Here is a 102,500-nt window from a genome sequence, read left to right on the forward strand (position 1 = left end):
GGTGTTGCAGCGGTGGGGGCAGCAGAGGGGGGAGGTCCGTTACCTGCTGCACCATCAGAGAGCTCCGGGCCGGGAGGCAGGTGAGAACATCTGTCCCCCCACAGCAGGTTGTTTAACTCCCCGGGGGCCAATCCCTCAGCCAGTGAGGGATCAAGTCCTCCAGGAGTGACACAAACATCAGTCTGTTCATTCATTCAGCGCTGCTTCCTCAGCATGCTAACGGGCTAACATAAAAGTGACATACTAACATTTCTTGGAGGTTTTTTTCTTAGTTTATCTGTCGTCCGTCCGTCCCGTCCTCAGGCAGGAGACCTCTCAGGGTGGGGACATTTCTGTCCTGATTCTCAGAATGTTTAGTCTAGTTGTGAGGTTCGTTGCCCTTTGTCCTAAATGTACGGAGACGGACAAACGTGTAAAATCAGTCTCAGCATCAACTGTGTCTGTTGGCAGGAGGATCCCGAGATGCAGATCCGATGATGAAGAAGAACCAGGGGAAATCTGAGAGACGTCTGGAGAACGGGGTGAGAGTCAGAGGATAAGATACAGTACAGCTCGTTTTCATATCATCAAATAACTGATCAGAAAACAAAGCTAACAGATCCAGCTCACACTGTCCAAAACCAAATGATGTCAGTGTGTGTGTGTGTGTGTGTGTGTGTTGCAGGTCTGTTGTCTGGACGTGACACTGAGTGACCTGCAGGATCTGGCCACTCGACAGCAGCAGCAGATCAGCGTCCAGCAGCAGCTTCTGGCCTCCAGGGTATTATCATTATTATTATTAACACAGTGTTATAAAGTGTGACACCATGAACGTATGAGAGGGTTTTATTATATTCATCTGCTCCAGCTACGATCGGCAGGATTGGTCACGTGATACGCTAAGTTTCGCTAACTTTTCCTGTCACACTGTGACGTCACTAACAAACAATGTAAACTCCCCGTCACCGCACGATGTCGTCCTTACACAGTCTGTGAGCTACACACACCGCACAGCTCCGCTAACAATGCTAGCCGTGCTAACTAGCTGCTAGCTGCGCTCGGGGCTAAAAGAATCAGCACAGCCCCGAAAAATACGTTTTAATAAAACGTACATTCACAGACTGAAGCATCTCACACGGAGGTTTAGACACTGACAGGAGCATCGACTCGCAGATTAAACACGACGTGATCGCTAGTTGCTGTCAGTATGAATATTAGTATGAGTATGAGAAGCTAGCAGTAGAGTATTAGTAGCTATCTGTTGAGGATTAGCAGCTAGCAGTAGAGTATTAGCAGCTAGCGGTAGAGTATTAGTAGCTAGCAGGAGAGTATTAGTAGCTATCTGTTGAGTATTAGCAGCTAGCAGTAGAGTATTAGCAGCTAGCGGTAGAGTATTAGTAGCTAGCAGGAGAGTATTAGTAGCTAGCAGTAGAGTATTAGTAGCTATCTGTTGAGTATTAGCAGCTAGCAGTAGAGTATTAGCAGCTAGCAGTAGAGTATTAGCAGCTAGCAGGAGAGTATTAGTAGCTAGCAGTAGAGTATTAGTAGCTATCTGTTGAGTATTAGCAGCTAGTAGTAGAGTATTAGTAGCTAGCAGTATAGTATTAGCAGCTAGCAGGAGAGTATTAGTAGCTAGCAGTAGACTATTATTAGCTAGCAGTTTAGTATTAGCAGCTATCCGTAGAGTATTAGCAGCTATCCGTAGAGTATTAGTAGCTAGCAGTACAGTATTAGTAGCTATCTGTAGAGTATTAGCAGCTAGCAGTAGAGTATTAGTAGCTAGCAGTACAGTATTAGTAGCTATCTGTAGAGTATTAGCAGCTAGCAGTAGAGTATTAGCAGCTAGCAGTAGAGTATTAGAAGCTAGCAGTAGAGTATTAGTAGCTATCTGTAGAGTATTAGCAGCTAGCAGTAGAGTATTAGTAGCTATCTGTAGAGTATTAGCAGCTAGCAGTAGAGTATTAGCAGCTAGCAGTAGAGTATTAGCACCTAGCAGTAGAGTATTAGTAGCTAGCAGTACAGTATTAGCAGCTAGCAGTAGAGTATTAGTAGCTAGCAGTAGAGTATTAGCAGCTAGCAGTAGAGTATTAGTAGCTATCAGTACAGTATTAGCAGCAAGCATGTTCGCAGAGCAGCAGTTTGTCGAACGTGTGTTTTACTCGAGCTTCACGTTCACGCAGGAGCAGCGGCTGCGACACCTGAAGCTGCAGGACCAGCGGCAGCAGCAGCAGGATGCGTCAGAGCAGGAGCGACTGCGGCAGCTCAGAGAGAACGCTCACAACCAGGAGGCCAAACTGCGGCGGGTCCGGGCCCTCAGGGGCCAGGTGGAGCAGAAGCGCCTCAGCAACAGTAAACTGGGTCAGTGTGACGGAGGTGTGGGGTTTTTTAAAACACTTTGCAGCTTTTTCAAAATAAAAGTTCCAAAAGTGCTTCACAGGAAGAGAAACGGGGGAAAGAGACGAGAACTCAAAATCCATTTTGGACATATGGGATGGAGACATCATATCCGATCAGATTAAATGAGATCAGAGGTTTGACCCCGACTCTGGGTCATCGTGATGGAAATCACATGGTTTACATTAAACAGCTTGTCATTTTAACTGTAACTGCCACAATTTCATCACATCTGTCCAGAGTCGCTGTTTCCTGTTTCCTCGTGTTCTGAGCAGATAGTTCACCAGTTTAGATTTAGATTCAAACGCCTGCTCGAAGGCAAGAAACGTAGGCAGACGCTTTATCTCACAGATTCCTCATTTAATTTCCTGGAAATGTTTGTCACAATCTCCTAAAGATATAATCTGGTGCCGTAAATGATGATAGAAGTGTTTTCTTGTTTCTGTGTCACTGGTCTGACGGGATGTTGCCGTTTGTGTGTCAGTGGAGGAGATCGAGCAGATGACCGGCCTGTTCCAGCAGAAGCAGAGGGAGCTGCTGGCGGCGGTGGCGAGGGTGGAGGAGCTGAGCGACCAGCTGGAGGAGCTGCGGAGCAACAGGACGGAGCCTCCTCCTCCACCTCCTCCTCCTCACCACCACCACAAGACCCCGCCCTCCACCGCAGAGCTGGAGCGACTCTGGAAAGAGCTGCAGGTAACATCTCCCATCACGTGGTCTGCTCCCGTTAACACCACATGAGCTGTTTTCAGACATGAACTCTGGAATATTTGGTCCGGACTTTGTTTTTTTTTCATTAGGAGATTGTCCGAGTAGGACGCGTTCCGTAAACTCTATACAATATATTAATTTTCAGTCCAATGGAAAATGAAATTCCATGACCGCCGCCTTATTCTGAAAACGTCATAAAACAAATCACAACTCATCAAAACTCAGAGCTTTCAGAAAATGTCAAGGTCCAAGGTCGTTACAAGACAAAGGCAGAAATAATATCACATCAACTGGCTAACAACTCGCGAGTGTGGCTGGTCTGAGCATAGGGGTGCAGGCTAGGCTAACTACTAGCCAATAGCAGGCTAGGCTAACTAGCCAATGTAAATTTCTCATGTTGCCTTCTTCCTTGCTCTTCACCTGCACTGACCCGTCGCCCTCCTCCTCCTCAGCTGAGGAACAAGCTGAACCAGGACCAGGGCGCCAGGCTGCAGCAGCAGAGAGACGGTCTGAACAAGAGGAACCTGGAGGTGGCGGCGATGGACCGGCGGCTGGCTGAGCTCCGGCAGCGGCTCTGGAAGAAGAAGGCCGCCCTGCAGCAGAAGGAGAACCTGCCGGTGAGCAACATACAATTATAATCAGGAAAATCTGATCTTCTCTACAGGCAGTGGTCAAATGTCTTGGTTCCCCCGCAGGTGGCCTCGGATGGCGGCGCCCCTCAGCTTGGCGTGGGCTCCAGGGTGGCGGCGGTGGGGCCGTACATTCAGTTGTCCTCCGTGACGAGACCTCAGGAGCCTCCTATGAAGGCGGCGTACCCAGACGGCACGGCCACTCTGCCGATGCCCGACTCGTCCCTGAAGCCGCCACCCCGACCCGTCAAACCGGCCTCAGGTTCCGTCCGCGATGCCACTTTGACCGGTACAGTTTCTGTGAGAAGTCGTTTAGTGACAGTGAAGAAAGTTTCCTCTGCTCTTCAACAGGTTTCATCTCCTCAAAGATAAACAAACTCTCCGACTGGAACTCTGGAGCACTTCCTGAATCCAGAGGAGGTCACGGCCACGCCTCCACCCTGCCTCGCATGTCCAGCCTCAGCCGCCGCTACTCAGGTCTGTCAGGACGCAATTCTTTAAATTCATAACTGTAGGTCTTTTGGTCCTTGTTGAGTCTGGATATAACTTTACCTTTTCCTTGTTATCATTTGTTTATCTCTGCACCGGCGACGGCCGCCACCGGAGATCATTGTAGTTTGTAGACCTAGCTGGTCTGCCGGCATGTCCCATCCGACCTCTGCAAATCATCCAGAACGCAGCGGCTTGGTTGGTCTTCAACCTACCCAAATTCTCCCACACCACACCATTCCTCCGCACCCTGCACTGGCTACCGGTGGCAGCTCGAATCCAATTCAAGGCACCGGTACACGCCTACAGTGCTGCGAATGGTTCAGGCCCTTCCTACATCCAGAACATGGTCAAACTCTACACCCCAGCCCACCCACTCCGTTCTACCACCGCCAAACGCCCTGCCACTCCCTCACTGCGAATGGCTGGCAGCCACCGCTCTTCTAAATCCCGCCTGTTTTCTGTCCTGACTCCTCAATGGTGGAACGAGCTCCCTACTGATGTCAGGACAGTGGAATCTCTCCAATGCTTTTGTCGCAGACTGAAAACTGTTCAGACTGCACCATACTCCCTGAACACACTTTTCTAAATTTAACTAAATATACTGCACACAAACATATAAAAAAAGCACTTTCTTTTACTTTATGACTAATAGCACTTGAAGCTTTCTTTGCATATTTCATGAATGTTTATGCGCTTTGTTAACTTTTGCACTTTGAGTAATATCACCATGTTTGAATGCACTTATTGTAAGTCGCTTTGGACAAAAGCGTCTGCTAAATGAATGTAATGTAATGAAATGAAATGGCTAAATTGTGTCACGGCTGCAGACACCAGTCGGGACCTTTTAAAGGGTATTGCTGTTGGACAGTGATTTGAAGATTGTCATGATGATGATTTTGTCCTGTAGGTGGTGAGACCCTCACAGACCAGACGGGCCCTCCAGTGTCCGACATCCTGCCTCCTGTCCCGTCACGGACCAGTCACACCTCTGAAAACCTGCTCAGGGACAATCAGGTACTACTACTACTATGATACTTACCTCATTTACTTTCAGCAAATTTAAATCAAACTCATTAAGAGTCAGAGACTTGAACAAACATCAGTGTGATACCTTTGGAAACATTTATTTTCCCATGTCCTATGACCTGGGACAAAGTCGTTAAATCTGCATTGTCAGTCATGAACGTTCCTGCAGGCCTGGATATCTGTACTATATGAGAATAATTTTCTTCATCTCCATGTTTGCCCTGATTTTCTACAGGCCTCTGGTAAAGGTCTGTCCAAGACGGCGGCGCCACCTCCAGTTCCCAGTAAGCCCAAACCGTATTCCTCGTCCGGCCCACCAACCTTCTCCAAGTCCACTTACAGCACCGGGACCTTCCCTGGTAAGGCCCGGCCGGTCGGGGGCCACCTCCGGGCTCTGGGCGTCCTCTCTAGCCACTGCAACACGCTCCCCCTGCCCAACAAGCAGGAGACCCCTCCGGCCGCCACCGTCCGCCCGTACACCCCTGACCTCTCGGAAGGCCCCCTTCCGGTGCTGCAGAAGCCCCAGACTGTGGCGGCTTCATCCATCTACTCCATGTACACCCAGCAGGCCACGCTGGGGAAGGGCTACCAGCCAGGGGGCCAGGGCACGCTACCCCGCACTCAGCCCCGAGGTGCGCTGATGCAGCTGTTTCTTGACTTGACTTGTGTGTTGTTGCCGTTGGGAGAATACTATTATTATTCACATTAGAAACTGAAGCAGATATATTGGTTTTGTTCTGACATCAGTGTCTCTGCCTCGTCACAGTGTACGGGAAACCGGTCCTCCCAGCCAGCGGGGGGCAGCAGCAGTCTGTCGCCTCAGACATCACTGCCCTGAATTCTGGGTCCAATGTGTCCAACGAGGCTGACAACAGTTGCCTGGGTAACGGCGAAGGTGTCAGTGGAGAGACGGCAGAGCGTGCCACGCCTCGACCGCTCAGCCCCACCAAGCTCCTCCCCTTCCTGTCCAACCCTCACAGGAACCCCAGCGACGCCGACCTGGAGGCCCTGCGCCGCCGGCTGCACCACGCCCCCCGGCCCCTGAAGAAGCGAAGCTCCATCACAGAGCCCGAGGGCCCGGCTGGACCCAACATCCAGAAGCTGCTCTACCAGAAGACCACTCTAGCTGCCATGGAAACCATCCCCATGGAGACAGTCGGTCCAGGAGGGACCTACATTCAGCCCGGAGTTCACGAGGACAGGATGGGCGGCATGGATGTAACATCCAGGGTCGACGACGACACGGGAGCTGGCTACATCCAGCTGTTCGCCGAGAGCCCAGAGGACTCTCTGACTCCGCCCCCCCTGCTGCCGCGCTCACCCATCTCTGACCCCGCCTCCTGCCGCTCCCTGTGCCCCCCTCTGGAGGACAAGGAGGAGGAGGAGGAAGGGGGTTGTCCGGCCTTAGTCCATCACTTTCTAGAGGAGTTCCCTCCTTACCCGCCCCCACCGTACCCCAGCTGTGAGGAGGCGGAGCAGGGAGACGACGCTCTTCAGCCGCCGGAGGTGACGGGGCAGGTCACAGCGCCGCCGGTGAGCGTTTCAGTACAACAACACATCATTGATTGTTCTGTTAAAAGATCAGTTCACCTCAATGACCTTGTTTCCTCACCTTCTCTGCGTCCTGTCTCTCAGGGTAAGAGGTCGATCCTCCGCAAAGTCAACTCGGAGCGGATCAACCACGGCCTGCGGGTCAAGTTCAACCCTCTGGCCCTCCTGCTGGACTCTTCTCTGGAGGGCGAGTACGACCTTGTGCAGAGGGTCATCTATGACGTGAGTTACACGGCCGACTAGTTTTACTCCACCTACAAATCTACTACAATTATTACAAATAAGCAGAAAGTTTAGTAACGTTTAAGAACTGATCAATCATCATGTGAGGGCTCAGCTGTCCTCAGAGGAAACTCCTAAAGCTAAATGTAATGATGAAGCTCCATCACGGCTAGCACCCTACCATGCCATGGTGAATGCATAATCCTCCTAACTAGCTAAAACAAAAACTCCTCGACGTAGGTCATTATGAGGATAAGTCACTTCACTGGTGGTCGACTGAATTGAACTAAACCCGACAAACATTGAAATGATTAATGTAGAAACATGTTTGTTTTGTAAATCTGTCTGAAACTCTCGTCGTCCCAATGTTTGTCGTCCTTGTTTCCTCAGATCTCAGCAATGGAGGTGGCAAGTGCAAAGCATCACCCATAGAGCTACAAAAGCTCCATTATATTTTAGATTTATGTGACGACAGAAATTATTTGGAATGTTTTAAACTTGACAATCTTAAAAGCCACTGAATATTGGCCCGAGATGATCGACATCGGCAGCTCAACTCTAGACATCTACATGTTCGCAGGTGGACGACCCCAGCATGCCGAACGACGAGGGCATCACTGCGCTGCACAACGCTGTCTGCGCCGGCCACACGGAGATCGTCAAGTTTCTGGTTCAGTTTGGCGTCAACGTCAACGCTGCCGACAGTGACGGCTGGTGAGTCTGAACCAGAACCGCATCACGGTCCAGTCGGTACAGACGCTGTGACGTCAAGCAGCTTGAACAACTCTTTTCAAACCCTTTTTTCCTGCAGGACTCCGCTTCACTGCGCCGCCTCTTGTAACAACGTTCAGGTCTGTAAGTTCCTGGTGGAGTCGGGGGCGGCCGTGTTCGCCACCACCTACAGTGACTTGCAAACCGCTGCCGACAAATGTGAAGAAATGGAGGAGGGCTACGCACAGTGCTCCCAATTCCTCTACGGTGAGCAGAACTCCCAATGTGTGTCACTGGAGGATCTCTGGAAACTGTGCTTGGCTGGTGGACGGTGGTTCCTGAGAGAGAACACAAAGGTTCCACAAGGGGTTTGTGTTGGTTCTAAAGTGAAATTTGGAAGATATTCTCTGTTCAACATTGAGAAACTTTAGAGATGTTTAAGGTGGCACCTCAATGCCTTAAGTGGAATTTTGCTTTTCAAGTAGATTAAAGAAGTGAAAGCTCATTGGTTGCATGAATGAAGAGAAGAAATTTGAGAAGACGGTGAAGGGCTTCCAGAGTCCTTTAGGACGTGTCATCTGTGTTTGAGTTCGTTCCCCAGGTTTTTGGAGGTTCCACCATTCCTTGTGGAGATCTGGGAAACCTCTGAGGGAGCGCTAGAGACAACACGATGAACTGTGAGGAATCTTTCAGAGGTTTTTCTTGAGGGCGTTGAGTTTATTTTGGGGAGTTGTCAAGTAGGTTTGAGAATAGTTCATTAGTTCCACAAAAACAAGAGACTTTTGAAGACTTTAAAGGTGGTGATGAGGTTCCCCCAAGAAGTTTTGGATTCGTTTGTGATTGTTAAATAGATTTTTTTAGTTTTTAAGTAGTTTTGTCCACAAGGAAACTCCCTGGGTCTTCAGAGGTTTGTTGGAAACCTTTAAGGGAGTTGAGACATTCAGATGTTCAGGATTTCATGAACTCCAGGTCCAGGAATCATCCATGAGGTGCGAGAGGTCCTGTTGTATGAAGAGTGGTCTCTCAGGTCTGAGGGTGTTTCATTATCAGGAGGGAGTTCATGGACAGTTACATCTAGATCTTTGACAGGACATCTTATTAGCCTTAAGGATTTGTCAGTTCTGAATAGGAGCTTTGGTAGATTTGAGGAGGGTCTGTTGGCCCACAGCAGGTTCATGGGTCATTTTAGAAGCTCTACTGGTACAAGGCATGTTACCAGTTCAACTGGTTCTTCTGGGAGTTTCAGAAGTCACCAAGAATGTTCAAGACCAACAAGAAGCTTCTTGCAGATTGTAAGAACCTGACTGAAGAGTTCAGAGGATTATTTGAAGGGTTTAACACTGAATGTCACTCAGACAAAATTTACTGGGGTCATTCCCAAAGGAATTAGGATCTAATCAGATTGTTTCCTCCCCTTCAGAGTGTAGACGATTTATAATGATGTCTGTTACAGTGACATGACCCTGTTTTAAATGGCTCTTCTCCCGTCCTTGTCTCGACAGGAGTTCAGGAGAAGATGGGCGTGATGAACCGCGGCGTGGTGTACGCCCTGTGGGACTACGAGCCTCAGGGCGGCGACGAGCTCGGCTTCGGCGAGGGCGACTGCATGACGGTGCTGAGGCGGGAGGATGAGGTGGAGACGGACTGGTGGTGGGCGCGATGTGGCGACCACGAGGGCTACATCCCCCGCAACCTGCTGGGGGTGAGCGGACTCGGGTTCCTCTCCGACTGCTGATCGAGCTGCTCATACGTCGCATTAGACAATTTCAGTTTTGTCCAAATGTTTTTGGATTTTCTGCAGCAGCAAAGTCAATCAACTCGAATTCCACTTCAATGTTGCCTAGAAACCAGATCAGTCAACACGCTCATTATTATTGGCTCCTGCAGATGGGACAGGCCCCTCCCTCACTGAGAGGTCGGGCCAATCACAAGCACTTAACTAAAACGGGGCGTGTTTGAAAGGACACAAAGATGGCTGCCACAGACGTGCAGAGGTCTGTTAAATTCCTTGTGGTGTTGAATGCACTGCAGTTAAGGATGCGTCGCTCTGATTGGTCTAATTGAATCCAGTTACACCAGAGATTACAGTCTGTCGAAGGCTGGTGACAGAATTTAAATGAACCATCATTGAACCGTCATTCTGTCACCCCCGTACATTATATGAGACGGTGCGACGTCCTGCTCCGGACACTAAAGTCCACAGGGAATTCAACCATCGACTCTGCCAGTCGTCCCTAAATCTCGTCTTGCGTAACCGGGTTTAAAAGCAGCTCTGATAATACTAAACAGTCTTATGTAAGTAATTCATGTTTTAATCAGGAACTCTCCACTTTTATTTCCCAGCTCTATCTGAGGATCAAGCCGCGGCAGCGGAGCCTGGCGTGACCCGCCGACCACGGACGAGTCCGTCAGGACACGTGAACCTCCGGACTCGTTCAGCGAAAAACTGTCCAAGGTCGTCGTTTAAAACCAGACAATGTTTTTCAGCCTCAGTTCAAAGAAGAACCGTCGTTCATCTTCCTCCTGCGATCACATGAACCGATCCACAACATGTGGAATTCCTTTGGTTTCATTTTGTAATATTTTCTTAGTTTTTCTTGTTTCATTGATCAAGGCCGGAATTGAATCTATGTATTTGAACCACGAGGCCACAAACTTTCTTTTCATGTTTTTAGTGTTTAAAGGTTCAATCCCTTGTTTCTTCTTTTCACAGTTATTCACTAGTGTATCTCCCAGAATGTGACGACATGATGAAATTATTACAAAACAAGTTTAAGGCTGTTTTGACCAAATATGGAGTTCCTCTAGTGTCGGAGCCTCAGACGTCAAGACCATATTATTTTTGGAGCCTGACCGATAAATCTGTTGGTCGATAAAATGTCATTATTTCAGGATCAGCAATTATATTTAACCCTTTAATTTAACACAATAAACAAGATGTTTAAACTTTACATTAAAAAACGTTTTATTTTCTTAATTGAAGCTCAATATATTTGTGTTTCCTTTTTATTTATTATAAAGTTTATGATTAACTGTAAAATATCAAGACACAGTTACATTTATTTGTCACAAGGGTTTGATAACGACATCTTATGAATTTTTGTTTATTAAAGTTGTATTGGTTTATATATTTTTTTATTCCCTAATCGGTGTCAGCATCAGCCCCAAACATCCACATCGGTCGGGCTCTAAATATTTTAGTACATAACTCTCTGTGAACAGGCCTCTGTACTTCTGCTTCTTCTTCTTATCTTTATTTAACATCAGAGTTTGTAAAGTTGCTTTTGTTTGATTTATCGAGCAATTCTTTAAAACCGGCATTAGCTGATATGTTGCATAGTGAAAATATAAATTCATATTTCCATATTGACGTGTCCTTTTTACAAAACCTTGAAATACTGTTATTCATTACTTTACATCTTTACTGGTATATTTTCAAAATAAAGGTTTCATCAGCTTAAACCAACTGTTAAACTGTTTATAATGTTTATATACAGTCAGTGATCGTCTTTATATACAGTCTCTGATCGTCTTTATATACAGTCAGTGATCGTCTTTATATACAGTCAGTGATCGTCTTTATATACAGTCAGTGATCGTCTTTATATACAGTCGCTGATCGTCTTTATACACAGTCAGTGATCGTCTTTATATACAGTCAGTGATCGTCTTTATATACAGACTCTGATCGTCTTTATATACAGTCAGTGATCGTCTTTATATACAGTCAGTGATCGTGTTTATATACAGTCGCTGATCGTCTTTATATACAGTCACTGATCGTCTTTATACACAGTCAGTGATCGTGTTTATATACAGTCACTGATCGTCTTTATATACAGTCAGTGATCGTCTTTATACACAGTCAGTGATCGTGTTTATATACAGTCAGTGATCGTCTTTATATACAGTCAGTGATTGTCTTTATATACAGTCAGTGATCGTCTTTATATACAGTCAGTGATCGTCTTTATATACAGTCAGTGATTGTCTTTATATACATTCAGTGATCGTCTTTATATACAGTCACTGATCGTCTTTATATACAGACTCTGATCGTCTTTATATACAGTCACTGATCGTCGTTATATAAATGATGTTCCAGACTCTGTTATTTTCACTGCAGTAGTTTATTGGGACGGTCGGAGAAAACCAAGTGAAGAGTTTTGTCTTTGACGTGTGAACGTTCGTCTCTGTGAGGTCGCTGACCTCTGACCTTTGACCTCATGTCCCTGACACATGCAGAGCAAAGAAAGTGCGAAGTCGACAGTGACTCCATTCGAGCAGTGAGCAGATGAAAAGCTTCACGGGATCCAGGGAACAAGTTGGTTCGATATTCAGGTTCACAGTTTCACTGGACACGGAGCTGAGACCTGAAAGACGAGTCGATGAGCATGCAGGTTGTGTTCAGCTGTTCATCACCACTGAACATGAACTGTCAGAACAGAATGGAAACCAAGATGCCAGATTTCACTGTCGGACACGTGTCAATGTGCATCAACAGTTTTGAGTTTGAACGTCAGGCTGAAGGACGCTGTCCCTCAACGCTCCCTCCGAGGTTTCCTCAAACGTCCAACAATAACTGAGGATTATTATCTGACAGAGTCGCTGCTTCTCACCGTGTGGCTGAACTGCAAAGTTTAACAAACGGGAGACTTGACTTGTTTCTGTGTTTGATCACAAGGGGTCCGTCGTAATTATTAAAAATCTTGTCGCAGCATTTGTACTTTAAATCAGTCGAAAGTCTCGTGGCTCATGAGGCGCCGTGTACTTTAGCTTCTTGTCCAGCTAGCCGTGTCAAGAAGTTGGACAGAAGTGATGAGACGTCTCTCTGCCGACTGCAAACCAGCAGAGTTATATAAAAACTGGATGATGCAACGCAGCTAGAATAAATACTGAGGACTGAGCACGGATTGGTAACGATAAACGACGCAAGTGTCACCTCAAGTGAAATTTTTAAATGATTCATTTTGCCCGCACAAACTAATCATGCGTTCTTACGTTGAGGAAACAGCACAAAATATCGTAAAAAATAATAATCCACCCTCTTCATGTTTCACACTGAGGAGATGAGCAGCGATTTCCTCAAGTCCTCGTCGGCCGTGATCCTGCTGCCGTCTCATGATGAACAACAGCCTCTAAAATCATCTGTGGCACAACATCAGATTAACCATCCGGGTTTAAGTCCACTGAAGTCCGTCGGCGGAAAGTCCAGACACGAGCGTCGTCTGGGAGGAAGAGGAGGAGGATGATGATGATGGACGGGACTATAGATCCAGGACAGGCAGATTAACGTGCTGTCGTGTGGAGCGGGGGGGGGGGGGGGGGGGGTCAAAGTTCTCACGGAGCTCAACATCTGTCGACACCGTGACGGAGGAGGATGAGGGAGGAGGATGATGGAGGAGGATGATGGAAGAAGATGATTGAGGAAGATGATGGAGGAGGATGACGGAGGAGGATGATGGAGGAAGATGATGGAGGAGGATGACGGAGGAGGATGATGGAAGAAAATGACGGAGGAGGATGACGGGGAGGAGGATGAAGGGGAGGATGACGGAGGAGGATGACGGAGGAGGATGATGGAAGAAGATGACGGAGGAGGATGATGGAAGAAGATGACGGAGGAGGATGACGGGGAGGAGGATGATGGAGGAGGATGATGGAGGAGGATGACGGAGGAGGATGATGGAGGAGGATGAGGGAAGGAGGATGACGGGGAGGAGGATGACGGAGGAGGATGACGGAGGAGGATGACGGAGGAGGATGATGGAGGAGGATGACGGAGGAGGATGACGGGGAGGAGGATGACGGAGGAGGATGACGGAGGAGGATGACGGGGAGGAGGATGATGGAGGAGGATGATGGAGGAGGATGACGGGGAGGAGGATGATGGAGGAGGATGATGGAGGAGGATGACGGAGGAGGATGACGGAGGAGGATGATGGAGGAGGATGACGGAGGAGGATGACGGGGAGGAGGATGACGGAGGAGGATGACGGAGGAGGATGACGGGGAGGAGGATGACGGAGGAGGATGACGGAGGAGGATGACGGGGAGGAGGATGATGGAGGAGGATGATGGAGGAGGATGACGGGGAGGAGGATGATGGAGGAGGATGACAGAGGAGGATGACGGGGAGGAGGATGACGGAGGAGGATGACGGAGGAGGATGACGGGGAGGAGGATGATGGAGGAGGATGATGGAGGAGGATGACGGGGAGGAGGATGATGGAGGAGGATGATGGAGGAGGATGACGGGGAGGAGGATGATGGAGGAGGATGATGGAGGAGGATGACGGAGGAGGATGACGGGGAGGAGGCCTCAGTGCTCCTGCAGGTTCTGGTCGAGGGTCTGGTTCTGGTCGTGGTTCTGGAAGGGGGGCAGCAGACGAGCCACGTGGCCGATGCCCTTGGTGACGCCCTCCCTGAAGAGCAGCTTGGCGCCCAGACGCAGGTACTCGGGATGTTTGATAAAGCGGAATCGAACCACAGCTCTCTCGCCTGTCCGCAGTTCGTCCTGCAGCGGAGAGAGAGAGAGAGGAGTGAGGTCATGTGATGAGGTCACGGCGAGCGTGCGCTGCTCTGCGACGCACCGACCTTCCCGTGAAGACCCTCCACAGTTGCCGTCTGCCTCACGTTGCCCACGTGCACGGTGACCTGTGACCCCCGGCGGAACGTCTTGGCGTGGAAGAGCAGGACGATGGCGGCTTCGAACTGACAGCAGATGGTCGGGTTCATCTTGGGGCTCACCATCACCATGCCCTGCAACCGCCAATCAGACGCCAGAGTCATCAGGCGCTGACCTCAGACTGAGTCGTCCATTCACGTGCGTTTAATCTTTTATCATCATCATCACGATCCACGTTCTCTTCTGATTGGTTCTTATTAGTCACAACGAGCGTCTCTAACACTTCCTGTCAGTAACAGTTTCTCCTCCTCCTCGTCAGTTTCTGTTACCAAGCAACCAACTACTTCCTAGTAGTTTGCATAAATCAGTTTTTTCTTCCAATTGTCAATTAATGTTTTAACTACAGTAAAAAAAAAAAGATGCTGAACCTGGAATCATCTTCTACATTCACGCTCTTTAGGCCTCGTGACCTCTGACGTGACCTCTGACCTTGCGCAGCAGCGAGCGGTCAAAGTTGCCCAGCGCCAGCGTGGCGGCCTGTCCGGCCCGCAGCAGCCTGCAGGCCGAGCGGTTCCTCTGGATGCTGCCAACCTTCAGCCGCAGGAAACGACCCTCGTCCGTCGGACCGACCACCAGCCGCTCGCCCTCCCTGCACACCCCGCTGGACACACACACACACACACACACACACACACACACACACACACACTCGTCGACTCCAGTGGGAGGCTCTGTACGTTTTCTCTCTGGATTTAAACCAGCTGTGGTCTCACCTGTACAGAGTTCCTCCCACCACAGTCCCAACATCTGGAACCGAGTAAATCTCATCCACCTGCAACACACCAAGAAAAGAGTGTGTGCGTGTGTGTGTGTGTGTGTGTGTGTGTGAGGTGAGGGAGACGTTGTCAGTAGCAGTGAAGTTTTGCTGCAGCTGATAAGAGCAGTGGTGGGCGGAGTCTTAGGCCACGCCCAAGTTCAATTTTTCTGCCTCTACCTGGAACTCTGTGAGCTGCTGCATCAGCTCCTCCTGCTCTTTGCTGTTGCTTAGTGGAGGGAGGATGTTGAGGAAAACCTTCAGCAGGTTCAGACTCTCTCCAGACACGGAGGACAGCGTGAAGATGGGCGTGATGCTGGAACACACACACACACACACACACACACACACACACACACACACACACACACACACACACAAGTGCAGATAAGTTGATCTTTTGACCTTCACATGACAAATTAAATGAGTTAAGATGAACACTTGTCATGATGCATTCTGGGTAGACAGCAGTAGTTAGTAGTATTTGTTCTATAAGTAGCATCAGTAGTACTTGTACTCACCAGGTGAACTGGGTGAACTGCTGCAGTAGTATCAGTAGTATTAGTAGTAGTAGTAGCAGTAGTATCAGTACAAGTAGTAGCATCAGTAGTATCAGTAGTTGTAGTATCAGTACTATCAGTCATATCAGTAGTAGTAGTATCAGTAGTAGTAGTAGTAGTATCAGTAGTAGTAGTAGTAGTAGTATCAGTAGTAGTAGCAGTAGTATCAGTAGTAGTAGTAGCATCAGTAGTATCAGTAGTTGTAGTATCAGTACTATCAGTAGTATCAGTAGTAGTAGTATCAGTAGTAGTAGTAGTATCAGTAGTAGTAGTAGTAGTAGTAGTAGTAGTCGTATCAGTAGTAGTAATAGTAGTAGTAGTATCAGTAGTACTTGTACCCCAGGTGGACTGCTGCAGTAGTATTATTAGTATCAGTATCAGTAGTAGTAGTATCAGTAGTATCAGTAGTTGTAGTATCAGTAGTAGTAGTTTCATTAGTAGTAGTAGTAGTAGTATCAGTAGTAGTAGTAGTGTCAGTAGTAGTAGTAGTAGTATCAGTAGTAGTAGTCGTATCAGTAGTAGTAATAGTAGTAGTAGTAGTAGTATCAGTAGTACTTGTACCCCAGGTGGACTGCTGCAGTAGTATTATTAGTATCAGTATCAGTAGTAGTAGTATCAGTAGTATCAGTAGTTGTAGTATCAGTAGTAGTAGTTTCATTAGTAGTAGTAGTAGTAGTATCAGTAGTAGTAGTAGTGTCAGTAGTAGTAGTAGTAGTATCAGTAGTAGTAGTAGTGTCAGTAGTAGTAGTAGTATCAGAGGTAGTAGTATCAGTAGTGTCAGTAGTACTTGTACTCACCAGGTGGACTGGGTGAACTGCTGCGCGGCCGTCACGGCGTCGTCGGGGGTCGACACCACCAGCGGAACCTTGTTGCAGCCCGGCTGTTTGAGGACCCGCTCCAGCTGGCGGACGGTCCGCTCCACGGTGCCACGGGAGCACAGGTCCACTTTACTGACGGCGATGAAGATGGGAACCTTCAGCGCCATGGCCAGGCCCAGGTGCTCCCGCGTGGTCCCCGCTGGGGCACAGAGACACAAAATACCACATTACCCAGAAGCCCCGGGTGAAATACGATCTCTCCCTCTCAGTCTGTCTGTCTCTCTGTCTGTCCCGGCCATGTTACCAGGTAAGAAGCCCCGCCCCCCCTCTCCTCCAGGTGTGGTGGATCAGTGGCTCACCGATGCCGGTGTTGGCGCTCACCACCAGCATGGCGAAGTCGGGGCAGTAGCTGGTGAGGCCGAAGATGGTGGTCTTCAGGTACTTGTGGTGTCCGGCCAGGTCGATGAAGGTGATCATCTTGGAGGAGCTCTCGCAGATCTCCTCCGCCGTGCGCGACTCGCTGTAGTTCACCACCTGACACACGACGAGGACGTCAACTCTTTGGTAAACCGCTCATTAGCATCTACACAAAGCTCTCTGATTGGACGACAGTGTGAGTCGACGCCCCTAATGGAGGATGAGTCATTAAACAGCTAACTTATCAGGTCAGTCCGCCATTTTGTAGAGCCGTCTGACAGTTTAATGAGATTGATCATAACGCTGGACTCAGTTTCCCACAATGCATCATGAAAAGTAGTGTCCAACCAATATGGTCACTAACAAAGCGATAAGGACCATCATGCATTGCTCTCGAGAGGAGAGAGAAACTGTATGATGTGAAAACAAAATGGTCATGTATACGTTTCCCCAGGAGGGGGCGTCGTCCGACAACTGCCCGACAACCAACGAAGAATTGATCACTATTTTATCAGTCAGTATGTTTACAGTGTGTTTACATTAACCGTGGAGACGTCCTCAGGAGTGGGGACGGGCAGTTATGACCCAACTTTAACCCCGGTTAAGGTGTACACATGCACGAATCCCCCGGTTACTGAATGAGTGATCTAGGTCTGTGAAGCGTGGTCAGGTGTTTACACGGCGTCTGAGAAGCTGAGGTTTTGTCTTAACCTGAATATAATCTGTTTTTTAAACTGCATGTAAACACTCTGATATTGACACAATATAGCTTCTGCCTGACGACACACGTGACCTGACGTCACACGCGTGTCGTCTGGTCTCCATGACGATCACCTCTCCTTTGCTGTTGAAGCCCAGGATCTCGAAGCTGATGCTGGACGTGCGTCCAGTCTGGATCTCGTGCAGGTGTCTGAAGAGGTTGAGCCGCGCCCGCCCTCGCCCGTTGTCCAGCTCGCCCTGCGTCAGGACGCCCAGCAGGGTCGATTTGCCCGAGTCCACGTTGCCCAGCACCGCCACCCGCAGGTCCAGGAACTGGACGCATGTCGGAAGAGAGGGATCACGTTTACTAGGTTTAGCTTTTTTCAAAAACATGGTAGTGGACGTCGTAACGGGGACGTCCCCCCGGAGGACAGGACCTCACCTGCTGATCGTCAGGAACTTTTCGTACGAGGACTTCTGCGATCTTGCGAGTGTTTCTGTCCAGGTCGTAGTCCACCTCCCTCTCTCGGAGGAGAGTGATGTCAGCCCCGACTCTGACGAGGCCAGACATTAAAAAACCTTAAAGGGGCAGTCAGCGATTCAGGAGAAATAGATGGTTTGTTGTTGATGATGTCACTGCTCTGGTCGGGACACGAACCCGCAGCCTCCGAAGCCCTCGAGTCGTAGCGCCACCCGCCAGCACGTCTCTTAACGTGTCGACGAGTGATGTTCTCAAACTGAACTCGCGGAGCAGCGATGTTTTGCAATCAGGGCAACGGAACGTGTATTACTTTAGAAAATCTCTTACTGCCCCTTTAAGTTGTTGTTCTACAAAGTGCACACAGTGTTGATGGATGTTTATTAAGTAAATATTATTATACAAGAGAATATTAAGTTATTCTCTATAATATTATTACATGAGTAAATATTAGTATGTAAATGAATCATTTTAAAATCCAGCTGCTAACATTCTGACTGTGTAAGTCACGGTTTCTGCGGATTGATATTGAAATATTGATACATCCACTTCCTCGACGTCACCTGTTCCAGGACTGATCCTCATGTCAACAGATTGATATTTAAACTCAGTCACTTTGGGTAAATGTTTACTTTACCATCAACAGTACAAAGTAACTAACTGTAACAGGATAAACTGAATAACTCCTGGTTGATATGAACGACTTTGTCCTTCCGCCAGTCGGTCAGTCGCCTCTGTAGATACCGTAGTGTCGCTATGGTGACGTTCATCACCGACTGTGAGGAAACGATTCACCAGAGGAGAGAGATCCTTTGAGATGGATCGTTTATATTACTTTTTTTTCCAGACTTATCCAGACCTGGAAGTTACTAAAATCAAATTCCATAACTTTTCCATACTGCGTAGGAGCCCTGTAATGATCATGGTCCAAAACGTTAAAGTCCCAGTGTGTCATTTTTGTAATTTTCTGGCGCCATCTGGTGGTGAAGTTACAAACCGCAACCAACTGAGCGGCAGACAGGGGACACTTTATGGCGGCACACCGCTGATTCCATTTCCTGTTTCCGGCAGCGTCTGAAAATTCAACGTGAACGTGACGTATTCTGGACGTTTAGTTCAACAACCGTATTCAACACGACGTAGAAACATGGAGACTCACACGGAGGTCGGTCCACCTCATGAACTAGATTTAACTCTTATATGAACAGAGTTATGGACTATATATTCAACTTCTGTGAATAAGTTCTTCTAAATATTACACCCTGTAGGTTTAACATCCCCTGAACCCGCTTCTGCTACGTTCAGGGACAAAACCTGTCGGACCTCAGCAGACGTCACCTACTTCTCTGCCATCCTCTTCAGCGTCCTGAGCGACGCCCTCATGTCGGCCTCGCTCAGGCCGACCAGCAGGCCGTTGTCTTCCACGCCGATCTGGTACACGGCCTCGCCGCGGCCCTCCTGCAGCCGCCACTTCAGCTGCGTGGCCAGATGCTCGAAGCGATACTGAGTGGGGTTCACCAGCTTCAGCTGCGGCGGCAGAGACAGAAGACGTGAGGACACAGCAGGAACACTGTCCACAGGGCAGCTGGGTTCAGAGTCTGTTAGTTACCTTGTATTCAATGTTTCCTTCTTCAGCCTGGAAAACAAGAGACCAGAGCAGAGATGAGGTCAGACAGCAACAACAGAGCCCGGAGCCTCGGCCCCAACGACGCAACATCAGAGTTTTATACTGGGACTCATCTGTGCACAACGTTCAAGCTCTTTTATTTTGAAAAGCTGTGGCTGCACTTTAACAGCCAGTTAAGGGAAGTGATGTTGTTTATTACGAGATTTATAAAGGTATTTGTTTTTGATCTTTTTCAGTTCTGACTGTAGAACAGAAGTTCTAGAACCTTTAGTCTCTGTGTGTGAATGAGTCGGAACCAAACTGATGATGTTCAGATGTTCGTTTATGTTAAGAATATATTTTAAAAAATACTTTATTTTCTTAAATTCTTCAGTTTCTCGAGTTCTATATATTTGGTTGTATTTGCATTTTATTTTTATTTATTTATAAAGTTTATAGTTAAACCGTTAAATATCTAACCTCCATTACGTTTCTTTGACATTTGATAATGACATCTTTAACAATTTCAATATTTCCCCTAACGCTAATAAACGGTAATATTAGAGCCCGACCGATTTGGATTCTTTTGACGCAGATGCCGATATTAGAGAGTACAAGATTCGCCGATATATAAGTGTTTATAAATGTATATATATATCTATATCTATGTGTTTATAAATGTATATATATATATCTATATCTATATATATGTGTGTATAAATGTATATATATATCTATCTATCTATGTATATATATAGATATATATATGTATATATATATCTATGTATATATATAGATATATATGTGTATATATATATCTATGTATATATATAGATATATATATATACTTCAAACCTGTCCATGATTTGAAGATGCCGTTATCAAACCTTTATGACAGAAATGTAATTGAGGCTTGATATTTTAGTTGAACCATAAACTTTATCATAAATAACTATAAATTGGAAAAATAAAACCAAACACACACAACCAAATAAATAAGAGTTGAATTAAGAACATAAACATTAATTTAAAGTGTAAAAACATAAATGCACATTTGAAGGCTCATCGCTGATATCGAGCATATCTCGTTAATACGTGTCGAACCTCAATGTGAGCTAAGAAAAAGCCCCGAACAAAACCCCTGGTGCTGTTGACACACGAGCCGAATTATCGACCGGTCGTTATTGTTTCAGACGAGATGTTAAAGAAACTTCTGACGGTTTGATGTTTCGATCGTTGAGACACAAACAGTTTGAATCGTCAGATTTCTGAACGCAGTTTGGCGTGACGTGGTGTGACGCGTTCACCCGACCGGAAGTGTTTTGTTCCGCGTCATATTCAACGTGTTTGTGCTTTAATGACGTCAAGGACGTTTAGCGGAGATAGCGGGAGTCGCAGTTAGCTAGCTGGGGGGTCGTGGGGGGGTAGCTACCTCCGGCGGGAGATACGGTGGCGGGGTTTTGCTGTTCCGGTTGTTCTTTTTGTTCCGCCGCCTCTTGCCTCGCTTGCCTCTTCTCGTTCGCGACTTCTTCGCCGTTCTCCTCCCGTTGTTCCCGGGGCCGGGGGGGCCGGGGGGGCCGCTGCGGGACAGGTCCACCATGGCGGCGCTCAGGACGCGAGCCTGGACCCGCGGATCACCGGCGGCGGCCTGGACTCACGGTGACGACACGACATGTACCGACGACGACGATGACGACGATGATGACGACGACGGTAACGTTCTTCTCTCTGACATCACGTCGACCTGGAGGAGGAGGAGGATGCTCTCTCCTCAGCATCAACACCGCGGTCAAGTCCGCGCCTCTGAACACCAGCTTCCGGCTGAGACTTTCAGGCTGCAGTAGGGGACTTCCGGTTTAGCGCGATGGAGTGAGCTCAGGTTTTTCAAGCTCCGCCAGATTATTTGATCTGAAGCACAGTTTAACCTCCATTTATACAAATATTATGTTAATGAAATAAACGTCTATGATCTCCCGATTCCCTCTGGCCCTGAACAGACCGGTGTGGGCTGCGTACACGACCCCTGAAGGCCCGGGACTCTCCTGATCTGACCTTCCATCATGAACAACAATATTTCAAGCCCTTGATACGTGACACTCATTAAAATGGCTGATTAGGAGGAAACAGGACGAATACTGTTGTGGGAGAAACCAACGATGATGGTGAGAACCACAAGAGGGCGTCGTTCCTCTTGTGAACAGGTGGAGGTGGTCTCCAGAGAGACAGAGCTGCTCCACCTCAGCGCTCCTCTTCATCAGCTCAGTGATTTCCTGTTCCAGCTCTGTGACGGAGTCTTCAGCCTGTTTCTCCGTCGTTGTCTGTTTGTCTTCGATGTCCTTCATGAGCTGGTTCAGATCTCTGTCCACAGACGCCTTCACAGCAGTGAAGAGCTGAACACCTTCTTATTTCTCTCTGTCTGCTTCATCTTTACTGATCTTCACTGAGCGTTTGAACTCCTCAATCTTCACTCGTTTCTTCTGGATCATCTGCTGAATTTCAGCGTCTGTCGTCTGCAGCTCTGCCTTCTTTCCTTCAGACTCGTCTTTCAGAGGAACCACCTCATGGTCCTTGTGAACTAAAACAGTACAGAGCATGCAGACGCAGGTCTGGTCGGTCTTACAGAACAGCTCCAGGGGTTTCTGGTGCTTCGGACACATCCTGTCCTCCAGGTTGTCCAAAGGGTCGATCAGCTGATCTGGTCTCTTCAGACCTGGAGTCGTCAGGTGAGGCTCCAGGGGAGTCTCACAGAAGGAGGTCAGACACTCCAGGCAGGACTTCAGGGCCATCCCTTTGGTTCCAGTGCAGACGTCACAGGAAACTTGCTGCTTCGGAAACTTGTTGCTCTGAGCTGCTGGTTTTCTGTCGAGCTCTGAACTGAGCAACCATCTCAGAGATGAACGTGTTGACCCGCAACTCAGGTCTGGTGTCGAAAACCACTTTACACATGGGACACTGGGACGGGACAGTCATGTCCCAGTGTGTAGTGATGCAGTGTTTGCAGAAGTTGTGTCCACATGGTGTCGAGACCGGATCAGTGAACACATCCAGACAGATGGCGCACAGGAAGTCATCTTCCGATCTCAGGTTGCTGCCAGCAGACATGTCTGCACAGTGAGAGCAACAGTGAGAAGAGTTAAGAATGAAAACTGTGATTAAAGAACTCTTCATTGTGACTTAGAAATATCACAGGTACCAGAAGAACAACACCAGACACAGACAACATGTTGGATGACAGAAAACAACCTGCAGCTCAGTGAACGACAAGAATCTTAGGGCCTGATCTTCACTCCTGATTGTTTGGACCGAGGGCCTCGTCTCTGTGACATTGTTCACATTGGATCCGGTTAGTTTTGGTTCCACATTGTAATTTAGGGAGTGAAGAACCTAAGAGTTTTGTACGACACACGCACGTCCGATCGTCATCACCTACATGGACTGCCTCTACCTGAATGCCATGCGTCTGATGTTGCCGTATTGTGGATTCAGCAGACAGTAATCTCTCCTTCATCCACCGGTTCATTTTGTTAATGTCAGTGTCACTGTCTTATCACCAGCGACATCAACTTCAGCAGTAGAACTCAACTACAAGTTTGAACGCACCAACTAAACGTCCTCGTGGTTGAATCGTCGGAGGTGAAGTCTGTGAGCAATCCTTCTAATTCTGCCTCAACTTCCTGCAACTGGTCAGAAAATATGAAACATCCGAAAAAAAAGTGTTCTCACACTGCACACGATCAGAACCATGGCTCAGTGATTCGACCAGGACCTCCCAGCTGGTCGGACTCAACTTTGGTCCGTTGATCTGGACTTTGGTGCGAGGAACCTGTCACGCCTGTTGTGTCTGGTGCTGAATGACTCACGTGGTCCGGGCGGTCCGACGCTGGTAACTGATTGTACTGCTGAACTATTTCCACTAACTCCTTAATATTCATGTCAATTCTTTATATTTCTTATTCTTATTCTCTTTATTTTTTCAAATCATATATTTTTACATTTGTGTATATATTGTATATATTTTGTGTTTCCCAGCTTGGGATAATTAAAGTAACTATCTATCTATATGTAAAAACTAATCAAGTCACTTGGTGGAGATAGCGCGACTCGCCAGTGAAACAGGAAGAAGAAGGAAACTTTTTGATTCCTGATTTGGCCTCTTTTTTATTTTATGCTTATTTGTGCTTGTATTATTTGTCAAATGTTCTATTTTTTTTACATTCGCTCAGTGGTTTTATATTACATTCTCAGTGAAAAGATTGTATCAGCCTGTGTGGTTGAAAAGATGGAAATCAAAAGTTCTGTCGTCGCTCAGTGGAACACGTGGTCTCAGGTACTCACCGGGGTCAAGAGATCGGACTTTTCTTCAGAGAGAAACGGACTTGTGTCGACTTTCACTTTCTCTCGAGCATCGTCACGTGATGAAAGACACCCCCCCCCCCACCAGAACCAGAACCAGAACCAGGATCCGCTTGATTGGCCAAGCATGTGTAAACAATCAAGGAATGTGACTCCGGTTTCCTGAGCTCTCACAGACACAACAAGGATGACTGAAATAGACAAGATGAATATTTGGTTATGATGTACAGTTATAAACATGTAATATAGAAAATAATATTATATATATATTATATTATATAGATATTATATAGATTATATATACATATAATGTTTATCGCAGACGAGTCCACGCGCTTTATTTTGAAAGTTGTAACCGGAAGTAGCACAGGTTGTTGTTGTGCTACTGTGACAGAGAAGCGGAAGCTGGCGGACAGACAGGAACTTCTCGAGCGGACAGGCGCCGTCTTCACGCGACGAGTGAGGCTCTAAGTGTCCGTGTGACGGTCCCCAGGCCCCGGGGCTGCTGCGCCCGCCGACCCGCTGCCAGTCGCTGTTATACTTGCTCACTGTTAGCCGGCGGATGCTAACGCCCGCTAGCCACCGTCGTTAGCCGCCGAGTCGCTAGCTCTCTCTCCGTGTGTTCGTCGTCCCGCTGACAGGGAGGGATGTGGAGGGTAACTGCACGGGCGCTCGCTGTTTTGCTGCTCGCCTGGTTCTTCGGGAACTTTGTTCTGGGCTGGTTCCGACACAACAACAACAACGACGACGACGCCGCCAGACCCCGGACGCAGCACAGCGAGCAGCCGAGCGGCGCGTCGCACAGCCCGGACCAGAGCTGCCTCTGCCACGTGAGTCTCCAGCACCGGACACATCGACCCCCGCGGGGGGAACCTGTCGTCATGCCGCTGTGAGCCACGCGACAACGAACCTTCTGGCACTTTCTACTGTCTGAATCTGACGTCACCGTGAGGGTGAAGTTGATGCTAGCTACCTGCAACTCCACCTCTGTGTGTGTGTGTGTGTGTGTCAAACGCACACTCTTCTTTAAATGGGGTGTTATATGAAATAAAGGTTCATTTGAATGCTGCAGCAGAAAAAAAGTTCAGAAATTCGCATTTATTTCTTTCCCACAAAATTCGTATATAGATGTATTTTTCATACATCAAATCAAATTCCCGGTGGTCCCCGGCTCTGCTGCCGGTCGGTGTTAACACTTCCGCTGTGGAAGAGGAATCAAAGGAGCGTCAACACAACTCGGTCGCAGCTGATCGGTTTGTTTCTCTCAGCGAGTAGGACAGCGTGGTGTCCTCTGATTGGCTGCGCCCCCGGAAGCTTCCCTTCCCCGCCTCTCACTGGGAGTTGTAGTTCTCTGGCGGCTCCCAGCGGCCGGGTGGCGCCGCCGAGGACTACAGGGGGGCGGGGCGGGTTGTGGGGCGTGGCTTGTGTTTGACAGCTGGTTTGTTTGGAGGCGTGGCCACCGGGTTAGTGACAGCTCAGCCCACAGGCGGAGCTGGGCACCAGGTTGTGACCTGCAGGAGACGGAGCAGCATGCTGAGGGGAGTCGGCCTCCTCCTGCCCTGCCTGGCGCTCGGCGGACTGCTGCACTCTGAGGTCAGCCGGGGGGTTCCGTCTGTGGTTCCGTCTGTGGTTCCGTCTGTGGTTCCGTCTGTGGTCGTCTGTGGTTCCGTCACTCTTGAGCCGTTCCCAGGTGTCGTGAGCAGCTGGGACCGACCGACTGACCAGGTCGTGATGTAACTGTGAACTCTGCCGTGTGAAGCTGCCTCCATATGTTCGGTGTGATGAATCTGCAGCAGCTGCTTTTTTAAGGCTTAAAAAATATGTTTGTTCTCAAAGTTGTTTGTTTGACAAGAAACAGGAAACAAACATCAGATACCAAACGTCTGTAAGTCAGTCAGGCTCTATTTTAAACTTTTATTGGAAACTAAATTAACAAACTCGTGTAGAATTCTGTCAGTGAACCAACTGGAAACGATCAGGTTCAGACCTGTGACGATAAAAAGCAGAAACAAGTGTGATGCAGTGTTGCTTCACAACTTAATTCTGACTTGTCATTTGCTTTAAACAACAACAACAACTGAGCAACAACCAGCCGTCGTTCCGGTAGCAGCCGCGAGCTTCCGTCCAAAATGACTTTCTTCCAACGCAAATCCACGATTTACATGTTTTTTACACTCTGATGTCATCATGCGGCGTTTAAGAGCTTGTTTGCATTTATTCTCATGCAAATAACTAGAACCCGACGATAAGTCCGTTGGCCAACAGATATCAGCCTTTAAATGTGCATTTATGTTTTGCATTGATTGATACGAGGGAGAACAAGGTTTCCGGTAGCGATACATTGGCCGATATGAGAAAGGGAGAGAAGAAAAATAAGTAGTATAAAGATTTGAATATCTGGATGTGTGACTCGTCCCGACCTCCGTCAGGTGAACCGGGTGATGACATGTTGGATCAGCTGACGCTCGGCGTCGACTCGTTCCTCTTGTTTACAGAACTTCTTAAGGCGCTCATGTTTTTACATCACAGCAATTTGTTGATTGGGCGGAAAGAGTCTGGCATCTGGATCAGCTGTTGGGGGCTTCAGGTTACAGGTGTGGATGTGTGGGAGTACAAGGAGCAGGTGGTGGTTTGGTTACGCCTGTCGTTCCCCAGCCTCTGAATCAGAGAGGTGTTGGAAACTCCTGTAGGTAACAGTTCCACATCATCGTCGTCCCATCGCTGCTCCTCGTTCAGAGGAGTTTCTGTTACTAAGCAACTGACTACTCCCTGTTTACACCTGAGTGGACATGTGACGTGTGTGTTCAGGCATATTAGTGTGGACGGAGGTCATTTCTGATGCTGGACGAAGGTCGGTTTAGTTTTAAAACTTATGAACAATTTATTAAATGTGGTTACTTAAATTAAAGTAAATAAAGATGGACGACATGAAGCTAAATCATCATGATCCCTCTGGTGTCTGGCTGCAATATAGGTCATAAGCCCCGCCCCCCTCCCATGCTAGCAGATGTAGACGTTAAATGAAAGTTAAAGTTTCCTGTCTTGCTCCACCTCCAGCTCACTGGCGTCCTGGACGACTGCTTCTGTGACGTGGAGAGCATCGACGTCTTCAACAACTTCAAGCTTTATCCTCGGATCAAGAAGCTGACGGAGAAAGACTACTTCAGATACTACAGGGTAATAACAGAGTTATACATGTGTGTATATATATATATATATATATATATATATATATATGTATGACTGTATATATCATGTAATGTCTGACTTTAGACAGTTCTGTTCTGTCTTTCTTCCAGGTGAACTTGAAGCGACCGTGTCCTTTCTGGCCTGATGACGGACACTGCTCCATCAGAGACTGTCATGTGGAGCCTTGTCCTGAGGTCAGAGGTCAACCACACTCACTCCTGTTCGTTACTACAAAAACAACAACAACAACACATTAGAGTTGTAGATAACTTCCTCTCAGAAGATGACGCCTGAACGGATCAGAATTAAAAAAACAAGCAGAAATTAGTTCTCAAGATTGTCACACTTTACTCTGCAATGTAAACTACCACGAGTCGCAGGTATGTGAATATTGGTGGGTTGTGTTTATCCAAGTTACTCACGCGAGTAAACGAGTAAGGCGGAAGTGATTCTGAGAATGTTTTCTGCTGAGATCAGCACTCTTGACTGATTGTGTCAGTCAGATATTTAGAAATTTAACAAATCAAATGATCAGAACCCGGTTATTGTTGTGGGTCCAGGACAGAAATCCTTACTCGCTGCAGAGTCGTGTTGTGTTCAAGGTGAATCTAACACCAGTTCAACTAAACGGTTGTTTGTTGTGTTTTGCAGAGTAAGATTCCCGTCGGCATCAAGTCTGGGAACTACAACAAGGTGAGAGCGGTTTACTTTTTATTAATTCAGAATCGCTGAAGGGATATTTGATTTATTATTTACTCTGCGGTAGTGTGGTAACAACTTGCAGCTAACGGGAGCTAGCCTGTTAGCATCAGCCATTGAACTGAGGAGCTGGTGGTGTGCTGAGTTTGTGGAAGTCACCGGTTCGTCTCGCGTTCAACGTCGACGTGTTAACACTCTGCCAACAGCTAACAGCTAACTCCTCTCAGCTAACTACTAACTCCTCTCAGCTAACTGCTAACTCCTCTCAGCTAACACCTAACTCCTCTCAGCTAACAGCTAACTCCTCTCAGCTAACACCTAACTCCTCTCAGCTAACTGCTAACTCCTCTCAGCTAACTGCTAACTCCTCTCAGCTAACACCTAACTCCTCTCAGCTAACAGCTAACTCCTCTCAGCTAACACCTAACTCCTCTCAGCTAACTGCTAACTCCTCTCAGCTAACTGCTAACTCCTCTCAGCTAACTGCTAACTCCTCTCAGCTAACAGCTAACTCCTCTCAGCTAACTGCTAACTCCTCTCAGCTAACTGCTAACTCCTCTCAGCTAACTGCTAACTTCTCTCAGCTAACACCTAACTCCTCTCAGCTAACAGCTAACTCCTCTCAGCTAACTGCTAAATCCTCTCAGCTAACAGCTAACTCCTCTCAGCTAACTACTAACTCCTCTCAGCTGTACTACTAACTACTAACTCCTCTCCACCGCTAACTCCTCTCAGCTAACTCCTCTCAGCTAACAGCTAACTCCTCTCAGCTAACTGCTAAATCCTCTCAGCTAACCGCTAAATCCTCTCAGCTAACCGCTAACTCCTCTCAGCTAACCGCTAATTCCTCTCAGCTAACTACTAGCTCCTCTCAGCTAACCGCTAACTCCTCTCAGCTAACAGTTAACTCCTCTCAGCTAACAGCTAACTCCTCTCAGCTAACTACTAACAGCAAACTGCCAAACTTCCATCCGCTAGCTTCTATTAGCTAACAGCTAACTCCTATCAGCTAACTGCTTTCAGCTAAATGCTAACTCCTATCTGTTAACTGCTAACTTCTATCAGCTAACTGCTATCTGCTAACAGTTAGGTGATATTGTCAGACCATTTGTTAACTTTAAACTAAGTTCTCAACAACTACATGAACACTTCCTGCTTCAGGTTAATTTCATCATGACAGTATTAACTTTATTAAAACAGAACTTTATTAAAACAAAACTTTATTGTAACAGAACCTTATTTAAAGCTATTGTGTTTGTCCGTCTCTCAACACTTCCTGACTTCCCTCGTCAGTCTCCTCCGAGCCCATTGGTTCCTACTGAAGACGTAAATCTGCAAAAACAAAATAAAAGCATTTTTTAACACCTGTTTATAATAGTTTTTGGAAACGATGGAGAAAATCAGTCTGTTGACACACACACACACACACGATGCATTCAATGTTGGTTTTTAAATGCTGTAATAAAACATCATCAGACTTGAGTTATCATGTGAGACGCAGCCGGCTGTGAACCAGACTGACGTTTGTTCAGTTCATCTCTGGACATCAAGTTTCTGTAACCTGTTTAATGGAGTCAAGGACCAGCTGCACTTGTTCCAGCACTTTCGGTCTAATCAGCTGACTCACGCACACACACACACACACACACACTGGGCTTATCTCAGGTGAGAGTTTCCATGCGGAGGACGGAGTGTTTGTCAGCCGTTGGCTCGCAGCCTGATGTTTGTCTGGTGGTTTGGATCCGCACTCGTCTCCATCAAGGTCGAGTGCCACCTCAGCAGTGTGTGTGTGTGTAGTCGAAGGCAAAACGTACACATACATTAGATAGTTTATTATAGATAACTATGAATAAGGAGAAAAACAAACACACAGAGCTTGAAGTAAGAAAACAAACTGACTTGTTGTTGTGTCTCTCTTCAGTTCTCCCAGCAGGCGAACACGCTGCCGGACGTGACGGACTGTGAGCAGGCGAAAGAGCTCGGCGCCATCAACAGCACCCTGAGGTGAGATTCGTCACCGGGTCTGACCTGTTCAGAACCACGATTTTTGATATTAAAGACCACCTCGATTATTAAGTGTAAAAATTAGGGATGCACCCAAACCGAAAATAATGCTTGATATTTTACATTTTAACCATTTACGTTTCATATTTTCAAACATTAACACAGATAACGATGCGCCTGTGAAAGGCTCATATCCACAGATTTTTTTTTTTATAATATCGACTCATAGCGATCGGTTCCTTCCCCGTCACGTGCAGTTGATTCTTACTCGTGTCTTGATTCTTCCTCCAGTAACCAGACCAAAGAGGCGTTCGCTGACTGGGCGAGACACGACGATGCTCAGGATCATTTCTGTGAGCTGGACGGTGAGGAGGAGTTTTGTTTCACCTTCTGTAACCACTTGAGGCTCACGACGGCCTTGAGACAGAAGATTAATGATAATAATAATAATAATAATAAGTTAATTTGTGTCGTAGATGAAACGTCTCCGGACGCCGAGTACGTGGATCTGCTGCTGAACCCAGAGAGATTCACCGGATACAAAGGTTCTTCAGCCTGGAGAGTCTGGAACAGCATCTATGAGGAAAACTGCTTCAAGTGAGACTCAGACACACACACACACACACACACACCGCTATCACGGAAGGGGCGGGGCTTATGACATATACTGCCCACAGCCACCAGGGTCGATTCATATGTTTTGTCTTTACTTTTGGGACCTGTCATGGTGTCCATCTTTGTGTGTGGTCCAAACTAACAATAAAGGGAAAATGTTCTTTATATATAAATAATGACAACATGTTTTCATTTGTTAAACCTGAGACGATGTGTTTCTGTTTGAACAGGCCCAGATCAGTGTATCGACCTCTGAACCCTCTGGCTCCGAGCAGAGGTGAGTCCACAGCAGCAGCAGCAGGAAGGTTCAAAGGTCAGCTAAATACTCAGGAGCCCCCTGGTGGACGGATTGGAGAATGGCACTGACCCTGAAGTCCTCCTCCACCAGGACGGTTCAGAAGTGGCCCCTTTGGTTTTTTTGAGAACCGGGTCGACGTGTCCTCAGGTTAGGGAACCGAACGTGACGCAGTCCCCGCTCCTCACCAGGTGGTGGCGGCGGAACAACGGTTCATTGTTTTGCAAATTGCAGAAAACCTTCAAAAGAAGAAGAGGAAAGAGAAGAAGAACATTAAAGTTTACAAATCCTGAATTTAAAGGTTTAAAAACAAATAAACAAATGTATTTTAAAGTTGCTGTGGAAGAATTTTAAGCTAATACATAATTTTTATGTTTGTGTGTGTGTGTGCGTGTGTGTGTGCGTGCGCGCGCGCGTGTCTTCCAGGAGACGACGATGGTGAGTAAAACGACAGCAGCTTCACACATTAGTTTTTTTCGTTTCCCAGAAGATAAATACTGATTAAGTCTCTGATGTCACTCACAGCAGGAGAAGGTTTCTACAAGTGGCTGGAAGGTGAGTGTCGCCTCACACGTACTGCATGTGCAGTACGAACTGTACATGCTGCATATACTTACACACAGTACGTACTGTACATACTGTACGTACTGTACATACATACTTACAGCTGAATGACGTAACCACCCTGTGCAGGGTTTTTACATCCGACTCTCGTGTCTCTCCAGGTTTGTGTTTAGAGAAGAGAGTTTTCTACCGACTCATCTCCGGCCTCCACAGCAGCATCAACATCCACCTGTGTGCCGAGTACCTGCTGGACGGTACGACGCCGCCGCACCTGTCTCACCTGTCTCACCTGTCTCACCTGTCTCACTCATCCCACTTCACTGTGCACACGTCAGACATAGAACACACATTTTGTACATGTAGGATAAACACAATTACGGGGCCCCCATGCTAAAGAGGAATTTTCCACACATCACATTTTTGGCACATGCGCAAATATTGGTGAGTTTTCATGCACGTTGCTGATGGAAGTCAGCTGTTAGCAGTTAGCTGATAGGAATTAGCAGTTAGCTTTTGGCAGTTAGCTGATCCCAGAAATTAATGTTGTTGTTTTAATTCTCTGTAGGAGAATGATTTTCCGTCATTGACCTGTTTCAGTAGTGAAGTGTTGTGGTGTGTGACTCCTCAGAGCGCTGGGGCCGCTCGGTGTGGGGCCCCAACGTCCAGGAGTTCCGTCAGCGCTTCGACACGGCCGAGACGAAGGGCGAGGGCACGCGGCGCCTGAAGAACCTCTACTTCCTGTACCTGATCGAGCTGCGGGCACTGTACAAAGTGTCTCCGTACTTCGAGCGCGCCTTCATCAACCTGTACACTGGAAACTCACCGGAGGACAGCGCCACCAAGGAGCTGCTGCTGCAGGTCTTCAACGAGATCAAGTACGAAATCCGTTACCGACTGACTCCCGCCGTTGTCTTGGGGTCGAGTCACGCGTCGCCTCAGTCACACGTTCAGAACCTGTTGTCGGCGGTAACGGCTGCTTCTTGTCTTCCAGATCTTTCCCCATGCACTTTGACGAGAAGTCCATGTTCGCCGGACACAAGATCGAAGCCAAAACACTGAAGGTGAGAAGAGTTTTCACAGAGCAGGAACAGTTCACCATGAAACTGAAGTTTGATTCATTAATTTATTGATATCAGGAGTCAAACCCTTTGATCCTTTTGAGTTCGATCCATAAAAATGCCGTTGATGAACAACTAAGGACGGAGCTCACGTTTGTCGTCAAGCTCGTAATTCTGTAACAGGTCCTAAGCCCCGCCCCCTGGTGTCCGGCTGCTGTACAGTTCCTAAGCCCCGCCCACTGCATGTTAACAGATGGGACATGTTTCTGTCGTTAGTTCTCTTGACACAGATGTTTTTTCATGTTCCGTCACTCCATCACTTTCTGCTGCTTCATATATTAAAAACCGCTCATGAGACATTGTTGATGTAAAATGTTTGGTCTGCTCTCGTTCGTCCTCCAGGAGGAGTTCCGCCTGCACTTTAAAAACATCTCCAGGATCATGGACTGTGTCGGCTGCAGCAAGTGTCGCCTGTGGGGGAAACTTCAGGTCAGTCCATGATTTTATCAATGATAAAAAGAAAAAGATGCTTTGTTGTTAACGTTAAGATTATTCAATGGTTTGGTTCTTCTGGTGCTTCACACATTCGTTGACTCAGGACGGGTTATAGAGCTGCAACTAACAATTATTTTCATTATCTGTTAATCTGTTAATGGTTGGTTCATAAAGTGGTGGAAAATGTCGAGCGTGTTTCCTGAACCACCAACATGATGTTTTGTTTTGTGTGTGTGTGTGTGTGTGTGTGTGTGTGTGTGTGTGTGTGTGTGTGTGTGTGTGTGTGTGTGTGTGTGTGTGTGTGTGTGTGTGTGTGTGTGTGTGTGTGTGTGTGTGTGTGTGTGTGTGTGTGTGTGTGTGTGTGTGTGTGTGTGTGTCGTCTGCAGACTCAGGGTCTGGGCACGGCGCTGAAGATCCTCTTCTCAGAGAAGGAGATCCAGAACCTCCCAGAACGCAGCCCGTCACAAGGCTTCCAGCTCACGCGACAGGAGATCGTGGCGCTGATCAATGGCTTCGGCAGGTACGTCCAAACAGAAGAGTCCTGGTCCCCAGAGGATCAACCCTCAGGACTCTGGTGATCCTTTGACGGTCAATATGTTATTTTAGAATTTGAGTCTTTGACTCAAACTGTTGATTTGTTTCCGGTTGTCACGTTGCTCGTCTCCGTCTCAGGTTGTCCACCAGCATCCAGCAGCTGCACAACTTCCGCCTGCTGCTGAAGGAGAACAGGTAACAGGAGCTTCACGTGGCCAGTAGGTGGCGCCGGCCCACGTGGGAACTGCAACAGTCTAAACCCTTGACTGGGAGAAGAAGACGGATGTTTGTTTCTTTTTCTCCTGGACGTCGAGATCAACGGTGAAACTCCCACAGATCTAATTTCCTCTTCCTCCTGCGGGCAGATCACGAATGTTGACTCCCCCGCTCCTCCTCCTCCTCCTCTTCTTCTTATTTTGTTTCCTCCGCTTCTTTTTTTTTCATTTCTTGTTTTTTATTTAATTTTTTTGAGAATTCGAGCCGTGATGAAAATCAGAATAATCTAATCTGACGTCTGGAAGGAAATGGCCAGTGACCGGACAAACTCATGACGACGACGACGACGACGGCGGTGGCGGCGGCGGTGGCGGCGGCGGCTCGTACGCGGATTAACCTGCGTTAAAACAGGAAGTGACTGAGTCTGTTTCAAACCCATTGTAGAGAGGAAATGTTTCTCTTCCTCTGCTGACCCCGCCCCCCCTGCTGACATCACATCCTGTTGGATCTTGACCCTTGTGTACCTGAACCAGGAAGTAGACGCTCGCTGCCTGTTTCCCTTTTTATTTCCTCTTCCTCCCGTTTCCTGACGTTTGTCTCTCGTAGCCTGAAGATCTGGACCAATTAAAGCCTGACGTGTGTGCGTGTGTGTGTGTGTGTGTGTGTGTGTGTGTGTGTGTGTGTGTGTGTGTGTGTGTGTGTGTGTGTGTGTGTGTGTGTGTGTGTGTGTGTGTGTGTGTGTGTGTGTGTGTGTGTGTGTGTGTGTGTGTGTGTGTGTGTGTCGTCAGTAGCCGTGAAGTTTTGCTGCAGCTGATGAGAGCAGCGGTGGGCAGAGTCTTAGGCCACGCCCAAGTTCAATTTTTCTGCCTCTTCATTATTGAAATGATGAATCAATGAAGACGTCACAAGCAGATGAATCGATGAAGAAACTAATCAGTGGTCGCAGCGACTCGCTGACAGTCCACATAATGTTGTTGTATGAAATGCAGAGCAGCAGCTCCACCTGAATTACGTTTTTTATTCATTTGAATTACCAACAACTTTACAGAAACAGGGGATTATGTTTTGAGACATCTAATCTGACTTTTGTTGATCTGTCGCCCTCTCGTTCCTTCTCTACGTCATAAAATCAAATATCAGAAAAATATATTAAATAAAAAAACCTGCTCTAATGCTCAAAATACAAATTTTCTTTTTCTCATTGATTTGTTACGTCAACTTCCTCCTTCAGTGTTTTATTCTTCGCTGCCTCAGTTGATGTCGTCAGTGTTACTCGTGTAAAACGAGAGACGTTTAATTCCTGAAAAGACGACGAAGAAACATGACTGTCGCCACGAAGACACAAAATATTAATAAGCTCCGTGACTCATTACGACCGGTGAGCAACGTCAAACAAGTAAACGAGTTGCCAGGCGGCGGAGTGACGTCATGACCTCTGTCGCCCCCTGCGGGGATCTATTAAAATGACACCTGTCGATCAAGGAACAGAAAAAATCTAAATTCATAAATACGTAACACGGACCTGAACGTTTCTCATGTGGAGGAAACTTTGTAATTGAGTTCAGTTTGTAGTCGGCACCTGGAGGCCGATAGAGGAAGTGCAGCTGAGGAAACGTCATTTAATCCGTAGCTCCGCTAACGGCGTCGCGGGGGGTTGGTTGTTGTTGTTGTTTTTATTTCTTTTTTTCTTTTTTTTCTTTGTATTTTTTCTTTTTTTTTTATTTTTTATGCCTAAATATTTTAGTTTGCTTTTTAAAAGTAAGAAACAAAAATGGACCAAAGAGTTTTAACTTGCCAACATTTGATCGTGTGTTTTTCTTTGTTTGTTTAACTTTTATTTTATGGACCTGAAGAGTTTGGAGTCACGATGTTACAAGGTTATGTCTTTTAACATAAACACAAACGTGATAAGAAGATTCTGGCTGACGCATCGCTTTTTCTCTTTTGTAATCCAAATAAGAAAATAACAAAAAGAAAAACTGCTCTGAAGTCGGTGAAGTTCAGCGAAGCAGCTTTTCATCCTGAAGCTTCAGAAAAAGGAAACAGGAAGTCAAACAAACCACGAGAGGATTGTGATGCGTTCGATTGTATGGAGGCTCGAGTGTGACAACTGAATCAGAGCATTATTTAAAATAATTTTATATTTAATGTAAAAATGATTAAATACAAAATTATTATTAAATGTTCTTATTGACAATGACAATGGATTTGTGAAATTAGAGATTTCTAATTCCATTAAACTTTTCTTCTGGGTTTCATTTACCTTTTTTGAATTCAAAATTGTTTTGAGTTGAAAAAAAATTCAGTTTTGTGAAAATGTAAAAGAAGTAAAACATTGATGATTTAATCTGCTCAGATTGAGCTGGATTGTTTTTCACATAGTTGTGGGAAAAAATATTTTTTTATTTTAAAAATTCAAATTAGAAAACAAATATTCAAAGAACTGGTTTTCAATGTAAAATATTTTTGTTACATTTTACAGGCAGGTATTGAGTCGATTATGGAACTAAAACGATTTTGGCCTTTCTTTGCTTCCATAATATCCTTCAAGATTAATAAGGACATTTAATTATTTCAGTGTCACGTTTCAGCCTCCATTGTGTGTGTGTGTGTGTGTGTGTGTGTGTGTGTGTGTGTGTGTGTGTGTGTGTGTGTGTGTGTGTGTGTGTGTGTGTGTGTGTGTGTGTGTGTGTGTGTGTGTGTGTGTGTGTGTGTGTGTGTGTGTGTGTGTGTGTGTGTGTGTGTGTGTGTGTGTGTGTGTGTGACTGACTCCTGTCTGATCCGCTCTGCAGCCTTAAAACGAAAACGCCACTTTAGAAAAAGAAACATCCAGAACTTTACTTTTTATGTTGATTTCAAATCTACAGTTTGTAACAGGTTGAAGTTTTCTTTCTTTAGCTTTCAAATCTTTATGATTATATACATATATATATAGACACATATATATATATATATGTTGATGTGTGTACCTGTTGATTGTATTTATTTGAAAAGAGGAATAAATATTTCTGGACATCACTCGGCTCTGTTTGTTTTTTGTTTTTAAAAACCTTAGCAGGTTTCACACCTGCCTAGAAAAATGATCATATTTTCTTGACTTTTATTTTTTAATTATTTGATCTTTTCCACTGCACAGACGCTGCATGACGTTACCAGAACAAGATGGAGGCTCCTGAATCTTTATATACAGTCAGTGATCGTCTTTATATACAGTCAGTGATCGTCTTCATATACAGTCAGTGATCGTCTTCATATACAGTCACTGATCGTCTTTATATACAGTCAGTGATCGTCTTTATATACAGTCAGTGATCGTCTTTATATACAGTCAGTGATCGTCTTCATATACAGTCAGTGATCGTCTTTATATACATTCACTGATCGTCTTTATATACAGTCAGTGATCGTCTTTATATACAGTCAGTGATCGTCTTTATATACAGTCAGTGATCGTCTTTATATACAGTCACTGATCATCTTTATATACAGTCACTGATCGTCTTTATATACAGTCACTGATCGTCTTTATATACAGTCACTGATCGTCTTTATATACAGTCACTGATCGTCTTTATATACAGTCTCTGATCATCTTTATATACAGTCAGTGATCATCTTTATATACAGTCAGTGATCGTCTTTATATAGAGTCAGTGATCGTCTTCATATACAGTGTCTGATCGTCTTTATATACAGTCAGTGATCGTCTTTATATACAGTCACTGATCGTCTTTATATACAGTCTCTGATAGTCTTTATATACAGTCTCTGATCGTCTTTATATACAGTCACTGATCGTCTTTATATACAGTCTCTGATCATCTTTATATACAGTCAGTGATCGTCTTTATATACAGTCAGTGATCGTCTTTATATACAGTCAGTGATCGTCTTTATATACAGTCACTGATCGTCTTTATATACAGTCAGTGATCATCTTTATATACAGTCTCTGATCATCTTTATATACAGTCAGTGATCGTCTTTATATACAGTCAGTGATCGTCTTTATATACAGTCAGTGATCGTCTTCATATACAGTCAGTGATCGTCTTTATATACAGTCAGTGATCGTCTTTATATACAGTCAGTGATCGTCTTTATATACAGTCAGTGATCGTCTTTATATACAGTCACTGATCGTCTTTATATACAGTCAGTGATCGTCTTCATATACAGTCAGTGATCGTCTTTATAATCAATCAATCAGATTTGTACAAAAAGGATCAAATAAAACAGAAATTGAGACGAATCAAAAACGTCTCTGGTCAATTCTGTTAAAAAAAGAAGAAATTAAATCAACAACCAGAACTTTTTATTGTTAGATTTGCTTTTTGTGTCGACACGTCACAAACACACGAACCACAAAACCCAAAGAAGCTCGAGGGATAAATAAACTTATGTCAGTGAGATTTTACAAAACCTGATATAAATATAGAGTTTAGCTTTTCTACAGAACATCGTCACAGAAACGTTCACGTCCGTTTGACTCTTGAACTACAGTGTCTGAAAAATATCAAATGTATCAAGACTCAAATCATTTCACAGCTACGAGAAATATTTTCCCTGCTTGACAATTGAAGAGCAAGACGACACGAGACGTGTGCAGCGGTCTTTATTTACAGGACACAGATTATCACAGATTATCACAGATTATCACAGATTATCACAGATCTAGTTTTGTCCGTTGTTTTTCAGGATGAGAGACGAAGCCTCGGTGTCTCTGAGTTTCACACGAACAAATAAAAGATCCAGTGTTTGTCGTAGTCAAGGTAACGTTTTACTCTTTGTAATCTTTTTATTTTTTAAAGCAGATTTTTCAACACCGATCGGATTCTTCAGTCAGTTCACGGACGTTTTCGACGGCAGTGTGTGTATATATACATACATATGTATATATATGTATATATACATACATATGTATGTATATATACATATATATATATGTATATATATACATATATATACATATATATATACATGTATATATACGTGTATATATACACATATACATATATGTATGTATATATATGTATATATACATATATATACATATGTATGTATATATGTACATATATACATATATATATATATATGTATATATTTTCTTGTGTGCAATTTCAGTTTGACACACAACTGACATTATTATTTATTATGAAAAAGAAAAAGAAAAGACAGCAAATCTGTATTTTGACGATATGGGACCTTTAGATCGTGCGACGAGTGATTTAGGAGAAACTTCCCACGTTCACCATTTTTCTCTCATTTTTACGACTTCTTTCAAGTACGAACAGAATCTTTACGAGCGTCGTAGGAATCACGTAAACATACGTCTGCTGTTGATCAAACTTCTGTTGGATTTGTTTCGACCTCCGTCGTCACATGATTGGATGAGCAGAAGCTCACGCTGCTCTGTCGTCACCACAGGGGGCGCTGCAGCAGCCAATCGGCTCGATTGGCTGTCAATGTGTAGATTTCAGATCCGTATTCAGCTCAACTGCGAAAGGGTTTAACGCTGCACCTGTTCTCACAGGCCTGAGGGGGGCGCTACAACCTTCAGATGTGTAGACGAGCGAAGGCTTAAAAAAAACAACCTGAACCTGCGACAACATTCTAGTTTCTTGACGTGACTCTACGAACGTCTGCGTCGGTGATTCTATTAAACAAATAGCCGATCGGTGTCAAAGTGCAGAGTGAAGCTGTACAGAGGGGGAGGAGTCATGGGTAGGGGTGGAGCTCTCCGGCGGCGGCGGTCAGACGCTGTTCATCAGAGCCGGTGTGAACAGTGAAGCTGCTGTGGCGACTTCCCCAGTCGGAGGAAAGACTGTCGGAGAGAAACCAACAGCTGTCGTCAAGTTGGGAGATGAGACTCGATCCTCTGACTCACCTGTAGGGGGCGTGTCTGTGTTCCCTCAGCTGACCCCACCTGGAGCTATTTCATCCATCGCTAAAGTGACATTTGACTAATTGTTGCCACTTTAAAGACATTTTATTGATAAAAATTCCACTAAAACGTTGAGATCCTGTCCGTACCTGGCCGGTGCGTTCTGGGGAGGAATGCTCCAGGCCAGGTCGTCGTCGCTGTCGTACCGACGAGGGTTGTCGAAGAAATACCCGCGGGAGGAGAGGATGTGGTTCGGTAAGCCGGCGGTGCTCTGTGGGACGCAAACAAAAAGACAAGAAAAAAATGTGAAATGATGTCCGGCTCCTGAACGCACCACTGACAGTTCACATTTTCTACAGCGCAGCCGCATTGACGAGATGAGCAAACTTCAGGTCCAGACGTTCGTCCGTCGGCAGACGAAGGTGAAAACTAACGTTCAGCACTTTTTATCTAAATACATTTAAGTTTCGTAAAATGTTACATATGAGTGTTTATAAAAGTTGACGTGCAGAGCTCGGGGCACCGACCCGGTCCTGAGGCGGCCGGCGGACCCTGAAGAAGAAGACGACCAGCGAGGTCGGCAGCAGCTCCCACACGAACAGGATCACCCCGAACACCACGTAACCACCGTCCCCCAGCGACGAGCGCAGGTCGGCCTGGACACACGGGCAGAGGGCAGAGGTCACGGGTCAGAGGTCAGAAGAAAGCCACTGGTTCTGTTTCAACCAGGAGCTCCGAGGTCGGCGACCCCTCACCTGGTCCGAGACGTTGTACCAGTCGTAGTCGAAGGAGTTGATGGTCCGGATGTCGGTGAGCGCGAGCACCACCAGGTTGTAACAGGCTCGAGACGCGTACAGCAGCACGACCGTGACGCCGATCAGGGTCACCTGACACACCGACGTGCCCTGTGGGGGAGTGACATCATCACTGACAGTCCGCCTCCTCCCGTGAGGCGTGTCCTCGTCACGTGACCTCACCTTCGACTCCAGGTAGATGTTGGCCAGCGACATCTTGGCGACCTTGTAGAGGCAGACGGACAGCGAGACGGCGCAGAGGACGAACAGGCTGTCGTTGACGGCGACCCTCACCAGGACCACGGTCTTCACGTCGGCCGCCGTCGTCTTGACGAGCAGAGCGCAGACCAGGTTGACCACGAGGAAGAGGAGGCTGACGCCGAGGAAGAGCAGGTACAGAGGGAGTCTGGAGGAGAGAGAGAAGAGCCGTCTGTGACCTGGAACAACAAGTCAAACTCTGATTCATGGATCAGGTCTGTTACCTGAACCTCAGCAGAGCAGGAGAGAACTTTGACCTCGCCTTGAAGTAAACCTGAGGGAAAGAATATATACAGTCAGTGATGGTCTTATATACAGTCAGTGATCGTCTTATATACAGTCAGTGATCGTCTTATATCTAATCAGTGACCGTCTTTATATACAGTCAGTGATGGTCTTTATATACAGTCAGTGATCGTCTTTATATACAGTCGCTGATAGTCTTTATATACAGTCACTGATCGTCTTTATATACAGTCAGTGACTGTCTTTATATACAGTCAGTGACCGTCTTTATATACAGTCAGTGACCGTCTTTATATACAGCCAGTGATCGTCTTATATATAATCAGTGATCGTCTTATATATAATCAGTGACCGTCTTTATATACAGTCAGTGACTGTCTTTATATGCACTCAGTGACCGTCTTCATATACAGTCAGTGATCGTCTTATATACAGTCGCTGATCGTCTTTATATACAGCCAGTGATCGTCTTATATATAATCAGTGACCGTCTTTATATACAGTCAGTGACTGTCTTTATATACACTCAGTGACCGTCTTTATATACAGTCAGTGACCGTCTTTATATACAGCCAGTGATCGTCTTATATATAATCAGTGATCGTCTTATATATAATCAGTGACCGTCTTTATATACAGTCAGTGACTGTCTTTATATACACTCAGTGACCGTCTTCATATACAGTCAGTGATCGTCTTCATATACAGTCAGTGATCGTCTTATATACAGTCGCTGATCGTCTTTATATACAGCCAGTGATCGTCTTATATATAATCAGTGACCGTCTTTATATACAGTCAGTGACTGTCTTTATATACAGTCAGTGACCGTCTTTATATACAGTCAGTGACCGTCTTTATATACAGCCAGTGATCGTCTTATATATAATCAGTGATCGTCTTATATATAATCAGTGACCGTCTTTATATACAGTCAGTGACTGTCTTTATATACAGTCGCTGATCGTCTTTATATACAGTCACTGATCGTCTTTATATACAGTCAGTGATCGTCTTTATATACAGTCAGTGATCGTCTTTATATACAGTCAGTGACCGTCTTCATATACAGTCAGTGATCGTCTTCATATACAGTCAGTGATCGTCTTTATATACAGTCAGTGATCGTCTTTATATACAGTCAGTGATCGTCTTTATATACAGTTACTGATCGTCTTTATATACAGTAAGTGATCATCTTCATATACAGTCAGTGATCGTCTTCATATACAGTCACTGATCGTCTTCATATACAGTCAGTGATCGTCTTTATATACAGTCTCTGATCGTCTTTATATACAGTCAGTGATCGTCTTTATATACAGCCAGTGATCGTCTTATATATAATCAGTGATCGTCTTATATATAATCAGTGACCGTCTTTATATACAGTCAGTGACTGTCTTTATATACACTCAGTGACCGTCTTCATATACAGTCAGTGATCGTCTTCATATACAGTCAGTGATCGTCTTTATATACAGTCAGTGATCGTCTTTATATACAGTCACTGATCGTCTTCATATACAGTCAGTGATCGTCTTTATATACAGTTACTGATCGTCTTTATATACGGTCAGTGATCGTCTTTATATACAGTTACTGATCGTCTTCATATACAGTCAGTGATCGTCTTCATATACAGTCAGTGATCGTCTTTATATACAGTCAGTGATCGTCTTTATATACAGTCAGTGATCGTCTTTATATACAGTCAGTGATCGTCTTTATATACAGTTACTGATCGTCTTCATATACAGTCAGTGATCGTCTTCATATACAGTCAGTGATCGTCTTCATATACAGTCAGTGATCGTCTTCATATACAGTCAGTGATCGTCTTTATATACAGTCAGTGATCGTCTCTGCAGCAGGTGAGTTTGACCACTAGAGGTCAGTAGAAACAAGACTGTGACTCGTGTTGAGTCGTTTTAGTTTCTGAAACCAGTTCATATTTTAAGTCGCTGATTAACATAACTTGCCGGCACCTGATTAGAATAAAACCTCAAAAATACTTTGTTGTGTAGTTTTTTTACCACCTGTGACCACAGGTGGCGCCAAATCAAAGACAATGTAAATCATTCCGGGGATGTTGATGAGAGATGAAGGTTCTTGTCGCGTTGATGAACGTCAGCGTCCGTCAGCAGTGACCCCGGCGACCCCGGTGACCCCCAGTGACCCACAGTGACCCCGGTGACCCCGGTGACCCCCTCACCTGAGCACAGTAGAGGTTCATGAGGCTGAGCGTGAAGAACTGCAGGCAGACGGGGAAGCAGTAGAGCAGCCAGAAGGCGAAGGGTGCGAGTGCGTTGGCGGTGACACAGTCCCTGAAGTAGAAGGAGAAGAGGAGGGCGCGCAGGGCGGACCACAGCAGACACAGGAACAGGAAGTTGGTCTGGTAGCTGAAGCGCTTGTGTCGGTAGCGCAGCACCAACCACAGCTGAGCGTAGACGAAGGCGAAGAGCAGCGAGTAGAAGACGGTGTAGGCGATGGTCAGACCCAGCTTCACGTAGGGGGGCACGGCCGGCGCGATGGTGGGAGGGGGAGGGAGGTGGGAGCCGTTGCCTGGGTTCCCCCCCATCGCCTCCCCGCTCATCCCCCCTGTCAGCAGAGGGAGGGAGGCAGTTACTGACGGAACAGCAGCTCCGGGTCTCCGACTGACGAGGAGGAGGAGGAGGAGGAAGAAATGTGTCTCAGCTCATCAGACGACATCAGAGTCGGAGGACGAGGAGGAAGAGGAAGAGGAGGAAGAGGAGGAGGACGAGGACCAGGAGGAGGAGAGGCACCGCCCCTCTTTCTGCCGGTGCCTGGTGCAGAACTATTGGTGGTCGTGAGTCACATGATCCAGTTCCCCAGCAGATGGTTGGCTGAGCAGGAGGAGAGGGATGCTGCAGAGAGGGGAGGAGCACACACACACACACACACACTCTGCAGTAAGAGTGTGTGTGTGTGTGTGTGTGTGTAGTATCAGCTGATCTGGTTTAGTGAATGAAGATTATCAGCCTGATATCAGTCTAACTTTAATATAGACCTCTTCCTCCTCCTCCTCTTCTTCCTCTTTCTCCTCCTCTTCCTCATTTTCCTCCTCTTCCTCATCTTCCTCCTCTTCCTCCTCTTCCTCCTCCTCCTCCTCTTCCTCCTCTTCCTCCTCCTCCTCTCCCTCTTTCTCCTCCTCTTCCTCCTCCTCCTCTTCCTCATCTTCCTCCTACTCCTCCTCTTCCTCCTCTTCCTCCTCTTCCTCCTCTTCCTCCTCCTCCTCTCCCTCTTTCTCCTCCTCTTCCTCCTCCTCCTCTTCCTCATCTTCCTCCTACTCCTCCTCTTCCTCCTCTTCCTCCTCTACCTCCTCTTCCTCCTCCTCCTCTTCTTCCTCTTTCTCCTCCTCTTCCTCATTTTCCTCCTCTTCCTCATCTTCCTCCTCTTCCTCCTCTTCCTCTTTCTCCTCCTCTTCCTCCTCTTCCTCCTACTCCTCCTCCTCCTCATCTTCCTCCTCTTCCTCCTCTTCCTCCTCCTCCTCCTCTCCCTCTTTCTCCTCCTCTTTCTCCTCCTCCTCTTCCTCCTCTTCCTCCTCTTCCTCCTCCTCCTCCTCCTCTCCCTCTTTCTCCTCCTCTTCCTCCTCCTCCTCTTCCTCATCTTCCTCCTACTCCTCCTCCTCCTCCTCTTCCTCCTCTTCCTCCTCTTCCTCCTCCTCCTCCTCTCCTTCTTTCTCCTCCTCTTCCTCTTTCTCCTCCTCTTCCTCCTCGTCCTCCTCCTCCTCTTCCTCATCTTCCTCCTCTTCCTCCTCTTCCTCCTACTCCTCCTCATCTTCCTCCTCTTCCTCCTCTTCCTCCTCCTCCTCCTCCTCCTCCTCTTCCTCATCTTCCTCCTCTTCCTCCTCTTCCTCCTACTCCTCCTCATCTTCCTCCTCTTCCTCCTCTTCCTCCTCCTCCTCCTCTCCCTGTTTCTCTCCCTCTTCCTCCTCTTCCTCCTCCTCCTCCTCCTCCTCTCCCTGTTTCTCTTCCTCTTCCTCCTCTTCCTCCTCCTCTTTCTCCTCCTCCTCCTCCTCCTCCTCCCTCTGCAGTTTATCTCCTGTTACATAACACGAGGGTGGTTAGATAACAGAGGTGATGCTGAGCAGCTCGTCTCATCGCACCATACTGACGACACACACACACACATGCAATATATATATATATATGTATATATATGTACATATATATACATACACATATCCATTTACTGTTTAAAACAACGTCACATTCATACAGCGGAGGAGCCCCCTCCCCCCTGGGGGGAAGCGGTAATTGAACCACCGACCTCCGGGTTAGTGGGCGACAGCACCGTATGATCCCAACGACACCCCCGCCCCCTTTTTTTATTAACGAAAAATGTCTACATTTGAAAGTTAAATGCATCAATCTGTTGAACTTTGATAGTAATTTATGAGGCGAGAACAGTTGAGGAATGTTCGTCTCTCCTCCCTGAGAAACAGTTAAGACGAGTCTCCTATGTGACGAGCAGCTGAAGTCTCTGCAGGCGTCAGTCGAGGGAGATCATCAATTATTCCATTTTATCTGAGTCTGGCGAACAGGACTCTCAGTTATTCCATTTCAGGATCTATAAGAACTTTATGCTCTGGTAAAGAATTGTGTTGCTGTGTAGCTTAAGTCAAGCGATCTGATTGGTTCATAGCTGTGGTGTACTGAGCGCCTGCACGTGCAGGCAGCGGGAGGGACCTGCTTTTTTGACGAAAAAAAAATGGACACTGACCCCGCCCCTGACCCCGCCCACATACAACTAAAGGAAGGGGAGAAAGTAGCTTCTTTAGAAAACATTAACATTGGTCTGTTTTACTTTGGTTGTTAATATAATAATTTTAAACCGTATACTGTCTATGGTTTGGACCATTCCAGCCTGTCAAACACGGACTTGGGATCAATAAAAGAAATGGTGGACGACCCTCTCTCTCTCTCCTGATCTGCTGAGCGATGTTCTAGATATTGTAAAGATCAGTGACGTTGCTCTGACGTCGATTTACACACGACCGGAAGAGACGATGACGTAAAGACCCGAGGGAAGACGAAGCTGCAGTTTGGTCCGTGTCCACTAGATGGAGACAAAGTTCTGCTGAATCAAACCGTCACTGATTGAACCACGAGTCAGTTTGTGGATGCTGCACTTCACATATATGTATATATATATATATATATATAACTTGTAACATTGGTATTTGTAATATCACAGTTTTTAAAATAAAAAAAAATAATTTTTACCTGTTTTAGTGATTTTTATTTATTATCAAATTATAACTGATTCATGCAAAATTTAAACGGCAGTTTGTTTTGATAATACTGCATTTATGAATAATCTTTTTAGCCATAATTATTAGTTATTATTATTAATTATATGTATTTTCTTTTTCATATTCTCCAAAAATGAATTGAAAGTCATCAGATATTATTGTTGTTCGACTTTATCAGGAAAAAAAAAGTGAAAACAGATGAAACTTGTTTTAAAAGTGTCAGTCATTTCTCTTCTCAAAGTGAGTTTATTTAGTTTTAATTCTGTTTCTCTTTTCTTCAGAATCATCTTTTATATATTTATTTTCTGAGGTGAAGGTACGAGTTTAGGAGGCGTGGTTTATCAGTACTTTTATTCTATTGTACTTCTACTTCAGTACATCGCAGTATTTCGGATCATCAAACTTTTCAACTTCCAGACCTTTATTTTGAAACTAAAGTTGGAAGCCCCCCCTCCATCCATCCGTCCGTCCATCCTCCCCCTCTCTCTTCCTCCTCCCTCAGTCCGCCGCTGTGCGCCTCTGTGTCGGCTGCTCCCCCTCGTGTGGCCGCTCTCCTCGCCTCCTCGCCGGCTTTCCTTCCCTGCGGAACACCGCTGTGTCTTTTGACTTGCGTCCCTCCTCGGAGCAGCATCGGGTCGTGCACGATGAGTCCCGGGTCCCGGAGCCGGTTGTGGGTCTGGTCCTGTCTGCTGAGCCTGGGCGTCTTGACCCGGGCTCTGGAGCTGGACGAGCTGTTCCAGTTCGGACCTGCAGCCGGAGACCAGGAGCTGCCGCCGGGGTCGGACTCCACCGCCGAGGTGCCTCTCGACGGACCCCTGTTCTTCTTCGGCCAGAACTTCGACAGAGTCTACGTGAGTTTACCGGGGAGGAGGGGAACTTCAGGGGAACCTGAGTGGAACCTCAGAGGAACCTGAGAGGAAACTCAGAGGAACCTGAGTGGAACCTCAGAGGAACCTGAGAGGAAACTCAGAGGAACCTGAGAGGAAACTCAGAGGAACCTGAGAGGAACCTCGGCACCAACTAGAAAGAAAAATGAAATAAACCAGAACTATGAGTAAAAGTTGAACAGAGTTTATTTCAGAAACAAAATCAAATCAAAGTTAATCTGAAGTTTGGATCTTTAAGATGCTGCAGATATTGATTATTAATCATCACTCAGTTTATCATTAAACTCGACAGAAGGTCCAAAAGTGACGGGACAATGAAATCCTGAGGAAAGTTTAATGGAGCAGAAGTTTTCATCAGCTGATTCTGTAGTTTTCATTTTAACATTTAAATGACCTGGATTGTTTATTCATGAAGTTTTAATAGATGAATCAATCAATCAAACAAACTTTATATGTACAGCACCTTTCATAACCTGTGGAACTGACAATGATGTGCAGTAACATTTATTCTCAAAGATATAACAATTAAATTACATGTTTATTATAAACATGATGATAATATTATTTTTAATGTGATATTTCAAGTGATGTTTCTCTCGTCTGTTGACTTCTTTTTTGATCATCATGTATTGACCCTGTTGCCTGATCGATCTTTGACTTCGTCACTTTTATAACAAAAGCAAAAAGTCTCGTTTAGCAAAGAAAGAATTTGGTTTCACACGTCATCGATTGTTTGTGTTTTGGATGGAAAGTTTGTTACGGACAAAAAATCTGTCAACCACCAATCAGGTGCCCTGACGTCATGAAACTGTATATATATATATATTCAATTCAATTCAGTCTTATTTGTATAGAGACAAATCACAACATACTTTGTCCAAAGGCACTTTACATAGTGAGGTCAATATATATACAGTATTTATATATATAAATGTGTGTGTGTGAAGCTGGAAACAGAAGATCTTTGGTGTTTGTGCTTATACAATAGCAGATCATCTGCATATTGACTAGTTAAGATCTAATAAATTGACTAAACGTTGCTGCTTAAACATCAGCCAACACTTCAACTCCTTTCGATACACATGGAGGCTCCGCCCACACGTTTCGGTTTTAAAAGCGGATCACTGTTGCCATGGTTACGCCTGGCGTTCCAGAGTTTTCCAGCCTCTGAATCAGAGACTTGTGATAAAACGCTGCTGGTCCACGTGTCAGTGTGAAAATTCCAGGTTGTGTTTCAGTTTGCAGACGATGAGGCAGCCGCCACACACGTTCTCTTCTCTGATTGGTTCTTTTAAGTCACAACTCGATTTCGCTAACATTTCCTGTCAGGAGCAGTTCCACCTCATTGTCGTCGTCCCTGCTCTGACTTTTCACCATCGCTGTTCCTCCTCCAGAGTAGTGAGGAGTGTGTGTGTGTGTTTACAGCTGATTAGCTTTTCTTTTGGGTCAAAACTGTTTACAAAATAAGAGTCGTCTCTGTGTGTGTGTGTGTGTGTGTGTGTGTCTGCTGCTTTGTTTGATCAGTGGTGATTGTGGTTTAATGTGAGTGAGTGTGTGTGTGTGTGTGTGTGTGTGTGTGTGTGTGTGTGTGTGTGTCTGCTGCTTTGTTTGATCAGTGGTGATTGTGGTTTAATGTGAGTGAGTGTGTGTGTGTGTGTGTGTGTGTGTGTGTGTGTGTGTGTCTGCTGCTTTGTTTGATCAGTGGTGATTGTGGTTTAATGTGAGTGAGTGTGTGTGTGTGTGTGTGTGTGTGTGTGTGTGGGCTGATAAAAGACTTATCTGCGTTGGCTGTTAATTGACTCACATTCCAGCCTCTGTTCACATCTTCAACAGAATCAACACGTCTGAACAAACAACACTCACACACACACACACACACACACCACATTCCTCAGGACTGTTGTCGGCGCTGACATCAGATCTGATCCTGAACTTCAGTAAAACTTGACACTTGGGTCAAAGGTCACAGGTGAATTTTTATCTTTTGTTTCATGACGGTAAATTTGATATGCGACAATTTTTATAGATTAAACGACAAATTGATAACTGAGAAAAATAATGAATCGTTAAATCAAATACGAATCTGTGAAAATATATTTTGACATATGACTCAGCTTTTGTGTGATGACATCATCATTCTTCTTCTTCTTCACGTCTTTATGAAAAGTCTTTGTTTTATCAGACGAGTGATATTCGAAGTGAGTGACGATCGTCTGCCACGTTGACCGTGACTTCCTATAAATGCAGAAGCATTGTCATTGGCTGTCAGAGACTCTGTCGCTCTGTTGTCGTCGTGGTTACAGTCCAGCTTTGACTCCGCCTAATTTCTTCTGTAGCGACCTTAACTTTGCAAACCGGACGAACTCTTGTGACGAGTGAAGAGTAAAAACTACAAGAGAAGAAACGTGAGCAGAGAAAAAGTGATGAAGAGGAAGTGATGAAGTGACGAAGCTCTGTCAGCTCAGACAACACATTGTCAGTTGGTCCGTCAGTTGGTCAATTGGCTCGTCAGTTGGTCAGTTGATTGGTCAGTTGGTTGGTCAGTTGGTCAGTTGATTCGTCAGTTGGTCAGTTGGTTGGTCAGTTGGTCAGTTGATTGGTCAGTTGGTTGGTCAGTTGGTCAGTTGATTGGTCAGTTGGTCAGTTGATTGGTCAGTTGGTTGGTTGGTTCGTCAGTTGATTGGTCAGTTGGTCAGTTGGTTGGTCAGTTGGTCAGTTGATTGGTCAGTTGGTTGGTCAGTTGGTCAGTTGATTGGTCAGTTGGTCAGTTGATTGGTCAGTTGGTTGGTTGGTTCGTCAGTTGATTGGTCAGTTGGTCAGTTGGTTTGTCTGTTGTGCAGCAGCAGGACAAAGCCTCACCGCTCCATCAATCAGTTTTTACTCGAATCATCCTGAAACTTTCTGTGTTTGTAGGATTTGTTGATTCTTGTTTTCGTAGATTCTGATTCTCGTCTTGATTCTCGTCTTAATTCATTCCTTTTTTTTCATTATTTTGCATCGTATAACTTTTTTTTCTTGTGCTTGAACCTTTTCTACAAACAAACGTAACAGTGGAGATTTTTAGAATAAAACGCCAGAGTCTCTCGACGTTCCCACAGTGTGAAGCTCTAATTGGTTGCTGTGAGTCTGCAGTCTATAAATTACCCCCCCCCTTAAAGTGCCTCTAACTACCCCCTGCCCCCCCCCCCCCCCCCCCCCCCCCCCCCCCCTGGATGAATGAATGGCATGCTGTTGTTCTGAGCCTTCTCAGTAATTATCTGTCCTCCAGTTCCTTTACATTCTAAGCGTCTTCAGCCTCTGTTCAGTTACATCTCTGGGCTCGACTCCAGAAGATTCTTCCGCTCGTATACATAAACGCCCGACAGGAAGAGCAGCGTCCCTACGGAGACGGCACATCTGGAATGTATAGATGCGAGACATCTGTCGTCCAAAAACCAGATGGCGGCGCTCAGGGTGTTTCCTCCTCCGCTGTTCTCACACTGATAGTGATGATCTCAGGGGTCGGACATGTGTGATATCACCATGAGAACATACGTCTCATTTCAGCTGTACATGTTATTACATTATTATTATTGTTATTATTATCATGACCACATGTTGAGTCAAGAAGCTCAGGGAAACACTCAGCAACAAAACTGTTTCACACGGTTTTTACCTTTTTACTCAATTAACATCTGATACTTTTAAAATCATCACGTCAATAGAATGTATATAAAGACGACCACTGACTGTATATAAAGACGATCACTGACTGTATATAAAGACGACCACTGACTGTATATAAAGACGATCACTGACTGTATATGAAGACGATCACTGACTGTATATAAAGACGATCACTGACTGTATATAAAGACGATCACTGACTGTATATGAAGACGATCACTGACTGTATATAAAGACGATCACTGACTGTATATAAAGACGATCACTGACTGTATATAAAGACGATCACTGACTGTATATAAAGACGATCACTGACTGTATATAAAGATGATCAGCGACTGTATATGAAGACGATCACTGACTGTATATGAAGACGATCACTGACTGTATATAAATACGATCACTGACTGTATATAAAGAGGATCACTGACTGTATATTAAGACCATAACTGACTGTATATAAAGACAATCACTGACTGTATATAAAGACTATCAGTGACTGTATATAAAGACTATCAGCGACTGTATATAAAGACTATCAGCGACTGTATATAAAGACAATCACTGACTGTATATGAAGACGATCAGTGACTGTATATAAAGACTATCAGCGACTGTATATAAAGACGATCACTGACTGTATATAAAGACGATCAGTGACTGTATATAAAGACGATCAGTGACTGTATATAAAGACGACCACTGACTGTATATAAAGACGATCAGTGACTGTATATAAAGACGATCAGTGACTGTATATAAAGACGATCAGTGACTGTATATAAAGAAGATCAGTGACTGTATATGAAGACGATCAGTGACTGTATATAAAGACGACCAGTGACTGTATATAAAGACGACCAGTGACTGTATATAGGGGGCGGGGCTTATGACCTATACTGCAGCCAGACACCAGGGGCCGATAAACAGTCATTTACGTGTAATATTCGTTACGTTAAACAAACAAAACAGTGCATGTTGATGGAAACATTGAGTTGATAAAGATTGTAGAAGATTTCAATATGATTGAAAAAGCATCAGCTATTCACAGGAAAAAAATATAAAAACAGATTAAACACGTTGAATATTATAGACTTGATCGAGTCTCGTCCAAGTTTTTCTTTGTACAAACCGCAGAACAAACGATCAACACATGTTGATGATGCTTCAGTTGGTTCTTGTGAACTCAGACGCCACAGAGTTGAACATTAACCATGTGAATATCTGTGGCTTTCTGGTAAACTGCCCCATAATCCCTGAGTAAATGATAATAATCGTCAGGGCAGCGTGGAGCGTGGTCTGTGCTCCGTCAACAACCATGTGGCTGCTTAAAGTTCTCACAAAGCTTTTATGACGTTGGCTTTTAAATGTGAAACACGTGAACGTGTGAAATTCACACAAACTCCTATTTTTATTTAGTCTTTAGTAAAACTGAATCAGTTAAAAGACATTTAATGATTTGTCATACCTGATTTAATATGAATGTATGTATGTATATCAGTGTTGCTGAAATTAAAACAATTTGCAGATTCATTTAACAAAAAGAAAATCAAGTTACTTGCAGCCGTAATATTTCAAAAAGTTTGTAGTTCAGCTATTGTCTCTTCATCAACATGTGGCGTCGGACAGAAACTAAAACTAATGTTTGAGGAGAAACAAACCGCTGAATCCTTCTGCCTTCGTCTCAGACGCAGAGGAAACTCTCTGGTTTGGCTCCGTGGTGCCACTGGACGACGACGCTCCGGCCTCATGTCGCTGTGCGGCGCTTGTTCGCGCTCAGCTTAAGGCGGATTTAAGTTAATGAGGTTAAAAGGATCCTATTCTTCTGAGTCAATGGGAAGTTTATGGTGCAGAATTCCTGTGGGCTGACCGAGCGAGCAGAGCTGCAAAGAGGTCGAGAGTCCGGAAAGCTGACTGGAGATCTGTCTGTGCTCCGTCCGTCAAACACACAAATCACTTCTACTCCTTCTTCTTCCTCTTCATCCTCTTCTTCTTCTTCTTCCTCTTCATCCTCTTCTTCTTCTTCTTCTGTGAGTCTTCAATCCTTCGTGGTCGCGGCCGACACTCATTCACATTTTCCCAGCAGGTCAATAACCCCTTCAATCCTTCAATCTTTCAATCCTTCAATCCTTCAATCTTTCAATCCTTCAATCCTTCAATCCGCAGGAGTTCATTTCTGCCACCTTTCCTCAAAAGGAAGGATAATCCACCACCTACATATTATTTCATGATTATGACTCATTATCGTGTAATTTAGAATAAATTTATAACCGTTTTTTTGGCCTCATAATCAAGAAAAATATCTAATTAAGCACAGGACAATTTCTTTTTTGTAAAGTCATAATCAGTAACAGACAACAGAGTTATGACTTTTTGAGCCGTCATGATTATTTAAGTTTAGTTTGAGTCATAATTTTGAGAAAGCCTGATGTGCTCTGCAGCCTAAAGTCACAACTTTAAAAGATGTCACATAATAATGGATATCCCAATTATTAAGGATTAATTAAAATATTATCTCATAATAAGGAGGAAATTACCATAATCATGGTGCTAGGTCATAATTAATTCCTCGTGATTAGAAATCCTGTCTCATAATCACGAGATACGAAGTACGTGATATTACATTTTAACTTTAAGAATGTATCTCGTAAATATTTGACCTTTAAGAGATTCTACCTTGTTATCATATGGCTGTGTCATAATTGTGAGTATTTTTTCTACGGATTTTTATTCCTCTTAGATAAAAACTTTGTAATTGTAAGAAGAAACTATGATGTAAGAACGAGTCTCAGCCTTGTATTAATATGGCTTCTGATAATTAAGAGACACAAGAAGTCGTAATTAACAGTTCTATATCATAAGAAAAAAGTAAGTAAAGTTTCTTTCATATAAATAAATTTAGATTAACATTATTCTATAATTATTTTTTTTCAAGCGTCAGAAATGAACTTCCATACATATGATGAGTCGCCACATGATCTTCAAGAATTCTCCTGGAGTTCCTTGTCACTCACCTTAATCTACCGTCTGTTCCAGATTAACACCAATGGATTTGTGAGTTCTTTCAACCCTCCGGCTGAGAGCGAGCACCTGGGGAAGATGCCTGCCAACTTCACCATGATGGCCGCCCTGCTGGGAGACCTGGACAACAGCGACGGACAGGGGAACGTCTTCTACAGGCGGGACAGCAGCCCGGACGTACTGAGTCGAGCTCATGAGCACATCAAGCAGGCATTCCCCAGAGACTACAACGTGGAGCCCAGCAGCGTCCTCGTCATAACCTGGGTGAACATGGCCGCCCGGGGGACACCTGGTCAAGGCGACGGACTGGACGCTAAGGTGAGCCGCGTTGCAGACAGACAGCTCAAAGCTTTCACAGCTCAAACACCCTCAAACCTTCAATAAAAACCAGCTGATTCCTGCTTGTAAACTCACCAAGCGTTAGAAAGCTAGACAACTACTCTGTCGAGACAACTTTGTGGTGGACGGGAGTTGTACTTTTTCTCATTTCGTTGAGGTTAGCATCCTCCCAGACCTCAAGAAACCTGCGTCTGGCAAAACTCCGCGCAAACTCCATCCACTGCACAGAGACGCTCAATCTCCTTAAAACTGAGAAATAAACTGACCCTCAAGTAACAGAGAGTTTCAAATTCCAATCCTGTAGACTATGTGTATGTGTAGGCCTATTGGTTGGCTACCATGGCTGGAGAGCTAAATGCTAGTTAGCCAATAACATGCTGATGTTAGCTAGCCTGTGGCTTGCCAAGCAAAGTGTCAGTCACCAAGTTACTGAACTCTGTCACATACTGAAATCTACAGAGTTTATTCAAGATGTTGAGTGTTTGTACCATCCACTTCATCTCTGTTTCATAGTAGTTCCTCTGACCACCTTCCTGTAAAGATCAGAAACTCTCTGGGTCTCTGCTCCATCAAGAGTCAGCACTATGGTTTGAAAATGATTAAATTTGCATATTAACTACTGGCCAGAATGGAAAATCTGAAGAACTGAGCCACTCAAGGAGCAAAAAACCAAGAACTGCTGCTCAACAACGTTTTGTTTATACTTTCAGAGAAACACCTTCCAGCTGGTGTTGGCCTCCATGAAGTCGTCTTCCTGTGCCATCCTCTTGTATCCCACAAGCGGCCTGCAGTTCCACTCCACGTCGGTGGGCGGTGAGAGTAAGCTCCTAGAGGCCGGCTTCAATGAAGGCATGGTGGCGCGCTGGTACGGGACGACACATGGGATATACTTCCGAACTACCACTGATGAAGAGGCCTCCATCAGAGACCTTACTGAGTATGAATCTGGTGCCACTGGTTGACAGCTGGTGATGATTTTTTTTTTCGATAGATGTATGTTTTATAGATAATGAATCCACATCTATGTTATCGTGGGTAGCAGAATGCTCACATGCCAAATACTGGTGCCTTTGTGATTAGAATTTGCTAATATGAAATTATACTTTGTAGAAGATTTTCTCACTGTGTACATAACTAATCAACAGTATTTCTAAAAGTGGCACTGTTACAATTTATTTGATGAAAATGTCTTGAAGTCTTTAGGATTTGAAATGATCAGTCTTCTCTAGAAACAATTGAACGTGCAACCAGAAACCTCTTTGTTACAGCCCTGAAACACCAGACATGACAATAAAAGTTCTCACACAGCTTCTGCAATGAGTCTTCTGAGGCTTACGTATCAGTTATTTTTGTAAACCAAGATGTTGAAAACTTGTGTGGATCCATGTCTTGCCCCAATTTGGTTTGCATCTCAATGGCCATCCACTTTCTAAGTTTGTGTCCTTTCATTGATTTTTCACAGATTTTTCTTCCTTCCTATATCTAAACAGAAAGACAAACTCTGGACGAAAAGGAGTTTGGGTGTACGAGATCGGTCCCTCGGGGTTCTTTGCCGCCATCATACCAGGAATTGTCCCGAACTTTCCAGAGGAGGAGGAGGTTACCACCAAACCTCCTGTGACAATGTTGCCAAGGAAACCTGATGAGCAACAGGAGGTGGACTTCTCCATGACAACCGAAACAGCACCAGAAGAGAAGGAGGCGTATCCAACTGAGGCTCCCACTGAGTACCAAACTGGTGACCCAGAAGCTGAGACAGTCACACCAGGGTATGTCACACCAGAGCCTGAAGAGCCAGAGTATGAAGCACCAGGGCAGTTTGAGCCAGAATACCCTGATTCTGGGACTGTTACATCAACATACAGAGCCCCCGCAGGGGATCCTCCAAGTTACCCAGAACAAACCGAGACCAGATACCCCATCTCTGACCCTTTGCAACCACGATACACCAGCCCTGAACCCAGTGAACCTAGATACTCCCCAGTCCAGCCAGGATACCCGGTCCCTGGTCCGGCCCAACCACGAAACACTATCCCTGGATCCAGTCAACCTAGATACTCCCCAGTCCAGCCAGGATACGCAGATCCTGAACCAGTCCAACCAGTACCACCCTATTCCCAGCCCCAGCACCCCCAGATCATTGTGGTGGATGAAGACGAAGATCTGGATGTGGATGGTAAACTACTAATGATCAAAACCTTTGTGCTTGAAGATTTAGACGAAATCTTCTTCCGTTTTGTTTTCGTTGGAGCTGATTGTTTCCTTCTTTGGTTCTTTTCACAGTATTTGCGTACAATTTGGAGACATGTGCCCACAACAGGCACAAATGCTCCGCCTTTGCAGACTGCCGGGATTACAGCAACGGATACTGCTGCCACTGCAGACCTGGTTTCTATGGTGACGGGAAAAACTGTGTTGCAGAAGGTGAGGAGGATTTTTGGTGGTATTTAAGGTCCTTTGCAAAAGACTAATTGTATCTCAAACACTCAAACACTACATTTATCCCACAATGATGCGAGATTGTACCCGAGATGTCACGACACCTGATGCTGCTCCAGCAGCTCCGATCCTCGACGGACTACAGGACTTCTGCTCTAGTGACCAAATCTGTGTCATTTTCCAGGCAAACCACAGAGGATGAATGGAAAGGTGAATGGTCGAGTGTTCGTGGGAAACTCGCCTTCACCTGTGGAGTTCAGTAACAACGACTTGCACTCATACGTGGTGGCCAATGACGGACGGGCCTACGTGGCCATCAGCAGCATCCCTGACAGCGTGGGGCCCTCCCTGCAACCGTTGTCGTCCCTGGGAGGAGTCATCGGCTGGGCCTTCGCTCTGGAGCAGCCCGGCTTCCAGAACGGCTTCAGTCTGATTGGTGAGGAGACGTTTTGATACCAAATTTAAACATAATTCAAAATGTTGTTGCTCATGTTCTCTACAGACGGACTGTGATTTGGATGATTCGCAGTATATATACGTGATATGTTTTGGGTTTTAAAAGTGGGTGACCGTGAACTCCAATGCCTCATGGCTTGTTTCTCCATGCAGGTGGCGTCTTTTCCCGGCAGGCCGAGGTGATCTTCCAGCCTGGGAATGAGCGACTGAGCATCAAGCAGCAGTTTAAAGGCATCGACGAACACGACCACCTGGTGGTGAGCACGGAGCTGGAGGGACGTCTGCCCGCCATCTCGCCGGGATCCTCAGTCCAGATCAACCAGTACAAAGAAATCTACCAGTACGACCAAAACCGTAAGGACCATTTACTCAAACTCAAACACTGGTTCAGAGTAAATCTGCTACTCTGAGGTTTTTAATGTTTATTTTTACTCCCAGTGATCACTTCCTCCTCCAACCGCGACTACACCATCACCCCTCCTGACGGCGATGTCCAGACCAGAAGCTACCAGTGGCGTCAGACAATCACCTTCCAGAGCTGCCAGCACGACGAGGCCACCAGGGCGGCGCTGTCCACCCAGCAGCTCAGCGTGGACCAGATCTTCGTGATGTTCGACGCCGATAACCATCTGATCCGCTACGCCATGAGCAACAAGATCGGCTCCGTCCACAGTGAGTTCACACGCGTCGTAGACGTCGAGCAAAAAAAAGATTCAAAAGCAAAAAAAGGAATTAGGATTTTTCTGCTTTAAACCCAAAGTCTTTGTGTTCTGGACTGTCGGACTTTCAGGAACTTTTCATCAACTAAACGGTTCATTAAAGGAATATTTACCAGACTCATTGACAATGAAAATAATCTTTAGTCGCAGGGCTGATAATTTCTGATTTGTCCGAGGTTTTCCAGTCTCGGATCAGGACGCAGTCCAGGGCCGAGTCCGGTCTCCTGCTCGCCAGTGAGTTGTTGTGGCTCAGAGGAATGTGGTGAAGCTGAACCTTCAAAGGAAGACAAACAGTCGATTGTTGGTAGCGGCTGTATTTCCTCAGCTGTGAGAACGTTGGCAGGGGGGAAAGGTCAGCGAGAGAGGTCATGGGGATACCAACCTCCGGGGGGGGGGCATCAGGACCATTTCTCTTCTCATGAGCAGGAGGGTTGGAGGTAAAAGTGCAGGTTCAGAGTTACACAAGCAAACAGAACTCAGCCGGAGTCAGTGTAACATCTGGGTCTAGTTTCTCCTGTGAGGAGGAATCTTCAGACACTGATGCATGATGGGAACAAGAGACGATTGGTCCATGAAGCAAAACAAACTGTGTGTTTTCACTTTCTGAATTTCATTTTTCTCTTTTTTTTATCCCTCAGGCAGTCTTCCAGAGCAGAATCCGTGTTTCACCGGCCGACACGGTTGCGACATCAACGCCGTGTGTCGTCCAGGCGACGGCCTCCAGTTCAGCTGCGAGTGTTCTGCAGGCTTCGCCGGAGACGGACGCTACTGCCACGGTAACACACGCTCCGAACACCGCGGTGAAAATCACACGGAAATATGTTTTAAAGAAGTTTATATATACATATATGTATATATATATATATATATATATATATATATATATATATATATATATATATACATATAACAAGTGACAATCCCAGTAAAATAACATGAACTATATATAATATAATAATATAATATATATAATATATTATATATAGACATATTATAATAATCTATTATTATATATCATCGTCAGACGTGGACGAGTGCAGAGAGAATCTGTGGCTCTGTGGATCCAACGCCGTCTGCAGCAACCAGCCCGGAAGCTTCCGCTGCGAGTGTGAGAGCGGCTTCACGTTCGCCAGCGACGGACGGACCTGCGTCGGTACGTTCACACGTGTGTGTGTGGCTGTGTGTGTGTGTGTGTGTATGTGTGTGTGTCCACAGCTGTGTTTGTGTGTGTGTGGGCGGAGTGTGTCATTCCTGTGTGTGACTCTGTTTGAAGAGAGTCTCTTGTTAAAGAGACAGATGTTCAGATGTTCTCAAAGCCGCCAGGACACGAAAACTGGAGGTTTGGTTTCGACTGTAAACGTGACTTGTTCTCACTGATCATCTTTATATACAGTCAGTGATCGTCTTTATATACAGTCAGTGATCGTCTTTATATACAGTCAGTGATCGTCTCTATATACAGTCAGTGATCGTCTTTATATACAGTCAGTGATCGTCTTTATATACAGTCAGTGATCGTCTTTATATACAGTCAGTGATCGTCTTTATATACAGTCAGTGATCATCTTTATATACAGTCACTGATCGTCTTTATATACAGTCAGTGATCGTCTTTATATACAGTCAGTGATCGTCTTTATATACAGGCAGTGATCGTCTTTATATACAGTCAGTGATCGTCTTTATATACAGTCACTGATCGTCTTTATATACAGTCAGTGATCGTCTTTATATACAGTCAGTGATCGTCTCTATATACAGTCAGTGATCGTCTTTATATACAGTCAGTGATCGTCTTTATATACATTCAGTGATCGTCTTTATATACAGTCATTGATCGTCTTTATATACAGTCAGTGATCATCTTTATATACAGTCTCTGATCGTCTTTATATACAGTCAGTGATCGTCTTTATATACAGTCTCTGATCGTCTTTATATACAGTCACTGATCGTCTTTATATACACTCAGTGATCGTCTTTATATACACTCAGTGATGGTCTTTATATACAGTCAGTGATCGTCTTTATATACAGTCAGTGATCGTCTCTATATACAGTCAGTGATCGTCTTTATATACAGTCACTGATCGTCTTTATATACACTCAGTGATGGTCTTTATATACAGTCAGTGATCGTCTTTATATACAGTCTCTGATCGTCTTTATATACAGTCACTGATCGTCTTTATATACAGTCTCTGATCGTCTTTATATACAGTCACTGATCGTCTTTATATACACTCAGTGATCGTCTTTATATACACTCAGTGATCGTCTTTATATACAGTCAGTGGTCATCTTTATATAAGTTATTCATGTGCGTTGTGTCTCCGTCCCGTCCTCCAGAGGAGAACCGTCCGGTCGATCACTGTCAGACAGGAAGTCACGACTGCGACGTCCCGGATCGAGCTCAGTGCAGCTACAGCGGCGGCTCGGCCTTCGTCTGCTCCTGCCTGCCGGGCTTCGTGGGCGACGGTCGCGTGTGTCGGGGTGAGTCCGTCTTATCAGGAGTGTTGTCATCTGCGGAACCTTGGGGCTGTGTTGTGGTTTGTTTCGGTATCAGCTGCAGGGGAACCAGTCGTGTTCAGAGCAGCTGAACAAACAATACGTTTCACTTCCTGTAACTCTGAGACACTGAGTTCTCCACACGACGACATTAGATCAGTTTCCTCCTCTAAAGTGAAGCCAAATCATCCTGATCGCCCCCTGGTGGCGGTTAAAAGTCCTTTAATGAGACGTCTAGGTGAATTCCTGTGGGGGCAGCACCCTAGTGGTCGGTACTGGTACTGTACGTTAAACCAGAGTTTCGTCTGTAATTCACATTCGTCCTCATCTTTCGTTTTTTCTTTGCGTCCGCTCAGACGTAGACGAGTGTCAGCAGGACCGGTGCCACCGCGACGCCCTCTGCTCCAACGCGCCGGGCTCCTACACCTGCCGCTGCCACCCTGGTTTCCACGGCGACGGATTCCAGTGCAGCCCCACATCCACAGGTAGGTGACACACACACCCGGTCACAGCAGAATGGTGAAGGTCTGAAAGGTCTGTAGTGAAAAACAGACTGACGTTTGATCCACAGACGTCTCACAGGGGACGAGTGCAAAACACTCGAGCTGAATGTTCACGTGGGAAGAACGGAGACGAGGTGACGGAGGATCAACAGATTTCAGATCAGACTCAACAAACACTGGATGACGCACAGAACTCTGGGTTCATGTGCTCAGGGTCGTCGACGTCGTCCGATCAGACAAAGACGAAACGACAGAATCACTCGTCTCGTATCTCTGTTCTGTTCACTCACTGACCCACTTCTCAAAAACAAGTTGCAGAGGCAGAGATGAAATATTGTCTGAGGGAGTTTTGGAGGAACAGTCATATTTTTCCCAAAACCAAAATATGAGAAGGACACAGACTCTGTGTTTCGCCGTGTTGTGTCCGTGTTATACATTACGTTGAATGTGATGATAAACTCCAGTTTACAGGTTTTGCGAATTGCCCACATGATTTCTTTTCTCCGGTAGAGGAACATTAATCTAACGCTACTTCACCTTCTCCTCCCGATCTGATGTGTCATATTCAGATGTCATGTTTTCTCCTCGTCGTCGTCGTGTGTCGGTGGTTTGGCTTCACCCCGGCGCTGCAGCAGTGATTCCAGGTGTCGGGAGCCGAGCGCCGCAAACTAATTACAGCTTCACTCCTCCGCTCCAAAGTCTTGTCATATTTTCATGGTCTTTACGACCTTCAAGTCTACAGTTACTGTCGCCTGTCGGAACCCGTCGCTGCGTCGCAGCAGCTCACTTTGTCTTTGATGGTCGACCTGCTGTCTGTGGTGTTTCTGTGATGCTGCGAGGACGGAGGATGTTTCCCGCGGCGACCACAGAGTCTTTAACCAGAGGTTTTCTCTGCAGCTGCCACGTCCCAGAATCCAGTTTTCTGATTTGTAATGTTTCTGACAATATACAGCAGCGGATGATGATTGTTTCAGTGTCAGTAAATGGCTGCAACTATTTTGAAAAATGTTCCTCACAATTTCTGAAGTTCGTCCTCCAGAGATTTTCACTGTAATATCATTTAGAACAAGACAACTCATTAAGTCCTGACATTTGAAAACTTGAACCAGAGAATATTTGGAGATTTCTCAAGAAACATGTGTCACTAAAATCAATCAGTTGATCAATACAGGAATTCAATTCATCAATTGGTCAATTGTTAAAATAGAAGAAACAACAAATAATATAAAGAAGGAATGGAAGAGAAATCATCAGGAATCAAACAGGAACTAAAAAACCTTTTGAGAAAATTAGATTAAAAAATCTTCATGACGAAAGATCGCAACATCGTCCGCTGCTGTTGTCAGAAATTGATGCTAAAATTCTAAGCATTAGCTTTTTACATTGAAATGAAGAAGCATTTAAGACTTAAGTTTAATTTGTGCGATAAAAAAAAATAGCCATGCAAATTTTTTCATGCTATCAGCCTTCGGGTGCCAGATGTTAGCATGTTATGCTATGCATGTATGATAACAGGTAAAATCCAGTTTGAGATGATGAACGTCAAGTCCTGACAGCTAACACGCTAACGCTAACACGCTGAGATTTCCAAAAAGTCTTGCATCTGTACAGTTCCTGTAGATGTCTCACTCTGATTCTTATTCTGTGTCCTCAGAGCGGGAGAAGACCGAGTGTGAGCGTCAAAGAGACGCCCAGGCTGCCGCCGCCGCTGCCGCCTCCTCCGGCTTCTTCTCCTTCTTCCGTCCCCGACCGGCCGTCGGTCAGTACGTCTTGCAGTGCGACCAACACGGAGCGTTCGAGCCGACGCAGTGCCACGCCGGCATTGGTCAGTGCTGGTGCGTGGACGCCAACGGACAGGAGATCCCCGACACCCGCACCGGCACCGGCAGCATGCCGCTGTGTGAGTCCGTCCTCAGAAACCATGAAGCTGACTAAAGTTGTCTGACATTTACACTGTTATGAAATATTGTCCACAATAAAGTAAAGTCTTTTCCTCCTTCACAGGTATTAACCAGGCAGTGACTCCGCCTCCGGTGGGCCCGACGCCGCGGCCCGACGTTCACCCCATTGCTCCGGGAACTCACCTGCTGTTTGCTCAGAGCGGGAAAATCGAACAGGTTCCTCTGGACGGATACAACATGAGGAAGGAGGAGGCCAAACCTCTGCTGCACATCCCGGTAAGACTCGGAGATGGATCTGTTGAAGCTGCCATGGCGACGCATTGTTCGCGTGTTTCAAGGACTTGGGATACTTAGAAGCTCACGATACTCGGCAGACATGTTGAAAGTGGCAATTCCTGATGATGTAAATGGCATTTTAGTCAAATTCTTTCAACCATTTGAAGCCGCATTAGGCTGTAAAGTTTGAAAAGGTCATTACAGTTCAACTACTTAATTTTTAATGGTGATGGAGGAACAAAAAGGATTCACAGATGGTTTCATATGTAGAGATGCTGAAGAACCTACAGACTCACTGTTCGTCATGAATCGAGTTAAATCACTTCAGACCGTTTCTGAAACAATCCTCTTATTGTTCAGAACTCTGTTCTTCTCTTTTCTGTCACTGTCGTCTTCTCTGACTCTCCAACGCTCCGGACAAAAGACTCTTTGAAAATGTCTCCAGATGAATGAAAGCGTCTGTTCCCTCCCTCAGGACCGGGTGGTGATCGCCCTGGCCTTCGACTGTGTGGAGCAGATGGTTTACTGGACCGACATCACCGGGCCGGCGATCAGCAAGGCCAGCGTGAGCGGAGGAGACGTCATTCCGGTCGTCACTAAAGGTACGACAGACGTCAGAGCGCCAGATCGAGGCGGGAAGGAAGGAGTGAAAAACACAAACAGCCCAGTTTCACTTTCACCAGTCACTGGTTCAGAGCTTTTTTTTAGTTTGTCTGAGTCTCTGAGAATCTTGTGTCAGTAAGTGATCAGATTCCACTTGAGATAATGAAGTGAATTAAGTCAGAACCAAACCTTTACGTCCTCAGAGCTGCAGAGTCCTGAAGGCATCGCCATCGACCACGTGTCGCGCCTCCTCTTCTGGACCGACTCCATGCGAGACACCGTGGAGGTGTCCCAGCTGGACGGCAGCCAGCGCAAAGTCCTGTTCGACACTGACCTGGTCAACCCTCGACCCATCGTCACCAACCCGGCATACGGGTGAGTCGCCAGTTAACAGGGTTTCATTGACAGAGGAAAGTGGAAAAAAGTGAAAGCAATAAGACGTAGTCAGATGTAACTTGTAGTTAAAGCGATGTGTCGTCTGCGTACAGCGATCAGAGATGCGGTGCTGCTGAACAGTAGAGTCAAATTGAAACACGTAAAGTGAAAAATAAGAAGTGGTTTGGTTCTTCTGGTTCCAGGCGGCTGTTCTGGGCAGACTGGGACAGAGACGGGCCTAAAATCGAGATGGCCAACATGGACGGGACCGACCGAAGCGTCCTGGTGAAGGACGACCTGGGGCTTCCCAACGCTCTGACCTTTGACTCCGACAACCAGCAGCTGTGCTGGGCCGACGCAGGTGAGGAATCTACCGCTAACTGAGATTTCTCCCATTTACCGGGAGGATGAAACTTTTCGCAGAGAGCGAACGTTCGTCACCATGAGTTTGTGATGAGCGATTTCCTCGCGGCTCATGTTTTGATCGGCCTCTGCAGGAACCAGGAAGGTGGAGTGTATGGATCCTCACCGGCGGCTGAGGAGGCAGATCGTCGACGGGATCCATTACCCCTTCGCCCTGGTGTCGTTCGGAAAGAACCTCTACTACACCGACTGGAGGAGGTACAGAAACACACTCACACAAACAGCTTCCTTAGATTCTCTGCTGGTTCCTCCTTTACCTGAGTAGACTCATAATTTGGAGATTTAGAAACAATCCTGAACGATTCATTTCCCTGTGGAGAGCGTTGATGTGACGTCACTGCGTTGTTTCACAGGGAGGCTGTGGTCGCTGTGGACCGCCACTCGGAGAAAGAGACGGATGAGTTTCTGCCGCAGAAACGCTCGCGGCTGTACGGCATCACCACGACGTCCACACAGTGTCCGCAAGGTACAACATCATCAGTCAGTCACTCAGTCCAGTCACAAGGGAAACGATGAAGGAAAGGAGTCAAGGAAGCAAAAGAGACAAACAATCCATAAGACATGAGGGAGCGAGTTTAAAGAACAGAAGAACTTTTTGAAAGAAATGTTTATTGAGAAGAGTCAAGATGTGCTTATCTTAGCTTAAGCTTAGCTTATTTTAGCTTAGCTTAGCACAAAGAGTGGAAGCAGGGGTAAACAGCTAGCCTGACTGTCTGATGTTCCAGTCGACCTGCTCCGTACACGAGTCCAGTCCACGTTCACTTATTAATCATATTGCTTGTTTATCTATTGTGGTCGATAAATCTGACAATTAACATAGACGTGATTTAAACGTCTCGAAATTCAAATATCTTAAAGTCTTAAATTTAATTTGATGAACATTGTTTTGAGGTGAACTCGCCCTTTAACCCTGAGGCCCTACATGATTCTATGAGCTCTGGTCTGATGCAGCGGGAGAAGAACAAGTTTCCTTGCCGAGCGTAGTAATTGATTCCAGACGTGTGGATGTGTAACCGTGGGAACGGCGGGGCGACGCGACCTCAGGGAACCAGCTGTGGACTCTGAGTCTCACATCTGGCTCCGAGCCCGGAACTGTGCAGCGAAAACCACCTGCTGCTCCTCCTGACCGGCGCCGGGTCGCCGGGTTTCAGTCTGTTAGTTTAGAGCTGCGACAGTTAAAAGATGAATCGATTAGTAATCGACTACTAAATTAATCGCCAACTATTCTGATTTTATGAACCAAACAACTAATCGATTAATCGAGAAAATAATCATTAGTTTAGTTTTTCTGTGATCCCTTATTTTCCAGAGCAGAACTGTAAAAATATTTTTGACACTTTTTCACTAAACTTCACAATCATGTTCATCAGAAAGTGAAGGAATTTTTTCTAATACAACAACATCGACCCTGAACGCGAACAAGCTACAGACAACTGTTGGACAACAATAATAACAGTTATGAAGATGAAAACAGAAATGTCAATCAATTTTACCTTCTACAGTCCGTCAGTTATTCGTAAAACAAAATCATTTAAATGAAACGTCTGTGGAGTGAAGTTAATATTTCTGTAATTCCATGTCAGCGTTGTCGACTTGGTCAGAGATGCCGCGCAGCCTTCTGTACGGTGGCCCACTAGTGTCAAACAGAATGCAAAAGTCACCAGTGCAACGGAAAGTGAGCGACATCGGATGTTCACGTCTGTTGCCGTGGTGATGTATACGCGTCATTTGCACAGTGTAGTGTGGCGTAAATATCCGCAGCGCTCTGGTGCCAAATCCACCGTAAACGATGACGTCACAAGGACGCTGTGAGTCGTCGATGTGACGTCAGCGTTAAAGTTCTGAGATCAACACTCGTCACAAGTGTTGAGTGAATCAATGTGTGAATCACATCTCCTGGATTGACTAACGTTAGCTACATGACGTGACGCATCACGCTTCACGTGAGGATAACTTCGCTCCTGTTTATTCCTCTCCTCACTCTTCAGTCTACAACTACTGCAACAACAACGCCGGCTGTTCTCACCTGTGTCTGCCGCGGCTCGGCGGCTTCACCTGCCGCTGCCCGGACGCCGCCGCCGGCCGATGCGAGGAGAGGAACCCGTGAGAGGAGGGACGGAAACCCGTAACTGTAAATGTTGTGTTTTCATTACTTGAACTGAACATTTCTACGATCGTGTTAACGCCCTGGGAAACTGTATTTATGATGTCACACCTCAGATGAGTTCAGATTCGGCTCCTGAGGTTTTTGTGAAACGTGTTTGTAGTTTGACTGAATCGGATTAAAATGAAGAGATGTTTTTTGGTTTCAATTCAGCAGGAAAATGGAAAAAACAAAACAAAACCTTTGACCAGATGATGAACTTCAGGTTGTGTTGATAGTATTTTTAATGTAAAACTCGTTATTGATTTCTTGGGGAAGTGATCTGAAAGAAACGTGTGAGAAAGAATCCGGTAGAATTCGTGTTCACAGATAATGAACATCAGCAAATATCTCAGCAAAGGCTGAACAATGCACAGCGATACATGACAATCAACAATCGTTAATAATTATCGGGTGACAGATCGAACTCGTGGTTCATGAGTTACTTAGTATTTGATTCGTTCAATCTCCAAAATGCACAAATTCCAAAAACACATTTCTACAACTGAGCAATCATGTGATGTCTCAGTTTTAATACATGAACCTGTTCGTCCGACAGAACATCTATATTTTAACATCCTACATAATAAATTTTGTTACTATTTTTTTTCTTCTTCCCTAAAATGCTCAACGTTCTGTAAATGAGCAGTTGGACACTGATGAACCTCCGACAAGTCGGAGTTTAAGGGCTAAAAAACTTTTTATTACTTCAAAGATTCTTTCTATTGTTTGTGCTAAAACTCACAGTGTATTTTTTTATATGAACTTGTAAATAATTACCTGATATGCAAAAGTATTATCAGATTTATTTTCTTTTTTAAAAAATGTTGCTGAAGTGAACCTCAGATATACATGATGATGATGATGGTGATGATGATGATGATGATGATGATGGTGGTGGTGGTGATGATGATGATGATGATGATGGTGGTGATGATGATGATGATGATGATGATGATGGTGATGATGGTGGTGATGATGATGATGGTGATGATGATGATGATGATGATGATGATGATGGTGATGATGATGATGATGATGGTGATGGTGATGATGATGATGATTATGGTGATGGTGATGATGATGATGATGGTGATGATGATGATGATGATGATGATGGTGGTGATGATGATGATGATGATGATGGTGATGATGATGATGATGATGATGATGGTGGTGATGATAATGATGGTGATGATGGTGATGATGGTGATGGTGATGATGATGATGGTGATGATGATGATGATCATCATGATGATGATGATGATGGTGATCATGATGATGATGATGGTGATCATGATGATGATGGTGATGATGATGGTGATGATGATGATGATGATGATGATGATGGTGATGATGATGATGATGATGATGATGATGATGGTGATGATGATGGTGATGATGATGATGATGATGATGATGATGATGGTGATGATGATGATGATGATGATGATGGTGATGATGATGATGATGTTGATCATGATGATCATGATGATGATGGTGATGATGATGGTGATGATGATGATTAGTTTCTTTCAAGGACACAAGTCGACGTTTTGACCAAAACTATATGTAAGAAACTGTTTCGAGAAAAGCTTTTTTTTTTTAAGTTTTAAAAGACGAGTGATTCTCAGATACAGAAGTTTCTCACTGCCAATATTAATATGAAAACATTGAAACCAAATGATCTAAAACTGGAGGGAAACTGTTCATGTGTCACATGATCAGACGATGAGTCAATCAACAGAAAATTAATCTGCAGCTTCTTTGAAGACTTTACTTTTTTTCCCACAATTTCATGTAAATTTATAAACCAAATTTTTAATATTGTAATCAAAAAAACATTGATTAGCTGCAGCCACGACGGGTCAATCAGGGAGGTCAGTGGGCTGAAGGCGAAGTGAAGAGCAGCTTTGGGAAACTTGGCTCAGGTTTTTTTCATGTTAACTGATTGGTCCTGTAGGTGAAACTGCCAGGATCTTTTTTTTTAAATAAGTTGTAAGAGGTGTCAGATTAATAATTGTGCCTTGTGTAAAAACGCCTTCCCTGTTGTTTCTTTGTTTTCTTAACATTCTTGACAGTCATTATTAAAACCACCTGTTTGTTAATGTGACATATTATATATATAGATATATAGATATAGATATATATCTATATATCTATATATAAATATACACAGACATGTCTGAACTGACCTTCAGCCAAAGACGATTAACAGACTCAATAAAACCATGTTTTTACAACACTGGTGTGTTTCATGGGTTCTGTCTGAGTCAAACGTTATTCTTTGTGAGCTAATACTCCAAATCATTTTTCTTTTACGTATTAAAGTCACAAAAAGTCCTAGTATAGTACGTTTTAAAAAAACAAAGTCACAGCATAAAAAAAGCATTTAAAGTCAGTTTAATAAATCACAAAAAGTCCTTGTATAGTAAAATATATATAAAAAACTATATATGACAATATTTGTTTCAATTCAATTTTATTTGTATAGCGCCAAATCACAACATACATCGTCTCAGGGCTCTTTACATAGTGAGGTCGAGACCTTGAAATATTACAGAGTAACAACAGTTCCACAGGCTCGATGACAGTGTTATCTACACTTCAATAAGGATCTTGTGTTTTCACAGATGTTACAGATGTTTCTGAGCCTGGTGACGTCTGTGACGTCTGTGATGATGATTAACAACGGCTGTGAACCAGTGTTGTCGTTTTTGTGGGACAAATGTGAAGATATGAGGTACTTTTAGTCAAATGCTCGTTCATCAGCGGCAGCCATCTTGGTTGTTTACAAAAGTCACTATCAGATAATCGGTTGTGATTGGACCGGCAAGTTTGTTTTTTTTCTGCCGGAGGGAAATTAACATCCCACTGGAGGAGATCCAGACCGTGAGTCTGACAGAGGGAATGAAATGAGCCCCCAGAATTCATCTGGGTCCACACACACAAACTGAATAAACCAAGACTTTACACAATGTGACAACACAATCACAAATAAAGTGTGAAATGTCGACTTATTGTTTATTAAATCTTTGAAGTCGTGCAGATCCCGCTCTCAGAGCTCCGATGGGCTGCTGCCACTTCTCAGTCCAACAGACGAGGAGCTCAGGGTCAGACCGGACCGGTTCTCCTGGTCCGGGTCAGGACCAGCGCACCAGGACCTGGTCTCCATCCTGTACGGAGTAAAAGTGCAGGGTCTTCAGGTTGCTGTCGATCTCGTACTCGGTCCCCGGCTTCTAGAAAGAGAAGAACGTTAAACCATCCGAAGAGTTTCATCTGAACTGTGTCACACAAACACCACAAATAAAGTATACCTAAAATAAAGTATACTTATAATAAAGTAGAACTATAAAAGCTTGATAACATACGAACGGTGGTGAAAAAAGATTTACAGCTATTTAATTGTAAAGATCATTTATATTTATTGGAACAGTAAATGATGTGTGTTACCTTGGTGCAGGTGTAGCTGAGCCTCAGATCAGCGGCAGGAACCTTGAGCAGTCTGTGCAGGAGACCCTTCACCTTCTCTACAAGCATGGTGGCTGCACGACACGCACGCACGCACACGCACACACACACACACACACACACACACACACACACACACACACACACACACAGTGAAGTCAGTCAAACTACAAACAGTTACAGATCAATACAGTAAAATTCATTCTTCAGTCTTGTTTTACCCGGAAGCTTCTTCTCGATTGGCGTCTGCTCGCCGTCATCAGGGAACATGAATGTGATCTCTGGAGAGGAGGAGGAGAAGAACAAGGAGGAGGAAGAGAAGAAGGAGGAGGAGGAGAAGAAGGAGGAGGAGGAGAAGAAGAAAGAGAAGAAGGAGGAGGAATACATCGTCAGGAGGAGGAGGAAGAGAAGAAGGAGGAGGAAGAGAAGAAGGAGGAGGAGGAGAAGAAGAAAGAGAAGAAGGAGGAGGAATACATCGTCAGGAGGAGGAGGAAGAGAAGAAGGAGGAGGAAGAGAAGAAGGAGGAGGAGGAGAAGAAGGAGGAGGAGGAAGAGAAGAAGGAGGAGGAGGAGAAGAAGAAAGAGAAGAAGGAGGAGGAAGAGAAGAAGGAGGAGGAGGAAGAGAAGAAGGAGGAGGAGGAGAAGAAGGAGGAGGAGGAGAAGAAGGAGGAGGAGGAGAAGAAGAAAGAGAAGAAAGAGAAGAAGGAGGAGGAAGAGAAGGAGGAGGAGGAGAAGAAGAAGGAGGAGGAGAAGAGAAAACATTGTGTATCTACTCAGCTGGAGTCACAGTTTATTCATGGACTATTTATCCTAATTGCAAATATTTCAGAATCTAAAATAAACTATAAATAATGTATATATACATACACACATGTATGTAGTCTATTTTAGATACTGAAATATGTGCAATTAGGATATTTTATTTATTTATTATATTATGTGTGATATACAAAAAATGTATCTACTCTTCTCTTCTCAAAAAATATGAATGAATACAAAAATGAATCAGGTAAAAGATCTACAGAAACCAAAAACAAGTCCCACCAGGGTTAAAGTAGAATCCAACATATATATAAATAAAATATCTATATAAACTGTCTATAATGTGGACTCACTGATCAGCTGACTCTTCAGGGCAGACGACCTCTGTTTCTTCAGCTCTCCTTCCTCTGGAGCTCCGTACTCTGAAAAACATTAAAAGACGATCAGTGACTGTATAAGAAGACGATCAGGGGGCGGGGCTTATGACCTAAACTGCAGCCATCACCAGGGGGCGATCGTTGTGATTTGGCTTCATGTCATCCATCTTTATTCACAGTTACTGGTCAGTCATATGACTTACTGTCGACGAGGCTCTGGAAGCGAGGGTGCTGGTGGGCGAACTCTGTGCTGGTTTGACTCCGCCCCCCTGACTTCAGCCACTCCCCTCCAAAAATCTTCATGTAGTCAAGCTCCGCCCCCCTTCTCTCTTTGGGGTGTATCTGATTGAAAACCACGGCAACAGGTCACCTTGAGGTCTCACACACACACACACACACACACACACACACACACACACACACACACACACACACACACACACACACACACACACACACACACACACACACACACACACACACACACACACACACACACACACACTCACTCACTCACTCACTCACACTCACTCACTCACTCACTCACCGTGCAGCCGTTGAGGATGACCAGTCGTCCCAGTTTGGCGATCAGGATCTGATCAGCTGTTTTGCGGTTTCCGTCGCTGCTCGTCAGTCGGTTGCCGCGACATGACAACTTCACCAAACTGGGAAGTTTGTCCAGCTCGTCCACCACGAACCACTGACACACACACACACACAGTATTATTATACTGTACTAACTGACTGTTAAAGTCTCATGACATGAATCATTCATGTTCTGCTACTTTTACATCTGAATCTCTTTTCTCTTTTTGTTTTGATGACATCATTCTTCACTTCTTTAAATTAAATGTGTGTGTGTGTGTGTGTGTGTGTGTGTGTGTGTGTGTGTGTGTGCAGGATCACACACTGACCTCAGTGATGTTGTTGTAGTCCAGCATCAGATCCTTCAGCGCAGGAAACATGGCTGTTGGAGAGCCTACACACACACACACACACACACACACACACACACACACACACACACACACACACACACACACACGCACGCACGCACGCACGCACGCACGCACGCACGCACGCACGCACACGCACACGCACACACACACACACACACAGAGGTTTGGATTCATGCTCCATAAATAAACCTTTTTATTGTTATTGAGTTGTTTTTATATATTTTTTTTTATTCACCATGAGCAGCATCATCAAATCGGATCACAGACAGTCCGGTGTCCGACAGGTCCAGGTGCTCCAGCCTGTCAAACAAACCACACGGACGACAAGAACATGAGAGAATCATAATTAATAATAATAATAATTCATGGATCCTGATTGAAGGAAGGTTGTTGTCGTTGTTGGAGGTCTGAGCTTCTACTGAGTCATATTGTGGTTATGATGTGCGTTATATATATTCACTGTACCTGAGCAGAGCAGACAAGCTGAGCAGCACCGTGTCCTGCAGCAGAACGTTACCGGACAGGTCCAGGGTCCGGAGGTTCTGCAGGACGCCGTCTGGCCTGAGACACACAGAGAGAGACACACACACACACACACACACACACACACACACACACACACACACACACACACACACACACACACACACACACACACACACACACACACACACACACACACACACACACACACACACAAGGCGTCAGAGTCAGGACGACAGCAAGCCGAGCAGACGACAGAGGGACGGGGGCGGAGTCAACCTCACCTCTGCAGCTCCGTGATGCTGTTCCCCTTCACACAGAGATCTTCCAGCTGAGGCCACATGGGGGCGCACTGCAGGATCTGAAAGACAAGAGATTTAACTGTGATGAAGACGTGATGAAGACGTGATGAGTGAGTGTGTGTGTGTGTGTGTTTGTACCTGTGGCCAGGTGAGCTCACAGCTGATCAGAGAGAGAGTTTTGAGGCTGCTGAAGGTCCCACAGAGCCTCGAGGGGTCAGAGGGCAAACGCAGTCTGTTGGAGCTGAAGAACAAGAAGACATGTTCAGTCAGGCTCAAAACCCCTCCAGTGACTCCAGTCTGCCAGCAGGGGGAGCTATTCACTACCTGAGCCGGAGTTCTCGCAGTCGGTCCAGCTGCTGGGTGATGGTCCCCACGTCGTCCCAACAGGACAACAGAGTCTTACTGAGGTCCAACAACTGGACATCTGGTCACGACGTTAAGACTCAACAACGATTGGTCAGTGACTGTATATGAAGACGATCAGTGACTGTATATAAAGACGATCAGTGACTGTATATAAAGACGATCAGTGACTGTATATAAAGACGATCAGTGACTGTATATAAAGACGATCAGTGACTGTATATAAAGACGATCAGTGACTGTATATAAAGACGATCAGTGACTGTATATGAAGACGATCAGTGACTGTATATAAAGACGATCAGTGACTGTATATAAAGACGATCACTGACTTACATAAAGACGATCAGCGACTATATAAAGACGATCAGTGTTAAAACTTCCTTTAGTTTTGGAGATGAAATTAATTTGGTGTTCAGATACCTTTGGCCAAGTGTCTCTGTTTTAATGGAACATTAAAGACATGTACAGTAGAGTGAGTGTGTGGGAGGATACTGGGAGTCGTTCTCCTGATTTCTCCCTCAGCTCCGGGTCCGTTCACCTCTCGTCCGTCCAGCAGCACCGACTGAAGACTCTCAAAACTACAGATACACACGAAGACATGGCGGTGAAAAACCACTGTGACCTGCCGCGACACAACGAGCGTCCGTCGTCCCCTCACGTGCTCGCACCTGCGCTCCCTGAGGCCCCTCCACTCCAGCGGGATGGGCCCGTCCTCGCTCTGCACCTCGTCCGTGTCGACGTGGTACTGCTTCCGCAGGGCGGACAGGAAGTCCTCCCCGAAGCTCGCCTTGGCCGGACGGACGAAGGAGCCTCCTGTGGCGTGTCTGAGAGAGAAAACCATCTGCTGATGGACTGATTCTGGTTCTGATTGGTTGGTTGAAGCCGCAAAGTGAGAAGAGTTACCTGCACGTGAAATACTGGACCCCCTCGTGGCTGCCGTCGTGTTTCCCTCTGTCGGGGTCATCCCACTCCACGCCGAGCCACGGCCCTGAACGCACCACAGCAACATCTGGTCATAATGTGTCGGTGATTCTTCAAACCCGCATGACAGAATTAACTAATATTTTACACTTTAACCATGAACTTGATCATAAATAACATGTAAATAAAAAGAAAACTCATACAAACAGATAACTACTGTGTTAACTGGTAAAGAAACAACATGTACAGACTGAACTGGGACACGGAGCTCATCGGGATCTGATCCCGGTTCTGACCTGCTGTCGGCGGCACCGGGCCCACGTACCGCACCGTGGCCCGCTCCTCGCCGCAGCGCACCCGCCTGCCCACCGCCCCCCCGGGCCCCTCGGGCCCCTCGGGCTCCGTGTTGTCGACCCTCATCCCGGGACACTGGAGGAGACAGAGATGCTCAAAGCTTCACAAGCGACTGTGTTGACATGCGTAGATGTTACGTCATCACACTGCGACGGGAGCTCGGTTTATTCTTCTGTCACTGAAAGATCAAACTGGTGTTAAATAATACTAATCATAATACTACTACTACTACTACTACTACTACTACTACTACTACTAATAATAATAATAATAATAAATATAAACTCACATGGACCGTGTTAGCTTCCCGAGCTAACTCCCAAACTAAAGCGAAACACACTGGAGCCGTCACCGGAAGTTCCCGATTTCAACGTCGTACCTTTTTCCGCGCGATGATTTTCTAAATGAAAACAATTCTGAAATTAACTAGTAAAATAAACGAATGTTTGTCAGTCTTGGGTCTTCGACAACCCCCGCGTCCCCGGACTCACAGTCTGTAGTTTGTACCGGTCAAATCAACGCTGAATCCAGGAAACATCAACCGGAACCTTTGCGTCGCTGTGACCGTGTCCCCCGGGGGAACAAGTTTCTCAGTGACACCGCATGGCTCGCAGAGGAGACGCGTGGACGCGCTGTGAAACATCACGTTTCCACTTTGAGTCGCGGTTGGTCGTGTAACGCTGCAGCGAGTGAACGTGACACGTTGTTTAATCTTTACGTTTGATTTCAACCTGAAATCAGATCAACGAAGAAGCGACGCGGAAAAAAATCTCAAAGAAAACGATGAAGAAGAAGAAAGTTCCGCTCAGGTTTGTTTACATCGTCGTTAACGTGGACGAAGAGAAACCATTTTGTGTGACCGCAGATAGATTCAGAAATATAAAGAAGTATATAAGTAAAGTATATATACTTATATATATAAGAAGATACATCGTGAGTCTGTGACCAGCAGCCTGACAGACAGAGCGCAGGGCAGAAGGATTCCGGTGTCATCAGTTAGTGTTTCTTTTACCAATATGTAAAATACATGTATGTTATGACTTCAATGTATTTGGTTGTATTTGTATTTTCAATTTATAGTTATTTATTTATTTAAGTTTATGGTTAAACTAAACGTATCGAACCTCAATTACCTTAGTCTGCCGATATGAAAGACATTTCACAGATATGTTTACCAATATGAAACCTTTTATTGTACAGAATGTAAGTTTATGTTTTTCCTTAATTGAAGTTCGACATATATTGTTGTATTTGTTTCACTTCTATATAGTTATTTATGATAAAGTTTAAGGTGAACCTGAGGCTTGATATATATATATAAACCAGCCGGTCAGAAATCTTGTACTCCCTAATATCGATATCTGCATCAGCCCCAAAAACTCCATATGGGTCGGGCTCCAATATATATATATAAGAAGAAAATAGTCAATAGTTCCTAAGATGTCGTTCTCAAACCCTTATGACAAAGAAACATAACTGAGTCTTGATATTTTACAGTTTAACCATAAACAAACATAAAAAAGACAGAACTTTGAATAAAATAATTATATAATAACAATTCGCGTGTCTCTGTCCTCAGCGCCGAGGAGGCGGCGCCATCCCAGCATCAGTCAGCTGACTACGTGGTTGGTCAGGTGTCGGGCAGCTTGTTCCTGCAGAACTCTGCGGCGCCCGGATCCTTGGCGTCGTTGTTCAGCAGCGCCAGCCCGGCGGCGTCTCGTCTGTTCCAGCCGGCGCCTGAGGTAAACGAAGAGCACGCGTAGTTTCACGTCCGACGTAATGGCCGGGAGTTTATATAATTATTGCGTGTTGTTGTGGCAGCCGGTCCAGCGGAGCCCAGAGGAGCAGCAGCAGACAGAAACCCCAGAGGTCAAAGGTCAGAAGAAGACGACAAAGAAGCTGTCAAAGGAAAAATCAGCGTCGGAGCAGAAGCTGGAAAATAGGTGACAAACTGACACAAGTCCATCAGTCGACTGAAGAGCTGCAGAGCCTCTCCTCACCACCTCCTCCTCCTCCTCCTTCATCCTCAGGGAGAGCAGTCTGCAGGAGGCCGATGAAGACGAGCTAGGGCAGGTGACGTCCGTGAAGAAGAAATCGGCGACGAAGAGGAAGGCATCGGAGGTGGTTGGAGAGAAGGACACAGAGTTCTGGGTGAAGAAGAGGCAGAGGACGAAGGCCGACAGGGACGAGGAGGCGGCGAAGAAGAGGAGGACGGTGTTCGTCGGCAACCTGCCTGTCAGCTGCACCAAGAAGGTGTGTCTGTGTGTGTGCGTGTAAAGATGGATGATTGATGGATGAATTTTATTGATCCCAAAAAAGGGAAGTTACTGCAGTCACAGCAGCAGGTGTTAGTCACACAACACACCTCTAACAAAATATAAGAAATGCAAATGTAAATATGTAAGGACTACAAAATTGTGAAAGCATATAAATATAAAGAATGTACAGAACATAATGTGCAACGCATGAAATCACAGTAACGATGACTTTCATCATCGATTAATCTGTTGATTATTTTCTCCATTAATCGATTAGTTGTTTGGTTCATAAAATGGTGAAAAATGTCGACCGTGTTTCAAAAAACCTCAACATGATGTTTTGTTTTGTTCACACACCAAAGTTTTTCAGTTCACTGTCACAGAGGAGCAAAGAAACCAGAACATGTTCACATTTAAGAAGCTGAATCAGAGAATTTTGGCTCTTTTCATAAAAACTACTTGAAACGATTAATTGGCTGATTCATTTAATTAATCGATTACTAATCGATTAACTGTTGCGGCTCCAGTATGAGGAGCATGGTGGGCGATACAAACCCTGTTGATTCAGTGTTTCCAGATGGTTGATGAATAATCTGCTGATGTTGTCGTTGTTCTGTCTGTCAGACCCTGCGGAGCCTCTTCAGGGACAAAGGATCCATCGAGTCCATCCGCTTCCGATCTTTGGTAAAAAAAACACAACAAACACACAAAAAGTTCGCTTCTACCTGCACCAGAAGGTGTCACAGAGAAATTCACCTGTACAGAAACGTTTTGGTTTCTGGTGTCGAGGGAAAATCTGTCCTGACTCAGAATGAGTGTGGTTGTAAGGTCGGTGGCCCTTTGTCCTAAATCTACTGAGACAGAGACAGAACGTTTCTATGGAGACAGACATTCTTGTATGTTTGACGTGATTCTGAGAGTTAAATACGTCACTCTGACTGGGATAGGCAGGTTTTTTGAACATCATGCACTGACCACTTGTTGATCTGTGTAATGAACCAGAATCGGTGACTTGTTGACCCTAGTCTGAGTTTTTGTTTAAAATTCCATTAAATATCGTCTTTACGGACTCTTTCACGTCTTATATGAAAAATGTGTAGAGACTAAATAAACTCCCGATTGTCACGTGACTGATTTGTTCCCCCGCAGGTCCGAGAGGATCCGGCCATGTCCCGCAAAGTCGCAGTGATCAAGTATGTTTCATCTCTTGGTTTCCTTCGTTCTCATTCTTCACGCGCTTTCATAATAAGATAATTTCTGTCTGTATTAAGATGATCTGCGAAAAAGTTTGATCAGCAGAGGCAAAGTGACGGTTTAAAGGGCAGAAACATGAGAAAAACTGTCCGTTCATTGGATTAAATGACAATTTGGAATCGTAATCAAAACTCACAAGAGTCCGACCGATTCATCAGTCGGCCGATATGAAGAATGTTTATATTTGACGTTATTTTCTTCATTCAAGTTCTATATATTTGTGGACACCAAACTTCTTAAATTTTAATGTTTTTTAATCTTCCTTTTTTGTTACAAAAATGTTACAGCATCTTTTATTTTTTTCCTTCTACTTCACAGACGACAAATTCATCCTAAAAAACAAAGCGTGAACGCCTACGTGGTTTTCAAAGACGAGGAAGGCGTCGCCAAGGCGATGGAAAGGTCAGACACTCGCAGTGAACCTGAACCAGGGGGAGTCGACCCCGAGCAAGGAACTGTTCTAAAGCTCATCGCCTGTTTCTTCTTCTGTCTGTTCGCACAGGAACGGCACAGAGATTGAGAAAGACTTCCACATCCGAGTGGACCGAGTGACCGACGGCTCGTCGGTACGTCTCGGACCGCCACTAAACATTAACATCTGTGGAAAAATAATCTAAGGTTAGGGTTAGGGTTAGGTTTGATGGTGATTCTTGTCTTGCAGCACGATCACAAACGTTCCGTCTTCGTGGGGAATCTGTCATTCGGTGAGTCTTTTTCTTTCTCCCACAGCCTACGGCAGATTGGAACCTCAACGCAAACTGCAACTCGTTACTTGTCTTGTGTCCGTAGAGATGAACGAGCTGGCGTTCCGACGGCATTTCGAGGAGTGTGGTCCGGTGGAGGCGGTGAGACTCGTCCGAGACCAGAACTCCGGACTGGGGAAAGGATTCGGCTACGTCCTGTTTGAGGTACAATCAGACCGACCAACAGAATCCGATCTGATCGACAGCATCTCCACACTGACGTGTTTCGAACTGTGTTGGTTCTCTACCGGAACAAACTGCATGTGAATTGAAACGATGAGGTTTGTTGTGTCGCTGGACGATGTGGACTGTCAGGCCACGCCCACAGTTTCAGGACACGCCCACCCAGTCTTCACTACACTGAGGACACGCAATGCCGTCTAAACCTCGGTCATCATCAGGGGTCGAAATTCTTCGCGGTAGTTGCACAACCACAACCTCATGACCATGTGGACGACCGAACTTTGGATTCAGTGCAGTTGATGATAATTATGTTTCATGACAGGAAAAGTATAGATATGAACCTGATGTCAGTTTTACAACTCACCTTCTTTAACATCACTTTCTCTCACAGAGCGCCGACTCTGTCCAGCTGGCGTTGGAACTGGACGGCTCGAAGCTGGAGGGCAGGACCGTCCGGGTGAAGAGGTCCGTGAAGAAAGAAAAGCAAAAGAATAAAACCAACGACAAAGGAGCCGCAGGGAGGACGGGCAGGGGCCCGGTGAAGGGCCCCGCCAAGGGCCCGGGGCGGGAGCGAGGACCCAGTCGAGGAGGTTTCAAGAAATTCGCCGGAAACCAGCAAAGGTCGACCAAGAGCTCCGCCTCCTTCAAGGGAGAGATGGTCGATCCGAACAAAAAGATTAAAAAGAAACGACTGAAGAGGAAACCGAAGCCAAACAAGACTGTTCATATCTGACGAAATATATCCCATGTTTAATGTTCATTCATCCTGTCACTTCCTGTTCAATCGTCTTGTCCAGCTGCCAAAATCAAATCAAATTAGAAAAATATTGTTTATACGTTTTTACCACGTTTTCAGATCCTGGAGGAAAAAGGCTGAAATATGATTTTAATATCATTTTTTGTCAAATCTTTTCTCCTCTTTCCCACGTTTACATCACTGGACAATAAAAACTCAAAAGAAACAACTTAATTATTTGTTCATTTTTTTTATTTAGTTTTTTAATCTAAAGAGGTTCATCCTCTTTTCACATGAATAAAACATTTGATCACTAAAAAGTGTTTCCAAGTCTAGACCGAACAGAGCGACAGCTGATAACAAAACAATAAATACTGAGAGAAGACGAGATGATCGGTTCTGTAACTTTCTACAACTCGTATCATCATGGAAACGGCCGATTCAGACATGTCCGACAGTGTAACCCTGGTGGACAAGGCCGAAGGGGCTGATGTAGGTTTGACCCAGTCCAGTTAGTCAGTACCTAATGTTGGAGCTTGTTTACGTTTCTTGGGGCTTTGTGATGGAGATATTTTACCCCAAAACGGGTAAATTAGTAAAAAAAACAAGCACTACTGTCATGGATAAACCAGGAATAAAAAACTAGTTGCCTTTAGGACGGTGGGACGTGATGGACGTCGACCAGACTGACGGAGGCCGAGGCGTTGGCAGGTCATGATGGAAGGAGGAGGTCTGCGTGAGGAAGAGGAGGATGAGTGAAGAAGGGCGGCAGTGGTTTCCTCTCGGCCGTCTCCTTATTCTATATCGTCCTCGCTCAGACTCTGCGCGCTCACGATCCGCTGCAAAACAGCAAACGTTCAGAGCTGTGGGTTGATTTTAATTTTAAAAACTTGAGTTAAAGTAAACAGGACGACAATTGATCAGCACATTCTGTACAGTCAGGCAGGCGTCCAGGCTAACTGGACCAAAGTGGGGCGATGGTGAAGCCAGTCTTGGGGTTCTCAGAGGTACCCGTCTGATTCTGGACCAGTCTTGGGGGTATTGGAGGTACCTGTCTGATTCTGGACCAGTCTAGGGGGTCTTGGAGGTACCTGTCTGATTCTGGATCAGTCATTGGGTTATTGGAGGTACCTGTCTGATTCTGGACCAGTCTTGGCGGTCTTGGAGGTACCTGTCTGATTCTGGACCAGTCATTGGGTTATTGGAGGTACCTGTCTGATTCTGGACCAGTCTTGGGGGTATTGGAGGTACTTGTCTGATTCTGGACCAGTCTTGGTGGTCTTGGAGGAACCTGTCTGATTCTAGACCAGTCTTGGGGATCTTGGAGGTACCTGTCTGATTCTGGACCAGTCATTGGGTTATTGGAGGTACCTGTCTGATTCTGGACCAGTCATTGGATTATTGGAGGTACCTGACTGATTATGGACCAGTCTTGGGGGTATTGGAGGTACCTGTCTGATTCTGGACCAGTCATTGGGTTATTGGAGGTACCTGTCTGATTCTGGACCAGTCATTGGGTTATTGGAGGTACCTGTCTGATTCTGGACCAGTCATTGGATTATTGGAGGTACCTGTCTGATTCTGGACCAGTCATTGGATTATTGGAGGTACCTGTCTGATTCTGGACCAGCCTTGGGGGTATTGGAGGTACCTGTCTGATTCTGGACCAGTCTTGGGGGTCTTGGGTTGCCTGGCTCAGTTAGAGACTTGTCTGACCTACCTGGCTGATGCTGGGCAGTTTGGTGAGCAGCATCTGGAAGACGGGCGGCGGCAGAGTCTGCTGCAGGACCTGCAGCAGCTGCTGAGGCTGACCACACACTGCTATGGCGTTAGTCAGGTGGTCCACGCCTTTCTCATAGTCTCCTGTGGCGGGAAGCACAAACACATGAGAACCTTTTTTTCTACCTTAAAAGATAAACTTGCTAAAAATCATATGCCATGTGGGGGCATTACCCTGAGCCAGTAGCTCCTCCCCCAGCTGGATCTCCTCCAGGAAGAACTTCTGCACCGCCTCAGCGTCCTTCAGGTCTGGAAGCTGCGGATCAAATGTAAACGATGTAACAAAACCACCAGCGTTGGTTCAGACCTTGGTTCCAGACTTCGGAGTGTGGCGACACCGAGATGAAGACAAAACACGAGAGTGTGCTCACCTTTGCCTGACCCGCCCTCTCCTTGGCTGCTTTCTGCTTCCTCCTCCCTGTGACACAAACACAGACAGTCAGAGACTAAAGTTTAAATACATATTAATTAAAAGGTAAAGACGAGCTGCGAAAAAGTGGCTTTAATCTGAGCTGGAGAGAGGAAGTGAACAAACCATCCACCATTAACCACAGCAAGTAAAGATGGACGACATGGCAGCTGACGAAGGTATACACCCCGCCCCCCTGGTGTATGGCTGCAGTGTATGTCCAAAACCCCGCCCCCTCCATGTTAGCAGCTGGGACAAACCAGACTCCATTCAGAAATCTGTCACTTTAACGTGACCTTGCTCCGCTTCGAGCCGCAGACTACACGGAGCAGGACACGATGTGCGGTGATGGTATTTCATAGTTCCTCTTCATTTCGTCATAAACATAATCTCACTTTAAGATTATGACATGTTCCATTCAGTCTGTCACCACAAGCTATGAATGTAAAAACCTTTCCCTCAGCCCACCGACCTGTAACCAGTTGTACCTGGTCCAACCTGAGCCGAACCCCCCCAAGGGTGTTGTGGACTCGTGTGACGTCATGAACTTGACCCGCGAACCGGTCGATGAGTGAAACAACGTTAAAACGCGTGTTTTCTGAACGGAGTCCGGCGCGACGGCTTCAAGCCCGTTACGGATTAGACCGGCGACCAGGAGCCTCGGAGGTGCACGGGACCGGGTCGAACCGTCGCTCCCGGGCCTGATGAAGGTGAAGAGGAGGAGGAGGAGGAGGTCAACCACTCACGCTCTCGCAGGCTGTTCTTGAAGTTGGGGTCACTCCGTCTCTTCCGGTCGAAGTAGACGCAGTAGCCGACGAGCAGAGCCCCGCACACTCCCGCGGCGATCGCGCTCGTCTTCCCGCCCATCATGACACCCGGGACCCGCTCGCGTTCTGGAGGATTTCGGGTGAATTTCCTGTTTGTTCTCCGGTGATCGGTGTGTGTTCGGGGGGAAGCTCAGGGCAGGAAGGACCCGGAGCACCCGCAGGACCCGCTCCGGTTGACAGCTCGTAGCTGTCCGTTGGCCGCCTGATGGAAATGTTGAAGAACAAAAATATTTCCCCCGCGTGAAATGCAGGAATGAGCAACTGTCCCCCAGTCAGTGATCGTCTTCATATACAGTCAGTGATCGTCTTCATATACAGTCAGTGATCGTCTTTATATACAGTCTCTGATCGTCTTTATATACAGTCAGTGATCGTCTTTATATACAGTCAGTGATCGTCTTTATATACAGTCTCTGATCGTCTTTATATACAGTCAGTGATCATCTTCATATACAGTCAGTGATCGTCTTCATATACAGTCAGTGATCGTCTTCATATACAGTCAGTGATCGTCTTCATATACAGTCTCTGATCGTCTTTATATACAGTCAGTGATCGTCTTCATATACAGTCAGTGATCGTCTTCATATACAGTCAGTGATCGTCTTTATATACAGTCGCTGATCGTCTTTATATACAGTCAGTGATCGTCTTTATATACAGTCGCTGATCGTCTTTATATACAGTCACTGATCGTCTTTATATACAGTCACTGATCGTCTTTATATACAGTCAGTGATCGTCTTTATATACAGTCAGTGATCGTCTTTATATACAGTCGCTGATCGTCTTTATATACAGTCAGTGATCGTCTTTATATACAGTCAGTGATCGTCTTTATATACAGTCGCTGATCGTCTTTATATACAGTCAGTGATCGTCTTTATATACAGTCGCTGATCATCTTTATATACAGTCAGTGATCGTCTTCATATACAGTCAGTGATCGTCTTTATATACAGTCGCTGATCGTCTTTATATACAGTCAGTGATCGTCTTTATATACAGTCGCTGATCGTCTTTATATACAGTCAGTGATCGTCTTTATATACAGTCAGTGATCGTCTTCATATACAGTCAGTGATCGTCTTCATATACAGTCGCTGATCGTCTTTATATACAGTCACTGATCGTCTTTATATACAGTCACTGATCGTCTTTATATACAGTCACTGATCGTCTTTATATACAGTCAGTGATCGTCTTCATATACAGTCACTGATCGTCTTTATATACAGTCAGTGATCGTCTTTATATACAGTCAGTGATCGTCTTTATATACAGTCAGTGATCGTCTTTATATAGTCACTGATCGTCTTTATATACAGTCACTGATCGTCTTTATATACAGTGACTGATCGTCTTTATATACAGTCAGTGATCGTCTTTATATACAGTCAGTGATCGTCTTTATATACAGTCAGTGATCGTCTTTATATACAGTCAGTGATCGTCTTCATATACAGTCAGTGATCGTCTTTATATACAGTCTCTGATCATCTTTATATACAGTCAGTGATCGTCTTTATATACAGTCAGTGATCGTCTTCATATGCAGTCAGTGATCGTCTTCATATACAGTCAGTGATCGTCTTCATATACAGTCAGTGATCGTCTTCATATATAGTCAGTGATCGTCTTCATATACAGTCAGTGATCGTCTTCATATACAGTCAGTGATCGTCTTCATATATAGTCAGTGATCGTCTTTATATACAGTCAGTGATCGTCTTCATATATAGTCAGTGATCGTCTTTATATACAGTCAGTGATCGTCTTCATATACAGTCACTGATCGTCTTTATATACAGTCAGTGATCGTCTTCATATATAGTCAGTGATCGTCTCAGTGTTTCGCTTCAGATTCAAGTCATGGTGTTAAATCTGCTCCTGTCTCGCCGACGCTGACTCACACAGACACCAACAGACTGGAACACCAGGCCCTGTGGCATTATGGGTATACGGCTGCAGTGACTCCAGTCTGCCAGCAGGGGTAGCTGTTGATCCAGCAAATCGTCCACCAAACACACACACACACACACACACACACACACACACACTCTCTTCATCCTGTCAGGCTGTGATAACTTGATATTCAGAGTCCTGATGTTCACATTCAAACACTCAGCCGCTCGTATGGCGGCTTGAAGGAACAACACACATTTGTGTGTTTGTTGGTTCTGTTCGTTTTTTTATGCAAAAACTACAAAACCACTTCCACAAAACTGTGAAATGACGGGACACAGGGTTAGCAAATAATGAATCCCTTACATTTTTGGCAGAATTTGTGTGTGTGTGTGTGTGTGTGTGTGTTAGCTTGGCAGCGTCCTGCTCACCACAGATGGCAGCTCTCTGCATCGTGGCTGGAGCTGATGATCCAACAAAATGAGAAGACCAACGGTCAGCAGGCGACACATTGAAACGTGAACTCCCCGTCGCCACCTGAGGTGGCTCTTTCTCCACCGTGTCGCTCTGCAGTTCTCTTCATGATGCTACACACGGCTGCATGCTAACAGCCTCCACGTGCTAGCCTGTTAGCATGCTAACATTTGATCATCAACCGTCCTCGGTGAAAGGAGGCGTCATGCTAACACGTTGTCGAACAGACTGCTCGTGCTTTAGCCTTGAACAGTTGACTCACGTAGCATTTACACTGCGTGGATTTTAACTGAAAGACTTTTCAGATGTGTTCAGACCAAGAAGTTACGTATCGGCCGAACGTAGGTCTAGAAAACCACAGAGGCCTTCGTTGTTGTACTGTAAGTTGCCCCGCGGCACTGTGGGAAACGTAGTTCGCCGCTCGCAGAACAACCTGGGTCACGTGACGACGTGACGACCGGCTGAATGAGAGGTGGAATTTCCTTCCTGAGGGGCGAGAGAGCAGCCGAGCAGAACGAGAGAACATGAAATGCAGGCGGGCTCACACACACACACACACACACACACACACACACACACACACACACACACACACACACACACACACACACACACACACACACACACACACACAGACAGACAGACAGACAGACAGACAGACAGACAGACAGACAGACAGACAGACAGACAGACAGACAGACAGACACACACACACACACACACACCCCTTCAGCTTGAGGGGGGGTCTGAGGGGTTTTAAAGTGTTAACAGGAAGTGATGGAGTTCCTCCAAACAGGCTGTTGTTTGGATTGAGAGCCATGTTTGTATGACCCTCTGTGTGTGTGTGTGAACAGACCATGTGGACTGTACATGTCGTCTCTTGTTCCCCTGCTCAGGTTAAAGATCTGAAGTCAACCACGAGCTCCTTGTTCCTGGTTTATGGATCATAAAATATAGTATAACACAATGTTTTATTGTATTGTGTTATCCATAAATCTCTCAGTGCATTTACAGTCACAACAGTAACCAGGGTTAAGTGAATATTAATAAATTATATAATATCATTTTCATTTTTGTTGACTTTTATCAAAATCACAACATGGTGGAAAGCGGAGGAGAACATGGTCGACTCTTCATCGTTCTCCACGCCTCAGTAACGCTACATTGCCGTGGCGACGTCCTCGGGTTTAAAGGTGAAGCTTCGTGTTGTTGCTGTTGTTTTTTGGCGCCGTTGCTTCCTGCGAGTGGGGCGGGGCAGTTAGAACCTCCGGAGCATGAGCTTAACCCCGGTTAAGGTGTCTACATGCACGAATCCCCCGGTCACTGAAGGAGTGAACCGCAGTCAGGTGTTTACATGACGTCTGAGAAACCGGGGTATACAACCCCAGTATAATCTGTTTTTAAACTGCATGTCAACGACCTGACTGACAAGTTCATGTGCTGCCTCAAAATCAACTCGGTTTCATCCAGTTGCACTCGTTTCATCAGCAGCAAATCACAGAAGAGCAAAACCTCCAACGCTTCACAGGATGATGTGATTCACGTCGTGGGCTGTACAGTGTGTGTGTGTGTAGACACACACTCAGCATATGGCAGCACATGTTGCGCCCACGCTCAGACTGTGTCACCGCCTGGAGCAGCGGAGCGCCAACGTGCAACACGAGACCAAGTCTCTCCCCGGAGGATTTCAGGTTCATAATGCAGAACAGACGTAATCGTCTACTCAGACATGCAGAGCGACTCGCAGGGTTTCCTGCAGGGACTCCGGAGAGCGGGGGCGGGGGACCATGTCACTAGAAAGTGAGGAAACTACAGGAAGCTAAGCTGAAGGTGTGTGAGAGCAAAGTTCAACCACATCAACGTTCGTTTGTCTTCCCACAATCAGTGTCACACTCACTTGCAGGTGAATCTGCTGACGTCAGAGTTTTTCATTCTAACTGTGAATGACTGTTTCCTGAAGAGACACAAACACAAACTGAACCACACCAGTTTTGTCACGTCTGTTCCGCCCACAGTCGTGGAGAAGTGGGAGCTGATGGGTGAGAGGCGTTTCTCACAGGGTCACACTGAGCGGCGAGGCCACGGCCGTTAATCTTCCTCCCGCACGCAACAGTTTCCCAGCAGGCCTCAAACACCACAGCTTCGTGAATACCAGAGCCAGTATCATCATCATCATCATCCTCTCCATCGTCTGGGGGGTGGGATAGAGTTACGTTCATGCCTTTTTCATTTGGAGGACAGGAAGTAAAGATGTGGCTCTTGGTCTGGATTCCGTCCGACGCTCGGTGTGTTTCTGACAGGCAGCAGCAGACACGAGGATTCTGGGTTTATGATAAACACGTGATGAACCAAGCGATGTCACTAAAATGCAACAAGCAGGCAGATCACAACAACTACAACAACTGAAAAGTAAAGTTGTGATGGTTTAATAAGAAATACAGTTTTATTCATGCAGATGAACTTTGCCTGGCATCTGTTTCACTTGTTCCGAGCTCATTGCTCACAGTCTTCAGCAGGACACAACGTTCAGGACGCTCATATCGTTCTGAGAACTTTGCGAACGTCTCGGTCATGTTCGTCGTAAAGAAGCACCTTCATTCAAGGTTCTCTTACAGTGTTTTGCCAGGCTACGTCCAAAGTTTTCTCAATATGAAGGTTCTAGAGGACCTTGAGGTTGTTCTTGGGTTTTGAAGGGTTTGGTAGGTGGTCATTGGAGAGGGGATGGGTTTAGAAATAGTCATTCAGAAGGTTGTAGTGGTCCTTCACTGAGCAGGTTCTAATGGTCACTGACAAGGTAGTTTCAGATTTTATAAGAAGGTTCTAGACATTTTTAGAAGGTTCCAGGAGCTTTTGGTCCTTGAAGGAGTTACCAGAGGTCCTTCATACTTGGTATGGATATACCAGTTGCAGTTGATCTCTAAATGGCACCTGCAATTTGGCCGGAGCAGTTCAGGTGAGTGACTGAATGGACGTCGGACTTTACCATAAGCACTTTTAAATGTTTGTTTGCCAGCCTGCTGTCGAGGGATTCCAGTCTTTGTGGGTCAGAGTTCACAGTGATTGAAGGGTCTTAGCGAGAGTAGAGGCTCTGAGCTGAAGGTCCGGTAATCTAGGGTGATGGAAACACTCCCCTCTGTTGGTGTCCAATCAAAGAGGACATCCGGCTTCGATGTGGCTGCCAGAGGAGGACAAAACAAACGCACCCACACGGCTCAGTCGGCACACAGAAGTCTTGAAGATGAAGCAGAAACAGTTGACTGAACCGTCTCCTCCACATGACTCTGAGCTTCCTTCCACTTCCTTTTCCTTCAGAGGTTTATTGTTCAGGTTTCCGCTCTCACGTGAACCTTCAACATCTCAAACGCTGGCTCTCCTCAGTCTGAACCCCTCAGCTCATCTGGCTGACAAAGAGAAGCTCCCCAATCTCCTTCCTTGTCGTAATCTGTCCATCACACGCCTCTTGTGTCCACATGACCCAGTGACCTCTGACCCTTTGAGATCCACCAGACGGTACCTGCAGCCTCACAAATCAGCTTAACTCCTCAGACTGTCAGCAGCCGCTCCGTGAACACTCCTCGTGATCGTCAACCTGATCGACCTCTGAATCCGACCAGGACTGACCAAGATGATCTAATTAATGACGTGCGCTGTGATTAAATATCTATATTCATCACACATATCAATAATTGGTGTGATAGGGAGGTTAAACAGTGCTGTTGTTTTTGTCCATGTAGAGTCCGACCGATGATAAGAACCGACACAGATATAGTCGTTTTGGAAGCAGCGTGTTACGACCTACGTGGTCGCTTTAATGACGCAGAACTCTAGCGGTCGTTATGTACATGGCCACTAGAGGTCAGCGTGGACCTGGTCAATCCGTCAAGTGTGTGTATTTCAGTGGATTTGCTTATTATTCTGTAAAGTAAACATGTAGATCAGCTGCCATCACCATCACCCTGACCTGTGCAAGCTCATCAACCAGGAGAAAAATATTTGTGTCAATGGTCGAGACGGTCGCATCAGAGCGCATGAAGCTCATACAGCATAGATCGTGGTATGAGTCGGAGGACCTGTTGATATACGCGTCTCACACCGAGACCTCGGTATCAGCATCATGTTTGCTGATGTGAAAACATTTATTTTACCTTTTGGTATTCATGTTTATTTTCTTGATTCAAGTTCTATATGTTTAGTTGAATTTTTGTTATTATATTCATGAATATAACGACATGTTGGGAATCATTGTCAAATTTTGATGTAACATACAAACAGCAGATATATCGGTATCAAAATTCTTTCATTCCCTAATTTCGGTATGGACGATGAGGAAAAGCAGCCAAATCAACTGCTGAAGAGATTGTGTGATTCCATTGATTCCTGCGGTTTGTTTTTTTCAAATGTACTTTTAGTTTTTTGTTTTTATTTTCGTCATCGGTTTCTGACGCCTTGTGAAATGGAGAGAGCACGTGGTTCCTCGCGCTGATGCAGAGTTTGTGAGGAGAACCGATGCCAGACTCCAGAGGACGAGGAGTCGAGGACACGAGCCAACAAACAGAGAGACGACCATTGTGTCTGTTTTTGGCCTCGTGAAAAAGCTTCAATGAGCGCGACTGTCTTTTCTCCAGTTACGCAGCTCGGTGCTGTTTTCGTTATGAGCCAAACAGGATGCGGCGTCTAACACACACACAAAACGTAGGACCCAGGAATGAACCGTTCTTCGCGAGGGGGACGTGACATGACGGGGGGGAGGCGCAAAGATCTGATGGTTCGGGAGGTCTGTCAGATTGAGGGATTTCTGGTTTACAGCTGAAACCTTTCCAGCCCATCTGGGACGTGCCAAGTGTAATTCTTGGACTCTGTTTGGTCTGCAGAGATTTATTAAAGAAAAAAAGGGGGGAAAACAAGGAATCTGATTTCTGCATCGACTGGTAGTTCTGGTTGCTGGCAGGACGTGGGATTTTTTTTCCGACATTGCTGGGACGCCCTCCAAACTGCAAAGTCTTTTGGCGATCGACAGTTAAATCTCCTCTAAATGTGACTGTGTGCTGAACCCTGCGGCCGGCTGATGAGGACAACACATCCGAGCTCATAGATATAGTCAGGACGACGACGACGACGACGACGAAGCTGTTGTTATTTTTGAATCATACACGTGAACCATGACCTGGACGAAGAATCAGGATGTTGGTCTTGTGATTAGAGAGTATTCGAATATGAATACATGAGTAAGCAAGAGGAGTTTGAAAACCATTAAAACAAAATCAGAATCATTACTCTTCTTATCGAGTCGTGTTCACTCCAGCTGTGGCTTCATTGTTGAGCGGAGAGTTGAACATCAGCACAGTCTCAGGTCGTGTCAGCGACTTCTGAAAATTGATTTAGCAACTTTTGAAACTGGACTCAAACGTTTAAATGCTCTGAACGACACAAAGTTATTTTCTCTGTTTCTTGTACAACACGTCGGTGTTTGTCTGTAACATGAGGTCAACATGCTATTGTGCATATAGTGCAGTTTGTTAGCTGCTGGAATTTGCAAACCTGTAATAGGGTTAGCTAATCTGTGACGTTAGCTAAGCTGTTATAACTTTAGCTAAACTGTAGTAACGTTAACTTACCTGTAATAACTTTAGCTCACCTGTAATAATATTAGCTCACCTGTAATAACGTTAGCTAAGCTGTAATAACTTTAGCTAAGCTATGCTTACGTTAGCTAAGCTGTAATAACAAAACCTTGACAGACGACGTCTCTCCTAGAAACCGTTGCTAAGGTTGATTGGGACAAGAACCGTTTCTACAAGCACGTTTCCAGTTTGTCATCGTGGGATTTTCCACGTTGGTTAACGTTCAGTTTCATCCGTTTAAAAGTAAATGTACATCAGGACGAAGTGAAGGTCTGAATGTCTCTGCACGTTTGTGTCCTTCAGTCTCGCTCCCTGTCGTAGCTTCTGAACCCTGCAGTCGTCTGCGTGCCTGAACGTCTCCGCTTTCGAAGAACGCTTCAGTCCACATCCTCGGCTCGTGATAAAACACTGAAACCACGTACTCATCAGAGTCGAATAATAGAGGAACAAACGGCCAACTGCTCCACACATCTGACTTCAATCCAGAGCTCGTCTCATCGACGGAGCCGGCGCTGCCTTCAAAGTGACGTCTTCCAAGAAAAACCACCAGCGCTCGCCGCCGTCCTCTGACTCTGCCGAGCAACACGAGGTTCAGACGCAAACCACAGGCCTCTCCGCCGGAGGAGGAGGACGGAGTCATGTTTCCTCCCTCGCTCCCTCGTTGACCTCAGCTATTTTTATCCGTCGCTCTCTGATCCGTTATGTATTCTCCAGGTGCAGCCGGCGGTTTATTCTCCTCTACCCACCAACAGAGAGAGGGAGGGAATGAAATCATGGATCTCCACTCGCAGTAACTGTATAAAAGGTTCGCTGGTCAAACCTGGAGGACGGAGGAGGAGGAGGAGGAGGAGGAGGAAGAGGAGGAAGAGGAGGAGGAAGAGGAGGAGGAGGGGGAGGAGGAAGAGGAGGAGGAAGAGGAGGAAGAGGAGGAGGAGAAGAGGAGGAGGAAGAGGAGGAAGAGGAGGAGGAAGAGGAGGAAGAGGAGGGGGAGGAGGAGGAAGAGGAGGAGGAGAAGAGGAGGGGGAGGAGGAAGAGGAGAAGAGGAGGGGGAGGAGAAGGAGGTGAGGAGGATGAAGAGGAGGAAGAGGAGGAAGAGGAGGAAGAGGAAGAGGAAGAGGAGGAGGAGGAAGAGGAAGAGGAGGAGGAAGAGGAGGAGGAGGGGGAGGAGGAAGAGGAGGAAGAGGAAGAGGAAGAGGAAGAGGAGGAGGAGGAGGAGGAGGAGGAGGAAGAGGAGGAAGAGGAAGAGGAGGAGGAGGAGGAGGGGGAGGAGGAAGAGGAGGAGGAAGAGGAGGAAGAGGAGGAGGAAGAGGAGGAGGAGGGGGAGGAGGAAGAGGAGGAGGAAGAGGAGGAAGAGGAGGAGGAGAAGAGGAGGAGGAAGAGGAGGAAGAGGAAGAGGAAGAGGAGGAGGAGGAGGAAGAGGAGGAAGAGGAAGAGGAAGAGGAGGAGGAGGAGGAGGGGGAGGAGGAAGAGGAGGAAGAGGAAGAGGAAGAGGAAGAGGAGGAGGAGGAGGAGGAGGAGGAGGAGGAAGAGGAGGAAGAGGAGGAGGAGGAGGAGGGGGAGGAGGAAGAGGAGGAGGAAGAGGAGGAAGAGGAGGAGGAGGGGGAGGAGGAAGAGGAGGAGGAAGAGGAGGAAGAGGAGGAGGAGAAGAGGAGGAGGAAGAGGAGGAGGGGGAGGAGGAAAAGGAGGGGGAGGAGGAGGAAGAGGAGGGGGAGGAGGAGGAAGAGGAGGAGGAGAAGAGGAGGGGGAGGAGGAAGAGGAGGAGGAGAAGAGGAGGGGGAGGAGGAAGAGGAGGGGGAGGAGGAGGATGAGGAGGAGGAGGAGGAAGAGGAGAAGAGGAGGGGGAGGAGAAGGAGGTGAGGAGGATGAAGAGGAGGAAGAGGAGGAGGAGGAGGAAGAGGAGGAGGAAGAGGAGGAAGAGAGGAGGAGGGACGTGATGGACGATAACGTCAGTTTTCTGACACGTTACGTTCTGTCCACTCCATATAGAGCAGCAACAGTGAAGTTTCCTGAAGTGAAAATCCCGTCTTCATATTCTCCATTGAGATTTTGATGATTATCCATGATGTGGTAACTACTAAGGAAGCAAATAAGAGACATAAGTCTTTGAACTTTAACAGCCACTGAATACTTAATATTGAAATATTTTATTTTGAAAAACATGTATCTGAATTTATTTGTTCGGAATTTCACCTCTTTGAATTTATTTAACTTCGGTATTCAGATACAAAAAAAATCAGATCTCAAATTTTAAGTTACAATTTTTCAATTGCTCAAATTCAGATCGAAAAATTCAAGTTAAATATTAATACTCTGAAATTCGATTGCTCAAATTCAGATTGAAAAATTCACACAGTGACATCCGAGCTCCCCAGGATAGGTAAAGAAATTGAGCCGACGTCTGACCCATCAGAGCACGGACGGTCTGTCATGTGATGACACGAGTCACACAAACCATGTGTGTTCCAAACATCCTTAGCTTCAACATCCTCCTGTCGAGCCCTGAGTTCGATTGTACATCAACAGCAAACTTACCGGAGCGCCTTCGTTTCCCCTTTGCCAGACGTCGGTTCGATTGCATGAAGGCTCAACTGCTTTTCCTATCCTGGGTAGCTCGGCTTCCAGACTCACCTGTCGAGCTCTGAGGTCGTGACACGATGGAACAGGAACCTGTAGACTGGGAGGGAGGGGCCTTGAAGAGCTGCAGGAAACATCAGAGAATGTATAATAATAATAATAACACAAATGAATAAGATTATTCTCCTTAATGTGGACGACTCGTCTCTTCTTGCTCCTGAACGTGTCGAGGTGGTCGAGGTGAACGGAGCGGTGACGTTACACCCATGTTTGATAATGACGTCAAGATGAAGGCTGATGATTTTATTACTGTAACTAACGTTGTAGAGAGCGACACATCAAATATCGCTTGTTCGCACAACCAGGGAGTGAAGGAACACGTGGAACGCTCTGAACTTCCTGTCCGGTCGGAACGCACTTTGGCATCGCGCACAATTAGCTTAGCTTCAGCAGACGGACGTTGAACATTAGCATTGCCTGGGTTTTAGTTTGGAATATTCCAATATATTTAGAAATAAAACTGACACCAAAGGTAAACTAGCGTCTGACGTGACCCCGGGTTGTCGTGGTTACAGCGCATGCATCTTAAAGATGGTTAAAGACATGGGATGTCTGCTGCTGATAGTGTCCGTGAGAGTTGTCGATGTCTGAGCAGCGTGAAGGAGTTGGAGGAGATTAGACCGTCACTTATTGATCCGAGCTGCGAACACACAGATTCTTATCACATGAAGACGTCGAGCCACCGTCACGGAGACGAGCGTCTCTGTTATAACTGACCGTTCCTCCTCTTTGTTCTTCTGTCACACATTTAAAAGTTTCTTCCTTTGGGGCCTTAAAATGTCTTTGGCTCATTTAGTATTCACGATCTCTGAATATGTAAATGAGCCTCTGCTCGATGCAGAAGGTCATGACATCGTGTGATGACAACCTGTTTGACCGGGTCAGAGTTGACCGGTGGTGATGAAGAGTCAAGAGTCTTCACTCTGTCCAAATGTTCACAGACTGGATCAAAACACCGGCTACCATCCAAACACCAGGGTCTCCCGGCAGGAAACACAGGGGCAGCGAATGGGCAGGTAACAGGTGAGTGGTCAAGTGGGAAGTGAGACAGGAAGTGTGGGACGGGGGCTAGCTGGTTAGCTTGTTAGCTTGTTAGCTGGTTAGCATGCTAACTCCAGTAGAAGCAAAGAGGTGATGTGAATAGAAGAAAGGAAGAAATCACATGGGTGTTGTTTTCACCTCTGGAGACAGAAATGGGTGAATAAAAGAATGAAGCAGGTGTGTGTGACGCCTCGCTGCGGATGATCTCACTCATTTATTACCTACACACACACACACACACACACACACCACGTTGCCCGCCCTCAGACCCCTCCCCTCCTCTCCCCGTCCGCCGTCCTTCACAAGTCCTCACGTCTGACTTCCTCGGCTGCTGGCAGGCCCCCCGGCAACTGTCGCCATGGTTACAAGCAGGGATCACACCCAATCGCAAGACGGATGTGGCGCCCGAGGAGGGGAGGGGGTGCGTCTGAGAGGTGAAGTGGTAATGAGGACGAATCAGCAGCGGAGCAGCGTCCCTCTCTGTCAGAGGTCAGAGGTCAGAGGTCAGGACGACACCTGCTGACACAGTGACCTTCGACCTCTCATTCACCTCGTCCAGGTGTAATTGTAGTTCAATAGAAAGTGATGATGTCACATCGTCTACCGATAAAAACAAGATTTGCAGATGTGTGCAAAATCATTAATCTCCATCTGTCACAAGTTTGTGTTTTTAGTTTTGTAAAATATATATATATTTTTTAAAGATGTCGGCCTGTTATCGTGGCTGCTGACCCCTGACCCCTCTCCAGTCTTTCCCCTCAAAAACAGAAACAAAATGGCAGCTGTGTCACATTTGTGAAGCAGCGTGACTCGTCCAGACGACGACAACAGCAGATGCAGCGCGGCGACGTGGCGACGCAGTGAGGGATGATGGGAGTTGTACTTGTCAGGATTCCGCCAGAGAACGACAGATTGAAACAGAGCTGGATGTTTTTATATTGATTTCATGAGGAAGAGATTTTTGATTGAACCTTTTCTTTTCCAACCGGCGTCGGCGGGACGGAGCTTTGTCGTTGAAGACGTCACTTCCTCTGATTCCCTCTAGTTTTCCATCGACGCTCCCGAAACAAGTCACCTCGGTGACGGAGGACGAACACACAACCAGGAAGCATTTCTTCCTCGTCGAGCGACCGCCACAAGGCCGTCGCAAACAATCAGTGTCTGTGGCCCCCGCAGCCATGACGATGATCATTTATGATTCTGTGTGATCGTAAGTAGCGAACTAACTCCTACTGCATTCAGGTAGTACAAGTTACAGCTAGCTAGCTTCCAATAGCAGCTAGGTAGCTGTGCTCATCCGTGTGCGTGACGCCATCTTTTCTTCTTCTCTTGGGGCGATTCCAGCGGTGCAGATAGACTTTTGTTCAGGTCGCAGACCGGACTGGGCTGCGGCCGACGTCACGGCTGCTTCTCCCAAAACGTCTGTCCGAGTGAAACCAGGAAGCAGAAGAGCGACGAAGCTGCAGGTTCGTCAACACGACGACATTGTTCACAGCCACGTCTGACACGTGAAGTCAAGGTGAACCGCGGCTCCGCCACTGTTCAAACTCCCGAGGCATCAATCACGCTCTCCGCCCGACGTCCAGACCTCCGGCAGAAGGCTGCGGCAGCCGGGGGTCGTAAACCTGCCAGCGGCCGAGCGCTCCCACGGCACCGACCCATCACGCTCGTCCTCCGCCGCTCGTCCTCGAAGCCGTTCGGCCCCGGAACGCCCCAGAGCGACTCGTCGTTCAGATTTACGAGCTCGTTTGGTTTTTGATGAACAGCAGGACGACCAGAGGACGCCACAAACTCCCCCCGCCCCTCCTCCTCCCCCAGCTCTCACCGTTGATGAGCGAGCGCGGCGCTGCTTCCTCTCTGCATAATTTAGAGTCCAGGCGTAAAGTCAGTCTGTGTTCATAGACTCTCGCAGCAGTTTGAATGTTTCCACTTTCAATCAGAGCAGGTTCGCTGCTGCCGTTGCTGGGCAGGTTTTCTTTAACACCGTCAGCTCAGTGACACTGTGGCTCAATGGCCTGGGTCGGGTCGTGGGCCTGGGTCGGTCGGGGGCCTTGGGTGGGGGGGCCTTGGGTGGGGGGGCCTTGGGTCGGGGCCTGCATCGGGTCGGGGGCCTGGGTCGGTCGGGGGCCTTGGGTGGGGGGGCCTTGGGTGGGGGGGCCTTGGGTCGGGGGGCCTTGGGTCGGGGCCTGCATCGGGTCGGGGGCCTGGGTCGGTCGGGGGCCTTGGGTCGGTCGGGGGCCTTGGGTGGGGGGGCCTTGGGTCGGTCGGGGGCCTGCGTCGGGTTGGGGGCCTGGGTCGGTCGGGGGCCTTGGGTCGGTCGGGGGCCTTGGGTGGGGGGCCTTGGGTCGGTCGGGGGCCTTGGGTGGGGGGGCCTTGGGTCGGTCGGGGGCCTGGGTCGGTCGGGGGCCTTGGGTCGGTCGGGGGCCTGGGTCGGTCGGGGGCCTGGGTCGGTCGGGGGCCTGGGTCGGGGGCCTTGGGTCGGTCGGGGGCCTGGGTCGGTCGGGGGCCTTGGGTCGGTCGGGGGCCTGGGTCGGTCGGGGGCCTGGGTCGGTCGGGGGCCTGCGTCGGGGGCCTTGGGTCGGTCGGGGGCCTGGGTCGGTCGGGGGCCTGGGTCGGGGGCCTTGGGTCGGTCGGGGGCCTGGGTCGGGGGCCTGGGTCGGTCGGGGGCCTGGGTCGGGGGCCTGGGTCGGTCGGGGGCCTGGGTCGGGGGCCTTGGGTCGGTCGGGGGCCTGCGTCGGGGGCCTGGGTCGGTCGGGGGCCTGGGTCGGTCGGGGGCCTGGGTCGGGGGCCTGGGTCGGTCGGGGGCCTGGGTCGGTCGGGGGCCTGGGTCGGTCGGGGGCCTGGGTCGGTTGGGGGCCTGGGCGTGTCCTCCTCCCAACATTACTCACGCCAGCTGACAGGTGAGTAATGTCGGAAACACTCAGATGTGTCACGCTGGTGAAGTGAAGACCTCAGACTTCACCACCTGCAGCTGCTTCTGAAACAAACGCGTCACAACTCGTGACCTCAGAGTTTCCAACGGTTTCCAACAGATTCAGTTTGAAGATGTAACTCTCTGAGGAACGACAACGAAAACAAACCCAACGGCCACTTCCTCCTCGTCTCTCTGTCACACACACACACACACACACACACACACGCACACACACACGCACAAACACACACACACGCACACACACACACACACACAAATACACACACACACACACACACAAACACACACACACACAAACACACACACACACACACACACACACACACACACACACACACACTGCGGTCTGCCTTCCTGTAGTAAAACGGTTGCCCGCTCAGCCGAGTGACACAACAACCAAAACAGGAAGTGAGTGCGACATGACGAAGCATCGCCGCTCACAAACACACGTGTTGACGTGTTCTGATTTAAAATCTGAAGTTTGTTCGTCAGGTGCTTGAAGAGCAAACGCAGGTCTTATTGATCATTATTCATATGTTTGTAAATGAATTGATTTGATTCCAGGATCCACATCTGAGTTCAGCCTTTTGTTTGTGTTCAGAGAGTGAGTGAAAGGTCAGGAGGTCGCCACGCACGTACCTCAGAATCAAAGATCTGTGGCGAGGAAACACGGAGCAGACCAACGACAACACAGGAAACCACCTTCACCTCTGCACCTCACACACCAGGTGTTCATCACTTCACTTCCTGTCACACTTCCTGCTGATCACCTCTCTGACCCCGGTCAGCGGGTCGGCGGCTCGTTGCTTCTCCGTCTGACTTATTGACGGATCCATCGGTTGGTGGATCCATCGGTTGGTGGATCCATCCGGAGGCCGTCTCAGCGTGTTGTTGTGAAACACGAAGCCAATGAGTGAAGGATTTGCACGTCTGCCTCCTCGGTGCTGAGGCAGCAGCATCATGAGTGACCTCTCTCACCTCACACACACACACACACACACACACACATACTTCCAGTAGAAAGAAAACAAAGTGTCTTGATCGCGGAGCTTCTCTCTTTCTCTTCTTGAACATTGTGAGACAGAAGTTTTTTTTTGCAAATATTATTTTCCAGAGAATAATTCACGGATCTTGATGAAATGAATGAATAAAAATCCGTATCTCGTGGATTTACATGTGGATCCGTCAGGAGACTGTCGAGTCTCAGACTCTTCAGCTCCGTAACTATTTTCACCACAACATCTGAATCTGTGTCAGAGCGACGGTTTGTCTCTGTTCTTTTTTTAGTCTGGATGCGAGAAGAGCGATCGCACAACATGAGAGGAGACGACGGAGCCGAGACGTGATGGAGGTCTGGGCAGCAAGATAAAGGAGGGGCAAGCCTTCACTCGCTTGCTCCGCCTGGCGCTCCACCGCCTCGCCAAAGACATACTTTCAAAGATACAAGAAAGTAGGCCACAGAGTGTGTGTGTGTGTGTGTGTGTGGGGGGGGGGGGGGGCGAGAGAAGAGCGTTTATCTGTCAGCTTCATCTCGTCGTCCATCGACGTCGACTCATTCTGGTGATGTCACGTTTGTTTGTGGTGGTTTCGTGTCTCGTCGCGTCTCTGACCGAAGCCCCTGCGTGACTCTGTGGTGGAACCTGTTCTCTCTCCGTCAACTCACAGTCGTCTCCTCCAGCGACCAGCGACCGGACGTGTCTCGGCTCTGAAGGCGAGCGTCTGTCAGTGATGTGTGAGGACGGGGGATGAAAGCCCGGGGAAGATGGCGGAGGAGATTAGGGCGGGGGTGGGGGGGGGGGGGGGGGACCAGATCAGAAGAGACCAGTGCAAGGAAGGAGGAAAGGGAGGAGACAGGGAGAGGAAGGGTTGAGGAAGGAAGGGAGGAAGGAGGAGGAGAGGAAGTGTTGAGGAAGGAAGGGAGGAAGGAGGAGGAGAGGAAGGGTTGAGGAAGGAAGGGAGGAAGGAGGAGGAGAGGAAGTGTTGAGGAAGGAAGGGAGGAAGGAGGAGGAGAGGAAGTGTTGAGGAAGGAAGGGAGGAAGGAGGAGGAGAGGAAGGGTTGAGGAAGGAAGGGAGGAAGGAGGAGGAGAGGAAGTGTTGAGGAAGGAAGGGAGGAAGGAGGAGGAGAGGAAGTGTTGAGGAAGGAAGGGAGGAAGGAGGAGGAGAGGAAGTGTTGAGGAAGGAAGGGAGGAAGGAGGAGGAGAGGAAGTGTTGAGGAAGGAAGGGAGGAAGGAGGAGGAGAGGAAGGGTTGAGGACCCTTATTTTATTTCAAAGTCAGAAGTCAAGTGTGTGTGTGTGTGAAAGGTCACGTAAAGGTCGTGTCCAGGCACCGTCCGAGCTGTTTGCATGTAAACACCAGGATGTTGCCGAGGTCCGAGTGTGACCTGAGGTCTGTTTGGAGGTGACCTCCGACCTCCGACCTCCGACCCCCAGAGTCTCGTCTCCTCTGGTCGTGTTCGTGTCACGTCGTCCCTCGCGACACCGTTAATCCCCGACGTCACGGAGCGTGTTGAGCTGCCGGGGGTTAAGGCAGCGCTGACCCCTGACCCCCCCCCAGTCTATATATAACCGGTTCACATGAGGCCTCTCTGGTTTCCACCGGACGCTCGGCGGCCGCCAGCTGCAGGGAAACTGGTGGAGATGGAGTTTCACCGCGTTGGTGCAGATTCACACGCCGACGTGTCTCAGACGCTGAACCTCCGACTGACGAGAGACAGAGAAGAAACAGAATAACTTCATCGAACACACTGACACAAATTCACAGCTGCTGACGGATCGAGATCTGAGCGTCCGGCCACATTCAGTTGAAACTCGCTGCGCTCGCACCAAACACGGCACAACGTTTTTTTACACGATGACGTCGCAAACAACCTCAAATTCCTTTCATTCACTTCACTCGCTCGACGCTCGAGCTCCTCACGACGTCTGTCAGCCGCCATCTTGTGCTGTCGACACTGACACATACATTCCCCACGTGTGTGAGCAGCTTTTTATGGAAACATGAAGTTATATTTAAAACAAACATCTGAAGCCCGACAGAGTGAAACTTCTCACCTCCAGTTTCCTTAACACACACACGTGATCATTTCTTGACCTTCACATTGACCTTCATTATTCCCGTGTCTCTCACTTCCTGTGAACATCACGTGAAGCTTCCCGTTCGTACTGTAACAGACTTTCAGATTTAAAGAGGATCATTAGTATATCAATAATCATATTCACTTGTTTCTGCTCCACTTTCCTCCTTTCGTCAGCTGCTAAGAAACAAAACAGTGAATGAATGAATGAATAAAGATGAACAGTAAACCATGAAAGAACTGACCTCTGACCTTTGTGCTGCAGCGAGGCGACGTAGAGGAAAATCTTCATCTGACGTACATCAACCAAACCTCCACTTCAGGAAACGTTCAGATTATTATTTATATCCAGATTAAACGTCTTCATATACAGTCACTGATCGTCTTTATATACAGTCAGTGATCGTCTTCATATACAGTCACTGATCTTCTTCATATACAGTCAGTGATCGTCTTTATATACAGTCAGTGATCGTCTTTATATACAGTCACTGATCGTCTTTATATACAGTCGGTGATCGTCTTTATATACAGTCACTGATCGTCTTTATATACAGTCAGTGATCGTCTTTATATACAGTCACTGATCGTCTTTATATACAGTCGCTGATCGTCTTTATATACAGTCACTGATCGTCTTTATATACAGTCGCTGATCGTCTTTATATACAGTCACTGATCGTCTTTATATACAGTCGCTGATCGTCTTTATATACAGTCGCTGATCGTCTTTATATACAGTCAGTGATCGTCTTTATATACAGTCGCTGATCGTCTTTATATACAGTCACTGATCATCTTTATATACAGTCAGTGATCGTCTTTATATACAGTCAGTGATCGTCTTTATATACAGTCACTGATGGTCTTTATATAAAGTCAGTGATCGTCTTTATATACAGTCACTGATGGTCTTTATATACAGTCAGTGATCGTCTTATATACAGTCACTGATCATCTTTATATACAGTCAGTGATCATCTTTATATACAGTCAGTGATCATCTTTATATACAGTCACTGATCATCTTTATATACAGTCAGTGATCATCTTTATATACAGTCAGTGATCATCTTTATATACAGTCAGTGATCATCTTTATATACAGTCAGTTACGACTCTGTGATTTGTTCAGATTCTCGTGTTTCACAGCTTCAGGGAGAAAAAGGAGAAGTTGTTTCAGTTGAGACTTAAAACCTGAAGTGGGATAAACAAGCGTTTCACAGAGTGAAGTGAAATCTGCCCCGACACTCGTCCCACTTTCCACTTCCTCTGATCCAGGTCCGCTGGAGAAAGTAGGTCGACCACAGTGGAAGTTTGGCTTCTCCTCCTCACAGACGCTTCCTCGCTCTGGGTTTTCTTCTCTGCGGGAGGAAAACGCTCAGCGGGGCCGAAAGCTCCGGCTCGTCCAGGATCCACAGGAAAGGAAAACACAGTCGAGCACCGTCGGCTCGGACCCACGAGGAGGACAACGCTCAAATGGTGTTTGTGTCCTTCTCTGTCGCCGTGCCACTAAAATAAAGTCAAAAGGAATAAAACAGAAACAAACGACGCAGTGACAGTAAACTGATGACGCAGCAGTCACACGACTGAACGTCAAAACTCTTATATCCCGAAATAAGTAAAAATGATTCTGCCCCAGATTGTTTTTTGCCACTTGGGGGCGGAGCAACAAGCAGCGAACTGCAGCACTGACACATCATCACCTGACGGAGGTGATGTGGGGAAAACACCTCCTCCTCAGCTCCTCCCTCAGCTCCTCCCTCAGCTCCTCCCTCAGCTCCTCCCTCACCTCATCCTCACCTCCTCCTCCAGCTCCTCCCTCAGCTCCTCCTCTTCCTCTGTTGACTCTCCTCTTTCTATTGGCCAAGCGCCCAGACTCAAACGCCCCCCCCTCCCAAAACCACCACCGCCACCATCTAAACATATCCTGCCTCTGGCCTGAGGGGGAACTTTCCATGAGGCTGTGACGGACACCAGAGACCTTTTCTCCCCTTCCCACAAAAACCCGATCCCGTCCCCGACCACAGCCGAGGAGGAGGACGAGGACGAGGATGAGGAGGAGGAAGTGGAGGACGAGGAGTAGGATGAGGAAGAGGAAGAGGAAGAGGAGGAGGACGAGGACGAGGATGAGGAGGAGGAAGTGGAGGACGAGGAGG

At 46.3% G+C, this 102,500-nt stretch overlaps 9 protein-coding genes, 1 long non-coding RNA gene and 1 pseudogene across 29 annotated transcripts in view; 4 read left to right on the plus strand and 7 right to left on the minus strand.

The window, feature by feature from the left end:
• Window positions 1–11,178, plus strand: part of LOC118312786 (apoptosis-stimulating of p53 protein 2-like) — a 19,110-nt gene extending 7,932 nt beyond the window's left edge. For 3 of the 12 annotated variants that reach the window (XM_047333717.1, XM_047333718.1, XM_047333712.1), the window contains 17 exons: window positions 1–80; window positions 451–521; window positions 665–760; window positions 2,160–2,352; window positions 2,858–3,066; window positions 3,534–3,698; window positions 3,777–3,972; window positions 4,062–4,187; window positions 5,110–5,216; window positions 5,464–5,860; window positions 5,995–6,761; window positions 6,864–7,001; window positions 7,392–7,409; window positions 7,582–7,715; window positions 7,813–7,979; window positions 9,215–9,414; window positions 10,056–11,178. The exon at window positions 1–80 is cut by the window's left edge and continues 34 nt beyond it. In XM_047333717.1, the coding sequence (XP_047189673.1) occupies window positions 1–80; window positions 451–521; window positions 665–760; window positions 2,160–2,352; window positions 2,858–3,066; window positions 3,534–3,698; window positions 3,777–3,972; window positions 4,062–4,187; window positions 5,110–5,216; window positions 5,464–5,860; window positions 5,995–6,761; window positions 6,864–7,001; window positions 7,392–7,409; window positions 7,582–7,715; window positions 7,813–7,979; window positions 9,215–9,414; window positions 10,056–10,097 (3,106 nt within the window). In that variant the 3' untranslated portion in view covers window positions 10,098–11,178. Of the gene's footprint in view, window positions 81–226; window positions 370–450; window positions 522–664; window positions 761–817; window positions 1,181–2,159; window positions 2,353–2,857; window positions 3,067–3,533; window positions 3,699–3,776; window positions 3,973–4,061; window positions 4,188–5,109; window positions 5,217–5,463; window positions 5,861–5,994; window positions 6,762–6,863; window positions 7,002–7,391; window positions 7,410–7,581; window positions 7,716–7,812; window positions 7,980–8,313; window positions 8,390–9,214; window positions 9,415–10,055 lie in introns of those variants that run through there. The other 9 variants (XM_035637696.2, XM_035637687.2, XM_047333716.1 and 6 more) reach the window with 8 other exon arrangements.
• A 2,726-nt stretch (window positions 11,179–13,904) lies between these two features.
• Window positions 13,905–24,523, minus strand: gtpbp2b (GTP binding protein 2b). Of its 4 annotated transcripts, XM_047333725.1 has the most exons (13): window positions 24,390–24,523; window positions 24,068–24,276; window positions 19,736–19,762; window positions 19,469–19,653; window positions 18,091–18,202; window positions 17,784–17,981; window positions 16,892–17,066; window positions 16,512–16,731; window positions 15,335–15,470; window positions 15,114–15,172; window positions 14,830–15,001; window positions 14,310–14,474; window positions 13,905–14,229 (listed from the first exon to the last, which is right to left on the minus strand). In XM_047333725.1, the coding sequence occupies exons 2-13, from the start codon at window positions 24,212–24,214 to the stop codon at window positions 14,035–14,037; spliced, it is 1,791 nt and encodes a 596-aa protein (XP_047189681.1). In that variant the 5' UTR covers window positions 24,215–24,276; window positions 24,390–24,523; the 3' UTR covers window positions 13,905–14,034. The 4 variants fall into 4 exon arrangements, with proteins under 4 accessions (XP_047189681.1, XP_035493606.2, XP_035493607.1 ...); XM_035637713.2 differs by lacking the exons at window positions 24,068–24,276; window positions 24,390–24,523 and adding an exon at window positions 21,165–21,333; XM_035637714.2 differs by lacking the exons at window positions 24,068–24,276; window positions 24,390–24,523 and adding an exon at window positions 20,837–21,048.
• LOC118312803 lies at window positions 21,808–22,908 on the minus strand (annotated as a pseudogene).
• A 195-nt stretch (window positions 24,524–24,718) lies between the features above and the next one.
• ero1b (endoplasmic reticulum oxidoreductase 1 beta) lies at window positions 24,719–36,772 on the plus strand. 2 transcript variants are annotated; one of them, XM_035637725.2, is made up of 16 exons: window positions 24,719–24,915; window positions 27,143–27,262; window positions 27,385–27,468; window positions 27,926–27,967; window positions 29,895–29,977; window positions 30,269–30,342; window positions 30,454–30,574; window positions 30,823–30,869; window positions 31,314–31,325; window positions 31,413–31,442; window positions 31,613–31,705; window positions 32,080–32,326; window positions 32,443–32,512; window positions 32,912–32,998; window positions 33,391–33,524; window positions 33,677–36,772. In XM_035637725.2, the coding sequence occupies exons 1-16, from the start codon at window positions 24,733–24,735 to the stop codon at window positions 33,735–33,737; spliced, it is 1,488 nt and encodes a 495-aa protein (XP_035493618.1). In that variant the 5' UTR covers window positions 24,719–24,732; the 3' UTR covers window positions 33,738–36,772. The 2 variants fall into 2 exon arrangements, with proteins under 2 accessions (XP_035493618.1, XP_035493619.1); XM_035637726.2 differs by lacking the exon at window positions 24,719–24,915 and adding an exon at window positions 25,458–25,678.
• LOC118312812 lies at window positions 27,371–31,120 on the minus strand. Its single transcript, XR_004794320.2, has 3 exons — window positions 30,246–31,120; window positions 29,209–30,001; window positions 27,371–27,502 (listed from the first exon to the last, which is right to left on the minus strand). It is a non-coding gene; the product is annotated as an uncharacterized LOC118312812 (long non-coding RNA).
• Window positions 36,773–38,840: 2,068 nt separating the features above from the next.
• gpr137bb (G protein-coupled receptor 137Bb) lies at window positions 38,841–43,684 on the minus strand. Of its 2 annotated transcripts, XM_047333744.1 has the most exons (7): window positions 43,152–43,679; window positions 40,915–40,964; window positions 40,616–40,838; window positions 40,394–40,543; window positions 40,166–40,294; window positions 39,788–39,909; window positions 38,842–39,578 (listed from the first exon to the last, which is right to left on the minus strand). In XM_047333744.1, the coding sequence occupies exons 1-7, from the start codon at window positions 43,530–43,532 to the stop codon at window positions 39,473–39,475; spliced, it is 1,161 nt and encodes a 386-aa protein (XP_047189700.1). In that variant the 5' UTR covers window positions 43,533–43,679; the 3' UTR covers window positions 38,842–39,472. The 2 variants fall into 2 exon arrangements, with proteins under 2 accessions (XP_047189699.1, XP_047189700.1); XM_047333743.1 differs by having other exon boundaries at window positions 38,841–39,578; window positions 40,394–40,838; window positions 43,152–43,684.
• Window positions 43,685–43,926: 242 nt separating this feature from the next.
• On the minus strand, window positions 43,927–44,969 carry LOC124850467 (cilia- and flagella-associated protein 251-like; the record flags this gene model as incomplete). The annotated part of the gene is given in 1 exon segment (XM_047333754.1): window positions 43,927–44,969. A coding segment is annotated over 1 exon segment (1,035 nt), but the record flags the coding sequence as incomplete, so codon positions are not given.
• A 1,753-nt stretch (window positions 44,970–46,722) lies between these two features.
• Window positions 46,723–66,655, plus strand: LOC118312784 (nidogen-1-like). Its single transcript, XM_035637682.2, has 20 exons — window positions 46,723–47,065; window positions 53,804–54,106; window positions 54,838–55,064; window positions 55,618–56,303; window positions 56,411–56,551; window positions 56,751–57,002; window positions 57,176–57,376; window positions 57,461–57,694; window positions 58,380–58,517; window positions 58,766–58,894; window positions 60,091–60,234; window positions 60,606–60,734; window positions 62,407–62,652; window positions 62,757–62,929; window positions 63,405–63,531; window positions 63,736–63,907; window positions 64,111–64,268; window positions 64,405–64,528; window positions 64,684–64,796; window positions 66,319–66,655. The coding sequence occupies exons 1-20, from the start codon at window positions 46,859–46,861 to the stop codon at window positions 66,435–66,437; spliced, it is 4,023 nt and encodes a 1,340-aa protein (XP_035493575.1). The 5' UTR covers window positions 46,723–46,858; the 3' UTR covers window positions 66,438–66,655.
• Window positions 66,656–68,938: 2,283 nt separating this feature from the next.
• On the minus strand, window positions 68,939–74,977 carry tbce (tubulin folding cofactor E). 4 transcript variants are annotated; one of them, XM_047333737.1, is made up of 18 exons: window positions 74,959–74,977; window positions 74,757–74,867; window positions 74,410–74,542; window positions 74,096–74,180; window positions 73,861–74,016; window positions 73,685–73,770; window positions 73,151–73,250; window positions 72,965–73,067; window positions 72,809–72,885; window positions 72,507–72,602; window positions 72,277–72,341; window positions 71,997–72,061; window positions 71,630–71,782; window positions 71,286–71,424; window positions 71,059–71,127; window positions 70,166–70,225; window positions 69,927–70,018; window positions 68,939–69,712 (listed from the first exon to the last, which is right to left on the minus strand). In XM_047333737.1, exons 3-18 carry the CDS (start codon window positions 74,531–74,533, stop codon window positions 69,617–69,619), a joined length of 1,566 nt encoding a protein of 521 aa, XP_047189693.1. In that variant the 5' UTR covers window positions 74,534–74,542; window positions 74,757–74,867; window positions 74,959–74,977; the 3' UTR covers window positions 68,939–69,616. The 4 variants fall into 4 exon arrangements, with proteins under 4 accessions (XP_047189693.1, XP_035493612.2, XP_047189692.1 ...); XM_035637719.2 differs by having other exon boundaries at window positions 74,410–74,645; XM_047333736.1 differs by lacking the exon at window positions 74,959–74,977 and having other exon boundaries at window positions 74,757–74,910.
• A 102-nt stretch (window positions 74,978–75,079) lies between these two features.
• Window positions 75,080–79,875, plus strand: rbm34 (RNA binding motif protein 34). Its single transcript, XM_035637730.2, has 11 exons — window positions 75,080–75,276; window positions 76,047–76,209; window positions 76,289–76,410; window positions 76,498–76,720; window positions 77,350–77,409; window positions 77,875–77,918; window positions 78,298–78,381; window positions 78,482–78,545; window positions 78,641–78,683; window positions 78,769–78,887; window positions 79,297–79,875. The coding sequence occupies exons 1-11, from the start codon at window positions 75,251–75,253 to the stop codon at window positions 79,636–79,638; spliced, it is 1,290 nt and encodes a 429-aa protein (XP_035493623.2). The 5' UTR covers window positions 75,080–75,250; the 3' UTR covers window positions 79,639–79,875.
• Window positions 79,876–82,832, minus strand: tomm20b (translocase of outer mitochondrial membrane 20b). The gene is made up of 5 exons (XM_035637735.2): window positions 82,576–82,832; window positions 81,792–81,838; window positions 81,595–81,676; window positions 81,362–81,504; window positions 79,876–80,480 (listed from the first exon to the last, which is right to left on the minus strand). Exons 1-5 carry the CDS (start codon window positions 82,697–82,699, stop codon window positions 80,436–80,438), a joined length of 441 nt encoding a protein of 146 aa, XP_035493628.1. The 5' UTR covers window positions 82,700–82,832; the 3' UTR covers window positions 79,876–80,435.
• Window positions 82,833–102,500: the final 19,668 nt, after the last annotated feature.

Source organism: Scophthalmus maximus, chromosome 8 (assembly GCF_022379125.1).
Source record: "Scophthalmus maximus strain ysfricsl-2021 chromosome 8, ASM2237912v1, whole genome shotgun sequence".
Classification (NCBI taxonomy): domain Eukaryota; kingdom Metazoa; phylum Chordata; class Actinopteri; order Pleuronectiformes; family Scophthalmidae; genus Scophthalmus; species Scophthalmus maximus.

Coding starts and splice junctions, on each gene's coding strand:
- tbce (XM_047333737.1), bottom strand. CDS start 74,533: ATGAGGGTCGACAACACGGAGCCCGAGGGGCCCGAGGGGCCCGGGGGG. Junction 73,068..73,150: donor CTGCGAGAACTCCGGCTCAG/GTAGTGAATAGC, acceptor CTTGTTCTTCAG/CTCCAACAGACTGCGTTTGC. Junction 72,603..72,808: donor AGCATCACGGAGCTGCAGAG/GTGAGGTTGACT, acceptor TGTGTGTCTCAG/GCCAGACGGCGTCCTGCAGA.
- LOC118312784 (XM_035637682.2), top strand. CDS start 46,859: ATGAGTCCCGGGTCCCGGAGCCGGTTGTGGGTCTGGTCCTGTCTGCTG. Junction 47,066..53,803: donor AGAACTTCGACAGAGTCTAC/GTGAGTTTACCG, acceptor CGTCTGTTCCAG/ATTAACACCAATGGATTTGT. Junction 58,895..60,090: donor CGACGGACGGACCTGCGTCG/GTACGTTCACAC, acceptor CCCGTCCTCCAG/AGGAGAACCGTCCGGTCGAT.
- rbm34 (XM_035637730.2), top strand. CDS start 75,251: ATGAAGAAGAAGAAAGTTCCGCTCAG. Junction 77,919..78,297: donor CGCAAAGTCGCAGTGATCAA/GTATGTTTCATC, acceptor TCTACTTCACAG/ACGACAAATTCATCCTAAAA. Junction 78,684..78,768: donor CGTGGGGAATCTGTCATTCG/GTGAGTCTTTTT, acceptor TTGTGTCCGTAG/AGATGAACGAGCTGGCGTTC.
- tomm20b (XM_035637735.2), bottom strand. CDS start 82,699: ATGATGGGCGGGAAGACGAGCGCGATCGCCGCGGGAGTGTGCGGGGCT. Junction 81,505..81,594: donor GGAGGAGCTACTGGCTCAGG/GTAATGCCCCCA, acceptor TTCCCGCCACAG/GAGACTATGAGAAAGGCGTG. Junction 80,481..81,361: donor AACTGCCCAGCATCAGCCAG/GTAGGTCAGACA, acceptor GCTGTTTTGCAG/CGGATCGTGAGCGCGCAGAG.
- gtpbp2b (XM_035637713.2), bottom strand. CDS start 21,332: ATGGTGGACCTGTCCCGCAGCGGCCCCCCCGGCCCCCCCGGCCCCGGG. Junction 17,982..18,090: donor AAGTTCCTGACGATCAGCAG/GTGAGGTCCTGT, acceptor ACATGCGTCCAG/TTCCTGGACCTGCGGGTGGC. Junction 15,002..15,113: donor GTGGGAGGAACTCTGTACAG/GTGAGACCACAG, acceptor GTGTGTGTCCAG/CGGGGTGTGCAGGGAGGGCG.
- ero1b (XM_035637725.2), top strand. CDS start 24,733: ATGTGGAGGGTAACTGCACGGGCGCTCGCTGTTTTGCTGCTCGCCTGG. Junction 27,469..27,925: donor ATGTGGAGCCTTGTCCTGAG/GTCAGAGGTCAA, acceptor TGTGTTTTGCAG/AGTAAGATTCCCGTCGGCAT. Junction 30,575..30,822: donor TATGAGGAAAACTGCTTCAA/GTGAGACTCAGA, acceptor CTGTTTGAACAG/GCCCAGATCAGTGTATCGAC.
- gpr137bb (XM_047333743.1), bottom strand. CDS start 43,532: ATGAGCGGGGAGGCGATGGGGGGGAACCCAGGCAACGGCTCCCACCTC. Junction 40,839..40,914: donor CCTGCTCTGCTGAGGTTCAG/GTAACAGACCTG, acceptor TCTCTCCTCCAG/ACTCCCTCTGTACCTGCTCT. Junction 39,579..39,787: donor CCCCAGAACGCACCGGCCAG/GTACGGACAGGA, acceptor TCTCTCCGACAG/TCTTTCCTCCGACTGGGGAA.